The 108016-nt window shown below is 33.1% G+C and overlaps 12 protein-coding genes across 13 annotated transcripts; 7 read left to right on the top strand and 5 right to left on the bottom strand.

Moving 5' to 3' along the window:
* Positions 1 to 8167: 8167 nt before the first annotated feature.
* LOC125860926 (cytochrome P450 94B3-like) lies at positions 8168 to 9771 on the bottom strand. The gene has a single exon (XM_049540973.1). The coding sequence runs from the start codon at positions 9750 to 9752 to the stop codon at positions 8262 to 8264; it is 1491 nt and encodes a 496-aa protein (XP_049396930.1). The 5' UTR covers positions 9753 to 9771; the 3' UTR covers positions 8168 to 8261.
* A 5272-nt stretch (positions 9772 to 15043) lies between these two features.
* LOC125860927 (cytochrome P450 94B3-like) lies at positions 15044 to 16562 on the bottom strand. Its single transcript, XM_049540975.1, has one exon. The coding sequence runs from the start codon at positions 16543 to 16545 to the stop codon at positions 15067 to 15069; it is 1479 nt and encodes a 492-aa protein (XP_049396932.1). The 5' UTR covers positions 16546 to 16562; the 3' UTR covers positions 15044 to 15066.
* A 10010-nt stretch (positions 16563 to 26572) lies between these two features.
* Positions 26573 to 28241, top strand: LOC125859584 (cytochrome P450 94B3-like). The gene has a single exon (XM_049539362.1). It carries the CDS (start codon positions 26640 to 26642, stop codon positions 28101 to 28103), a length of 1464 nt encoding a protein of 487 aa, XP_049395319.1. The 5' UTR covers positions 26573 to 26639; the 3' UTR covers positions 28104 to 28241.
* Positions 28242 to 35013: 6772 nt separating this feature from the next.
* LOC125858267 (SNF1-related protein kinase regulatory subunit gamma-1) lies at positions 35014 to 39654 on the top strand. Its single transcript, XM_049537986.1, has 6 exons — positions 35014 to 35298; positions 36435 to 36607; positions 36982 to 37179; positions 37283 to 37558; positions 38545 to 38708; positions 39135 to 39654. The coding sequence occupies exons 1-6, from the start codon at positions 35127 to 35129 to the stop codon at positions 39430 to 39432; spliced, it is 1281 nt and encodes a 426-aa protein (XP_049393943.1). The 5' UTR covers positions 35014 to 35126; the 3' UTR covers positions 39433 to 39654.
* A 6179-nt stretch (positions 39655 to 45833) lies between these two features.
* LOC125857856 (exocyst complex component EXO70B1) lies at positions 45834 to 48325 on the top strand. The gene has a single exon (XM_049537507.1). The coding sequence runs from the start codon at positions 46077 to 46079 to the stop codon at positions 48075 to 48077; it is 2001 nt and encodes a 666-aa protein (XP_049393464.1). The 5' UTR covers positions 45834 to 46076; the 3' UTR covers positions 48078 to 48325.
* Positions 48326 to 53493: 5168 nt separating this feature from the next.
* LOC125860475 (UPF0235 protein At5g63440) lies at positions 53494 to 58388 on the top strand. Of its 2 annotated transcripts, none has more exons than XM_049540439.1 (7): positions 53494 to 53694; positions 54474 to 54588; positions 55169 to 55322; positions 55632 to 55728; positions 56697 to 56785; positions 57155 to 57223; positions 58172 to 58388. In XM_049540439.1, the coding sequence occupies exons 1-7, from the start codon at positions 53580 to 53582 to the stop codon at positions 58229 to 58231; spliced, it is 699 nt and encodes a 232-aa protein (XP_049396396.1). In that variant the 5' UTR covers positions 53494 to 53579; the 3' UTR covers positions 58232 to 58388. The 2 variants fall into 2 exon arrangements, with proteins under 2 accessions (XP_049396396.1, XP_049396397.1); XM_049540440.1 differs by having other exon boundaries at positions 53556 to 53694; positions 54444 to 54588.
* A 768-nt stretch (positions 58389 to 59156) lies between these two features.
* On the top strand, positions 59157 to 66743 carry LOC125860200 (ubiquitin-like modifier-activating enzyme 5). The gene is made up of 14 exons (XM_049540111.1): positions 59157 to 59450; positions 60274 to 60342; positions 60431 to 60544; positions 61099 to 61227; positions 61433 to 61501; positions 62803 to 62955; positions 63162 to 63198; positions 63287 to 63369; positions 63633 to 63707; positions 64093 to 64167; positions 64599 to 64685; positions 64774 to 64889; positions 65091 to 65137; positions 66184 to 66743. Exons 1-14 carry the CDS (start codon positions 59361 to 59363, stop codon positions 66318 to 66320), a joined length of 1281 nt encoding a protein of 426 aa, XP_049396068.1. The 5' UTR covers positions 59157 to 59360; the 3' UTR covers positions 66321 to 66743.
* A 223-nt stretch (positions 66744 to 66966) lies between these two features.
* On the bottom strand, positions 66967 to 70641 carry LOC125859351 (uncharacterized). Its single transcript, XM_049539081.1, has 9 exons — positions 70317 to 70641; positions 70166 to 70241; positions 69489 to 69528; positions 68654 to 68712; positions 68545 to 68582; positions 68302 to 68365; positions 68069 to 68122; positions 67469 to 67570; positions 66967 to 67292 (listed from the first exon to the last, which is right to left on the bottom strand). The coding sequence occupies exons 1-9, from the start codon at positions 70505 to 70507 to the stop codon at positions 67236 to 67238; spliced, it is 681 nt and encodes a 226-aa protein (XP_049395038.1). The 5' UTR covers positions 70508 to 70641; the 3' UTR covers positions 66967 to 67235.
* Positions 70642 to 73843: 3202 nt separating this feature from the next.
* On the top strand, positions 73844 to 76388 carry LOC125859553 (uncharacterized). Its single transcript, XM_049539323.1, has 2 exons — positions 73844 to 74855; positions 75455 to 76388. Exons 1-2 carry the CDS (start codon positions 74068 to 74070, stop codon positions 76068 to 76070), a joined length of 1404 nt encoding a protein of 467 aa, XP_049395280.1. The 5' UTR covers positions 73844 to 74067; the 3' UTR covers positions 76071 to 76388.
* Positions 76389 to 76612: 224 nt separating this feature from the next.
* On the bottom strand, positions 76613 to 80978 carry LOC125858670 (uncharacterized; the record flags this gene model as incomplete). The annotated part of the gene is made up of 10 exons (XM_049538499.1): positions 76613 to 77005; positions 77173 to 77270; positions 77345 to 77433; positions 77672 to 77745; positions 77830 to 77887; positions 77983 to 78105; positions 79586 to 79795; positions 79888 to 79969; positions 80326 to 80348; positions 80766 to 80978. Coding segments are annotated over 9 exons (942 nt in total), but the record flags the coding sequence as incomplete, so codon positions are not given.
* A 709-nt stretch (positions 80979 to 81687) lies between these two features.
* On the bottom strand, positions 81688 to 89564 carry LOC125860113 (tubulin gamma-1 chain). Its single transcript, XM_049540014.1, has 11 exons — positions 89190 to 89564; positions 87514 to 87714; positions 86833 to 86944; positions 86326 to 86726; positions 85316 to 85369; positions 85138 to 85242; positions 84558 to 84632; positions 84432 to 84476; positions 83684 to 83812; positions 82079 to 82183; positions 81688 to 81981 (listed from the first exon to the last, which is right to left on the bottom strand). The coding sequence occupies exons 1-11, from the start codon at positions 89316 to 89318 to the stop codon at positions 81913 to 81915; spliced, it is 1425 nt and encodes a 474-aa protein (XP_049395971.1). The 5' UTR covers positions 89319 to 89564; the 3' UTR covers positions 81688 to 81912.
* A 2854-nt stretch (positions 89565 to 92418) lies between these two features.
* LOC125859544 (uncharacterized) lies at positions 92419 to 105143 on the top strand. Its single transcript, XM_049539312.1, has 20 exons — positions 92419 to 92631; positions 92778 to 92864; positions 92966 to 93034; positions 93699 to 93831; positions 93969 to 94015; positions 94104 to 94190; positions 94943 to 95004; positions 95210 to 95252; positions 95353 to 95433; positions 96610 to 96726; positions 97352 to 97457; positions 97590 to 97653; positions 97826 to 97868; positions 102299 to 102544; positions 102626 to 102787; positions 103227 to 103361; positions 103480 to 103632; positions 103748 to 103834; positions 104494 to 104562; positions 104659 to 105143. Exons 1-20 carry the CDS (start codon positions 92500 to 92502, stop codon positions 104764 to 104766), a joined length of 2031 nt encoding a protein of 676 aa, XP_049395269.1. The 5' UTR covers positions 92419 to 92499; the 3' UTR covers positions 104767 to 105143.
* The last annotated feature ends 2873 nt before the right edge of the window (positions 105144 to 108016 follow it).

The following is a 108016-nucleotide window of genomic DNA, read 5'->3' as shown; positions in this document are numbered from 1 at the left end:
CTTAGCCCCCCAAAAAATAATCTCAAAATAGTATAAAGGGTATACATTCTTTAGTTTTTGGACGGCAAGGGCATCAATGTCCCATAAATATGACGGAGGGTATTTGTTTATCATTTATGATAGTTCGGGAGTATATTTGTTCTTTTTCCTTTTTAAAAATAAGTATTTAATGCTGAGGGTAAAACATGAGAAAAAATCATTGTCTTTTCTTGATATGTCAAAAGTGACAAATAAAAATGAAAATCTATTTTAAGAATAAGTGACAAGTAAAAGGAACGGAGGGAGTAGTAATTTTATATACTTTTATACTTTATCTTCTAAATACTATTTAATTTCAAAAGACATTTATTACTCCTTCGTCCAGCAATAGTTGTCCACTATATTAAAAATAATTATCCTTTATACTAAAAATAGTGGTCCAACAATACTCGTCCAATTTAAAAAATAAGAGATAATTTATCTTTTATGTCTATTTTACCCTTGCTATTAAATATTATTTATCATCTAACACATTTTTCAAACCATTAAATTTAATAAAGGCACAATAGTAATATTATCTTTATTTTATTTTTAAGTAGTGTGTCAAGTCAATAGTGAACAACTATTGTTGGACAAAGGGAGTATATAGGAGAATGAGATAATTATTCTTAGAAATTAGGTAGGTAATTGAGACGGATGGAGTACTAATTATTAGCAAATGGAAAGGTTTTTTAAAGTGTGGAAATAGATCTATTAATCCCTTTATAATGTGAATTAAAAGAAAATGATTATAAAAATTTCGTATGTCATTTTTAGATTTCTAAGTAAAATAAAATAACATAGATTTTCTATAATAAAAAAAAATTGTATATATAAAATGAATTGATTATTTATAAGTCGACTTGTAGTCGCTTTTTTTCTTCCAGAAAAAAAAAAACGTGTATGAAAGCTACTACTTCTGGAAAAAGTGTGACTTAAATGTGATATCTTTTCTTCCCTTTTTAATTGACTAAGTAACACATCATTTTTTTTTCCTTGTTTGTTATTGTTGACAAGTCATAAAAGAGTACTGAATTTTCTTAAATTTTATATTTTATTATACAATTTGTCTTTTAAATGTATTTATCTTCAATTTTACTTTTTAAATGTGTTGGTCCTTCGAGATGACTCAGCTGATTTGGAGGGTTCATGATAGATCCCCTCAATGCCTTCTGAGTCTACTCTATCACCTGGGGTTTGCCTAATGCGGTTTACATTTCATGTGTGATTTACAGGCTACTACACAATGAGGGGTTTACCCAATATGCACAAAGTGCTCACCCGAAGGCAGAGTTTGTGTTTTCCCACATCAACGGCGGATTATTCTGGAATTCCAAAAAAAAAATTATTATATTTTAATTCTTGTTCTTTAAATTAGATGACCTTATATTGTCCTTGGAAATTGAATTTATATCTAACAAGATATAAGTTCTTTAAGAAAATAAAACATAATTTATAAAATATTATGAATAAAAATATAAATTTATATTAGTGAAAAAATTATTTATTCGAAGAAACAAAAATTTAAGAACTAGGCCGGCCAAACTGCAACTGACCCCTTTTTCCGTACAAGAGTGTTGCTGTATTGGACTTCAAAGTATATTATTGAGGTCATTATGGTCCACAAAATATATTTTTGTGGCCTAGTCAAATATCTTACTGTATTAATCATCATCATATCTAAATTAATTGATAACCGTGAATATTAAATATCAGATTATTATAATTAAGGGATTATAATTTATTTATTTATTTTTAAGAAAAACTAAGATTTGAACTTTATCAATTCATATAAATCAACATCGATTTGACTTTAAGTGGAAAAAGTTTTAATTACAATAAATGTGTGGATGTCGACATGAAATGATATTATCATGAATTTTTTTGGTCATTATACAATTAAAGATTCGACATTTAATAAAAAGTACAGTAATAATAATATCCTAAAAGGTGATACCAATATTAATGACAATAACTTCTACTTGTTGATGTTGTAACCACTTTTTCAATAGTAATTTATTTGTTTCATTTCAAAGTATCTATCGTAATACTTTTTATATAGTTATTTAAAAATATTAATTAAAAGAGATTTTTAATTATTTCACTCTTTATCAGTACTTGAATGATTATAACATTATTCATAATTGAGGTATGTATGGTCTTAAAGAAAAATACTAATAACTATTAATGGTAAACAAAGCAGATAACTTAAATTTAAATTTATACAATAAATATTCTTAAAAATCAGAACAAATAATTTGAGACTGAGGAAGTACTAATTTACTAATTATTAGCAAATGCTTTGAAATCTTATTAGCATATGAAAAAGATTGTTTAGAAAATGATTCTAAAATTATTATGTGTCATTTTCAAATTTCTCGTTCATAAAATAAGAATAAATTTTCTATAGAAAACTATTAAATCAACTATTATTTCAGTCGACTTGTAATCAATCACTTTTCTCCTCAAAAGAAAAGAAAACGTGTTTGAAAGCTACTACTAGTACTAATTGTGTAAAGAGTAGTGCTAAATGGCAAGACACTTTTTTGGCATGAATTGGCAAGACACGGCGAAATGACCAAATAGCCCTTAGGTGACAAAATTACTTGTGGTTTTCCCTCCAAAATAGAAAACCACTCTTTGACTTTTTCTTTCTTATTTTCTCTCTCTCTCTTACTTTACTCATTTTTTTTTCTTTACTTCACTCATTAGTTTTATTTTATTTTGTTGTTAGATTTATATTATTTTATTTTGTTGACATGTACCATAACTAATAGTATTATCCGATTATTGATTATGCTTATATAATCGCATTCAACTGACTTGTATTTGTGAGAGAGCATAACTCATATAATACTATATCTATTACATTTATTTCATCATAATGATTCGACTTATAATAGTGAAAAATCTTCAATTTTTGTGAAACAATTCAAATATTAACTTTTACAATCATATTTACCAAAGTAATATAAAATTAAAAATTATTTAAGTACTAATAGACATTGATTTTTTAGGATAAATTTTTACATTGTATTATTTTNACTATTGAAAATGGTACAAAATTACCCTCCGTCTACCTATTGACCTCAAAATACCCTTAACATCTACCTTTAGGTCCTATATTAACCTTCTTTTTAACGGACCCCAATTTAAACCTAATTAATAAATTAATTAATGACGTGGCATTCATATATTGGCCATCCTATAATTAATCTAAACTAATTTAAAAATCCACCCATTCCCAAATCAAATCGACCTGCCCCAAATTTATTTAATCCATCTGTCCTTTCCCGTTTGAGTTCTCACGAAAATTATAGCATCTTCAACTTTCTGCATTATATCAATGTAGCTACGTGATTTTTGCAGCTTCGAAACATTATCTAGATCATCAATATCATCGTAATTAAAAGCCAAAAATAAAAATCATCGTAATAATGATTTTCCGTGAACATCACGTGTATTATCGGATAATTCATCTAATTCCTCCAAATATGCGAAGAATGAATCAATCAGAGTTGCCATTATGCGATTTATATTACTTTTGCTGCAAATTAAATAATATTGATTAACAATCTGCTCCGATAATCACTCAAAATCTGCAAGCAACTTAACCACTAAATGCTATAGATTAAAAATGGCTAATAATCTGAGATTTTGGTACGCATTGTGCCTCCACTCTTCCTCCATAATATGGAAATTCACTAAAAGAAAAGGACTAACACCAAGTTAATCTACAATAAAAATTCAGTATAAACCTTGACATAAAATATACCAAACAATTCAGAAAAGTTGAGCAGTGTTTGCTGGTTTCTTCCTCCAGATTTGGGTTATGGAATTGAAATGGCCAAATGAAAGTGAAGTGTTTGATGATATGTTCGCCGGATGCTTCTACCAGAGTTGTAAAATTCTCATTTTTCTGTCACACGCAAGTGACCGGTGCAAGACGAGCCATGATCGTGAAGTGTGGGGACTTTTTAATTGAAATTTGATTTGGGAATGGGTGGATTTTTAATTAGTTTAGATTAATTATAGGATGACCAATATATGAATGCCACATCATTAATTAATTTATTAATTAGGTTTAAATTGGGGTCTGTTAAAAAGAAGGTTAATATAGGACCTAAGGTAGATGTTAATGGTATTTTGAGGCCAATAGGTAGACAGAGGGTAATTTTGTACCATTTCTAATAGTTCAGGGGTATTTTAGGCCCTTTTTCGTACAATAAATATTTTTAAAAATCAGGACAAATAATTTGAGAATGAGGAAGTACTAATTATTAGCAAATGCTTTGAAATCTTATTAGCATATGAAAAAGATTGTTTAGAAAATGATTCTAAAATTATTGTGTCATTTTCAAATTTCTCGTTCATAAAATAAGAATAAATTTTCTATAGAAAACTATTAAATCAATTATTATTTCAGTCGACTTGTAATCAATCACTTTTCTCTTCAAAAGAAAAGAAAACGTGTTTGAAAGCTACTACTAGTACTAATTATGTAAAATGAGCGACTTAAATGTCACATCTTTTCTTCCTTTTTTGTTTATAAAGTCACACAACATTTTTTTTTCCTTTTTTATTTTTGTTGACAATGTAATATTTATTTTATTATAATAATATGATTTATCTTTTAAATATTTTTGATCTTTCAAGTGAGATGTTTTTTAATTTTCTTCTTAAAAATTGAATTTATACCTAACAGAATATAAGGTCTTTACAAAAGTAAGATATAACTTATACAATATTATAATACAAAAATCTTACATCTCATAGAAAAAATTATTCTGGGTAGATTAAAATTATAGAAATTTTACACAAATCTTATAATGTTAAGAGTTAATTACATCTTATTTTTGCTCTTTTCTAAATTACAAAAAATCCTTAAATTTGATGGAATTCGTATACATCCCAAAACGACTCGAACATCACGTTCTGATTTTGGATACATCCGTCAATGGCCTGAAATATCGCACCTCAACTTCGAATATATCACTCAATAGACCCATATATTGCGTAAAGTAATGTATTTGAGAATAGAAGAGAGTAAAAAAAATTATAATTTTTTTAAATAATAAAAAAAAATTAAAAATATGAAAAAATAAATTGTATACTCATTTAGGTAATTTTTCCTTAAAAGTAAAAACCCTGGGACAAAAGTGCAACTGACCCTTTTTTCCGTACTAAGAGTATTGGACTTCAAAATATATTATTGTGGCCATTATTTTATTATCACATATACATGGCCAACAAATATATAATTATTAGTAAGATATCATGGCCAACAAATATATAATTATTAGTAAGATATTTGACTTGGCTAATTAACAAGTATTCATTATTCAAGATTGTACTAATGGTATGTAACTATGTATACCAAATTATTTCATCAAGACTTTGACTTAATTATTTTATTTAAAAAGCTCTTTTAATAACCCTTTCTGAATGCTCACAATTTAAGACCTTAAAATGTTAGTCCATTAGTAGTTTTGTTGACTTTAATTAAGCTTATAAACCCTGCATTCAATTGGTCAAAGCAACTCACAACAATTATTTTTAAAGTATCATACTTAAGAAATTATTTTAACTAATAAAAGAATAATTAAAAGGGCAATTTAATTGAAGAATTAGAATCCATCATAATGTATAATACTTTTTACCATCCCACAACGGGTGGACATTATAATTGCAACAATTATTTGAAATTGTAAGTTATCTACATCAAATAGTATTTTGGATACATACCTGATACAACGTATATAATTTAAACTCTTTGTAATTTGATGCTTTATATTAAATCTTCTTTAGAAAATTGAGCAGATTTTTTTCCTATTGAAATTGGATGGTGGAATACCTACAGAAAAAAGTTTAATATCATGTGTTTTAGTACTGTTGACAGGACATAAGTAAATTAAAGTATATAATATATCCTTAATTAAACTACTAAAGAGAGTTTACATGTTTCTCGTTATTTTTCGATCGAAAAAAACTGCGCCGAAATGGAGTTTTGTCATTATTCCATCCATCGTGATAACGGAATCATGTGTTTTTTTTTAAGTATTTTATTTTATTTTAATTTATTTGATATAATTTTTAAAAAAATTTACTCATATTGATTTGACACACAATAAGAAATAAAATGATAATTTTATCATCAAAATTTTGATAAATAACTATAGTTAATTAATAGTAAGGGAAATCTAGAAATAATATGATAAATTATTCTTTTCATTTTTAAAATAAAACAAGTAAAAATTGGACATTTATTTATAGTAAATAATGGGCAAATAAACGTTAACAAAGAAAGTAATTCTATTGTAGATTTCTATTCATTGTTTGATATTCGAAATCTACTGTAACATGTAGATGATCTTCTCTTGTGTCAACTGTCAAAGTAAAGTTTTAGTAGTTGTTTATTCAAATTGAGAACTGTTTAATTGTGTGTGTAATATACTCTCTATTTTATTTTAAAAAATGTCATATCATATTTTACATGAACAAAATATTTTATCTTGATAAAAATTAAATAAATTATTCGCACTCCCAAAAATTAAAGTATTACTATTTCCCAAAAAAAATTATAAAATAAAATATAAAATATTTTTCTTACCCCTCTCCGTCTCTCACCGACCACCGTACTCCCCCATTCCAAACTTTTAGTTTTTTATTTTAAAAAAATAATCCTATTCTTACTTCATATCCCCCACTACCCCCAACACGCACACAAAAATAATTCTACCCTACTCCACATAACCATCTGCTTTCAATTAATGTTCAATCAAATATCGCCAAAAAGATTTTGGACGGAGGAAATAACGGATTTGTGATTATAGGGATGGAAAAGTACTAATTAATTGGCACTTGGCATTACACTGATTTGATGAGTGATGTGAAAGAAGTGTTTTGAAAGTGGGGTAATGACTTTTCCTATAATTCATAAATAATAGTTCTACTAATATTACTAATTAATTATGATATCATAATAATGCTCCAATTAGTGAAGCAAATCCTACCACGTATTCAAATTGGGGACTGATTAAGTATCCATATTAATGAGTATTTACAATAATATAGTACTGAATTTGCAAGAAAAAGAGGTAAAGAAAATCAAAGAGTTAATTAATTACGAGTGCAGAAGGAATATCGTCACAAATATAAGCACAATGATGAAGTTGAGACATAAATCTTAATAGCTCAGGTGATTTGCTATCTAAACTCCCACCCAAATATATTTAACAAATGATTGATTATTCATTAGGTTATTGACCAACTCAAAATGCTATTCAAGAAATAAAAATTCACCAAGAATAATATTTTTAACAAAAAATAGTACAATTATTTGATTAGAAACCACTTTGTTGAAGCACGGCTCAACGCCTTATCCAAAAAAGTTAGATATTTAATTTTTAGTAGTAGCTACGGATGCACACCAAAATATCAAATGAGATGTTTTCTCTCATTTTGTTACTCCATTTTCTAATCAAGATATTCAAATTAAATATGTAAAAAAGTACCATAATTCATAATTTAAGAATCTCGAAATTTAAAAAGATGTCACATGATTTTTTTAATAAGAAGGTAGAGTAGTAAAAGTCTTTGCTAGTTTGGCAACAGACTGTAGTGGAACAAGCTCTAAATTATATAGATCACATGTCTAATACACAGCTGGACCAGCTATATATAGTAAAACCTGTTTGGACAGGATAACTTACAAAGTGGACAGACTGTCTAGATTGACTTAAAAAAATAACTTTTAAGTTAAAAAAATAATAAAAAAAATAAAATGAATTTCAAGTTAAATATTAAAAATTAGAGGCAGACTTACTTTTTGTTTTATCTTTTTAAAGTTATTTTAAGTTTATTTTAATTTTGTCAAACAGTTTCAAAAATCAAAAATAACTTAGATCACCTTTTAAATCAATTCAAACAGGTTCTAACTCATGTGAAAGTCAAACAGTATGTCCTATCCCAACACTTAAAAATGAGCTTTTCTTCTTGCTTGACTGATCCAATATAATGAAAAAAGAAATTAAAAGAATTGTAGTAGAATATTCGAATTCAATTCTTGAATTTGTGAAGATTGTCCAAAAACATGTAAGAAAATAAAATTAGTTGATAACACAAATAAACTTCAAGCTATAAATTAATTATATAATATACTCCTTCATTAAGATAATTCATTTGCAAAAAATATAACAAGCAGCAAATGCTAATTGAGCACTGGAGTTTTGTCGTTTCACCCTTTAGCCATTACGGTGATAGATTCTCACATTAAATCCACCAGCCATATGTGCAGTCAAAAGAGGAACAAAAACCGGTTTTTCTACATTAACCACCGGTTTAATCTCGAACCGCCTAAGAACCGAAGCCAGCACATACTTCATCTGCGTAAATGCCATTTCTTTCCCCAAACACACCCTTGGACCTGCTTGAAACACTGGATACTTATACGGACTAACAATTTTCAAAGATCCGTTTTCATCGATCCAACGGTCCGGTTTAAATTCGAGTCGGTCTTTTCCCCAAATCTCCTCCATTTGACCCATTCCATATTGGAAATAAGTAACTCTATTGCCTTTTTGAACCCTTGTTCCGTCTGGTAATATGTCGTCCTTAGCCGCGTGCTTAGAGTCCCAAACCACTGGCGGATAAAGCCTCATTGATTCATTTAAGCACGCGGCTAAATACTTCATCTCTTTTAATTCATCGAAATCAAGCGACTTATCACCATTGTTGATCGACGTTATTTCTTTGATCATTTCGTCTTTAACGTCACGGTGATTGGTAGTGAGCCAAAAAAGCCACGTCAGTGCGGAAGAAGTGGTGTCTCTTCCCGCCATTAGGAAACTTATAACCATATCTCTCACCACTTCATTTTCGTGTCCAGCAATTAACAATCTAGACAGAAGATCCATGTTTTTCATGTGATCACCTCCATTTTCAGTAGCAATCTTCTGTTTCTTTTCCTGTATGATCTCGTCAATACAACAGTGAACGCGTTTCACGTTTTCCTTCAGCTTCTTCTCCGATCCTAAATTGAGCGCTCTTTTACTTTTCCATATCGCGTAAACAGGCGCCATTCCACGCATTGCACACGCTTGAGAAGCGGTGTCGAATGAATCAACAAGATCTGGCACGTGCGAGAGATCATCCAAACAGTGCGGGTCAGTACCTAGGGACACCTTGCAAATTGTATCAAAGGCAAAACGCCTAAGCACGTCTTGCAAGTCCAACACTTTTCCAGATTTAGCTGCCTGAATTAACAACGGAACAAGCCTGGTTTCGACTACTTCTTCTAGAGTTTTGACGACAAACTCTCTCAACGAATTTGTGCTGAACTCATGGCTAGTTAGTTTGCGCTGGGCGCTCCACAGCTCCCCGTCCACGTTGAATATCCCACGCCCTAGAAAATCGCCTAGAATATCCGTAAACGGCTTCCCTTTTGGATAATTTATAAAATTCGTTTTGAGCATGTACTCAACGTTATCCGGATTAGCTGTGATTATAGTCCGAGGAGCGCCGAATCGCTGAACTAGAATGGTTTGTGTTGGGGATTCAGATAAAAGTTGAGTGTACCAATCCAATAGTCGATGTCGATTTTTATAGAAGGAAATAAGGCATCCAAGGATTGGGTAAGAGGAAGGACCATAGATTGGAGTGCATTTGATCAGATGAAGTTTTAGGGAATGGGTAAGAAACCCTAAAATGAAGAAAAGAAAGAGAGAAAGAAACATGTTTGTAGCAAAGTGGGTTTTAGAGTGAATGAGGTTTGTAAGATTGAGGGATATAAGTGGTTCTATTTATATTTGTGGAAATTTGCCACACTTAATTATCACGTGATTTTTATGCGCAAATTGAAAATAACAGCGCCGAGAAAATGTCTCCAATCGACGTGTAACATTGTCTGCTACTATCACGATTTTCTTTATTTCTAGAGTGTAACGTATTATTTAATTGTCGACAGAATTTAATCTAGTCTATCTAAATAATGCTTTAGTAACTATATAATGTCAAACGAATATTTATTATGAATTATTTTTCGAGCAGTGTGTTGTAATAATTTCGCTAGCTAGAATTAAAAATGCAACATTAAGAAAATTTCGCAGTATCTTTAAAGACTACATAAACCAATCAATATGTATATACATTTCTATAAAATTAAAATTTGACTTATCTTTATCATAATATATAATTTTTCGATGAAAGAGTTATCGCTTGAACACTATGCGTGCAGTCAATAAAGTAGGAGTAATATATATATTCGCCACTGGCTATTAAATCTTCTTCTTGATGTGACGAAGACCAATACCTTAGCAGCACTTGTAAAATTATCTTTCTTATCATTATAATAAACCATATATTAGGTAATAATTTCTTTGACCATACAACTTTATTATATTTCATGTATTAAAGTCAAATTTCAATAATTTTGACCACTCATTATTAATCAACTTTATGACGATGGTCATCGTATATGGTCAAATACATATTGTTTTGTGATACTATGACTATTTATATACAAAAAATTAGGGAAATTTACGTTAAGACTGTTTGGATGGGCATAAAGTTTTTCTTTGGCTTATATATATTTATTTATATTTATGCTTGACTAACACACTTTCAGCTCAAATTACATCATCAAGACTTCAACCTAATTTATTTACCAAATTAAAACCCTTTTAACCCATTCTAGATGCTCACAATTTAAGACCATAAAAGACCACTGCATTTGATATTAATTAGTCAAAACACCTTACAACTATTAATTGCAATTTTAATGTGATATAGTTGAGAAAGTATAACAAAAGAATAATTAAAACTACCATTGAATTGAAGAAACAGAAGCCACCATAATTATGAAACTTTTTTCCGATCCCACCATGAGTGGACCAAGACTAAATGCATAATTTGTTTCACGTTATAATTGGAGCAATTATTTTTCAACTAAAAGTTATATACAGATAGTGACGAAGAATTATTTTACTTTATTAGTCCCTTCATTCCATTTTGTTTGAAATTATTTTCTTATTAATAATCCGTTTAAAAATAAACACATTTTTATTGCTGAAATAAAAAAAAAACTGTGGAATTCTAAAAGATAAGTTTAATTTCAATTACTATTAGAGTTCTTGGAGGCTACTCTATTCCAAATCCTAGCTCATGACTATATAAAGGGTAATATCTTCTTTCAAGGTATCTCGAAAATTTCATAAATTCATAAAATATTGACAAAGATCAAATCAAGATTTGGTTGAACTATTCTTGACAGCCAAATACAAGGAGGTTCACGTCATCCATTTCGAGAAATACGTCAGTAATGACTCTCGAATCACAAAAAAAATCTTAGGAGAAAAGAATCAAAAGATAAACATATTTGTACCCATGAATCCACATTATTTTTTCAATAAAACTATATGTGTTTCTTCTAATTTTATTTGTGATTGCAATTTATTTTTTATTACTTTAAAATTTATTGCATACACCTACAATATTTCTAATGAGAAGCTTTATATCACATGGTTGTAAAAATAATTATATGATATATTTATGAACATAATTTATTTTTCTTTATCAAACTTCCTGTTATCAAATTAAATGACTCCAACTAAAATGAGATGAAGATAATGCGAAGTAACGGATTATAATAGATTTTTTCCCTAGTTATTAATTAAATATATAGAATTTAAACTCCAGGTCGATCGATTGGATGTCTTATTTTAAGTCTATTGAAAAATGATATTTCATTTATTCCAATTTATTTGATATATTTTTCTTTTTAATCAGTTAAAATAATAAATATTTTGTTATTTGATAAATATTTAATGACACTATCAATATTTTACTTATGTTAAATCCCATTTATTTGGTGAAAACCCTTTAAATTGTACTCTTCTATTTAAAAATCTATTTATTTAAATATATTTTAAAGTATTGCAAAATTTATTTGACATTTTAAAATTTTCATTTTCAATCAAATTACATCACATAAATTATGACATAAAAAGTACAAATTGTAAAATGAGCAGGTTTTTTTTCCTCTTGAAATTGGACGGTGGGAGTCCCAAGAAAATGAAAGCTACTATTACCATACAAAATTCCGGAAGTGATCTGTCGACTCAACTTTCTCTACATTTTCCCTTCAATCATGCGTTTCAATATTATAATATATACTTTTAAATTATTTCATTCCATTTTGTTTGTAATTATTTTCTTATCAATCCGTTTAAAAACACACACATTCTTACGCTAGACATTAAAATTTTGCGAGAGTCTAGAAGATAAAATTTACTTTAGTTAGGATTCTTGGAGATTATATTGCTTTAACTCAAAACTTAGTTTATGCATATATAAATTGTAATATATATTTATTATCCCACCAATAAAACGGCTTCTCTGTTATTTAACGCCTTATATTTATAAAGTCTATAGAAAAATAATATTTTATCTATTCCAATTTATATGACATATTTATTTTTTTAATTTGTCTAAAGATAATACAATATATTTCCTAATTTAATAAATATTTATTGACTATATTGCAACATTTTACTAATGCTGAGTCTCATTTATTTAACAAAATCTATATAAAAAAATATACTCTTTTATTTAAAAATAATTTTAAAATATTAATAAATCTTCTCATACTTTAAAATTTTCATGTTCAATCATATTACATCACATAAATTCTATCGAATAAAATATCAAGTCGTAAATTAAGCAGGATTTTTTTTCTTGGACGGTGGGAGTCCCGAGAAAAAAAAGTTAAACTACACTCAACTTTCTCTTCATAATTTTCCATTAATCATGCGTTTCAGTAGTGTCGTGACAGGACATCAAGTATATCCTTAAATTAACAAAAAAAAGTTCCATGTTTCATTTTCGCCATTTTCCGGACAGAAGTGCGCCGAAATTTGTGCGGCGGAGCAGCAGCAGCTTATTCCATCGACATCTTGTCACAAAAGAAGGAAATGTGTATCATGTGATTTTAATGTAACATTTACATGTATAGTAAGTGACTGTAGTTTTTTACTACTCTCTTCGTTTTAATTTACTTGATACGATTTAATTTAACATAATGTTTAAGAAAAAAAAAATCGTTAGAAACTTATGGATTACAATAATTTTTATATATTTGTATGATTATAAATTATTTTATATGGATAAAAAATAAATTGAAATTGAATAATTTCTAATTATATTAAGGTAATATTCTTTTTTTGAGATAGTCTATAAAAGAAAGAGTACCACGTAAAATAGACGGAGGGAGTTGTTTGTTTTTTTATTATAGGGGATTGAGAATAGATTAGTTGGAACTACACTGATGAAAAAAGTGTGGGGTAAGGATTTTTCATGTAAATCATAAGTGAAACTCTAATCACGTGCCTAATTATTCTTACTTAATTAATTAGTTGGAACTGCAGTGATGTGAAAGTATTGAAAAGAGCAATGTGATTAATTATTCATTATAAATATACCAATAATTTTGAATATTTGTAATAAACTGAATTGACAAGAAAGGAATATGCTACTGATTACAATTTGCAGATAAATTTAACAAATGATTATTCACGAGGTTATTGAAATAATTATCAGCAAATAAATTTAATTAACAAATGTCTGTCTCAACTTATAAATCACAATTAGTTAATATATATTCTAATTTTAATTTTTCAGTTACCATGATTATAATCTTCTCATCCATTATTACTTCATTTCTCCCATTTTATTATTTCTTTTTTCAAATTTAGATACTTCATAGTATAAGTTTTCATTTCAATGATATTATTGGATCGGATCGGATAACAAGCAAACAAATGTATGGGAAAATTATAGTGTGATAATTAATAGAGCTAATAATGCCGACATATAAACCCAAAAAACAAAAATAAAAGTTTATATGGTTATGGACATGTTGGCTGTCCTTGAGAACTGGACCATATAGTATGGTTATGGACATATTGACTGTCTTAATTTGAATACAAATAATAATGGAACATGCTCTAAATTATATCACGTGTCTAATTCTCACCACTACTTACACTCTGTTTGGATCATTATTACCCATTATTTCATAATGTATTGTATTGTATTGTATTGTACTCTATTGTACTGATCTACTGTATGGTAGATACAATGTTTGCCTAGACTGTATTGTTTGTTACTGTTTAATAACATTTTTATTGTGTGGTTTGACTGTATCGTACCGCATTGTAATTTATAAATTTACTAAAATATCCTTAATTATTATAGGGTAGGAGGTTTGACTAGAATTAAATAATATAAGGTAAAGGGTAAAATAGTATTACGAAATATTATGTAAAGATATAATTGAAAAAAGAAATTAAGTAACAATGGGAACACACCAAATCGGTTGTTTTATAAAATGGGGGTTTTCATTGTTACGTAACAACAAAATTTAACAATACAATACAATACGTTTTAAATAACAATCAAAAACAAACATTGTAGGTATAGTAACAATACAATACAATATAATACAGTGGGTAACAATGATCCAAACAGAGTGTTAGTCTACTACTACAACTACACACATCTGGACCATCTATATATTATATTTAGAAACACTGTTAATTATAACATTGACAAAAAAAGTAATAAATAATTGTTTAAAATTAAATACTTATTTCATAATGGATGTCCAAGAACACAAATTAAAAATAAATAAAGTTCAATAGAAACAGCTAACTCAAAAGTGAACAAATTGAATGCGTAGGTTATATTATATATTATATATATATGTAAGTCAAATAGTCCTACCTACCCTAACATTAAAAATGAACTTTTCTTCTTGTGCTCCACTAATTCAATTTGCCTATGGATTTATCAATATAAATATATAAATAATATAATATTTTTACCTCTTGAAATTAGTTTATCATTCCTAATTTGCTTCATTAAGATTTTAAAACAACACAAGTAAATTTCAAGCAATATATTCATATAATATACATCTTCATTAATAATATTTTTCATTTGCAAAAAAATATAACAAGCAGCAAGTTTTTTTCATTTAACCTTTTAGCCAAGCTAGCCATCACGGTGATGGATTCTTACATTAAATCCTCCAACCATGTGTGCGGTTAAAAGAGGCACAAAAACCGGTTTTTCTACCTTTACCGGTTTAATCTCAAACCGCCTAAGAACCGAAGCCAACACATACTTCATCTGCGTAAATGCCATTTCTTTCCCCAAACACACCCTTGGACCTGCTTGAAACACTGGATACTTATACGGACTAACAATTTTCAACTCTCCATTTTCATCCATCCAACGTTCCGGTTTGAATTCGAGTCGGTCTTTTCCCCAAATCTCCTCCATCCGACCCATTCCATATTGGAAATAAGTAACTCTATTACCCTTTTGAACCCTTGTTCCGTCTGGTAATATGTCGTCTTTAGCCGCGTGCTTAGAATCCCAAGCCACTGGCGGATAAAGCCTCATTGATTCATTCAAGCACGCGGCTAAATACTTCATCTCTTTTAGTTCATCAAATTCAAGCGCCTTATGATCACCATTGTTGATCGACGTTATTTCTTTGATCATTTTGTCTTTGATGTCATGGTGATTGGTAGTGAGCCAAAAAAGCCATGTCAGTGCGGATGAAGTGGTGTCTCTTCCCGCCATCAGGAAACTTATGACCATATCTCTCACCACTTCATTTTCATGTCCTGCAAGTAATAATCTAGACAGAAGATCCATGTGATTACCACTAACGATCTTCTGTTTCTTTTCCTCTATGATCTTATCAATACAACAGTGAACGCGTTTCACGTTTTCCTTCAGCTTCTTCTCCGATCCTAAATTGAGCGCTCTTTTGCTTTTCCAAATCGCGTAAACAGGCGCCATCCCACGCATTGCACACGCTAGAGAAGCGTTATCGAACGACTCAACGAGAACTGGCACGTGAGAGAGATCATCCAAGCAATGTGGATCCGTACCTAGGGACACCTTGCAAATTGTATCAAAGGTGAATCGCCTAAGCACGTCTTGCAAGTCCAACACTTTACCAGATTTAGCTGCCTGAATTAACAACGGAATGAGCCTGTTTTCGACTACTTCTTCCAGAGTTTTTACAACAAACTCCCTCAATGAATTTGTGCTGAATTCATGGCTAGCCAATTTACGCTGGGCGCTCCACACCTCCCCGTCCACGTTGAATATCCCACGCCCTAGAAAATCGCCTAGAATATCCGTAAACGGCTTCCCCTTTGGATAATTTATGAAATTCGTTTTGAGCATGTACTCAACGTTATTCGGATTTGCTGTAATTATGGTTCGAGGAGCACCGAATCGCTGAACTAGAATGGTTTGTGTTGGGGATTCAGACAAAAGCTGTGTGTACCAATCCAATAGTTGGTGTCGATTTTTATAGAAGGAAATAAGGCAACCGAGGATTGGGTAAGAGGAAGGGCCATAGATTGGAGTAAATTTTCTGAATTTGAGATGAAGTTTTAGGGAATGGGTAAGGAACCCTAAAATGAAGAAAATAAAAGGAGAGAGAAACATGTTTCTTATATTAGGCTTTAGAGGAAGAAGAGAGGCCGGTGTGATTTATTAAGGGATAAATGGCTGTATTTATATATGTAGAATGAAAATGACAAGAGGGACGAACTCTGCCACACTTCACTCTTCATTACTACTAAAACAATATATCATCACGTTATTCTTGTGCGGAAAACTAAAAAGTAGGCTATCCCCGAGAAAATTTCTTCCTGTCGACATGTAACATTTTCACTTCCTTAGTAACTAAGTTAATTGGGTATTTGAATTTCGCTTTGTTCATATGAGTTCGATTCTCCACGTTGTATTACTCTATCATTTCCCCTTCCCTTTAAAAAAAACATTGCACTCTATTATGAGTTTTATCCGTACATATCTAGACTATATTTTCAAATTCATCTACATCAAACCTTAATTAGTTCGATAATTCAACCATGATAGTAGCAAAATTTTATTAGGACTAGTCAGAACACAAAGAAGGTATTAGAAACTGAATGAAAAATTACCTAAAAAATAAAGCATCAAGATCAAAACGAATTCAATGTTTGAAATTAATAGATATTGTAAACTTAATTACAAGAAATTTTTACTATTATATTCGCACTTAATCATATTTTGAAGTTTCTGGTGTCAGCTTACGTCACATTTAGTAAGTACACATCTCAAATTTTTGAGTAAATTTTTTTAATTCAAAATCTCATGAATTATATATGATATCAGTCAGAATTTCATAGTAGACAAGTAATTACTACTTGTACTTAACACAATAATTTCCCATTGCGAGAAGACATAGAAGCACCTTTAATAATAATAATAATAATAATAATAATAATAATAATAATAATATAAAAAATAATTTATCTAGAAATTTAAAAATCTATCCTCATATAATTTTAAATGTATAACATATTAATAAAATAAAATACCAATTTGTAAACCATTTTGGATTAGTCTTCCACAAAAATTTAGGTGACACCAATAAAAACAAATATGTGTCCACCGCTGGCTATGACATCTCCCTTTTAAGTTTCTTTTTTATGATATATATAAAATACAACAAACAATTTCAATACCTTTGACCATCCAATTTTATGATGATTCATTCATGTGTTGAAGTCAACTTTCAATAATGTTGACCACTCAATTAACTTAGTGATGTTCCCTCTATTGCATTCAGATTAGAAAAAATCTTTAAGGGTTGTTTTTACACGTTTGCAGAGTTTAGATTTAAACGATCCGCTATTTTATTTTATTATATTTTTTAAAACCTTCAGGAAAATTCATAATCTTTGTTACAGTTTATATCATTTGGGTTGGAATTTTGTTGTAGTCTGCTATAACAGTTAATAAACGTACGTTATATCATGTTATTTATTATTAGTATTTAAGTTATCAATCAATCTTTATAATAGACATTGATAAATTCAACATGTTAAAAAGATGAATACACTTTTATGAGAAATGGAACTATTAACTATATGTTAAAGTCACACTTTGGATTTAAAATGTTAGGATAATTGGTTGAACCATATTAACCATACGTTACTATTAGAAGTTTTAATATGTCTGACTTGAGAATTATGAACAAATAAACCAAAAAGGAAAAAACACAATATAAATACTAGAAGGGACACAAGACAATTATGAAACGGTTCTAATATTTATTTTAGGGAAGCCAATAAAGTGGCATATAAAATAATTAAATTGGCAGTAACTACTAAATATAGCACCTTCAACTACTCTCTATAACAATTATCAAGACGTTATTTCAACTGAATAAATGACAATTGACTACAATAATTAAGAAGAAATATAATTATTATTAGAGTATTATTTTGTTGTTAGTTAGTTTCTTTTGCTTAGTAGTATCAAAACTATAGAATTATTATAGGTTACTTCCTTTTATTGATCTCTTAAATAATGTTGAATAAATATTGTATAGCCTATAGGGGTCTAGTCTAACACACTAAAACGCACATTGCCTAAAAGGTGCGTGATGGCTTAAACTTTATGAAAAATAATTAAGAAAAAATAAACAAATGGTTTCAACTCCCAACCTCACCTATATATATAGAGGAGTACCAAGTAATTATTGCATCATATGACTTTTAAATTTAATTGGCTGTACACATAGATATATATTTAAATTGTATTGTTATAGATGGTTTAGGGAGACAAATATGAGAACATTACATCAAAAATATATAGCGACAATTACTATTGACAATTATATTTTAACACTTTTTGTAAATGTCATTAAAGTTTGTAGCGATATTGAAGCTAATGACAATTGATTAGTATTGATAAAGACTTTATCACTTTTTCTTTATTAATATGCATATTTATTTTCATTTATTAATATGCATATTTATTTTCATAAAAATTATTCTTATTGTAGGTATGAACTCCCGCCCCACATAATTAATACGTCATTGATTATAGCAAAGATCGCTTACAATTATTTTAAAAAATAATTTGATTGTTTATATATATATATATATATATTCTTTGTAATTTAATGTTTTACACCAAGTCTTTTTCTTAAAAGTAATGGAAAATGGGAAGTTGAAATTCCACTCTAAATTAACATCAAGTCACTTTTTAATTAGACTTGTGGCTGTGTGAAAGATGCATCATTTTCGAACTATATAATATATGAACTCGTTTTAAAAATTATATCACAAACTTTTAATAACAACCAATCCCATGCTTATATGATAGCGACCAAGTATATAGTAGCAAATAATTAGTCGGAGATGTGACGAGCGCCGTAATTTGAGCAGTATTATTTCCTCTTCTAATTGGATAATGCACGTTTCTCTCAATTAATAATTATTATCTCAAAAAATTATAAAAAGATAATTAACAATATATAAAACTTAAACTCTTATAAAAAAAAACTAAATGATTTTTCAGTGGATTTGCTAATAGATCAGTTGGACATGTGCTTGGAGTTGGCAATATTGATCAAGTTGAATTGCTTCCCTTCCAATTGAACAATACTTTTGACAAAAGATTGTGTGATATTATCAGTTTGAAATCAATTAGGTTAAGGTTATGGTTAATGGCTCAAAGCATGATTAATACGGATTATGATAGAATGGTTGAAATTATTTCACTCTTAATTAGATATATTAAATTTAAATTAATTCCATTATAAACGGAGGCATAAATTCAAATTTAATTAGATTCTAATACGAATACTACTAATGCGGCTCAACGCATGGCCAAAAGTTAGAGGTTCAATTTGCGGTGGATTAGTATATTATGGTCAGAGTTACTGATGATGTAAACCATGATAAGGAAATATATTTTTCTAATGATACTTTTATCAGTAGTTATTTAAACCGACCATTTAATCGTGATTCATGACTTCAGTTTTTAAAATATAATTAGTTTCGACACTTTTGAATTTTCTCTTATAGATTTTTTTTTTTAAAAAAAAAAATCATCTCAAAGATATATAAAATATATGAAAAAATAAAAAGATAAACAATTTGCATGTTTTATGCTAGAGCTGTCAATATGGGCTAGCCCACCCCATCCGGGCTAACCCATACAGGCTTTGACATTTTACGGGTCAGGCCGGGCTAGCCCATTTTTGGTATGGGCCAGAAAACGGTCGGCACAACCCAGAAGTACGTGGGCTACAGGCTTGCTGGGCCAGCCGACTTTTTTTAAAATTATATTTTTTTTATAATTATTAAAATAAATTATAAATTATAATTTAAAAATATTATCATAAATATCGACAAAACAATATTACATCATGTTAATGTTACTACTTGTTAATCAAATCCACAAATAAAATTATCTTTATAATATTTAATAAGGTTTTTCAAATAAAAGTATAAATATATAAATATATAAATAGAAATATTAACCTAATTGTTTTGTCACATTAAAACACAAAAAATGTGACAATATTCCAACCATAAAAAAGTTAAAAATAAACTCCTTAAAAAAATCATGAAACTTATGGCGTATCTAACACATCATGAAATCTATGGCGTATCCAACACTTCATGATCAACTTCATCAAGCATATCTGAATCAGCTTGTGGCAAGGTTGTCTTAACATCTTCATTTTCATCTGCAATTTATATGCGGTTTCAATTAGTTAAATATTAAATAGATTTTGAGTTTGGATTCTCTTTAATTTTTAATTTTAATATTATATTATATTTTTAAATTTTTTTATTTGGCCCACGGGCCGGCCCTACCTATATTTCTCAAGTCCCACAAATCAGCAGGCTTATTCAGGCCAGGCTAAAAAGTCATTTTCTTAAATGGGCTCCAAAAATCTTAGCCCAGCACTATTAAATCCCGGTTAAGCCAGGCTGGCCCAACAGGCCTAGCCCATATTAACGGCTCTATGTTATGCTATTGGTCAAGTCCTTTAAATCTAGATTTAACTTTTATAGTACTCTCCGTTTTATTTTATATAATACTTGACACGTAGGTTAAGAAAGAAATAGTTTTGAAATATTTGATCTAAAATAAGTGAAAGATGGTTGTGTCATCGTGTGACTATAAATCATTTCATTAAGAATAAAATATATTTTTTTTTAGAATTGATTAAAAAGGAAAGTGAGGTATATAAATTAGAATAGAGGAACTAATTTCTTTGAATTATTTTTTATATATATAAATATGATTAAAATTTTAAATATGAATACTGCTTACTAAAAAAATAATAGGACGATATAATTGTGTGAGAGGTTGATGCAGACGTAAACCTAAAAAGGAAAAAAATGGTCCTTCAATGAAAACTAATAAAAAATAAATATGGTTATATATGGACATTTTAAATCCTTTTCTAATTTGGCAACAGACACGAGGACGTGCTCTAAATTATATCACGTGCCTAATTCTTATTACTACTACACTGCTAGCTGGACCACATAGGGTGGTTCGGTTTAGAAAAAAACTATCGTAAAATTTTATTAAATTAATATTCGATAAATTAATATTCTCTTTAGAACAATATTTTTCTCATATTTCGACTTGAGCTAATGGAAAAAAATCACTTATTTCGATAAGATAATAACATAATCTATATTTTGAGAAGACCCCTATATAAATATATGATCTCATTAATATTATTAATTAATAATTTTTAAAATTACAAATATATTTAAGACAATTTACTGAAATATGATTTTATTGTTTTTGTTTTTTGTAAAAATTTTAACCTAATTAAAGCTCATCTCTAACTTTTCTTATTGCATCTGCAAGTCCTGGTATTATTTTTTCGACCTGCACCATTAAAATGAAAAAAATTCGAAATGTGATAAGTGATTCCTTACGCATAAATGGTTCCAATGGTATTGTATTATCTTCAGCTTCATCATTAACATTGTTTTTTCCTTTGATATCTACAGTTTCTTCTAAACTCTACATCTTTGAACATGAATCTGATTAAAACACTCTTTTAATTAATAAAATTTTGTGATCTCACCTATATTAATTTAGCTAACATTTAGTGTATTATAATATGCATAATTTTTATGATAGACGTCTCTTTCTTTTTTTTTCCCAACTAGACCATCTTATTAGGAATCCACTATTTACCTAAGGAAAAAAAAGCATAAATTCACCTTTGAACTTGTCTCGAAAAGTCAGTTGCACACTTAAACTATCATGACGATCTATTACACACATTTACTATTTAAAAATAATTTTTTTATTGGAGGACTTCCAAAAAAGAAGAGTTTAATAATTGAAGGACTTCAAAAAAAAAGTTAATAATCGGAAAATTAATGGATAGTTTAGATAATTTTATATATTATTATTGATTATGACAAAAGATTAGGCTTAGCAACTTTACAATTTATTTATTTTTAATAATCGGACCAAAGAAATAGTATACTTTTAAAAAACAATCAATTTTTATCATTTATGAAATTATTTCAAAATTATAAATTAAACTTTATTAACAATACAAATAATTGGATTAAACAAAAACTATTTTTTTTCAAAAAATAATAATCAGACCAATTTTTTTATTTTTTGTTTTAAAAGGCGGAAGGCGCTGAAACCAAGGCGCATGGCGACTGAGCCTTACTAGGCTAAAAGGCGGCCACGCCTTACGAGTCGCATGGGGTTTCGCGCCTTGCGGCGGGTACCCTAATTTAAACAACGTCAAAGGAAGTTTCCCTTTTGGTTTGATAATTAATTTTGTTACACTTTTGAAATTTTCGACAAAATTCTTGCCCTTTGGCTCCGGACTCGTAAAAAAACTAATGTTATGCAGTTCGGACCTAATTTCTATTTATTTGTTCATTTTAATAAAAATAAAAGTAAATTTATTTATTTAACTTTTGTAACGATCTGCACCGTCGTATTTAGGAAAGGAAAAACGTCGAGAGAACTGGGCCCATCATCCCTCCAGAGCGGGACAGATGTTGCTAGGACGGCGGCGCTCCAGCGGAACGGGGAGCACCAGAGCGGGATGGTCGGGGCAGAACGTAAATGACGTGAAACCTTAATTCTTCTTTTTCCCAAAACACCAAAAAGAGATGAGGATCACCCCCATAAACCCTCAAAAGGCTGCTCTAGGGTTGGGAAAGAAGGAGGAAGAGATTTCTAGCATAAGGATGACGATAGCTTGCGGATTCTCGGTCAAATCAACCGTCTCGAGGTCCGAAAACCAGGATTGGAGCTAAAATCCCTCTGCAACTACTTGGCGCCCAGGTAAGTTAGGTTTATTAATTGAGTAGTTTTAAAGTCGTGTTCATTGCGTAGTATATTGTTAATTGATCGTAGAATTCATGCGTAGGCCTTCGTACACTGAAAAAGGAATGATTGTATCGGTATTCCTAATGGATACGTAAGATGTGTACCGCAGTGGGAATCCCCGTCTTGTGAACTAGGGGTAGGTAATGATTTGATTTCCTGTTTGTGTGATCTATGCAGGTAGTTGCTTCGTTGTATGCATGCATGTATGATAATAAGGAATGTAAACCAAATCTAATGCAAATGAGTATATATGAATGATTACATTCCATGAACTCATTACTTGATTGTGTGACTATGAATATTGTTAATTATGGGTGTGATTGTGATTATGGTTGTGTTGACTGGATCGGGTGTCACGTTCTAACACATATATTGGATCGAGTGTCACGTTCCAACACATACATTAGACCGGGTGTCATATTCCGACATATATATTGGATTGAATGTCACGTTCTGACACATGTATATTGGATCGGGTGTCACGTTCTGACACACTAACAGTTTGGGTTTGAGTTCCATGAGAGAACCATTGGTGACTACTATGTTCGTATTTACCTGTCATGGATGATGTTGGGAATTAATATGGTGCTCCTGAATGATAATTGAATTATGCATTTTGTATATGTGTGTTTACTATGTCGTGTTTACTTGTTATATATCTCGTTACTGAAGGAACGGTGAATGGTTAGGCCCACTCGGGATGTGGTATGATAAGTGGGGACTGAGGTTCAAAATGTTACTATGTATTACTTTAGAGAGGTTGTCTGTGTTTTTAAAAGTTGAGAAGTGGAGAGGTGTTTATGTCGTAAATGTTAGGTAGTTAGGTCTTACCTGGGAAAGTGATTTGTATTGAAACGGTTAGCGAGCCTTGATAGTATGTACTATGGGATCAAGGGTTAAGTGGTGATGTGGAAGAATTAAGGGTATGTCGTGAGTGGTTAGGCCGGGTTGATAGTGGTTACATCTGAAAACTCATGTAAAACGATAGAATGGTTAAGTTACGATCAAGATCGTAGCGAATAAGAGGTTAGAGTCAAATATATTAGTATACCGTAAAGCATTCAGAAATGGTAAGGGCAGAAGGATATAAAGGTGGAGAAATGAACAGTCTTATTGCATGTTTCCTACTAGTCGATTTCTTATATTATGCAGTGGGTACCGGGTTGACCGATAATATCTACCAGTACGTGTTGTTTATACTGATACTACTCTTGCTATGCTTTTTTGGCATAGTCTGGTTGCAGGGTCAGTGATGTTTCATAGGTGAATACGAAGACAATCTCCAACAGCTTCTATTTTTCCTTCCATGTGGTGGGAGTTGCGTCATTTGTTATCATGTTTATACCTTGTAATCGTAGAAACTCTTGTACCTGTTTAGACTAGATCCCTGGAGGAGTAAATTACTTTACAAGTTATCTTTGAATCGTTTGAAAATTCTCTATGTTGTAAAAACTGCATAAATTTCCTTTTGTCTTCAGTTTCTTAATCTTTTGCATGTCTTTAACAGTTTGGGAATCGAGGGTCCTCCTACTTAGGTGGTTAGAGTAGGTGCCCGCACGGCCCGGTGAGTTAGATCGTAACAACTTTGTTCTCAAGTACTTATTTAACAACCCATTTGATCCTTTCACTTTACTTATTCATAAAAAGATTTTGCACATCTTTTAAGAAATAATGAAATATTCCTTTTGTTTTAATTATTTTGTTTGATTCGAAGTACAATAATCAAACTAACTAATATTTGGTGTGAATTCAAACTATCATAAAAAATTTAAAATACGAGAATCAAATTAACTAATATAATTCACCATTTTTGCATTCGTCCGATCTTAGAAAATCTTTGCATCCGTTAATTTTGGAAGTCCTAATGTCACAGACTTAGAGTTCTCACTAATGTTCCGTGTGGCACTTGACAACCTACTCACGAATCTTTCACGATCTTGTAAGCTCAAGTAATCCCTTTGAAGCTAGATCGCTAAGAGAATGTAAAGAAAGACTTCGAGAATTTTGGAAGAAGACTTTTGTATTGCTTGAACAATGTTTTACAACTTGGTTGATGATTTTCTAATGAGAGTCCCATTATTTATACTACTTCATAAGGGGCTAAAGTGTAAATAAAAATTACTACACAAGTCCCTACATATTTATACTTTAGTCCTTATTCTAGAATTCTCTACAACTCTAGAAAATTTCAAGGACTTTCCGATTCCATAACTTTCCTTGGGAAATATCCATATATACTTCTCTAGAATATTCCACTAAGGACTATTCTTCTTTCAATGTAAGCCTTCCAAGGAAATATCTAGGGAGTTCTAGAGTCTTTCACAAACCTCTACACAACTCAAGTTTCTTCATCCTTCATATTCATATTTTATTTTAATGGAAAAATGGCAGATCACGACACTAAGCACCGTAGAATTAATTGTCCCTTGAACAATGGCACCTTGTATTTATGCCGTACCATAAGTAAATAATACAAATATGGTGTACATATATTAGCCTAATTAATTAGCAAATACAGTTTCTTAACTATAGGCCTAAACCAAACATTGAATTATTCAATGCAGAATTTATATATATTCTATAGACGTACAAAACGACCTTTGTAATATTTCTTAATTTCAAAATATCGATTAATTTGACTATAATACATGCATGTATATTATTAAGTTGAATAGTCAAAAGTATTGAAGTTTGACTATATAATACATGGAAGGAAATAAAATTAGATGGTCAAAAGTATTGAAATAGTAACATACTTTATAATATGAGGTGCATTACCATGAAAACAAGCTTCAGATTAAATGAGAAAATGTATATATTATTAAGATATCATTGCTAATGACAGACACGTAATATTTTTCTAGAAGTTATGTTGCCCTTTAATTCATATATAACTATATCTTTGCCCACCGCTCTCCCTCCGGATCAGCCAACTGAATTATCATAGATAATTTGAAACGAAAGGAGTAATGTGAATTGAGGCAAGTGGACTAGTGCTTGATAAAAATCTCAAAAAATAAAAATTGAAGTCATGAAACATTTTTATTTTAATATAGAGATAAGACAATGTTACATGTCGATCGTTACGACATTTTCTCTGCGCATGATTATGAAAAGTGCTCCACCGCAGCCAACTTTTTTTTCAGCTTTCACTTTACGCGCACAAGAAACACGTGATTTAAATGCATAATAAACAAGTGTGCAAAATTTCCAATCCTCTTTGTCATTTTCTTTCCACAAATATAAATACAGCCACTTATCCATCTCAAAAACAATCAAATCTCATTCACTCTTCCCCTATAAATAAAACTCACAGCAACAGTACTGTAGAGTTAACTCATAACCACCTAATTAACAACATGTTTCTTTCTCTCTTTCTATTCTTCATTTTAGGGTTTCTTACCCATTCCCTAAAACTTCATCTCAAATTCACTCCAATCTATGGCCCTTCCTCTTACCCAATCCTTGGGTGCCTTATTTCCTTTTATAAAAATCGACATCGACTACTGGATTGGTACACTCAACTTTTATCTGACTCCCCAACACAAACCATTCTAGTTCAGCGATTCGGCGCTCCTCGGACTATAATCACAGCCAATCCGGATAACGTTGAGTACATGCTCAAAACGAATTTTATTAATTATCCAAAGGGTAAACCGTTTACGGATATTCTAGGCGATTTTCTAGGGCGTGGGATATTCAACGTGGACGGGGAGCTGTGGAACGCGCAGCGTAAATTGGCTAGCCATGAGTTCAGCACAAATTCGTTGAGGGAGTTTGTTGTTAAAACTCTGGAAGAAGTAGTCGAAAACAGGCTCATTCCGTTGTTAATTCAGGCAGCTAAATCTGGCAAAGTGTTGGATTTGCAAGACGTGCTTAGGCGTTTCGCCTTTGATACAATTTGCAAGGTGTCCCTAGGTACTGACCCGCACTGCTTGGATGATCTCTCGCACGTGCCAGTTCTCGTTGATTCGTTCGATACCGCCTCTCGAGCGTGTGCCATGCGTGGTATGGCTCCAGTTTACGCGATTTGGAAAAGTAAAAGAGCGCTCAATTTAGGATCGGAGAAGCAGCTGAAGGAAAACGTGAAACGCGTTCACTGTTGTATCGACGAGATCATACAGGAAAAGAAAGAAAAAATCACTAATGAAAATGGAGGGGATCTTCTGTCTAGATTATTAATTGCTGGACACGAAGATGAAGTGGTGAGAGATATGGTTATAAGTTTCCTAATGGCTGGAAGAGACACCACTTCTTCCGCATTGACGTGGCTTTTTTGGCTCACTACCAATCACCCTAACATCAAAAACAAAATGATCGATGAAATAACGTCGATCAACAATGGCGATAAGGCGCTTGAATTTGACGAATTAAAAGAGATGAAGTATTTCGCGTGCTTGAATGAATCAATGAGGCTTTATCCACCAGTAGCTTGGGATTCTAAGCACGCGGCTAAAGACGACATATTACCAGACGGAACAAGGGTTCAAAAGGGCAATAGAGTTACTTATTTCCCGTACGGTATGGGTCGGATGGAGGAGATTTGGGGAAAAGACCCACTCGAATTTAAACCGGACCGTTGGATAGATGAAAACGGAGGATCGAAAAGTGTTTGTCCGTATAAGTATCCAGTATTTCAAGCAGGTCCAAGGGTGTGTTTGGGGAAAGAAATGGCATTCACACAAATGAAGTATGTATTGGCTTCGGTTCTTAGGCGGTTTGAAATTAAACCGGTAAATGTTGAAAAACCGGTTTTTCTGCCTCTTTTGACTGCACATATGGTTGGTGGATTCAATGTGAGAATCTATGAGCGAGTGGAATAAAAAATTGAGTATATATGACTGTATAGCGAGCTTCAACATAACTTGTGTATAGTATATTTGTTTAAAGTAATAACGGAATGATCAAACTAATTTCTCTTTCATCTCTTTAAATCTATACGATTTACTTTTATTTTTTTAGTCAGTATATTTTAGTAATTACTTAACTTTAAAATATATATTTTATTTTTAGTGAATTGATGATTTATAGTTATATAAACATCAATCATTTATTTTAGACCACAAATTTATGAAGTATTACATTTTCTTTTAAATTTCTGTGTCAATTCAAACAAAGTCATAAAATTGAACAGAAGGAAGAGTAATAGGGTTAACTAAATTACTGAGTTTTGAAAAATGACAATATAAGTAAAAATTATGGCCAATTTATTTCATGAGTAAGCTAAGTAGGTCGATCAGAGAAAGTGAAAGGTGTTGGGTACTGTTTCATCACTTATAATGCAATGAGTTAAGAGGGTCTCTTTTCACATGCCAAATGTGAAGATTCAATACCATGTGACAGACAAAAACCACGAGCTCTACACTGATACACGTATCCCAACTCATTTTACGAGAGTCAATTTAATTTATTTTTAAATTTAAATTTTTGAAAATTATAAATTACAATCTTTTTAATATTAATATTAATATGTTGGAAAATATTTTTTAAAATATTGATTGTTGTCCAAGCAATACTCTTGAGAAGTAGAAATGTGGCAAAAAATGCATGTGAACGGATGGAATAATAAAAATATTGATGCATTGAACTTAAATACAAAAAAATCGTTTCCAACTTTGAATTAAGGACTTTAGGCAATAGATATTGAACTAATCTAATGTTTTAGATCCATTGAGGACTTGAGATTCTCAATCTTAGTGAGACATTATTTGGTCAACAAGGGTAACAAAATGAGCAAGTCCTCATTTCATACAAGTCTAATTTGATTATGGTCTCTAATGCGAGCGAAACAGAACGATCTTTATCTCTATATTTCTAAATTTTGTATATCATCGTTTATAAATATTCCATCATAAATATATGAATTCACTATTTTCTCGATACATCGNTTATTTGCAATTGTAAGCTTCCGCATGACGCCCTAATCACCCTTCATAACCCAACAATGAGCAAGTCCTCATTTCATACAAGTCTAATTTGATTATGATCTCTAATGCGAGCGAAACAAAATGATCTTTATCTCTATATTTCTAAATTGTGTATATCATCGCTTATAAATATTCCATCATAAATATATGAATTCACTATTTTCTCGATACATCGGAACATCAAGCAACGCAATCCAATCAACTAAGCTCGTGCTCCTTGTCAAAAAATTCTTTACACTGTATCCTCCCGATTTTGTATGTATATATTATTGGAAGACTTTTAGAAGTAGTTTATAAATCAAATTATTTTGTTTCCTTCCCTATATGATCACATGATTAAAACATGAGTTTTGTAATCTTAAAGAAGTATTTAAAATATTCTTAAATTCAACGCAAATTATTTGTTTTATTCTTAAATTATTGACAGCCTTAAAATATTTATTTATTTGGCTAACTAAACCTAAATATACCTCCGATTTTACAACATGAGTGAAATATACCATCCATAAATTATCGTCAAGTTTAGGATATTTTCAACAATTCACTCTATTTAAGAGACACATGTTCCTAACACAAATCGAGGGTATATCAAATTTAGTTAGTTGAGTAGCTAGAGGATATTTTCAAAGCTGTCAATAATTAGAAAACGAAACTAATAATTTGTAGTGTTTTCCATTCTCTCTGGTCTAAATATATATATATATATATATATATATATATATACACACTCATGAATCTCATCATTTCGTGCTTCAATTAATAGTTAGTTGAAATTGGATGAAGTCCACTGCCATACCAATTTTTTTCTTAATTTTCACTTTCACTTTGAGTTAGGCAAAAATATCTCACAAACGTCACCTCTGAAGTGTCATGATGCTTGAGAAAATATTAATTAAAGAGCTATTTAAAGGACCACCTATTAATTAAATAAAGAATTCGTAGAAAAGCTTATCATAAAATTGAGTCACCGATTTTATGATGAAAGCAACATAGGTAAGCCAAATCATGTGAATTTGGACGGTGGACACAACTAATTGAATCAAAATTCCAAAGCTCATCATGTCGACCCAATTTTCTTTTCACTTATATCCAATTTTCTCATGTTTTTCGTTATATGTAATTTTCCCCAACTTTTTAAAAGATATTTATTAAATTAATCGGACTTCAAAACGAATATTGAATATCGAATATGATCTTTAGAAAAGAGAACAGCTAGCGCTGAATTATCTTGATACCGACTTAAACCGGAAAATTATTGTCTCTTCTGATGGAACACATTATATATATCTATCACATGTCTAATTATTTATCACTACAATAGTACTGTTGGACCAGCTATTAATTTGAAACCATTGGTTCATCTTTGGCACTATTAGATTAACAAAAATAAAAATGAAAGATGCTTTCTTAGAAGGAAAAACTAGTATTTACTAATTTTATTATAGTTTGAAATAATTATATTTTATCTTGTTAATTAATATTTTCATATCAGATTTCGTGTTCGATACATTTTAGATACAAGTTTTTTGCTATCAAATACAATGAAATAGGGGAGAGAGGCAAGTGAGAACTGCAGGGAGGCGAGAAAGATTTACCTATGTATCTCATATACATGTGAATTATATTATCTAGTGTGATTCACGTGTATTTGGGATACCAGATACACGAGCGAGATTTATCTATGTATCTTAGACACATGCGAATCCACTTGGATACAATATATCTAGAACAAATTACACCTAATTTTGACGCACCAAAATCTGATAAGATTGATCATAATATTGCAAACTAGTATGTATTTAAGTAATTATCTCATAAAGTAGTGGGATTTCGATTAATTTAGTTATATATATATCAATTATAAAATTGAGCAACTTTTACATATAACAAACAAAAAAATCATATTTGTATGTTATAACAAAGNATATATATATATATATCAATTATAAAATTGAGCAACTTTTACATATAGCAAACAAAAAAATCATATTTGTATGTATAACAAAGTTTGCATAATTGCGCTCCATAGCAAACATATATATGTATAATCCTCTATACATATACAATTGAAAGCTATTTCTATTTCGCTATACATATATACAAAAAGAAGCAATTGTATAATTCGTTGGCTCCTCTTCAGATTTGTATAATTTCGCTGGCAAGTCATTTGTATAAATTGTTGTTAGCCTCTCGTTTGTATAAATCGTTGACAAAAATATTTGTATATCAAAAATCACTCTCTCTTTCGCTTTATACAAACATAAATTATACATTATATTTGTATAATATGTGTTTGTATAAAACGAGAAAGAGAGAAAGGCAAAAGAGAACTGGGCAGTGGAATATCTGTATTGTATAATTATAAGTGTATAAGATGAATATATATGTATTTGCATGTGTATATACAATTTTCTTTCGCTTTATACAAACATAAATTATACATTATACAAACATAAATTTTACATTATATTGTATAATCTGTGTTTGTATAAAACGAGAAAGAGAGAAAGGCGAAAGAGAACTGGGCAAGAGAATATTTTTATTGTATAATTATAAGTGTATAGAACGAATATATATGTATTTGCATGTGTATATACAATTTTCTCTCGCTTTATACAAACAGAAACTCAATTTATACAATTCTGTTGTATAAAGCGAGAGAGGCGAGCACAGAGAGAGCGAGCGAGAAAGGGAGAGTGGCGACTGACAAACGTTTGCTACGGGGCGCAATTAAATCAAACAATAGGTACTCCATTTATTTTAGATTATAAGTTTGTCATTCTGTACAATTATCCCTATAAAATTTTCACCTTTTTAAAAGCATGAAGTTTTAGGTGGACATTGGGCTTAAATCCAAAAGCCCATTGGATATTACTGGAGCAATTTCCAACGGGACCTAATGCTGGCCCGTTTCGACAAGAAGTTGAATTTCTTAATGAATTATCCGATATTTCTTATGAATAATTACAATTTTAAATACTTCAATCAACTAATTTATAAATATATACAAATACAAATTATATATATACACGCTGATATATATTGTATTCGTTCATTTTGATAAATTAATTGACCGACTGGATATGTTAGTAAGTTTTCCTTCTTTTTAATGTATTATCCAATTTCCCTAACCTATTACAAAAATAGTCTTATATTATTCAGCTTTCATCTTTGTCTGTATATTTTAGAATTTCAATATGCAAAATGGTATGACTAGTAGGAGTAATAGACCAATGGTTAATCGATTGATAGACATAATTTAATTTTAAAAGTAACAACATGTGCATCTAGAGGTGGGGTTAACATATGTTGGAATATATTTTAATATTAAGATACTACACTAATATTTAGTCATGCCTATTAAAGGGGAAGAAGTAATTAAACTCGTGCTAATTAAACTATTACTCTAATCCATTATTTTTTTTATTGTGAAATAAAATAATTTGAAATTAATAAAATTTTAAATTAAATATAAAATAAAAAAATTTAAAAATTATTATTCTTATCTCACGTATCCATTTTAAGAGGAATACTCCGTATATTTTGCTGAACTGCCCGTCAGAAATATCTTCAGTGTCTAGAATTTCTATTTTAGACGGCAGTATTGACTGTTGAGTGAAGAGCTTTTGTTGTGGAAGCATATTATTGCACACACAATTTAGTTGGTTAAGATGCCATAATTAAGGGTGTTTTTGATAGCAAGGAAGATACTTTTTATTTTTTTCTACGTTTGATTGATATAAAAATATCATCTATAAAAAAGTATCTTAAAAATAAGAAAGTTAATACTAATTGTTAGCAAAAATAAAAATAAAAATAAATTCTACAAATAACATATTATATTAATCATATTTTTTTCTATTCTCCAACACAACTCATCTACGCAATTCATTTTCAATATTCTGCAGCCCCATCCTCACACTCCACACCACTAATCCCCACCACCCACACCCACCTTTAGCTCTTCCTTACCCATCGGCCATTACCACTCTTTTGCCTTCAATAATATTTATCTAAATTGTATTTACCGCTAATAGTTTTAAAATATAATATTTTTCACATGTACTAAATATTGAAAAAGAAAGTAATTTCTTTTTCTTTTTTAGATGTCCTTCGTACTAAATACACCCTAAATCTTCGAAATAATGAGTTTAAAATTTGTTAGTTTGTGCTCAATTATATTTTTAGTTGTTCCCTATCCTCTATTAAGTATATTAACTATGAAAAAAACTGATAAAATGCCAAATCAAAATAATTGTTTTAGTGACTAAGCATAGTTTTGTAGGGTCTAAAGAATGAAGATATATAAATATGGAGCAGCCAACCCCATTGATAGGTACACTTAAGTTGACCCAACCATGATGCGTGCTTATCTTCAATTAATTTACAATTTATGTGTATAAATAAATTATAATATAAAGTATTAAATTTCATTTTGTTAGTACGAATTTGATTTCCTAATCACCCCCCGTATATATTTTTTCTCCCCTTAACTATTTTTTTTCTTAAAACAAAAATGTTGAGGAGGAATTTTACGTCTAAAGTCCGTTAGTCAATGTGAAAGTATAAAAAAATAGAGTTAAGTGTTTAAGATATCGTTCTTTTTTTGAATGTCATATATTAATGATCAATTATGTGAATATTTATCAAAATACAATTTAACTATTGATTGTTTATTCTTATACCTAAAGAATATTTCAGGTAAAAGAACAATTAAAAATTATTCCCTCCGTTTCAATTTATATAACTTATTTTTCTTTTTAAAAAAACAATTAATAATTATTTCCTCCGTTTCAGTTTATATGACTTACTTTTCTTTTTAGTCTGTTCCAAACAAAATGATAAATAACCGTTTAACTTTAAAAAAACTCATTTTTACCCTCAATGAAGTAATTTATAGTGACAAATATCTATCACTTATTTTAAACTATAAATTTTAAAAATATTTTTTTTCTTTTTTAAATTACATGTCAAATTAAAGTAACTCAAAAAAGAAGTAATAATTAAATTATGTTTCGATAAATATTTAATGATAGCTTAATTTTTATAAAAAAAGATATATGTGAGGTGTCATAATTGATGATGAAAGGCGGCATTGTCCACGTAACGCAGCAGCCCCCTGATTTATTTGTTTAAGAAGTGTCCCTTCTGCAAAACCGGATAAGTGTTAGGTTTTCCATATTTTAATGAATTCTGAAACAAACAAATAATGGATAAGAATAGAAGCTCCACCCCAATCATCCACTTTCATCGCGCTACTTCTCATCTATATCTTCCTATAATATAATATAATATAATAATCTATTTCATTTTTCTCACTAAAATATAATTAATATTTTAATTTTGCAAATAAATAAACTACCAAATGAGTATTGAGACATAGATTTTACCTTTTTAATATGATGCCTTTTCTTTTACGGTCTAAAAATGATGTATATTAGTTTACTTTAAAATATTAAGCATGTCTTATATTTTATATACTAAACACTTTCTTATAATTACAAAACGATGTTTCAACTTTTTCTAGTGCAAACGTCTTTCAATTATTTTAAACTTTATCCTTAAAGACTTTTTAAGTTGATTTCTTAAAATAATTAACAAGCTTATTAAACGATATATAAAGAAAAATTGCATCTCTCTTTTTGAACTTGAAATAATTTATTTATTTTAAATTATAAAACAAAATCTCAATAATTTACGAGAAAGTACAGGTGGACAAATGGCTTAGGATTACCATATCATAGTCTACGTGGATCTTTTTTTAAAAAAAAATTAATTAGTGAAATTGTTATTGGTAGTACTATTACCGGAATAATTGACAAATATTTTAGTGTAATAATTGGATCACTTTCTTAAAAAAGCAACAAATTCTTGATTTATTTGTCAATCACTCTGTAATAACCAGAGAGAAAGAAAAAAATGGTGATGGAAGAAGGATGTCAAACACCAAGAAGCCCAGAAGCAAAAGTTGGTATGCAAGTGGAAGATCTATGGGATATACAAGAACCACAGCTTAGTCCTACTGAAAAGCTAAACGCTTGTTTTGAAAACATTCCTGTTTCTGATTTTCCTCCTGCTCCTTCTAATCAAGGTTAGAAACACATTAATTATGTTTAATTAGAGGTTATAATTTTGATTTGTAGCTTCTGGGTGTGATTAATAACACATAAAGATATGATCTTTATGTTTTTTTTTTGGGTATTCTGTATAAGAGATTCTTGATTTGGTGTGTTTTCAGGCAGAAGAAAAAGATTTTCTTGATCACTTAAAGAAAGGGTGTGATTTGTAATACTCAAAGAAATGATCTTTACGTTGTTTTTGTGGTGGATTTAATGTTTTAATTAGTCTTAGTTGTAGGAACTTATGCGATTTGTGTCTTGTTTAGCTTATAATCAGCTTTAATTAAAAGAAGAGAATTGTTGTATGTTTTACTAATTGAATCATCAGAATGATGGTAGCCAGAGATCTCTGATCAGAGGAAAGAATCATGGTTCGTTTTGTTGCTTTTTATGTCCCCACGCGCGCTCTGCGCTCGAGCGCACGTGGTGGTGGGCTTGGTGGACAAAGTTACTTGGGACCACCTTGTGCTGGTGGGAGATAATATGTGCCCTGAAGAAATAGTCTGCAAGCTGGCCTGAATACCATGGTTGGGTTATCCAAGAAAAAAGTTGTAAGGAGGTTTAGTAGATCATTTTGGTTGGTTAAGCATTGTTTATTTGAGTAGAAACTACAACATACCTGGTGTAACCTCTCACAAGTGGGGTGTACACGGACCTTACCCTCAACCTTGAGGGGTAGAGAGGTTGTTTCTGATAGACCCTCAACTCAAGACAAAGCATATCAAAGCCAAACAAAAAAAAGAAATAACCGAAGTGAAGGGATCATGGCAAATTACTATAGAAAACATGATAACACTTTGGAAAAGGGAACAATAACTACACCAATAAAGTGCGATAATTGAAGTACAAGCGACAATAGATAGTAACAGAAATCTATTTGAGTAGAAATTAAATTTTAAAAACTAGAGAAATTTTCTACACTGAAATTCTTTGTAAGCAGCCTAAGTTGGTAACCTTATCAACTCATGGTGTTTCATTTGGGTGCTTTATTATCTGCCAGTGAAAGTTGATTTCGGTGTCATTCTTTTTGTAGAGTGTTTATGGTTTATTGCTCTTCTGGTACTACCATTGTCCGATTGATGTCAATGATTGTTATTCTTCTCTGCAGTTATTGAGATAAATTCTGATGCAACTTTGGCCGAAGCTGTTAAGTTACTATCACAGCACAAAATATTAAGCGCACCTGTTGTAGATGTTGATGCCCCTGAAGATGCTACTTGGATTGATAGATATATTGGCATAGTGGAATTTGCTGGCATTGTGGTATGGATCCTCCATCAGGTATGGGGCAAGTTGGTTGGTGTTTTCTCAATTATCCGACAATCTCATGTGTTTTATCTCATTCACAACTATGAAATTGATGAACATGTGTTGCCTTTAAAAGTTGAGAAAACAAGTTTTCAAATGGAGGAAGGTCTAGTAAATTGTTGCAAAGACGGATTGATTTCTTAGATGGTCTCAACTAATAGTTATTATATCAGTAAGTCGCCTTTCTTCTTATTCCAATTTTCTTCAAAGAAAGTGACTTTCTGAGATAATAACTATTAGTTGAGTGTCCATCAGAGAAATCAACTCCTACAAAGACGGTGGTATTCTTATTTTAAATGTTTTTCCTATGAAAATGCTCAAAACAATTTTTGTGACATACTTTACAGTCAGAAAAGATGGAGGGCACCTCTGCTTTTGATTCGGTAATGAATGCAGCAGATGATACACTCAGCCCTGCTTTGGCTGCAGCTGTTAACGGAGTCTCTTCTCCAAGATTCAGAAGTTTGCATCCTGAATCTCCAACAGCGACTTCTGGTAAATTTTTTGAGACGTTAACTTCGTCAGATCTCTACAAGAACACAAAGGTTATTCTCTATACTAAACTTGTGGTTTTTCCATAAGCATCTACTGATTTTCCTTTTACAAGGCTATTTGGGCAATTGTGCTGACTAACATGTGATTACTTAGGTTCGGGACATTTCAGGTTCATTCCGCTGGGCTCCATTTCTGGCTTTGCAGAAATCAAACTCCTTTCTGACAATGCTTCTCTTGTTATCTAAATACAAGATGAAGAGTATTCCTGTGGTTGATTTAGGGGAATATAAGATTGATAACATCATAACTCAACCTGCTGTTATACACATGCTAGAAGAATGTGCTGGTCTCCATTGGTTCGAGAGCTGGGGTTCAAAGAAATTATATGAACTTGGTCTTCCTTTAATGAAGCCAAGTAGCATCATTCAGGTATGAGCTCTAGAGTTTTTATGCTTCTGCTACTGAGCATGTGCTTGCTTTGTTCTTTGCAGATAATGGAGTAACTTTTCCACAATCTATGAACATATACTATTTTGTTGACTTATTTTTTATCGGGTTCATCAGATTGCAAATTTTGCTGAAAGATCTTCAATTTTGAAATTCCTTGGTTTCTATTTCTTCATGTGTTTGGTTACACGAAATGCTTGAAGTTAGTATGCCAAAAAATTTAGAGTGCTTAGTTCTGGTACATATTTGCTGCAAATGGTTACCTGATGGATGGACTGATTTAGATGTTTTCTTTGTGCTTTTACAAGTTCTCTCCATTTTTGTTTCATTTCATTCTCTTCTTTTCTGTGCCCCCTAATTTGGCTGCTGCACCACTGATGATCCACTAACAATCACGTGGTGAGTAGCTGATTCTGCTTTGGGTAAATATTTGCTTTTTGTACACTCTGATTTATGATCCAGCATATCAGCTTGACAGGAGTAAAAATTGCTTAAATCTGCCAGGAGTAAAATCTCTATTTCCTTGATAGCATTTTCCCATATAAACAAATATGTTTCATTCCTGTGACCTTCATTTGCCATATAGTCTGCCCACTGGGTTGGTTCTCTTCAAATGTAGATAGTGTTCGCCTTGTTGACTTCGAGTAGGCATCTGCAGTCTTTAATAATAGCCCGTAGAGGATGAAACTCTATGTTGTCTTGTTGGACATGCTTGACTGCAAGCAAATAGTTTAAAATCTCATTGTTTTTGCTAATTGTAGCCCTCTCGTTTTATCACAATTAGTATTTTTTGGCTGATAGCCTTAGCACCTAACCAGCAACTTGCACAAGATTCTATGTTTTGATGCTTATTATTGTTGCTTTCTTTTAATTCAAAAACTCATCAACTCTGCAGCCAAGTTTTTCTTTTAACACATCTGTGTTGTGCATTTTATAACCTCGTAACTCTATTTTTGTTCTGCTTTCAGGTGGATGAGGATGAACCAGTGCTGCAGGCATTCAAGTTGATGAGACAGAATGGTGTTGGAGGAGTCCCCGTGGTCGAAAGTGGTGGCAGGAAAGCTATTGGTAATATAAGCATCAGAGATATTCAGTTCCTCCTGATTGCTCCCGAAATTTACAAGGACTACAGGTTGCTTCGACCTTTATAGTTTTACATGTTTCACAACAACTTAATAAAACACACATAGCTAATAATATAATTTCATGTCTGTCATGTGAAAAGGAAGCAGTACTACGTACTTCTCTAGACATAGTGTAATCGCTAAATCTAAATATGTTTTAAATTGCATGTATTCATCTTAAGCCTACAATCTGTTTTAAGTCCTCCGTTTTGTCTTTGTTCGTTCTTTTTATTGAATCTGAACCAATCATGTGAAATTGATTTCCTTATAATTCACATTTCACGCTGAAGCACATCTCGTGTCATGACATTCATCGGATCACACATCTTGTGAACGATCAAACAAGCGTATCATTTCATTTCAGTCATAAACTACAAGTACCATGAGTTAAGAAAATCATCCTCATTCCCTAACTGGTTGATATCACTCTGCAGATCTATAACAGCAAAGAACTTCCTGACATCTGTTAGAAAGTATCAGGGGGAGCACGAAAAGAACTCCCCGTTCTTAAGCCACATGGTTACTTGCAGAAGAGGTAACAGCCTTAAAGACGTTATCATGAAGCTCGATTCGAAGAAGATCCACAGGATCTACGTTGTCGATGACATGGGAAATCTCGAGGGGGTAATCACACTCAGAGACATAATCTCAAAGCTAGTACACGAACCGCGTGGTTACTTTGGTGATTTCTTTGATGGTGTTTTGCCATTGCCAGCAAATAGCAGGGTTTAAGTCCTAAGTCCTAACTTTAAGAACTTTATGTTGATCCTTTACTTCACTAATGAACTTAATAAGTTTAACATGTGTGAAGTTTTGTTTAAATTTTAGGTTGTTTTCTTGCAGGATGAGTTTCTTGTAATTTTGGGTTGTTTTTTACAAGTAGATTCCTCTCGTGTACACAAGACACTTCTTGGTACTCTTGAAATTGAAAGAAATGCAAAGGCTTTTTTTCTACTTTTGTCTGTTTTTTAATGTTTCTATGTTTGGTTTGCTGACATAATGGATTTCAAAAGATATGTGTTTAGAAGAGTAAAGTGATTTTGATTTAATAGGTCCTTAGACTATGAATAAATAGGCAAATTCTCCTTTATACTAAACTTCATACAGTAACTATTAGGATTCTATGATTTTTTGTTATGCACTATAGTAGTGATGATTGTAAATATTGACTAGTGATGATAATTATAAAGGATGACTAGTGAATGGTGATAATTGATTGATAGTTATAGATTTATAATTGAGGATGATGACGGTAAATGATGGTGATAATTGATTGTGAAGGTTGATCACGGTAGTGATTGTTGTTGAGGACGATAGTAATGTGCACTAAGTGGTAATAGTTGATAATGGTAGATGATGGTGTTCTATATTGGTGGTTGTATTAGTGACAAAAGTGGATAGAGCAGCGGTGAGATATATTTTTAGTGAAATCTTGAATGAATAATATCTTAATAATATTATAATATTTTGTAAGTCTTAATCATTCAAATCTTAATATAATATAAAGGAGAAACATAGACAAGGTGATGTGGCACTTCTCTATGATTTCCATATGTATTTATCTTTTTTCTCATTTTTTGGCCTTTCTTTTTATTTAAATTAATTATTTTATTGTAAAAGTCAATTATTTAATTTATTACAATAAATATTATATTACTGGAAAAACATTTACAACAAAGACTCTTCACATGCCAACTTACAAGGAGTAATTATTCATAATTCATACCTCTCTAATTTCTATTATTAATAAAAAAAAATTGTCCTTCTTCTAATTACAATTACAAAAAAAAAATAAAAAAAATAATTTATCTTTATTATTTAATTTATATAAAAGGTTGTATTACTTAATTAATTACAAAAATCTATATATATATAATAAAGGTCTCTATAAAATGTGGCACCTCTCAATGGCCTAGAAAGCTATTTATCTTTTTTCTTCCTTTTTTGAGTTTTTCCATTCTTTTTTTTTTTCATTAATCAATTCATTAAAAAATTAAAAAATCAATCATATTCATTACATATAATTATATCACATGAAAGTTACATAAAAATCTCTACCTATTTGAATTCTCTAATTAAATAATATGTCTCCTCAACTTCCTTCTACTTAATTCTCATCTATAACTAACAATCATCTATGGTGTTGTTGCATGTCCATTTCTATTTTCTCCAACTTCATATTGTTAATATTTTTTTTTTGTTTTTCAGCTTTTATGAAGATTATAGATATATTTTTTAGAATTTCTTCTTGTGTTAGAATTGCCAAGCAAAAGTTTATCAAGATGAAGAAGAAAGTTTGAAGGCGGTGTAAGATTCGTCAAAAGAGATTCAAAAATTAATTCGCTACAAGTCATCAAAATGAAGAAGAAAGTTTAATGACGGTGGGAGATTCATCAAGAGTTGGAAAGAGTAAAATTTGAAAAAGTAGAAGTTTCAATAATTTACAAATATATAGATGCACTTATTGTTGCTTATATAATTTTTCAATTAATTATTTATCCATCAAGATATGTACCCTTCAAGAACACGATTAAATTACAAAGCACATTTTTTGTATCAAGGGCAACATGATCTTCCACGGATTATTTTGTTGCTTAAAGAAAACTTTTGATATTTTCATTATATAAACTTTTGTTTTTTGCATATACAATTCATATTTTATATCGATATATATTATGTATATAACATGTTAATATGACATAATTTCTCAATCAAGATTCTATCATCTTTTGTTTAGCTTTATCCGCTTCTTTTCATTCTAATTTAAATGATATAACACATTTTTTTCTTTTGTGGATTTTGAATTGACTAAAAAGGAGATGAGTTCCCCCTCCATTAAATTTTTGTTTCTTATTTGTCAACACTTGTGTAAAATTAGTCGATATATATTATTGTTGGATTCAAATTTCACAAAACATTTAATTCTTCTAATTTAATGAAATTTTTCAGAATGAACCAAGTTTGTTCTGCCAACTTAAGTTTTAAGAAAATTGATATTTGTTTAAGTTGATTATAAAACTCAAAAAATGAGTTTACTCTCTTCATTAATTATTTTGTTTGATAACTAAAAAAAATATATAATATTTATTACAGCTAGCTACATCTCATAGATTACAAAAACCTCCGTTTATTCACTTTTTCTACTTAAATAATGACATATCTCCTCAACTCCTTTCTATGATTCTTTTCATTACCTCTACATTTAATTTTCCCACCATATAATAGATTTAGATTTTAGTTTATCATTTGCACATCAACTATTTAAGATTTACACGTAGAACATTCTCATGGGAGCATATGTTGTTTCTTCATGTGGTTGTAAGCTTTTGGTAACAAGACATACTCTAATTTTGTTTAAAATTAATAGGGAAATACTACTATGTTGCGTTGTTCTTTTTATTAAAGGGTTGATCCATCTCATGACTTATAATTTTTTTATATATTTATATTTTTTGCTAAAATAATGTGTCTCCTCAATTTCCTTTTACTTAATTCTTTATCTCTTTTTTTAAGACTTCTTCCATTTTTCTTTCATTTACATCATATATTAAAATTACTCAAAATTAGGTCATTTATCTATTTCATAAATGAGCGCTCTAAATAACTTTAAAATAAATAATTTATTTTCCTGATGACGTTATGTACACATTCTGTATTTAAAAAGTCATTTCTTTTATAATTATTTAACATTGTAAATGAGGGCAAAAATGGAAGAATTTTTCAACATCTCTCTTAAACTTGGAACAATTCACTTATTTTGAACTATGAAAAAGGGCTCAACAATTCACTTATTTTGAAATAGAGGGAGTAAGTATTATTTATTAAAACTCGAGATTTTTAAAGTTTGTACTAAAATAATGAAATGTATTTTTCTATTTTCTAACTTTTTAGTAATTAAATAAATGACCTCAACAAAACATACAAAATACACACTAAAATGAATTGAAGTATTATTTTAGTGAAATATATTGAGTAAATAAAGATAAACTTTTTTTATTATTTGTGTGAAGACGAAAAAAATTATAAATAATTTCGATATGATATAAAAACAAACGATAGCAGAAACTCTTATATACTAAAAGTCCTACTTATTCTTTTTCTCCCATTCTTTGCTTTTTTTGTCATTATTTAAATTGTGATTTTCTCTAAATAATTATATATTTAGTGAGTTTTGTAACTCCTCAAAAGTTAAAATATTCACTATTTATTATTTGTATAATTATTCTTTGATAATTAAAACAAATAAAAATGACGATATATTTTGTATCGAGTTGTTTGTTGAAGTATTAATATTGATTGCTTTTCAATTTTATTATTATGATTTTTTATATTTATATTTTATTTGATTAGAAAATAGTTAGTCGGTCTTTCCTTTGTATTACTATTGACATGCTTTTTGTTATTTTTCATATTTTAACTTGCACAATTTTTTTTAAAAAATAAAGAATTTTATGAAAGATTACGTACCTAACAAGTATATTTTTTGTTAAATAAATCATATTGAAGAATTATATTTAAAAGGGTTTAAGTTTAGTAGTTCCTTATATAAAATAAGCATTCCTACTTTTAAAAAACGAGGAGAAGAGATTATTTACGTTTCATTTGATGATCCACGACAAATAAAAAATTAAGCAGAAAATTAAGTTAGCATTTTTTTTAAAAAAATATTAAACATATTCTTTTCACCCCAACAAAATAAGACAAAAATAGTATCTTATAAATTGAAACAATTATCATAAACATTTTAAAGCTTTTACCAAAGTATTGATCATATTTCTTCTTTTTTAGTATGTGCTAATTTATAAAAGAAATTGTCTTAAAAATATTTGTTATGATCGCGTGAAGCGCGAACATGTTAACTAGTTTATTAATATTACGAAATAAAAATAAATACATTTAACGATTAAAGCTTAAATTACTATTGTAATATATATATTTATTAATTATTAAGTGCAAATAAATATGATCTTAGATATCTTTACACAATTAATTAAACAAATCCATTTAAATTAAACATTAAGACACAATTAATTAATAACTTTAATACTATTCACACAATTAATAACTTCTATAATTTCTCATACCAATCCTAATAATATATATTTTTTAACGAAGTATAGGACAGCCAAAAATCATTTGACCTCACAAATGGATATGTACTCGGTTTGGTGGACGAAAATAATTCGGATCATTAAATAAGTACAACTAGATTATGACATACTAATTAATTTTATTTTTTAATTACTTTTATTGGTATTGGACAAATGGGAATCTTAATTAGAGAATAAAATTTCACATATGCCAATCAACCACTAATTGTGATCCACTAGATTGATCTCATTATAAACTAACCAAATTGTGCAGAATTAAAACTAAAACTGAGTTAAAAATAAGTTTGATAAATTTTTAAGTCAATTAAAATAGGCTCTTAAGTTTAGACCATACCTATGAGGGATAGTTTTGATAAATCATAAATTTCTATTTTAAATCAAATTAGGTATTATTTTATCGAACCTTTCAAATATGATAAATTAATCTCAAAATTCTAAAATAACTTAATTTGCGAATTAAATGATTCTAAAAAAAAAAAATAGTAAGATAATCATAACTACTTTTTATTGAAGAGACTTAAGTATACTTAAAAAATATGATTTGACTGCTTAAACTATATTTCCTCGATTAGAAAGTCATATAAGAGGCTTCGTAATTGACTTCTCAACTATAAATTCCAATTGATTGAATAGAACAACCAAGACGAAAAGATTGAATATGACCCTTCAAATATCTCTTATAAATATATTTTACTTACCAATCTTTTTATTATTTTCGATGAAAAAAATATATATATTTAGTCTATTTTCTCCGTTTTAGATTAATTGTTCATATTATTGTAAATAATTGTCCTAAATTACTTATTAATTCATAAATCAAGATATAATAAACTATATTTTTTCTATTTTACCTTTAAAATTAATCCATTTTGAATGTCACATAAGTTTGTAAAGGGTTAATAAATAAATAAATTAAAAAGGTAAATTAGTAAAACTATCCTTCTTATTTATAATAAGTTGGAGTATTATAAAGAAAAATGTGGAGACTTGGAGGATCATGAGTGGGGGAGCGGGGGTCATAGTTCATACAAAGGAGATAATCAACTACCAACATGAAATTTGATTTATAAAACTTATTTTTTGTACTCCCACAAGTAAAGTCATTTTACATATTAAAAATTATAAAAATATTTGATCAATCAAAGATTAAATAAGCAGTTAAGCTTTATCTCGCTTCCTAACAGGATAGACTCAATGATAATTTGGTGCACTATATCTTTACACTAGTCATAATAGGCCATTTTCTTATAGTTGTCTATCTTATTGATCAATGTTACTCATTATTCTCCGTGCTTCGATCACGTAGAAGCACACATTATTTGATCCTTATTTTTTAAAAAAAAACACTATGCCATGCTTCTCCTATTATTTGCTATAATTTGATGTGCGCTACTTAAATAAGAGTTAAGTAAGGGTTCCTATTATTTGCTATAATTTGATGTGTGCTACTTAAATAAGAGTTAAGTAAGGGTCTGTCGAAAATAATATCTTTATCTTCACGAAATAAACATAAAATTTGCATACACTCTACTCTCTTCAAATTTTATTTATGAAACTACCCTAAACATATTGTTGTTGTAAACATTGAAAAATTAGATCTATGTCAAACCCACCCTAAATCTTTAGTACTACTCCCTCCATTCAAATTTACTTGTTAAATTTTGACCTGGCACACCTATTAAGAAAAAAATAATTAGTATAGTGAGTTTATCATTTTACCCATATTAATTGATAGGATTCCAAACATATTTATTCGCTATATTTTTTATAGACATTAACTCAAGGTTGTAATAGAAAGAAAAAAATTGTACTTTCTTGATTTGTCAAAAAATGACAAGTAAAAACAAAAAATTAAATTAAGAAATATTTGACAAGTAAAAATAAACGAAGGAACGGGCATTTACATAACATGACTCATAATGTACAACCCATCCCTCCATTGTTGACGTAACGTATACCGTATTCTGGTATTTTCTTTTTTTCTTCTTATCATCATGGAATTTGGAAGGACGAAGGCAATAGCCCAATGCGTCTAACGAAATACCCGCCCCGCCCCGCACGCACGCACGCAGCAGAAATGGAACGCAACAATCAACGTTTGAATTGATTTTCCCCAAAATCCCCATTTCTTCCTTCTTTCCTTCCCTTCTCCCCCAAACCCTAATTCTCAAAACCCCTCTCCCCAAATCTCTCTATACAAATACTTATATATATCTTCTCAATTCAATCCTATACATACATATAGATATAGAGAGAGAAGGGTTCATGGCGGCGACTATTGAAGGACAAGATAGGGTTCTTGCAGCAGCTCAACAGATCGTCAAGAGTCTCAATACCTCTACAAATGTTGATACTGAAGATATGCTTATGATTTTATCTAATTTTGATAATCGTTTATCTAAGCTCTCTAATATGATGACCACCACTTCAGCTTCATCAACTCCTACATCCGCCAGATCAGCTGCTGCTGCTGCTGCCGTTGCCGAAACCGATCATTCCTCTACTGATATTGTGTTTGAAGAGGCTGCGAAGCTTGTGCTTGAATGGGACTCTCCTCCTAACGCCGATCCTGATTCCACCTCTGAATATCTCAACGCTGTTGACGAGATTATTAAGAAGACCGAGGATCTGAATGTTCTGTCGTCCGACATGGACCGAGCTGAGGCTGCTCTTCAGCATGCTATGGCTCATTTGGAGGAGGAGTTTCGTCATGTTCTCATTGGAAATACTGTTCCTTTCGATGCTGGCCGTCTCCATGAGTCCTCTTTCATTCGCCGTTGTTCTATCTCTTCATCTGCTGTTGCAATTCCTGATTTTGAAACAGGTACTTTGTCCGAGGATCAGGAGGATGTTAGCAGTGCAAGGTACAATCACGTCAAAGGGAAGAGCCTTGGAGCAGATGATTTCTCCCTTGATTTGGTATATAATGATGCTATAATTGATCTGAGAGAGATTGCTAACCGTATGATTAAATCTGGATATGAAAAGGAATGTTGCCAGGTGTACTCTAGTGTTCGCAGAGAGGTGCTTGACGAGTGTTTAGCAATTCTTGGCATTGAGAAACTGAGCATTGAGGAGGTCCATAGGATTGATTGGCAGTCGCTGGATGAGAAAATGAAAAAATGGATTTATGCTGTAAAAGTTCTGGTGAGAATTCTTCTATCTGCTGAAAAGAGCTTATGTGACCAGGTTTTTGGAGACTCGGAGTTGATTAAAGAAGTGTGCTTTATGGAAACTGCAAAGGGCTGTGTAATGCAGCTCTTGAATTTTGGAGAAGCTGTGGCAATAGGGCGAAGGTCGTCAGAGAAGTTATTTAGGATTCTGGATATGTATGATGCCCTGGCAGATGTTTTGTCTGACATAGAGCTGCTTTTTTGTGATGAAGATGGTGAATTGGTGTGTGGTGAGTCAAAGGGGGTGCTAGATGGTCTAGGAGAAGCAGCTATTGGGACATTTGTGGAGTTTGAAAATGCTGTTGAGCGGGAGATTTCAAAGAAACCAACACAAGGCGGTGAAATCCATCCATTGACTCGTTATGTTATGAATTATGTTAAATTGCTGGTTGATTATAGTGATACATTGAATGGACTTTTAGAGAAGTTAGAGAGTTGCATGGAACATGACCCTTCCGCAGCTGATAATGGTGATAACTTGGAGTTGGAGAATGTTGCACCACTGGCGAGGCGGTTGATGTTACTGATCAAGTCTTTGGAAGGTAATCTGGAGGGGAAGTCGAGAATGTATGAAGATTGTGGAATGCCGTATATATTTTTGATGAATAATGTACATTACATCGTTCAGAAAGTGAAAGATTCGGAGCTTCAAAAACTTTTAGGTGATCAGTGGGTCAGAAAGCGGAGGGGTCAGATTCGACAACATGCTACAAGCTATCTTAGAGCTTCATGGAGCAAGGTTTTATCTTGTTTGAAGGACGAAGGACTTAGCGGAAGCTCAAGCAATGCTTCAAAGGTAGCCCTCAAGGAGAGGTTTAAGAACTTCAACGCGTGTTTTGAAGAAATTTACAGAATCCAGACTGGTTGGAAGGTCCCAGATCCTCAACTGCGCGAAGAACTCAGGATTTCTATTTCTGAAAAGGTGCTTCCTGCATATCGCTCATTTCTAGGAAGATTTGGGGGTCATTTAGAGAGTGGAAGAAATGCTGGGAAGTACATAAAGTATAATCTAGAGGACTTAGAAGGTTATTTGTTGGATCTATTTGAAGGAACACCTCTTGTTTTGCACCATATGAGAAGAAAAGGCACGTAAGGTGCAGGTCTTTGGGGACAGGTATGCCTCCTTTCTAAGGACTAGCGTGTCTAGAGTATAGGTTGGGGATATTCTGTTTCTTTGTTGATCTCAATGTGTTAAAAAGCAAATTCGATGAGACTAGCTACACTCTTATTCACTACTGTAATAACTCTGTGAGATGTATATGTATTATATGTGAGATCTGCTGATACAATGGTCTGTCCTTTGTGCTCTTCAGACCATAATTTCATCATTTGGGTAGGATACTTGGTAAGCTAATCACTATAGTTTCCCTGTCCTGCTTATGGTTTGCAATTTACTGCTGACGATGCAAAATCTCTGTGTCTCAGGAGATGTTTTTTGTGTTCTTGTTTTGAAGGAAAATACAGAAAACAATACTCATCCCGTGCTGCTTCCCTTTTATCCCAAATGAAACAAATTCAGTGTTTGGGTATGTGTGTTTATCTGTACCTTTTGATGTGTGGTGTGTGTACTATACACATACTTTCTTATCTTTACACACTTTCTTATCAATTATTAGTGGTGTTTCGATGTATAATCCTGTTTGAAGTTGTTACTTGTGGATAGTCCCTATATTATCCAGTATTAGTTTGTGACTGGGTCATGGGGATATCAAAAGGCTTTTCGCGGTAACTCAGTTTGGCACTTGATAAGACAATACTTCACTTGTTCTTGAATTTGCTGCGTAGTTATCTTTTTCTTATATTTCTCTCCTTTCTCTTACCAAATGAATCCTCTGAATGCCAACTGAGCTGATTCCCTAGGAGGTTACAAATTTCAGAATCTTTGATCATCCCTGCTAGGAGTTATTCTTTCCGTTTGGTTTATATTAGGATAAGTAACACAAGGCAATGGTAATTCGTAATTGCAAGCCCGCCAAAGTAGGCTTCGACAGATAGCAAATCAGGAATTTCTAGTAGTGACTAAAATATTTTACAGTACACAAATGTTTGTTAAACAGCTATGTACTTTTTTAATGACAACAATGGTGTCCTTTCACTGCATACCTGGTATCTCCTTCCAGCACAATTACTTGAAACTCTGCCCACCAAAGCCCAAATGAGAATAAATCACTTAATATTTTTTATCCCTTGTCTCCATTCCTTGAACATTCAAATCTTGTTTGCCTAAGTGATTGCTCTTTAACTTGCCAGATTATTTGTTTTCTCTTGTTGCGGGGAACTTCTCATATTAACTGAATCTCCAAGTGCACGCTGACTTCACCATGTTAAGCACTAAATATGAATCGTAATTTGAAATTTCAAAATCTTCTGATTTCACATCCAACTAAGAGAGAGAGCGAGAGATCTCGCAGTAAGGACTTCCCAGTTTTTTTATGACTCTTTCCTAGCTTCTTTCTTGCCAATGAAGGAATCTCTTGTTTCATATCTCCTGGCATCATCCACTGAAATTCAGTAACATAGTCCATACTTGTTTTGCTTGTCGGCAATGAAAAAGGAGATGATTGACTGATTCTATTAGACGATTAAAACCTCTTATCAGTGAATTATTGTGTGTTAAACAAGCTCCAAGTACTGCAGTTTGTTCAAAAGAAGCCTTTTTGGTGGTGCCCGGTGCCCGTCTTCCAAATGATTTTTTCATGGCCAATTTTCCACTTCATATGTCCTCTTTCATAAGTGTTACCTGATAGCATGTTTCGATTGAGAATTTTCCCATCTTTTCTGCCAATCTATTGTATGGATTCATTCAATTTTTCCTCTGGTACTACTTTCTCCAGTTTCTACAGTTTCTAAACCAAAAGATTCGCACTTCTATTTTCTTGTCATCGGAGTTACTTTGAAACCGTAGATTCCATATATTTCTAATTATTTCAGAAATGCTGCGATAGTATGTACTTTATCATCAACCAGACTGTCTAGACATGCAAAGAGCTTTCCAATGCAACATTCTCTAACAATATGTAGATCCCACATAATAATCTTCTTCCCATTGCTGATCTTTAATCTGCGTACATTCTAATCTGAATTCCGACCTTCAATCTGCCCACATTCTAATCTTCTTCCTGTGCCACCCTTCATTCCTAATTTCATCCTGAAACTCTTCCTAGAGGTTTATAGTTTGTTTTCATGCCGCCCAGCTAGAGTAATCACTGTTTATGTCTCTGTTCTACAGGTCATCTTTATCATAATTATATCCTTGGTGTTCCCTTTAAGTTCCACATTTATTGTGAAGCTGCATGTTCTACACCCTAGTGGCCAATAAAGTTATAGCCAGATTTTACAGAGTGCTCTCCATCTTTCTGATACCTCCATGGCTCCATTTCATTGAATCTGGCCCCTCAGCATAATCTTAACCGAATTTGATCTTTTTTTGAAGTTCAGTCATATTGTTAATTTCCCAATTTTCACAATTCCTTCTGAAGGATAATACACCCAGCCACTTTGTAATCAATCACTGAGGCATCAAATGATTTCAATTCCTTCTGAAGGATAATACACCAAGCCATTTTGTAATCAATCACTGAGGCATCAAATGATTTTTTCTTTCTTTTTCATTGTTTTCTTCACCATGCTGTCATCTCTTTTTACTGTTTATCACTGTAGTCCATCTTACCTTTTTGTTGCTTCCTTCCCGGAAAGAAATCATTCTGGAGTTTATTGATCCTCCACTTCTGATGAAATGGAAAATAATGACATTAGATAGTGTGGATTGCCATCCATGACCGTGTTTGTAATGTCAATCTACCTCCAAAGGGAGGGTTTTGATGAAGCAGTAGATTTCTTTGATGGCATAAAAAAGATGCAGAAGTTACGAAAGAAAGATTAAGTGATCTTTGACACTTCCTACAGTTTGACATATAATAATATCTTTTCCTTTCCTTTGATGAGTAACAGCTAGGATTTTGCTTTAGTGTGACTACTGTTGGGACTTGGTCAACTTCGAATTCTCAGTTCTAGTTTGTATTTGATCTTCGCTTTTATGGTAATGCTGGTAGAGTGGGCTAGCTGTAAGCATTTCTTAGCTTCCACTGCAATTACCATTTTTCTTTTTTTTTCTCCTGAAACTGCTATCAGAATCAAATTGCACCGATGATCTAATAACTTACATGATAGACCATTCACCAATCTATAGTAGAAGAATTATATATCTTGCATCCACTTCTCTTTTTTTTCCAACCTGAGCTTTGCATAGAACCATAGACATTAGTGCAACCACATTCTTTGAAAGTTTCAACTGTTGTAGATGTATTTCATGCTGCAAGTAAATAATATTCGAAGTTATAAAAAATATTGTTATGTGATGCAATTATGTGCTTGTTATGAGGGGTAATCTTTTCATGCCTTCCATTTTTTATTCATGGTTAGTATCTGCGTGGAAATAATTCTGAAGAGATTAAGGGAGGGTGTCATGTATCTTTGATGGAGTTATTTTCTTGTTCCAGTTCCAGGGTAGGTCTTTATTCTGAAGCAAATAGGAATGTATAGATCTTCTGCATTAGGCACGGTGTCTACTGGATTTCTTTTGAGTCGATTTTTGCCCTTTGTTACTCGACTAGAAATGAGGTTCATCACAAGAGGCACAATTGCAGGTTCATGATTGGTAATGGCAGTTAATTTTTGTGCTTCATTTCTGATTATTGAGGAAGGAGACGAGGTAGGTGGGGGGCCATTGAAATAACTTGGTTCCAAATGCAATAATCTTCTAGTAATATTGATGTGCGGATTCTAGCTACCTTTTTGATTGAGTTGTCAATAATCACTTGTAGGGAAGAAAGTATCTTGGGAAAGCTCTAGTGTATCTTTGCTGCTTTTAAAAAAGGTTAAGTGCATCTTTTGCTTTTTTTCATTTGTGATTACTTGATGTCTAAAGCTCTATATTAGGGAGTTGTTCCTCGTTCCGTTCCTTACATGACCCTGTTTCATCTTAATTGTTATTTGAACGTAAAAGTTGTCTTGGTTCAAAGCGGAGATAACAGTTCTCTTCAAAGACACTAGCTTTCTTTAGGATAATTGTTTTTTTTTAAGTCATATTTGTCATTTCTTCATTCAATTTGTATTACTACATCGGATACTTTCTTTTTTGATCCTAGGACCTACCTCTTGTACGGTAGGGTATGTTGTTGGATTAAGGTAACAATGTGACCACACCAAATCGGCTGTTACACAAAATAAGACTCTTTATTGTTACTTAACGATGAATTTATGCGAATATCATACAATATTATATTTAAACTTACAGTTAACAACCATCCAAACAAGGCACTAGCCTTACTTGAAGTGGTAGTAAATGAATACACATTAAATCAACAGTTCTGATAGGAAATATCATTTTTAAAATTTGAAAGTTATAAAAGGAATCTAATGATGTTACTAATTGAGTAGTGTCAGTCATTTTAAAACATCTCAAAATCATTTGATGTTACTATGCATATTGTAAATAATGTTCTCACATTTACATCAAATTGCAGAATTTCAATACTCAAAATCAAATGAAAATGTATTGTGAAATTAATGTATCTAGGACTAAAAGCATGAAAACAAAGGGAAAACAATAGCAAAATATTTGAATCTAATTTTAGAAACTACTAGATAATTGAACGGTAGTTCATACAAGGAATTAATATCTAAAGGTGGAGGATTTGTGGCTTAGGTTGCAGGTTCAAGCCCTACACCATACAAAGCGAAGCCTGATATTTAAGTGGGACGGGCTCATTATCCATCGAGTTTAGAAGGCTATAAGTGATTCAAAGGGCAGGTCACAGACATATTTTTAGGTTATCAAAAAAAATATATATATAAAGGTGTGAAAGGTAATAATATACAATATTAACTATTAAGCATTCAAATTTTTCCTTCTCTCTCCTTAATTTTAGATTTCACTGTTCATAATATAGTATTAGGCGTTCAAATTTTCGTAACATCATATTTTTTTCTCACATTATGTCCCGCATAAAGTATGAGAAGGAAATGACAATGAAAAGTTATACTAGTAATCCATTATTTTTTTAGGAACCGAAACATTGCGTTAATAATTTAGAATTTCACGCCTATATTACTTTCTTATAAAGAGACGCAAATGCGTAAGATATTTGTTCATATTATTGTATATGACATGAAACTAAATGCCAATCAAATAATCTATCACTTTCTTTGTTTTATATTATTTGATTCATATTAACTTGACACAATCTTTAAATTTTCTTATTAAAAAAACTTTGTTAATTTATATGTAAAAAATTTAATTTGACTAATTAAGTTTTACGTAGCATAGAAGAAAAATAATAAAACTCCCTTAATTTATTAAAATAGACAAATAAAATAAAAAATCGGAGAACATCCTTATTTCGAAAAATAATGGTGTACCATTTGAGTTTTTACCGTGAATTAGGAGGCAAACTGTCCAAATAGGAAAAAGACAAGGGCAAAAGTAGAATTTATTTGGAATACCCAAGGAGCTGAAAGAAAACGAAAAAGAGAAAAAAAAGAATAAAATCTTCATCTTCTCCGGCGGTGTACTTGCGAGAGGCTTAGAGGAAAGATGCCGAAGAGGACAACGCACACATACTCTAGCGAGGACGCAGTTCCCGACGGTCCCAACTCCGATCTCTTCGTCTATTACTGCAAGCACTGCAGTTCTCATGTCCTCATCTCCGGTTCGTACTCTCACCTTTTTCTCTCTATTCTATAAACAAATTTACTCGCACTGTACTTAAACGAATGAGCGTTAATTCGGATAGTTATTCGTTATATTTGTTGAATTTTCAGTTTACAGTACTATGTAAATCACAATTTTTTATTGTTGAAAGTTTTACTTCTACAGTTGAGGTGAGATGTTGTGGTTTAGGATAATTGGAGTGAAGCAACTAGTTGAATTATGCTTAAGGCTGAAAAGTTGTAGAGTCAACTATGGTCTGGAAGTGATCTCCTAAGGAGAAGTTCTTCTGAACTATTGAGTCATAATGTTTATAGTACTAGTAATTAGTATTTGGTTCCCTTTTTGGTTATATGATGGAATATGATACATGCTACATTGAACGTTGAAAATTTCTAGTTTCCAGTATTATTCGTTTCTTCAAATTTGGACGTCTAATGGTTTGTAGTCTTTTGCTTCTTCTGCGCGGATTAGATGTGATTAGGTGCTGCATAAACCTTTATTGTTATTAGCATAATGGAGGAAGATTTCCATATGATTATCCGTAGAATGAGAGAGGAGTTATTGTTATTTTACTATACTATGGCGTTTTCTCTCTCCCTTCCTTTTCTCCTTTCGGAAACAGCCTCTCTGCCCCACAAATGCAAGGGTGAGGTTTGCATACGTCCTACCTTGCTCAAACCTCACTTGTGGGGTTACACTGGGTATGTTGTTGTTGTTACTATATTATGGCGTTAGTGCCAATTACAGGGCATTCTCCTTGCTAAAGTATGGTTGTAGATAATCAATTGCAGAAAATGCCAAAAAGGAAAACCGACAAAGCATATGTATTGGATAAAAAAAAGTATCTCGCAAGACTGAGTGTAGATGATGCGGGGAAAGTTCTTCTAAAGCGGTAATCTTTCTGCTCCTGTAAACTTTAGTTTATTGATGTTGCTTCCATTACAAGTATATGCAATCATCTGTAGAGGAATGTAGGAAATTACATGTCAAGATTACAAGGTGTTTTCAGTTTAAAATGGAATACCCTGCTCTGTTTGTAAGGGAAGCGCTGCTAGATGCTAAGAGTTAAAATGAAGCTGATATAATCCTTGCAGTAATGAACTTGGCCTATAGTGGAATGACATCATCAAAAGTGTTTTAAATAGGTATATCTAAGTTATTACTGGAATACATATATAGAATGAACATGGAGAACATGCAGACCAAAATATAATTACCTTTGGGGAACCACAAAGATGGTGAGTAAAATACAGTCAAATGTCAGTAGGAAAAACTGAACTTAACCTGGACATAATTACTTTCTGTCTTTCTGATGTACTTTGTCGGTTGGCCTTTTGCAGCTGCTCGTTAACGTAGAGATCTTTAGTTTATGTCTCTTGCTTCACTGGAAAAGAACTTTATTATTGATGACTGATATGAGTAACAATTTAATACGGAACATTCTTTTGAAACCTTCTGCTTTTGCTTTAAAGTGGTGAAGGGAAAATGGAGAAACAGTTTCGGATGTCCTGTAAGGGATGTGGCCTGTTTGTCTGCTATCGGGCAGAAGAAGATCTGGAGACTGCCTCTTTCATATATGTAGTTGATGGGGCACTTAGTACTATTGCGGCTGAGACAAATCCACAGGTATTATATCTTAATGGTTTTTGCTGTTATTCACTTCCTGGCTGCATTATATAGTTATGCCTACATATTTTCTGTATTTGCAGCATGCCATAAAATTGATTGTTGTCTGCTTTCTTAAACTTCTTTTCTGCATTAGCTTGTGTAATCTTTCTGTATTCTCTGTCCCTTACTTGTTTGTAAGATCATGTAAAATCTTATGCTTTATTCGAACACAGAACGCTCGTTATATTTCTTACTTGTCAACTTATATACATGTTCTTCCAGATACATATATATCTTCAGGAATTAATATTTTCTTGTTTTATGAAGGATGCTCCTGTACCACCATGCATATCACAGTTAGAAGGTGGCCTTGTGCAAGTGGCGATAGAAGTCGAGGACCGTGCCCAGCGGTCAGCAATTACAAGTAAATAATCCTTCAATGATTTTTGGAAGTTAGACACTCTCATTTGCTTCAATTCCTTCGGTGCAGGGACGTATCCAAGATTTCTAGATGATGGCTGCACTATTACAAAAAAGTTGATCTAAGATATAAATTTGACCGGTTCGACATTTAGGTTCTTATTACTAAAAAACGTTAAAATTTTAATATTATAGGTCCAAAATATATATATATATATATATATATATATGAATTAATGAAAATGCCAAAAGTGCAACCAATAACCACTTAGAGATGTGTTATCTAATTTTAGAAAGAAAAATAAAACAAGATAAATATAAATTTAAATTTCTAACCTCACGTAGAGAGGTGCAACCAGTCATCATCGCATTATATGATACTTCGAGTGTGGGTTCACACATCTACATTTCAATAAAAAAAATTTAAAAATAACACTACTATATATGATCTCGGGAGGGGAGCATGGGTTCACGTGAACCCAGTGACCCCCCCTTAGATACGCCTCTGCTTCAGTGTTGGGAAATAATTTGTCCACTGAACAATTCTGCAGATGATTAAGTACATTTAATAACAATTCCTACTCTTCTGCTAATTGTAAAAGCTGAAAATTTAGCGGTTGTACTGTTAAATTATCTTTTTTGGCCTTGATGTTGATGTCTTGGGTGTCCAAACTCAAAACTTTCATATGGACCTGCCTCAGTGGTGGGAGGCTAGAACGGTTTTGTTGGAGGTCAACTTAATTGTAAAACAGTAATTTGATGAAAACGAAAAATAATTATATAATATTAACATACCTAGCTTTCTGTTACAATGATATGCTCTCTGACTCGGAGGGAAAACTCTCTTTATATGTGACTTGGAGATTTTCTCTTTTCGTCTTAAAAATGCACGTTGATCAACTTATTTATTTAGAAGAAATGGCACTTCTAATATCTTCAGGAGAAGCTTATTTGACATTTATGTTGTTGTAGGAGTGAATGCAGATGATGTTCGGGTCACTGTAACCGCACCTGCAGCTCGTGGGGAAGCTAATAATGAACTTCTGGAATTCATGGGCCGAGTATGCTGAACACTTTTGCCTTTGCCTCTAGGAAAAACTTTCATATTTGAGTTTGGGGTGGCCCAGTGGTTTGGGCTTGGGACTTCCATGTTGGAGGTCTCAAGTTCGAAACCCCTTGCTAGCGAAAGCAAGGGGTTTGCCTTCTGGGTTGAGCTCGTCGCACCGGGCTTGCCCAGTGCGAGTTACCTCTCCTATGTGGTTTGCGAGCTATTGCATAGGAGCGGGGGTTTTACCTTGTGCGCACCCAAAGGGTAGCGGCCGCGGGTTTCCCTTGTCATCAAAAAAAAAAAAAAAATTCATATTTGAGCACATAATTTAGATACTTCGCTGGTTGATTTGCTGAACCACTAAGATTTTCTGTTTACGCAGGTACTGGGTCTGAAATTATCTCAGATGACTCTCCAAAGAGGATGGAATAGCAAATCAAAGCTTCTTGTAGTAAGTCCAAATTGACACTTCTAACTTTAGCTGTGTGTTTTCCCCGTACGCAATTCTACTGTTTTCTCTGTTAAATTTTTTGGTCAATTTCCTCTTTGGCTGGATAACCTGTAGATATTCTCTGGTGCTAATTTCGACATCAACAATTCCTACCATTTAAAAAAAAGAACTCTATGTTTTCTAGTTCCTTGTGAGACACTGAGCATACGTCTTCCGTGCTATCTTTTGCATGCATATTATGGCTCTAGAGTTCAAGTTCTGAGGCTTGGTGTAATAGTAACCTGAATATCAAATTCAATAGAAGCTTCACAGAAGAATACTTGTAGGATCAAAATCTAGTGATGCTAGATACCCGAGATAGTATTCATCTACATTTTGGTCTAAAAGAGGAAGTGGACACTCCACAGTTGGAAGTACGCCCTTGGCTAGTAGTCATAAATAAACTCTAGTGATTATGTATCAACGCATGCGGTGCATTACCTGTTTCCAAATCTGAGGAAGTGCTATCTATTCTAAACTTTGCCAAGAACCACTTTGTCAGATTATGTTGTCTTTGAATAATGCTGCCTGACAAGAAGCTGTAGGCACATGCAGAGGAGTATATACCTGCAGGTACCAATTGTATCAACTTGGCCTTACACGGACCAACTTTTCAATTTTGAAGGGACAAATTGAAACATCAAAGCCCATAGACATTAGTAAAATAAATCAAAGGGAAATTGCTTGGGTGGTTTGTTCTTTCCTGGCAAGGACTTGTACCAATTTCATCAGTGAAAAACTCTTCATTCACAATTTTTGCACTTTGATAACACATAAAATAAGTAATAGTTCCTTCCATTATGACACAAGATACATTTTGGCTAGAGAAGTATCCTTGTTAAAAACTGCATATTACTAATAGTTATTTCTAAGTCAACTTCTCACTGATTTTTTTTTCCGCTGCATCAGGTGGAGGATTTGACAGCTAGACAAGTATACGAAAAACTCTTGGAGGCTGCCCAACCTTGAGATGGCTCCTGGATCCTAGTAGTTTTTCGTAGTCATTTTCTCCATGTTTGTAACATTGAATTTTCAGTTTCCCAAAATTGAATTCAGTTGTCTATGCATCTGCTGTTCTGATCTTATTGGAAATTCTTGGTTCCTAGTTAGCATTACTTGCCTGCAAGGGTTCTTCTTTCCCCTACTAATTTTCAGGGGAATGCTTGTATTCATCTACAAATGTGTTCTTTGCAAATGTTTAGCTCTTGCTGATTTAACTTTTAACTACTCAGCATCAGGGGAAGCAAAGAAAACTATATTCTGAACTTTGCATTGCCCTTTTTATTACCGGGGCTTCAGCACATCATCCATCTCAGTGTGGATTCTCCATTTTTCGGCGTCATGCGAGTTGTGTCTTTAACTGCAAAACCCAGAATTGACTTGATCATGAAAGAATCAGTCAGTGTAGTTTGGAAAGGCAAGAGGGTGACATTATGTTCTCATTTCGCACAATAAAAGAAGGAAATTTTTTATTACATTATTTGATTTCCAAAAACGTAACCCCTCTTCTGGGAGAATTTTTTTTTTCACAGAAGGTTTTCTTACTTCAATTATATTACATTATATTTGAGAATAAGAAGTTTAATATCTTATATTTCTTTCGCAAGTATATAATTTATTACATCATTCTCTCCTGATTTTCATTATATTCTCAGATATCTACCATATCTATTAAATTTATAATCTAGATGACCCAATATTTAGCTGCACATTATAAAGTAATGTTACACAAAATAATTAAATAAAAACATAAGAGGATTTTTGACTTACAATATATTGTTTTTTTTTCAATATTTTGTATTTTCATAATAATAAGCGAAGAGCATTGTGTAATATTAAAGTATATATGTCTAACAAGTCAAAACAAAACATATAGGGAGGAATGTGTAGTTTCAAGTCAAAGAAGAGGAAATAATAAAAAGAAAAGAGAAGTAAGTAATTCCACATTTCTAATTGGGATTTATGAGTTATGGTTCCAAAACCTTAATGGACTGACAAAAGCTATTACAATTAGCACAAAGATTACCCAAATTGGCGTTTAAACCCAGCAAACAAAAGCAAAATTCATACGGGAGAAGTCGTCAAATCGGTAAAAATCATGGAGGTGGAGCTCAAAGAATTGCTGAGTGTTCTCCATTCTCTCAAGAAATCAATCTCAGATCCTTCCCATCTTGCTCTAATCGAAAAGGTAAGTTCAATGGTGTTGCGAATTCTTCAATCTCCTAATATGTTAGGTCTAATTCAACTGGATCTGTTATAGTAAAGTAGAAGAATTCATTATGGGGTCAATTGATTGAATGCTGATTATGTTCAGAATTTAGGTACCATATCTGCCAAGGTCAACAACGACTCAATTATCGTTTTTTTTATGCATTGACTGTGCAGTTTATCGGACTTACCTGGGAGTGTTTTAGATTTGTCATAAAAAACCTGCATTAAGCATTGCAGTCTCATAGTAAAAAAATAGGATTTCTAATAGAGTACTTTTTTGTTTGGCCTTAGATGAATTTAAATGGAGAATTATGGTTGGTGAGGATTCATCTAGATGATCAAGTTTGTTCGGAATTGAGGCATGCTTGTTGTTGTTTGTAAACATTGCAGTTTCATCCTCCCGATATTTATTAAATGTATTCAAATTCATATCCTTCATAATGTCTTATGCTAAGTAGGCTTTGGTTTATGTCTTTGACTATATAGAAGTTCTTCAGGTTTACTTCGTTTGTTTAATGTGAAATGGATATATTTGCCTTTTGATAGCCCTTAAAATTTAATATGCTTACTTTATAGTAGAACATAATTGGGCGGGATTTCGGTCTTTCTCATCCACTTTATCTTTACGTCTAAACCTACATGTAACCTGAGAAACACCGTCAATGATTTTTTTAAAAAAATATACTACAGTGTTCGTCAAAAATACCACCATATCTTTCAAATGCCATTAACCTTCATCATTTTATTGCATGTCTGGTCATGATATTTTGATATATTCTTCTCTTTGGTCGTATTTCTAGATGCATTTGCATGCTGAAAACATCGCTACTCTTGAGAAGTCAGGAACTACTCGCCGTTCAAAAGTCAAGGTTAGTGTTTATAGTCCGTCATGCCATATTTTCATTGGAATTAACTACTAACTTTAGCCAAATAATTACTTGATTGTGATGGTGGCAGGACATGAGTGCTGAAGTTGTTGATAGCAATCCCTATAGCAGGCTTATGGCACTCCAAAGGATGGGTATTGTGAATAATTATGAAAGAATAAGAGAGTTCTCAGTTGCCATTGTTGTATGTATTTTATCTCCCTCCTTGTGTCAAATTCTGTATTTGTAATGTTATAGAACAACATTTTCTCTCCAATATTGTTTTACATGCGTCATGACTTCCAATAATGCTATGAACTTGGGATTCATATAATGTAATATTTCCTGTCAAGGTCTTAGATGTATGCAAAATAATGCCTTGATTTTTTTGCTTTACACTTGAGATAGTCTTTTAATTTTAACTTGTCAACAAAAAGGAAACTGTCCTTTATTTCCATCATACATCTGCTATACTGACTGCCAATCTGGGTGTTAAGCTCCTGGACTTTCTAAAGTTATCTGTAAGATTTATTTTACCTGGCCGTATATTGGTGCCTAAAAGGGCTTAGAGCCCTGGTTAAGGCCCAGAAACTGCAAAATCTTTAGTATGTCCATCAAGCTGTCAGAATAACTATTTAGACTTCACACTCTTTTAAACATGTATTTGAGTCCTCTATATATTACTTTAGACTCGCGTAGAATGCTTCTGCTAGTCCTTGATATTTAAATGCTCATAATTTTGCAATTTCTTCATGACAGGGCATAGGTGGTGTTGGCAGTGTTGCTGCTGAGATGCTGACAAGGTGTGGCATTGGTCGTCTTTTGTTGTATGATTATGACAAAGTGGAGTTAGCTAATATGAATAGGCTATTTTTTCGCCCAGAGCAGGTGTTTCTAGAAAATATTCTTATTTCCATATCTCCCTGTGCATATGTTTCGTAGTTAGTAAGTGATTACATTTCTATATTGATAGTTTGTTTTGTTGAGCCAAAGATTTTTTATATTTTCTTAATATGAGAAATTGTATCCTTTGTTCAGCTATAAAGAACTATCACTTTGGCATTTTACCATACAATTCTAATGTCGCTTCCAGGTTGGTATGACAAAGACAGATGCTGCTGTACAAACTCTTTCAGAGATAAATCCTGATGTTGTGCTTGAGGTAGGATTGTTTGCAGTTTGCCACTTAGGGCTTTGTTTTAAAGGAAAGTTTGTTTGGGGTCCTTCTTCACCAAGTTCAGGATATAAACAAAATTATAGTAATTGTTTCTTCTTTTCATTCCATTCCTGAAGATACTATTGAATGACAAAAATGCCATGTCTTTGTAAAATCAACTGTTAATTACTCTTAAATGCTTTGCGTTATTTTGAACTAGCTTTTCTTTAATGGGAGGTGAGGTCCTAACAGACTATGACACTCAGAAATTTGTTATGGTATTCAACAAAGAAACTTTTCTCTTTCAGTGTGCTCCTTCCTATTTATCGATTAGCTTAAGCATGAATTTGGTTTATGTCAGTTGACAATAATGCCTCTTGTTTGTCCCCTCACTGTATAGATAGGTTGCGAGTATGATGACTTCACAGTGTTTAGGTCGTGAGCGTGGTATTTTCTTCTAGTTTCTTAACTGGTCCCTGGAATCTGGATGTATATAGTCTTTTCTTCAATGGACTATGCTAGAAAAGCTGATTCAGACCATTTATGGATTAAAATAGAACCTTTTCCTGCAACTAGAACTTGAAGCATGAAAGAAGCAAATAATTCATTCTTTAAAGTGCCATCTGTCTCTCTCCCTCTCTGGACCATGTTCAGTGCATGTGTTACCGGCTTGTGTTGCAATTGAAGACTTAAACCATGAACCAGAATAGAAGAGCTTACCCCACCCATGAGTAAATATTTCATAGTAGCCTCATTAGACCGTACATCTTTCTTGGTATATCCAGATAATAGGTAGGAGCATAAACTGAAACATTCTGGGGCTACAAAGATAGTTATTAAAGTGTTAGCATCGCATAAAAATCCCCCCTAGAGTAGCTCTTAATACGAATAAGAGAAACTCTGTTATAGCCATTTCTGTACATTCAATGTACTCTACGGATAGAGGAATACATAGAGTTGAACATAGTAAAATAAGAAATTGAAAGATTTCGTTGAAATTGTTCGTTTGGAAATTTCCCGAAAATCTAATCATAGGTTCTTCTCTCCATCGGAACAATAGGGCTGTTATGCAGGCATATTTTCTGCCTTTACATACTGTATGAATGTGTATGCCCATCCCAAAAGGTTCGTTGAAAGTCTTTTCCGACTTGAACTTAAATTATTATGGTAGTGTAGGTTACTTGTGACATTTCTTTGCTAATGTTTTACACTTTTTCTCAATAATATGTTTGTTTTCCTGCATCCTTTAATTTCTTAGGGTTTCTCCATCTTCCTCTTATTCTCATTTAACTGGGTTCTCTTTGTAGAGCTACACGTTGAATATAACAACTGTGGAAGGTTTTGACACATTTATGTCAAGTCTTACAAATAAATCATTCCAGCCAACTAAGAGTGGTAGTGGGGTTGACCTCGTCTTGAGTAGTGTAGATAATTATGAAGCAAGGATGGTGGTAAATCAGGTGAGCAAATATCTGCTACCTAAAATTTTAATTAATGGCCAGTGTGTTTTTGTGACCCCTATTTCCTCTGTTGAAAAGTATCTCCAAACTTGTTCTTTTTGCTAGTATTTCTTTAATCTGTATAAAAATAAGTTTACTTGATATTAGGTTTTAGGTTATTCGTTTGTTTGGTTAATTAACCCACTAAGTAATTCATTGCAATGCAGGCCTGCAATGAATTAAACCAAACATGGATGGAATCTGGTAAGTGACTGAATTTCATGTTCTTTTTTTGTCTTTCATGTGCGTCATGAACCTCTGAATTAAACTAGACATTGATGGAATTTGGTAGGTGTATCTGAAGATGCTGTGTCGGGTCACATACAATTACTGATTCCTGGTGAAACTGCCTGCTTTGCATGTGTGCCTCCTCTGGTATGTTTAGTTATTGAAATTTTCCCTAATGGCTTCAATCAATGATCACCAATCTTTACTTGAAGGGAGATTTTTGATTTCTGTAACGGTCCTCTATAATAATCATAAGCTTAAGTTCAAGAAAAGTTAAAGGCTATCTTATAACTAAAAAATGATGTGAAGCTACTTTGTTCTGCCAAATTTCAGTTTTCTGTATAAACTCCAACTAAGATTGCTTTCAAGTAAACTAAATAATTCACTGTAATGAATACTTGTGCTTTTAGGTTGTAGCATCTGGAATTGATGAACGGACCCTAAAGCGTGAAGGGGTTTGTGCTGCATCTCTACCTACTACAATGGTATGAAAAACCTTAAGTCCTCAATTATTTGTATGTTCCGTTTCTCTTTATTAATTTTATGCATGACATATTCTAAGTTCTCTGCCTGAAGATCACCATGTGAATGACTTTTAAATGATAAGCAATTGTAATTGTAAAAAGAAACATTGGAAATTGTGGTTGAAGTTTGGTTCTTCTCATTTTTAAAATTATTCTCTCTCTTTATAGCCGCATTTGCTATTAATTTGATTGCTTTTCTCATGTTTATGCTCCCACTTTCTTTTGAAGAATAATATGAACTTTTCTTTCTGCAAAACTACTAGAATCTTGTTTATGATTTGATTGAAGCTGTATTACAAATTCATTATTTCATTTGGTAAATTAGTATTTGAACTGTCTTTGACAGGGAGTTGTAGCTGGACTTTTAGTTCAAAACACATTGAAATACTTGTTGAAGTTTGGACAGGTGTCACGCTATCTGGTAAAGCTTGCCATCTCTTTTTCTTTCTCTCTCCCTCTCTCTCTCCCCCCTTCTCCCCCACTAAGGCTGTAGGATAGATGTGGGAGAATGTTTATCACACTTGAGTTCTTTCTTAAACTTCTTTTTTAGTCAAAGACTTGAGTTCCTTCAAGCCTCTGAAGTACGGAGGACTTTCTTAATCACTCCCTCTTATTGTCTATTCATCACAAATAACTGATCAAGTAGAGAAGTGAACTTGCCTCCTATAAAAGGAGGACAAGGTGAAGACAGAAATTAAGTGTAGCTCAACAGTTTTGATGTTTATAGTTTCTTTCTTGTTGCTTGTTCTAGGGGTACTTGCCTCTTATAAAAGGAGGGCAAGGTGAAGACAGAAATTAAGTGTAGCTCAACAGTTTTGATGTTTATAGTTTCTTTCTTGTTGCTTGTTCTAGGGGTACAATGCCCTCAAAGATTATTTTCCAACAATGGAGATGAAGCCAAACTCACAATGTTCAAACGCTGCTTGTTTGGAACGACAGGTATAGTGGTCATGGTCCTACAAGAGATGTCATCTTATTTGATATTCAATTGAAGTTCTGACATTTTATGGTGACCTCTAATTTGCAGAAGGAATACATTCTTGCAAAGCCTACTAGGGATGCTGCTGCTAAAGCAAAGGCGGACATAGAAGCATTATCACCTGCAGAAAACCCTGTTCATGCAGATAATGAATGGAACATAAGGTAAGCTTCATAATTTATCCAAATAAAAATAAAAATCACGAGGTAAGCTTAGAGACAACTACTTTCTTGCATGCCTCATCTTGGTAGAAAGCACTTTAACAACTTTCTTGAGTTTCTAGTTTAAGTATGGTGTCGTATAACTGTTATTCATTTTGTTGTTGTTCAACTAATTGATTTTGTTGTTGCCTTGTGATCTTTCAGCGTTGTAGATGACGAAGAGGTGGATGGTTCTGACGTGAAAATTTCAGGTATTTGTCAACTCAGATAGACATATTTTGCTTTTGTAGCTTAAGTTATCCCCTAGCTATTTCTCCAAAAAAAAACAGTAATCTGCTAACTTAGAATTCTTGGATGGATCATAGTTCATAACTCAAAAATGAAGCCCATATTGCTCAATACAAAAGTTTCTTTTGTCCAAGATGTTGTGAATAACCTTTACTTTGTGATATCCATAGTTTTCCATCTAAACATCTGAAATGCTAAAACTGAGAAACAGGGGCTAAAGAATGAATTTACACGAAGTTTGGAGAGTTAAAAGGTAAAAGAACTAGTCATGAGAATGGAAGTTGGAAGGAAAATACAGTTTGTTCTGCTATTGATTAGGACAGGCATGCCAACTGCCTGAAATTGCATGTGTCATGCGCTAGTATAATAAGATGCATAGAAAGCACAACACATACCCCTCTAGGCCATGTGTAGCTTTAGAGTATACTTGTCAATTAATAAAGCTTGCTGAAAAGATTGTCGTACAAACTTTTTATGTGAGTTCACTATTTCATAATGTGTGCCCCCAAATTCTGCATCATCTACTGAAATTCGAGTACCCATCTTTGTGTATTAGACATTCCAAAAATTGCATATAATTCCTTGTTCTGCAATGATGCCAGATCATACTAGGAGAATTTCTCTTTCTTGTGTTTTGGATGGATTTCTAGTTTATTCAGGTGGAAGTCAAACACACTGTTTGTATGTCTGTATTCTGAGCAATTAAAACTTGGAGCAATTCTTAACACAATATAAAATGACTTCTAGGTGGTCACTTGCGGCATTGTAACACATAATTAGACAATAGATCACTAGTTGCATTAAACTGTGTTAAGACGGCTAGAAAAAGGAAATATTCCATATATCATTGTGAGAGTTACTTCCTACAACTATAGTTTATGTGATGGATCGTATGTTAGGTTACAATTTAAAGAAGAAGGAGATAGAACTAATGGTTGAAATCATCTGAAAATATTATACTTATAATATGTTAACTTTAACCTGAATGTATTGTTTATTTTAATTGCAGGTGTCCTTCCTGAAGGTATTGTTCATGAGCTGCCAGTAGCTGATGAATACCCAAAACCACCTGTCACAGAAACAGTTGGTCCTGCGGATGACCTTGAAGAGCTCAGAAGGCAACTTGAGGCTCTTAACGCTGATTAGATTACTGAAATACAAAAAGAGAATCTCTTGTTGTAGAGAAAAGGAGAACTTGGTTGCATGATGTTTGTGTAAAATTTCCTTGCTTTGGAGAAAAATTAGGCTTGCTGGAGTGAGCTTGATACATTTGGGATTTTGGAGGCATTTTTAATGCTAGTTTTTTGTCTGAATGAATAGACAGTGAGATGTTCCTATTCCCAGCATGTGGGATTGAAGCGATGAACTAGTCTATATTGCAGCGGCTTACTGACAGAGATTAGAGCTAATGTTGTATTACTAAAAGGTTAATCAAATATTGTCACCATCTCCTTTCTAGCAATTTTGGATCCCTGAAGGTGCTAAATTAATGAATACATCCTATACAATGTTTCAGTATTCTTTCTTTTTCCATCTTTTGTTAATTGGAATACCTGAAAACTGTCCCTATGGATTCCAAGTTTTGCAAAATGCAGGCAAATTCTCTATTGCTAGAGGCAGACTTAAGGAATGAATTGTCTCAAACCATAGCCATCAGAGAATCTGATTACAAGTGGATCACATATAAACATGTTTTTTTTCTTTTTTAAACTTCTAATGAAATGGATACATCAATGTAATTACCACACTTTTATCAACATAAAACCAATTTACTTTGGTACTAAAACATCTGTTAAAGAAGTTAACTCATCATCTTTACATTAACCAGTGAAAGTGTTTTCGGTAATAACGAGAAGTTGCAGCTTTTCATCTTAAAGTGAGCAGTTACAAACATTGGTACACATCTCAAGAGTTGAATACCTTACATAGTAAGAGTTGAGAGTCCTCAACCCTCTTAGCAGCAGTACTAAGATGCATCAATCTTTGATCTTTAACCCAAGAGAGATCCATAAGATACATTAAGGTCTAGAGAAGAGCACATCATCGAGGAGTGTCTGATGTCTATAGTTCTTCAAACTTGATTGAGATCTCTTTCATCTGTGGCTGATGCCTCCTTACCTACAATCAGTATTTAAATAAGTTCACAGATCAAAATAACTGATATCTGTTACTCACATTTGCTCCAAGGATTATAAGTACTGAGAAAATCTTCTCTCTCTTTTTTTCATTGGTAAGATGTTGTATCTCCTCGAGGTAACATTTCTTGGAGAGGAGTTGACACTAAAATGACTTACCTTAATGCCAGCCAATGACAGAAGTTTGTGGGAAGCAACATAAGCCGTGTCAGACCCATCTAATCTCTTCTCCACAAAATAAATAACTTCTGAAACACCAGACTGCAAAATACAGAAATTTGAGAAGTATAAATTAATGGAAAACCAAACAGGGAAGATGCATGATGCAGAGACGCAAAATTAATCACAAATCTAGTTCCCTGTGCATACTGCATAGAAGTCAAAAAAATACTGGAGAACACCCACAGATTCTTTTCATAGCTATTTTTATTCCAGAATCCTCATTAATCTCTTTATGGTTGAATGTTATATCTCGATAAGTTGCAAACGTGCCTACTTATATCTGTATTTATCTTGATTTAAGGGAATCTGAGCACGAAATCCTGATGCAAGTATTTTCAATTCAAAAGTGAGGTGCAAATTCGTTTTGTTGTCTTCACATAATTTCTGCTAGTGCATGTCTCACTGAAAATTTATAAAATGAACATCCAAAAAAGCTTAAGCTCCCAAACAGAAGCAATCCTCCATATTATCATTCTTCCATAGTAGAAAATGTTGCTGTGCTATAGATATTTTGAGGTCAAATAGGATCAGACTTACTTGAATGATAATCTTTGCGCATTCATTGCAAGGAAACATTGTCACGTAAAGCCTCTGCATAATAGGGTAAGGCGTATTCTGTGAGATAATACTGGGCAAAACACAGGCCAGATAAAATAATTTCCAATAGACTTAATAAGAAAAGAGGCTGTTCAGAGAGAGAGAAAAAAGGATTGGCAGTAGGAGTGACAGGACATCAGATCGATATTGCACAGGTCAAGACCCAAGCTAACCTGTCCTGCAGCAGATGCATGATTTGTATTCAGGATGGCATTAACTTCAGCATGACAAACATAACTGCAAGAAAATTGGTGAGCTTGAAATTAGGTAGAGTCATCAAATGTAGACTGAGCGAAACTTGTTTCTTGAATTAAGATAGTATGACTGGTAAGGTAATTACAAACCTACAAAACAACATTGTGTAGTCTACTGACATAAATTACACATAAAATGTCTCAGAGAAGCTTATTACTTACGGATACTTTGTCTCCAGTGGATTCCCATTTTTAGATTTCTGAAATGTTAGGAATTAATTAGAATAACAGTGACAGTAATAAAGATATATGCTCTTTGAACAGAAACAACCTTTGCCCAGGGAAGCTTGTCATCTGAACAGCCACGTGGGAACCCATTGTATCCAATGCCTGGCTAAAAGTAGAGCATCAATCAGATGGAATCTAATAACCAATTGGCAGTAAATATGTTGCCCAATGTTCATATTCTAGAAGTTATGTGATTAGCCTAATCAAACATTCATGTAGTACGGGGAAAAAATCAAATAATAAATACCCATATGAAAAAAGATAACAAATCGGAGAGTCAAAGATGGACTTCCAACATCAAAAATCCTGTATGAATCTCAAGTGTGAAATTAACCAATATACTCCCAAGTGTGGCAATGCCGCTACATCTATTCTACGTCAAGTGATAAAAACGAGATAGAGCATATGTTAAATAATACTAACTAATGTGCAAAGACTAAAGCAACTTAAGAGGGGCAACTGAAGACTGGCGTCTTGCAAATGTTTGCAGTTCCTACGAAAGCATTGCACAAGTATTAAGAAGTGAATGAAGCTTTTTTAATCTCCCTACTATTTCAGAAGCAACCATCTCTATTTCATCTTTTCTGGAACCAATATGAAATCATGACTCAACCAATATAATGGTAAAGTGATAGGACCATCGGAGTTCTCAAATCAAGAAATGATTAATTATAGTATCATAAGTGAAATTTAACCAAATATTGAGGTCCTAAGTGAATGTGAAACTAGTTTATCTATCTCTGAGCTGCTCCGACAGACAATTAGATGAATTGATGTGGTTCTTCCTAATCAAATGTGATTTGAACAATAACTTAAAGATATGAAACATTTTTCAGCTTTCAATAGACATATATTTGATTCCTTTAAATACATCTTACCTAATATTACATAATTTTGACTCACCAAACATGCTCCAACCTGCCAAACAGCCAGAAAATGGTTAGTCCCAAGGGACCTTGTGAAACCTGACTCAAGAAAGTCAACCTCAAAGTAGCATTAGAGCAGTAAAAAGTGGAAATATCATACAAAAGAGTTCAGAGCATTTAACGAGAGCACCATGAACAAGTGTGACCGTCTATAAACAGCTTCATTCATTCAGTTGGAAGAAATCCGATCATCACAAATTATTAGATAACTCCTTTTATCATGAGGTTAAAAGGGGTAACAACCACTGATAACTACTTTGGTTTCACCTAAACAGCAGAATAAATAAGACAAACCAATCAGTAGCTTTTCTTCGAAAATCGGAGTCTTTAGTTTGTGTATCATCTCAAGACTACTTGGTAGTTTCTATTGTGTGTTACAAAACAGTCCATTCCTTCTTATTCTGTTTAGGAAGGAATCCTTTTAATAATATAGATCTGTCAATTGACAAAGTGAACTCAGTGAAGTATACATTAGCTTTTGGCAATACGACACTTACGACAATTAAGCATGAAATATACAACAATTTAACAAACAGTTGGCGTGTAATTCCAATCATCCACTCGTTCCAAATGACTTCAAATTCATGAAAATGCTTAAAATCGGTTCGGTTCACAAATTAGAGTAGTACCTGCCTGTTTGGATCCTTGGATCGTTCAGCAGATAGAAATGCAATCGCCATAAAGTAATCATCCCACGTCAAATACCTACAATTACAGAACCATAGTAAAATACATAACTAAGGATCTAAAATAATCGATAAAAGTTCAAAAACCACAAACCCTTCTCGCTTTGAAGGATCAAATGGGTTCCGAGAAGACGATGACTTCCTTTGATGAAAACCGTTAACTCCCGAATCTGGGTCAGTAACAGAACGGCTTTTCGGGTTGAAAAATAAGCGAATGGTCATAGCAGAGGCAAAAGCACCAAACACTGCGGCAGCTGAGAACAGCGTTAGCTCTCTGGAATTCATGGCTTTTGATCGGAATCTTACAGTAGACGCGAAAACGAAGGGATTTTTTTGCCGCCAAAAACAGAGACTGAGCGAAATTGTAGCGGGAACAGTATTTTATATTCGCGTCAAAATTGGATTACTTATAATCAAAATAAAGATCCATTGATATTTGAGGGACTAAACATGTTAGTTTCCCTATCTATAATTTGTTTTATGTTGACAGAAGAGAAAATAGTTAGTCAATTCTCAACTACATATTTATATTTTATGGGTTTTATTATCTTCGTAATTTTTTTATTTTTGATATTTTGTGACTCTTAAACACTGACCTAGAAGGTGAATACACCTCTTGTAGGCGCGTAAGAGTTTAAAAAAAGACATAAAATGACTAAATATGAATAAAATAGTCCATGTGGCAGTCTCTCATTGGAGATTATATAATTAATTCATTTTTTTTAATTCTTTCCCTTTTCTTATATCACAAAATTGTTGTACCTATTTCATAATTTCTTCAAGTTTTTCTCAAAGTCCTTCATGGTGGTCTTCTAAATTTCGTCTCTAGGAGCTCCAAATCAATTTGTAGCTATTGATTTATGCTTAGTTAATCAAACATCAACCGTTTTTCGCAACAACAATCACCTAACTCATAAGAAACTCTTATATATGAAGCTCAAAAATGGAGTTCAAGTTTTTTCTTTAACCCCTTAAAATTTCCGCAAAAAAAAAATGAAGTCAAACCACATTGAACCAACAATGGTGAATTTGAAATTTAACTTTCTAATTTCATTCTTACCAAATTTGTTTTTCACTCCCACATTTATGAATACTTATTGCAGATTTTTGCTTTTGGCTTCGATTTCAAATTGAAACTTTATGTAGACTAGCTATTGAGTTGTTCTTCTTCTTTAATTTGGTGTAGAGATTTTTTCCTCATTTTCTCTTATTATTCTCTAAAGAAATCATTAGTATTTTGGAAAAACAATCTCTATTTTAAAGAATTTTTTATAAATTTTAATTTTCAGGTTTGATAAAAATGGAAACTTTACATAATTTTACAGGGGATTATTAAATTATTATTTTGATTAGGTTTATAATTTACAGGAAAAAAAGTAAGAAAAAAAAATGAATGTACAGTGATTCATCGCGTGTGTTGCACAACTTTGACATAAAACTAGTTATGACGTTTTAGGGAGGTGATTATTCCATATTTAAATAGTTTAGGGGGGTAATAGACTCCCGTATAGAATAAATGTGTAGTTGAAAATTGACTAATAGATTGAGGGGGCTTTTGACTATTTTCTCACAAAAGAATGGATAATTTGTTTTTTCAAGTGATCACTTCACTCTTTTATTACTTCCTCTGTCTCGATTTATATGATATTTTTCATATTTTGAGAGTCAAACAGTTTAAGTTTAATCGAAAATTTACGCGTAGAATCTTCAATTTTTTTGAAATGAAATTTATATAATTGTAAACTACATAAAGAGTGTTATAAGTTACAATAATTGGCAATTCAAAATAATTGAAAAAAATTATGGTCAAAGATAAACTTGTTTGAATCTTGAAATCAGAAAATGTCACATAAATTGGGAAGGAGGAAGTATCTTTTTTATAATGTTATACTTCTTCTATCCTAATTTATGTCACACATTTCGAATTTCGATTCAAACAGTAACTATTTCTTTTAAATACTTTAAATTGTTTATTATTGTGACTTACTAATACTTTTTACTTAGTTTACAAATAAATAAATTTTATTTAAAAAATTTGAAGATTTTGTGAGCAAATTTTCTATCAAATTTTAACGATTTGACTCTCAAAAAATGAAATATGTCACATAAATTGAAAAAGAATGTGTACTATATATTTTTTATAACAATATTTATTTATAGCAATTTAAAAATATCTAGAAAACAATGTGTTATACTACCTCCATCCACTTTTAATTGTCATAATTTCTAAAAAAAATTAAAAAAATTGTCATAATTTCCTTTTTTAGAGTCAAACTATAAAAACTTTGACTAACATTTTATGACGTATTTTTCATCATATTGATATGCAAAAAATTGTAATTTATGGTACTGTTCGTATAGTTTTTGAATATCTAAATTTTTAGTTAAAAAATATCGAATTAATGTAATCTAATTTAACTTTGAAAATTAGTCAAATTGACTTTTGAAAAAACAAATAAAAGTGGACGGAGGAGTAACTTATAAAGAGGTTTGATTTCTTTACTTGGGCCACCCATTAAATTTTATGTATGCACACTGAGTAAACTGCTATAGTACAATAACTTGCATACTACATACTCCCTCCGTCCCTTTTTAGTTGTCCACTTTAGAAATGACACACAGATTAAGGCAACAATGATTAGCACAGTGAAGTTACAATTTTACCCTTATGACAACTTTTCACTTCAAAATTACAACCACTTATTTGAATTAAAGTGAAATAAATTGGAGGGAAACAACATACACTTTTACAATTTTCAAGAAGTGTAAATAAGGGTATAATAGGAAAAAATTTGTTGTCCTTTTTTGATTTGTCAAAATGGACAACTAANATATAGTTTGATTTAATTGTACCTCATAGCAAACTGTTGTTATTTCACCTCTCTCCTGGTGAATCTCGCTTGCCACTCTCGTTCTCTCCCTCGCCTCTCTCATTTTTTATACAAACGCAAGTGTATAAAGTGTGTTTGTATTTGTATAAAGCGAGAGAAAATTATATATATATATATTTTTTTGTTCCCCTCTCTCCCCTCTCCCAGATCTCGCTCACCACTCTCCAGATCTCGCTCGCCACTCTCCCAGATCTCGCTCGCCACTCTCCCAGATCTCGCTCTCTCACTCGCCTCTCTCACTTTATACAAAAAATGCAAATTGTATAAAATACGTTTGTGTTTGTATAAAGTGAGAGAAAATTGTATATATACATATATTTTCGTTCCCCTCTCACAGATCTCGCTCTCTCACTCACCTCTCTCACTTTATACCAAAACACAAATGTATAAAATGCGTGAAAATTGTATATGTACATATATTTTCGTTCCCCTCTCTCCCCTCTCCCATATCTCGCTCGCTCACTCGCCTCTCTCACTTTATACAATTGATCTTTTTGTATATGTATACCAAAACAGATTATACAACTGCTTTCTTTTGTATATGTATAGCGAAATATACATATTTATATTTGTTATGGAGCGCAATTATGCAAACTTTGCTATAACATACAAATATGAATTTTGTGTTTGCTATATGTGAAAGTTGCTCTAAATTTTATGTATGCACACTGAGTAAACTGCTAAAGTACAATAACTTGCATATCACATAGGATATTTAACTATATCAGGTAAGTTTGGTGCAACATCTCGATTGAGAAGATGACGGCTAAAAAAAATATTTATTAGCTTTCGTTATGAAATATCATATGCTATACCAACTCAATCACCTTTACGGATATCCACCCATCAAATATTAAAAGAGGAAAATTATGCTCATAAAGTTCTCTAGTAGTTTGAACTACTCAGAATTAATTTTTGTTCCAGCTTGACTTATACGTTGGCCTTCCCAAAAAAATGCTGAGATCAACTTTCACTCCCATATTAACGGCTTTTCCCTCTAAGGCCAAAATGCCCCGCAACTACTCGAACACAATTATCACTGCAATAACAAAAACCCCACAACCTGTTCGACAAAATGCCTCAATGGAGAATATGTTGCTACAACAGCATACTCCAACCTCAGCTTACGTTCACCTCCCGTTCTGTCGAAAGCGCTGTCACTACTGCGACTTCCCCATCGTCGCATTGGGGTCATCTTCACCTTATGGTGATGACGACCCTCGAATTATTAACTACATTGATTTCCTATGCAGAGAAATTAAAGCCACTTCAATACCTTCCGACTACAAGTCACCTCTTGAAACCGTCTTTTTTGGTGGAGGTACACCTTCACTTGTACCACCAAGATTAGTATCTCTAGTCATGGAGACGTTGGACGCTAAATTCGGGGTGTGTTCTGATGCTGAAATTTCAATAGAAATGGATCCTGGTACATTTGATGCTAAAAAATTGAAAGATTTGATGAAGTTGGGAGTTAATAGAGTGTCGCTAGGAGTTCAAGCATTCCAGGAGGAGTTGCTTAGGAGTTGTGGGAGAGCGCACGGTGTACAGGAAATTCATGAGGCTATTGACATTGTTGGATCATGTAATGTTGAGAATTGGAGTGTGGACCTTATATCTTCACTTCCTCATCAGAAACCACATATGTGGGAACAAAGCTTGAGCCTCACTATTCAAGCAAAGCCGACACATGTGTCAGTTTACGATTTACAAGTTGAGCAAGATACAAAGTTTGCATCTTTGTAAGTAATACAACTTTGAACCTTCACTTGCTAAATTGAGTTTTTCCTTTGCCAGCATGCTTTTTCAAGTTTCTCTCTTTCAGCTACTTTTCAAATTGATTTTGGATTGAGGCATCTTATATCCCGGAGTATTAGTTTATTTCTTGTATTTTCATATTCTTATATTTTTATTACTGCTTGTTGTTTCGTTAGCCACAACTATCGTACCATCTTGATGTTGTTTCTGTTTTCTTTTACATCTTTCTTTGAGCCGAGGGTCTTATTGGAAACAATCTTTGTACCTCCTCAAGGTAGGGGTAAGGTTGCTTACCCTCTACTCTCCCTACCCCACTTGTGGGATTACACTGGGTTTATTGTTGTTGTTGTTATTGAGGCATCTTTTATCCGCTAATTTTCAATGAAATGATATTATATGTTTTTTTATTGAGAGTTTCTCCATAACTCCAATGGGAAGAGGTATTTCAGCTGTAAAGATGAAACATCCATACTGTACAAAACGGAAAAATATCCTGCATTTTTCACTAGTACCAAAAAGAGCACATTCGTTGTGAGTACACTTTGCACATCCAACTGTTGAACTGAAATTGTTGTATCCACAGGTATACAGCTGGGGAATTTCCTCTGCCTTCTGAAAATCAAGCTGCTGATTTTTACAGAATGGCCTCTGAAATGCTAAGAGATGCTGGTTATGAGCACTATGAGATAAGTAGCTACTGCAAAAGTGGTTATCAATGCAAGCACAATTACACATACTGGATAAACAAACCTTTTTATGCTTTTGGACTTGGGTCAGCCAGTTATCTTAATGGACTAAGGTTTTCAAGGCCGAGGAAGCTGAAAGATTACATGGGTTATGTGCAAAATCTGGAGAATGGACTAGTGAATTGTTCCCAGGACAGTAAAGTAGATGCCCAAGACATAGCAATGGATGTTGTTATGCTGTCTTTGAGAACTGCTCGAGGGTTGGATTTGAAGTCATTTGGCAGCTCGACTATTCTCTCCCTCTGTGAGGTCTATAAGCCTCATATTGAGAGTGGGCATGTTGTCTGCTTGGATGAGCAAAGGAGGGAAATCTCCCCAGAAGAATTCAGCTCTTTGTTATCTGAAGGGAACAAGATCAATGAGGTGTTGGCATATATCAGGCTTAGTGACCCTGATGGTTTCTTATTATCTAATGAGTTAATATCCCTCGCGTTCAATGTGTTAGCTCCATAAGTTTCAACCTGGATGGCTCAGAAGAGACTGCTCTGTTAGCAATGCTGGTGGTTAAAGGCAAGAAGCTCCCAATACTTGGATGTCATCAGTTGGTTTGTGTAAGATCTATCGACATGTGAACTGGTGGAACCTCAAAAGAGCAAAGGCGAGTGTGTATATACTGCTGAACAAAACATTGGAGAGAGTGGAAGGTTTCTGTTGCAAAGCATATTTAAGACAGCAGTAAATGTAACTTGGTTATCTGACCCCAACTGTTTAAGCGAAATCCTTTGTTTACGAGTCAAGATTTCTTCATAAATATCGACTTGGTATCCGAAAATATGTTCAAATTTTGTATGACTCAATTGAAGTCGTCCACAGTCGTCTATTGAGCTTGTCCTGCTATTACACATGATATTCTCTCCTTGCACCAAAAACAAATGACATAGCAAATGCTTTAGTGTTTTCTATATCATTATTTTGAATTAATCTCCTATGTCTTCCATGTAACACCAATTATAGGTTGGACAACAAGCATACAAGAAAAATGTTAAAAGGAATGCTGCCATTGACTGACTTGTCTTTCCATTTGCTAACACTTTTCCGAGCTTACCATTTATCAGTCATAACAATGCAAGGTCAACACACCCCAAGAATTGAACTTTTCAGATTACCCAAAGAAACATACAACATGAAGATTTCATGTTCTCCCAATGTACAATTCATAAAGAGAAAAGAGATTGTGATTGTCTTCTCAAGAGAACTGTTCTCTGGGTCTGAGAATTGATACAACAGAGTAAGAATTTAGCTTCTGCTTCAATGATATCGGTTGATCCAGGCTGACAAGAGATAAATGCCCAGATGCATTGTACCATGCTGACGGAGGAAATGTATTGACTTCTGCCTTGGATCTCGGATCATCCAGCAATGGTAAATGAACCGTCACCAAGAAATGTCTACAACAGACAAGAAGATGAACAATGTCAATCCATTAGCATCCCTTCATGATGCAAATGTTTCGGCTCACTATGAAATACATTTCATAAACTGGTGTAGCATGCATTACGACAAAGGAACCATTTCTTTCCAACATGAGTTAAACAAGATAGATAAATATCCTCACCCAAAAAGAGTATCACCACTGTACACAGCTAAGAAGGTTTTGCTTTTCTTCCAACTTTTGCTATGCGCTTAAGTTCTTGAGTTCCCCTTTTGATTTCACTGCAGATGAAGAAGTAATTATTTTAATGCAAATTTTGATGGAGGCTAGGTGATTCAAAGTTTTGAGGCAGTACCTTTGGTACAAATAGACAATAAGGTAAAATAGAGGGAGCAGCATCAACGTCAATACTGAAGCTGCCAAGTAGAACCGATTTATATGCTTCTGCAAATATAATGTCACATGCATAAAAGTTGAAAAGATTACAAAATGTAGAGAAAATATCCACTAGAACAAGTAAAGAAAGTGCCTTGCAAAATTGCTGGACAAGATTTACATCTCAGTAGAGTATCGTATGAAGTTATACCCAAGATAGAGCAAAAGTCCATAAATTCGCCATACAACTGTTATTTAGATTTAACAGAAGGCACATAATTAAGGCATTTCAGTAATCAAACCATACCTTTCCTCCTCTAGAAAATGGTTTTCCACCCCCCGAGCAAGCGTGAGCATCACAGAATTGGCGTAAGAATAGTTCTGACATCAAACCAACCAAAGATCATCACAAGTAGAAGCAACTATTTAATTACTTCAGATTCTAACACTATGGAGAAAGCGTACCATGAAGACGAGTTGACGATGGACTCTGATTAGCAGGAAAACATTTGTCTGCAAGACCCTGCAAGGAAGGGGAAACAATGGACTTGATATCAAAGAGAAATCAGTAGAATTGGCAAGTTAATCTGACATATAGGCTTAAGTTCAGAAGGTAACCTCACAGAAATGACGATTTCGTGCTGCTGCCGCAGGATTACACTTGGTCTTCTTGGATTTGATTTCCATCACAAGGTCACAATGCAAAGCTCCACATACATCTGCCAGGCATTTGCTGTGACCCTGAGACATGAGATCATATGCTAAGATTACTTCATACCTTATAAAACATTATTCTAATTCAAAAATCAAAGCATGGTAAATAATAGAATACTCTAACTTCCTGACACACTCGTCAGTGGCCCGACCTGGACCAAGTTATGAATCTTGTGAAATAAAATTACCAGAAAGAATAATGTGATCAGCCTACTTCCACTTGGTTTTTGAATACTATGATGAAATCAGTTTCTGTAATAGATAAGTTCAAAGTATTCACTGATAACAAGCCAGCCATGATGAAAGAAGTGGCTAGTTCAAAAAGATTCTTGCTATAAACTGAAACCAGAATCTTTTTCTTTGAACAAGATTTGCAAACGTACTTGATGAATGTGCTGGACCCATCTAGAAGAGTTACCATGACACGAGGAAACTTGCTAAAATAACTACTTAGGTTGATGTTAGTGGTAGGAAGATCCTATCGACCATTGATGAACATATGTTCTCACCAAAGGGAGCTACAAGCTTTTGATTTAAAATAACAGGCAAGGAACTTAAAATGAAAGCATGGTGTGATCTCAACCTCCAAAAATATCTCGTCCTACAAAATATATTGCTCAACTCTGAATATAGAATGCAACATTCAGCATAAAATTTTTACTTTAGCTTCTACAATAGATCACACGCTACCCAAATGTATGTGACATCATATAGGGATTTACACCNCCCCCCCCCCCCCCCCCCCCACCATTTTTTGAGGTATTTATAAACCTCATTAATTTATACTTGGCAATCACCTCCATGGAACAAGACTTAGATGCTGGTAAATTACGATAAGCTACTGAGTCCAGACAGAACAGGTATGAGAAAGGGTGGTGAAAGAAGAGAAAGATACAACTCTGGATTCATCCTGAAACTAGAATTGACCCTCAAACCAAAGATGCAGAAAAATAATAAAAGAGGGGAAATAAGCTTAGTAGAACTTAAGTTCTATTTCTACTTGTTTGGACAAGTTTTTTTAGGAAAACTAGATTCGGGTTGTCAGTACTTCTCTGAGAAAAGGAAGGGCTGCAAAATGGATTCCCTAAATCCCCAAATAGATCTTTTGAGAAATCCCCATATAGCTCTTAATAAAAACAATTGTCTGCGGACTGTAGTTTGTCACCTTATTCTTGAAAATTCATCTCCATCCCCTTAGACCTACACTATTAATAACACAGACAAGATGAGGCAACCAACCAGCATCTCACAGACTCCCAACATCGTGTGCAATATAAAGAGCAGTAAGCCAGAGATCCCCTATCAATTTGATAATCTTATTCATATAATTCAAGACTTATTAGGGCCAATCGAACTATCACTTATTAACACGTTATGAACTATTCTACACGAGTGCATCAAGGCTGGTTTTCTCACTCCAGTGTCAAGATTTTTTTTTTTGCATAAATCATATGAAATGAATTAAAATTTGGAGTGAACAAAAACATGAATAGTATATGATGCTTACAACGTCTAGAAGATTGGAATGCCTGTTGTCAAAATGCTGATCAAGAAATTTTTCAGCCCGAAAGCTTTTTCTACAGTATCCACAGCGCCATTCATTCACATCAAGATGAATTTTATGTTCCTCCTGATCTCTGAAAAGATCATTACTTGGATGAAGTCTACACTGCCTAGGAAGCTCATACTTCTCTTTTTCTACAAAGGGCATTAAGTACTGCACAGCACAGATAGAGTAAAAATGCAATTTTCAGTCCCGTATTTGCAGCAGAGCTTAAGTTGAGTCAAATGAAGTACTTTTGCAGATACCTCCTCAACAACTTTCCAGGCAGCCCGGCTTCTCTCTCTGGAGCAATGAACTTCGTGAACTTGTGATTTGTCTTGTGCGGGACTTCAGAGCAGCAAAGAAAATAATTCAGATAAGTGACAACTTCAAGGGAATGGCACATCTAAAGCGGATTGCTTTCAAACATGTTTTAATAGTACAGTTGAAATCTAGAATTTATCTCATACAGTATCCTGTTGAAAAGGAACATAAGGCCTGAAAAGGTGGACGAAAAACAAGAAGATTTAACCATGATACAACTTTCTTTTTCATTTTCTGATAGAGAACTATGATACAACTTATTGCCTCAGAAAATATCTTCAAATGTACTGCTAAGAGGCTTCTTACATTTATTTTCAAAGGTATAATTTCGGAATAGGAATCAATACGAGCTACAACTATAAACCGAAATAAAACCTTACCTTGTCGCATGCTGCTCTGTACCCTATGCACAAAAAATTGAATGTGGTCAGCCAGGAAAATTACCAGCTCCAAGAAGTGATTTCTAAACGCAAACAGATTCAAAACAAGACAAATAAAATAGGTCATCACTGATGATTGCTAGTAATTCAAATCACGCATTACTAATATTCAGCTAAAGCCAAAACCAAAATCACAGCTATCGCAAGGTTAATTTAGTTCAATAATTACAAGATAACCGGTAACAGAAACATACATAAACCCAAATTCCGTTAATTCTGCATTTAAAACCTAACATAAATAAGAGTTCAAAACGAAAAAAAAAACATCATGAAAAGAAATTCATCCTTTTCGATCTACGCCAGAACACTAATCATATAGAGAAACAAATTGTTCGTTGAACACGAAAAAAACTGCAGCTGAAAAAGTGAAAAAAAAAAACCTGATCTGACTGAGAAAGAGGTGAAGTTGCGGATATGGATGAAGAGAGAAGAGTGATCCATAGAAGAGAAAGAAGAAGAAAATATGAATTCTTAGCTCGAATTTGGCGTAGAGTCTCCATTTTCCTTTCTCTCACTATCCAAATTCGCACAGTGAATATATGTTCTTCTTCCTCCCTTTCTTTGCTTTTGCTGAGACGAAACTTGACTCCATTTTATTCTCTTTTTTTTTTCTTTTTTTCTGTTGAAATGTGAAATTTGTTGCCAGGCTAATTTTTATCTTCTCCTTTTATTTTTTACCTTTACTTTTTAGGAAAGAATTGACCGTAATAAATATACATTAGTTATTTTCAGAATACAATGTTCAAATATAAAATTTGCAAATTTTCTGTTTTAATTTAAACATTTAAGGAAGAAGGGTTTTTTTGGTGGTGGGATAGGCGGTTTTATTTTTAATAGAGGGTTTTCGTAGGAGAGAATTTTTAATCTTAAAATAAGAGTTTTCAAAAAACAGTGGATACTAGATTATTCATCATGAAGAAAGTTTTTTTTGTGGTGGAAGAGGATTTTTGGTGGGAGAAGCTTTTTTCATCTTTGAAAGAAGATTTTCGAATAATAAGTGAGGATCTTATTCATATCAAAGAGGGGAAAAATGAATATTAGTAAGTCGTGTAAAGTGGCAACAAAGAAAGAAATCCCTATTCGATAAAGCAGAATTTTGGAAAAGAAAAAAAAATGCCAACAGCATATGATTTTATACGAGTGATAATAAATACACAATACTCGATAACATTGAATGTTGTGAAAATAACCCCATTCAATACATCAAAAGTTTAGAAATAGAGTTAAGTTTCACGTTAGGTAGTTGCAATGATGGCAAGTTTCTCTCTTTTCCTTAATCTTTCGATTGTTATGCTAAAAAAATATATATGAAACAGTACTTCATTGCTGGAGATTTCTCTAGAACAACTTCACATCTTACCATGAATTTGCTAATGTTAACAAAACCAAATGACTCTTAACAAATAAGTGGAGTCCCAAATTGAATTCTCATGAAGACTAGTCAGGGTTAAATTATAGAGATAATTACAAGGAACAAAGTCTTTATTTTTTTTCATGCAGAGTTGAAACAGGGAATAGTTGGCTTGCTCATAAAGATAATTTTGGATCAATCGTTCCACTAGCGTTTCCTTCGCCTGTTAGAGCATGGTCGGGATCCTGCACAAATAGATTAGCCCATTTGTGATGCAGCACATGAAATAACAGGCAACACAGACTAGCTAGTATAGTAGAGTACTAGCACAGTAGCACTTACCTCCATTCCCCATTTGATGTAATCTGGGGACTCGCAAGCCTTGTACTCATCAACAAGACTTTCAATCACATCTCTAGATTCGTCAAACTCGGATAGATCATTGTCCTGCCCATTATACGTAAAAATTAAAGAGGAAAAAGCTTAAAGCAAACATCACTATAAATGAACCAACAAAAGCTTTTACAGGAAAGTGCATGTAGATTAAAGCTAGGATTCTTCGACTCCCGCATGGACAGATCATTCCTTGTTGAACAAGAAAAGCAAGAAGCTCAGCTGGGGGCTAAAACGCCCAAACGGGACATAGGACAAACATCCATATGTGATATTGACATATTGATGCAATCTTTTCTCCAAATTGTTGAGCCTTTATAGGGATAGCTAAGGATTTTAACTCCTCACAGAAGCATGGTTTTTAAAGTCCAACTTTAGACCTCATGCCCACAAGTCAAAATATCATAAAGGACACTGTTCTATTCTCAATATTTTGAGTATTGTACTTCAGAAAACCTTATACTCACTCCCCTCTATCCCAATTTATGTGAACGTGTTTGACACACTTTTGAGTATTGTACTTCAATAACCTTATACTCACTCCCTCCATCCCAATTTATGTGAAGGTGTTTGGCTGGAGACAGAGTTAAAAGTACAGAATGAAAACTTTAGGAACTTGTTTAGAATAAGCCATAGAAGTTTTTGTGGCTATAAAACATTTCATTAATAGTAAAATGGGAAGTTTGAAGTTAAATTGTTACAAAATATAGAAATATGTCATTCTTTCGGACCAACTGAAAAGAAAAAAGTGTCACATAAATTGGGGAAAAGGGAGTATTACTTTTCGAATTTAGCTACTTGTTTCTCCATAACATATACAACTCTATATATTACTTGAGGAAAATTATCTAATGACAAAGTAAATCTAAGCCAATAAACAAAAACATGTCAATCCAGGTTTTTCAATGACTTGTCTGTTAGTAGATGTCATCAAATACATTCCAAGTGTTCTCTTTTGTTCTCTAAAGGCCGTACATGCTTACAATGACAAACAATATTATTTGATTATGTAATTGGTTAGATATAGAATATCAGCTGCACAAATTCATCAATTAATCTTACTTAAGATGTGGACGGCAGTTATAGACATAGATACTGTTGCATAGTGACAGAGCAATACAACAACATACCCAATGTAATCCCACAAGTGGGGTTTAGGGAGGGTGGTGTGTAGACAGACCTTACCCCTTACTTTGTGAAGGCAAAGAGGATGTTTCCAGAAGACCGTCGGCTCAAGTAAAACAATTCAAAGCAGGTTTGCAAAGGAGATACAGTACTGAGGAAGAAAGCATGTCATAGTTTCCTATAGAAGTTGACAGATTTAACTTGAAAAAATTTCAGATTCAGGTTCAGTTTTGCAGAAACCACAGAGCACAACAAATGTCTATTCTGTTTTACTTATCAGTTTCTTAGCCATGCAAGCAGAAAAGCTAGACACAAAACCAAATCCAGGGGCGGAATGAGGACTGACTTACCAATAACTACACTATACACTGTGCTGCCTCTTATTCTTAGTAGATTATATCAGAAAGACAGAGTTGAAACAGAACTTACGGCAAACGTTGGATGATTCCTATAATTGTCAAGGAAAGCTTGTCTCTTTCTCAATTTATCATACTGGGTCAAACATTTGCTGAATAAGTGGCGGATACCTGTATGGCTGGCCAGCATGAGACCACTAACCTGATACATTGGAAAACATACAGTAATATTACAGATCTTTAAGGAAACAAACAGCTTTACAAGGTCCAAACAACATTCAGGAAAGTGATTTACAACTGAACGTGAAGACCAGATAGTCAAACTAATCTGGCTTGCCTCAGCAGATTACCATGTCAGCAACAGAAATATATACTATATTTGCCCATTACAAGAAATGCGTTTTTCAAACATAAGTTACCAATATCAGTTATGTTTTCAACTTTAAGAAGTTATGCTATAGGTCTGTTATTAAAGCTCAAACTATAAACTATGTAGAACCTTCGGATTCAGCAACAGCACCTAATGGATCAAGCATCAGTTTAGAAATACAGAACAAACAATTACTTCATGTTGTCAAACTTACTTTACAAGTACAATTTTACTCCCTTGATTTGTTGGTAAGATGAACTTTTTTTTTTCTTTTCAGACAAAGGTAACAAGTTGGTAAGCTGAATTAACGGACAACAAGCTTTGACTTTTATATTACTATACATCCTTAATCTCTAAGAAAGTCACTTAAGCAGTTCATAAGCTGTACAACTCAGATTAACAGCCTTCAGCACAAAAGATTGAACAAGTAGACAATAGAAGTATATCTTACCCTATGAGCAGTTTGGACATAAGGGGACTTTCTAGACAAAGCAACCTGCAAAGGAAGGTAATGCAAAGTCAAGAAGTAGGATAAGAAAAGCTAAATCTCAAAATTTATTATGGCCAAAAGACCTGCCTGAATGCTTGCAGGGCCCCACTCAATAAAATTAACAAGCTTTCTCTCCCTTATTCTCTGCAGGCTTTCATGGACCTGATTCACGAAACATCAAATGAGTAAGAAGTAGTGAGGCTATGTGTACACATATGTTGCCTTGATATACGCTCTGAGCTTACAAAGTTGGGAAACGGCGCTAACAGATGAGCAATATAATATAATTCTAGATCCCCAAGAATCATGACTACAAAGGAATCTTGATGTATAAAATGGAAAAACAATGTCCCTTTGGGTGGTTGGGTGATAAAGCTATGTCTTAGTTGCAACTGAAATAATCTTGAAACTTCTCAAGGGAAATAATGCAAGTTAAGGATTACATGATAACAACATAAAACCAAGTTTATTGTTTAAGTTCCAAAAACATGACTCAGGTGGTGTGCCTTTTCCAAACAGCCAGAATTAGAATCTGCTTAGAATCATTCCAGTTTGAAAGAAATTTCAATCAAATTTCAAAGTTCAAACAATCAGACCTTTCTATAGCACGAGTGAAGAAAGAAAAGGAGTTACACCGTAAAAGTTGTTAAACAATAATCATGAATACCTGAGTGGGATCAACTTCTCCTTGGATGATGTTTAAAATGGAAATGTATTTAGCCTGACTGGCTTCCTTTGTTCGAGCATACGAGGAAACCATGATATTCTTGGTCTGCATAGTGAAAGTCCATGAGTATATCTGCAAAAGCTTTCAATAGGAAAATATAGAGAACAGGTTTACAGACCTGAAGGAGCCTTCTCATCACATCAAGTACAGTTGTTTTCCGAATCACATTAGCCTGCAAAAAGAAGATTATTAGCAATATGCTTCAGTTGTCACTACTGAATGCCCCACACACAAGCTGCATGATACAATTTTACTAGGAAACAGAAAAGCGAAAAGAATAGACGAATAGAGAATGAGCTAGTGGAATTAAGAAGAAATAACTACCTATTTGTGAGATGGCCAATTTATCATCTTCTCTTTTTCTTGATAGGTATAATAGTGGGAAAAAAGTGACTTCACAAAATCAGTTACACCAAGATAAATTGCTCTGCATTAATTAGAATTATATATTTTTAGATCTGTTTTTTTTCATGGGAAACACATGAATCAGGCAATGTTTTCTTTTCCCATCCCCCAATAAGTCAAAAGCTTACTGCTTAAGTATCCACCAAGCACACAATTTAGATGGATCAAAATACAAGATGCCAAAGACCATGACAAGATATTGAAATCAGAAAAAACAATAAAACAAAGTGATATTAATCCTAATATCAGGTCCCACTATAGCAAATAAAAATAACTATAAAACAATCTCATGGAGCAATATTGTCAGCTGAGAATTTGAGAAAGAGAAGAATTGCATATGTCAGCTAGTACTATATGGGATTGTTCAGAATTGGTTTAGGATACAGTGGACTATGAATAGTAAAGGATGCATTCATAGTTGTGCTTTCAAACAAAGAAAGAGAATACCAAAGCATAGGATACCGCCCTATGGGCTCTTATGTGGGTGGTGTGGAGAGAGAGGAATAGGATAGATTTTGAATGGGTCAATAATGATTTTGTACATGTGCGAAGCAACCTTATATCGCTAGTTTCTTTTTCATGCACTTAAGTTGTTTAAATAATTGTGAGACAATTGAGCTACAATGAGAGAGCAGAAGTAAAAGATAATAATCAGCAATCACCATTACAGTTACATTTAGAACATTACAAAAAAACACTGAAAGATAAGAACAGATATCTTACTTGACGTTCCACAGTGAGTGGTGTATATCCAGTCATAAGAAAATGGCATCTTGGTGTAGGTATCAAAGAAGCAAGGAGTCCAACCAAGTCATTGTTCATGTATCCTGGGTAGCGTAGTGTAGTTGTACTTGCTGACATTACAGTAGACACTAAGGAATTTGTTTGAGTAAAGGTGGGAGTCGTAATATGTAGGCGTTCTACAGCAATTCTATTGAGTGCAGTATTATCAAGTACAACTACACAATCCGCATTCAATGTCAGGCGCTTGAGTGTCAATAGGGAATTGTAAGGTTGTACAACCACATCACTTGTCTCATTTTGGTTTGGAAAGACACTGTAGGTTTGGACAAGTTTTTTGCTGTAGCGATCATTCAGAGTTTCCAACAGATATGAGCCCATACCTGCACTAAAGACAGTGATCAGCAACAGAATAAATATTCACACTGAATTCTCACTCAATCTACTGAAGTTATCACAATCTGAACCAACTAAATAAAAGGAGTCAACCTGAGCCAGTTCCACCAGCAATCGAATGGCATAGAACAAAACCCTCGAGACTATCACTTCCATCTGCTTCCCTGTCAATCATGTCCATTAGATCCTCCTCATATTGCTTACCCTGGTAGAAAAAATGGTTTTACCAAATTATTCAGAAACTACTAATTCAAGCTCTCGGGACAACAAAATGAAAGGTCCATGAAGCACTTCAAGATTGTTTTCTGAATAAAGACTCTACAAAGGTGCAAGTCGAGTGAACATCACAGAAAAAGCATACAGATAGTATTGGAAGTGGATTGATGAAGAAGTTGATGACATCTACTGGTTTTCTCAACTCAGTAAAAGTATCTCGAATCAAAACTGTAACGGCGGTCAAAGAGTGGATATATTCTTTCAGAAGTCAGGATAAGTCACAGTTAATATGAGCTTGGCTCCTTCGTCCAACTTGACATCCAGGCCACTAATATAACACTGAGAGTGAAAGTATTGCCTGTAACATTGGTGGAGCATCTTTGGGAATATAGAAATCTTAATAAATGGTAGTCCAGAAACTAGCTGAGGATATTTATGGCATTGGTTTGTTCCTACACATGATTGATCATTTTCTATTAATACCCCCATGTTTAGAAAAGTAATCAGCTTTACCAAAGTACCTAACTGATACAAAGATTTAAAAGAAAACAAATAGACCTGATGATATCCGCTGGCCCAATTATTTCCAGCACCTCCTCCATGGTCTGCAATGAATACATTCTCATGATTGTAGAGATTCCTATATTCACCATTTTGTATACCATTAATCACTCTGGGCTCTAGATCCATCAATAATGCTCGAGGTATGTAGTGTTGGTCATCCGCTTGATAGAAAAATACATCTTTTCTATCACCACCCTGCAGCATTAAATATTCATCACAATAAAGTAATGTAGGTTATTCATGTTGTATAAGAGAGTGGTCTTAAGATGAAAATACAAGCACTTAATCACACAAGCGAGTAAAAACAAATAAGAACTTGTTGCCTAAGTGGATGAGGACCTGTACATCAGCCATTCACAAGCGCGTGGCTCAATGATAGTGTTGTATGTACATGTGTAAACATCCATCGCCACTAGGTAGCATAAATCAGATCAGAAAATGAAAGAATCGAATCTATAATTTGCAGACAATCAAGCTTCAAGCTCCCTAAACTTATTTTCTTAGAAACAGCACATCTATCAACTGATGATAAGTTCAACACAACAAATTCCAAGCAAAACCACATAACTTTTCAAAAGTAAAACATGTAGTGTTGTGGTGTAACCAACAAGGACCATAATTTGGATTAAAAAGACTTGTCGTGATAACAGACAGATGTTTTACTTAAACAACGTGACGCTTCTTTGGTATGCAATTCGGAGGGATATTTAGCTTCCCATATAGATTTCAAAGTCACTAAATTTAATTGTCATAGAATAACTTGACTAAACTGTCTCACTAACTACTACATGATCTAACTAATAATCCTTATCTGAGTTGTCACTTGTATCTATCACCACTTGCATTTTATGCTGAACACAAAAGAGACAAACCTAAGTATCTCTGCATTTAAAATAGTACTTTAATGTTAGCCCTTTTTCTCTTAGATTCGCATTTCATTTTCCACCACAGCGAGAAAAAAAAAGAAATCAATTTCTTACGGAGTAAATGAACGATAGAAAATTATCTCAATTTAAACCAATAAATCAATTGTAAAACAAAGTTGTCATAAAAAGCTTTAATTTCAAAATAAACAAAAAAATAAAAAGAGACGCTGAACCTACAAAACCCCTACTTTAATGCTACCTATGTTTTTTCCTTCCAAATTGTGACGAAAAAAGGTACGATTCAGACGAGCATATACCTAAACAGGTAAAATCATAAGAATGACGGGAACTTGAACAGCAGAACACTATTAGGGGGCGTTTGGTTCCAGGAAAATGTTTTGAAATTATGTGTTCGGTTAGTTAGATTATAGAAAATATTTTGTTCAAGGGAATTACTTCTCACAAAACAGTGAAAATGACTTTGCTCACTAACCTGTGTGCAAAATCATTTTCTTTTGCAAACAAAACTCTTGTTTCATATTACTTCATTCAACCAACAGTTCTACACAATTGTCAACATTTAATTTTTAAAAACTTCGCCAAGAGCATTATCTTATTCATATATTTCTCCCCTTACAATTATGTTTGTACAGATTTGTATACCCAACCAAATACTGAAAAAAGACAATCTAACGTAAAGCACAACAGGCAAGTCAAAACCTAATATTTGGTATATACGCTGTATACTACTTCAACTGATGCATACACGCACACTGAACATAACAAAGCGAATAAGTTATATACCTGAGTAGCAAAATCTTCAAGGATACCTTCTTTACTGATACCGTGCTCGAGACATAGCTGTTTCCAGAACTCCATTCCAATCTGGTTCCCGCATTGTCCCACTTGCAATGTGATAATTTCTCTCGGCATTTTCCTTCTACTTTTTTACTCGTTGGTTCCTTCAAGCTTAGCTGTATCAGGAGTTATGGATCTGCGAGAGGGAGAGAAAGAGCAATCGGAATTAGCTTCTACTTTGGCTTTTTGGCCGCTTTTTGTGGGGCGTAGCCAGTACGGGGGTTTCGAAAAAGAAAAGAGGGAAAAAAAGTGAGGCTTACGAAATTATGTCATTCTCTTGAGTGTGTTGCAATGGTGGGGCTAATCTGCCGGCTTAATTATGAAACTTTAGTCATTTAGGACTCTTATTAAAGAATCATTTGGTGCGGTACACAAGGTATAATAATTTAAAGATAAAATATAAAATTATTTTATTCTATATTTGGTTTGAGGTATTAGATAGTTATAAGATTATTTATCCATCATTTATACATAATGAATGATAGGGACAAGTCATCTCACATATATGTTAGGATAACTTATCTTATGAATTATGATAGTTAATCTCAAAATAGCATATTCCCGTTTGTTTCAAATTTGCCCTCCTTGTTACCCTGCATGGGCGGAGCCAAGTGGATTGAAGAGGTTTCATCCAGATCCTTTTATATTTTATGTTTGACATGTGTTGTATTTTTATGTATTGTGTTTTAAAATTTTAATCGTGACTTATATTAGGAAACATATTTAAGAGATCTAACATTAGTATTTTTCATTGGGTATAACTTTTACTCTAATCCATCGTGCAAATATAATTATTTGATTGTATTATCTTATTGAACACAACTTAATAGCCAAATTTGAAATAAAAAAATTGAATCAAATCAAAGTATTTTAGTTTGGATTGAGTTGGACTTTTTTTAAAATAGCGAAAAACAAATGGAACATGTAGACAATAATTGTGTAAATCATTGTATTTCATGAGATTCATCACCAACATCACATCATGTTTTTTTGTCTCTTCGAGATTTCAGGTCATTTTTAATTCATTACAAAATATCTTCTTCTTAATTGAATTTGATGATCACGCGTCTTGCATCGACTCACTCTTCTTATCCATGAAATTACTCATCCAACCACAACATTTCATGTATTCTAGTAAGAAGTCTATGATTGTCATCAACCAATGGTCATTAATATCGCATTTTTCTATTTTTATCCATTTATCGAATAACTAACTGTCTTTCACAAATTCTATTTGCACCATCAAATAGGGGTGTCAAAAGAATATTTCAAATCGATCGAATCTAACCAAATCGAACCGATTTATGTTATTTTTTCAATAATACCATAGACTTTTGTTTAAGTGTATAATTGTTCCAAACAATTGGGAAGATCTTTTTAATTTATGAAAAAAAATAAAAAAATTCTCGAACCGAACCAAATAACCTTACATGTATGTAAATATATTTTATATATTAATAGTAGGTTAAACTTAATATATAAATATATTTTATAACATTTTAAAATATAAATATAACCTAGGTCCTATATCTCTGGTGACAAGACGACTTTTAGTCTTTGCTCTTTAATTAGCATTTACTTAATTAGATTTAAGATTAAAAGATATCGTAATAGATATTCTATCAAACAATACAACAAAACCTATGCAGACACTCCTATTAAATGTTTAAGATCAAACAATACAACAACGAAGTTTTACATTCTTGTCATCTTGGTGAAGAATTAAAGTGTCACATATTTGCCAATGAAATATTTTAATAGCAATATATTTTGAAATGATATTTTAAAAGTAAAAAACCCGAAAAATAACCGAACCGTACCAATACTAAAGAGAAACTGATATGATTAGGTGATTTTAAAAAATCTGATTTTGATTATATGTTATAAAATACCCAAAAAATTGAGATGGTTTAATTTTTAAAAAATAACCAACCGAACCGTACCATTGACACCCTGCCTCAAATAAATTGCAAAGATGTATACTACGGTCCTCAATTTGCGGAGAAAATACAGGAAAGAGGAATCAAAAGGTTATAGAGAATTGTATTGAGGAAAGGCTCAAAATAGTCCTTCATCTTTGGGTTAAGGCTCAAAGTCATCCTTGAGTTTTCACATGGAGCACTAATAGTCCCTCATGTTTGCAATATTTGGTGCACTTTTGGTCCTCCTCAAAAAAATTGCCTATTTTTTAACATTAATTTTGTCCACAATTTTATGTAAGGAATGTCCAATTGTTTTTTTTTATATTTAGTAGAAATAATAACTATATGTGAGAGAAGGTGATAAGAAGAACATATTGTTCTGTTTAGTAGAAATATTACTGCAGCTAAACTAAGAACATCTTAACATATGACGTTGGAAGAAAAGAAAAAAAATTGTACTATTGCACGTGAAATTATCGTGATGAACCTCTCGACTTTACCAACAATACAATTTCTACTTAACAAAACAAGATGTTTTTCTTCTCACATTCTCTCATATGGAGTTATTAATTCAACTAAATATATAAAATGATGATTGAACATATCATACATAAGTTATGAATAAAATTAATGTTAAAAAATAGGCAAAATTTTGGAGGAGGACCAAAAGTGCACCAATATTGCAAACATGAGAGACTATTAGTGCTCCATGTGAAAATTCAAGGATAACTTTGAGCCTTAACCCAAAAATGAGGAACTATTTTGAGTCTTCCTCGAATTGTATTCATAATCTTAATTAACTAAATCACTTATTTATATTTATTTTATGATTACAATTACTTTTCATACTTTAGAAAAAAATGTTGCTAGAACTTCCATCATAAGGTTTTACCATATTACATTGTTCATCCTACAATTCCACCTTATTTCTACTTATTCTCACTATCATTTGGTTGCCACATTAAAAAAAATATTGTTACATAACTGATGCCATATTTAATTGATAGTTTGATACTATTAAATATACTCATATTAAGTTATGTAATATATATGCATCATTTTGTTTTAAAAGATAAAATATAAAAATATTAGTTACGTCATACTAACAAAGCAACAATTTAACTATTTAAAGGATGAAATAAAGTAGTACTAATTCATTTTTAACCATTTTATCACAAATAAACAACCCATTTATTATTAATTTCATAAATAACCTTTTTTTTTTTTTCTTAAAACCGGGCAGACTATATAAATAAAACGCTCAATAATTTCGACAAAGGTTGCGAAGAGCTAGCCGCCGGAGTAGAGAGCAGCAGCGGGAGAGAAGTGAGAAAATGGGAAAAAAAACAAAGAAACCAGGGAAAGGTAAAGAGAAAACCGAGAAGAAAACAGCTAAAGCAGAAGAAAAAAGAGCCCGTAGAGAATCAAAGAAACTCTCCCCTGAAGACGACATCGATGCTATACTGGTATGGTATCCAACTGTGTTGAGCATAGGCGGAGTCATAATTTTTAGTTTATGAGTTTTGAATCGCAATTTATTCGAACATATTAAATGAATTAAATATATAGTTTAACTTGCACTGTGTATTTGAAAATTGTATTACATTACCAGCTGAGCATACAAAAAGAGGAAGCTAAGAAGAAGGAAATTCACATTGAAGAGAATGTCCCTGCACCTTCTCCTCGATCCAATTGTTCGGTAAAAGAAAAGATTGAAACTTTGATATTATTTATGCTGAATTTAGTGTAGTAGTGATATTTTATGTAACTCTACTTCGTAATGGTGAATGGTGTTTGCAGTTGAACATTAATCCATTGAAGGAGACGGAATTAGTTCTCTATGGTGGTGAATTTTACAATGGCAGCAAGGTAAGGTGTTGGTAATTTTGTGTCCAGTTCTTCTATATTTTTTTTATAAAATAAAACACAAGAATACAGATGTGGAAATTAGTAATATGAGAGTTATTCTATGATATGTAGTTATATAATTTCATAAGTTTTCATTGGGAGTTTCCTTTGGAATACATATTCCAGTTTTTCTCTTCATGGGTTTTTGTCTACTTCATGCCGTAAGCTCAAGGAACTTTTTACTCTCTGTCTAGCTTTGCAGTGATCAATAATCTTGATTATGAACCACTTATTCATAAAAATGTGGTGCTCTAAAAGTCTAAATGATACTCTGTATGTGTCCCTTTTTTTGCCCGTTTGCATCTCAAGGGTCGGTTTAGCTGATTTTTGCAGCTGTAATGGAGTATAGAATTCATTAAGGAAAAAAAAAGTTAAGTCCTTTACAAAATTAAATGAGAAGTACTGTGTACTGCAGGTTGTTCATATTAAAGTGATAAAAGAAACAATCCTTTCGAATATTATTTTGTTTGACTCTCGTGAAGCCAAAAGGGACAACTAGGTCAGGGAGAAGGGAGTAATTTATTAATGGTTAGCTTTAAGTTCCTCTTTTTCCACGACTGTTTTGATGGACTAGTGCTGTGTTATACTTTTGAACTGATGAGTTTATGGAATTGGCTAAATGCAGACATTTGTATATGGCGATCTCTACCGGTATGACGTGGAAAAGCAAGAGTGGAAGTTGATTTCAAGCCCCAACAGTCCACCTCCTCGCAGTGCACACCAAGCAGTTGCTTGGAAAAATTATCTTTATATTTTTGGTAAACAATCCAAAGTCTGTATTATGAGTATGCTTTTTAGCATACACAACTTTGTGCATCTTAATATATGCATTTGAGTTCATATCATATTCCTCTTCCTCGGTGGTTATTGTGATAAGTTGTTGTTATGTAATTAGGTGGTGAATTTACATCCCCTAATCAGGAGCGATTCCACCATTACAAGGTATTATTTATCCCTGGAATGTCACACTTCTGTCTTTGATCCCAATATTTATAATGTATTGTATATCCTTTTGTAATTTGTATTGCAGGACTTTTGGGTGTTGGACTTGAAAACAAACCAATGGGAGCAGCTAAATTATAAAGGGTGTCCTAGTCCACGTTCAGGTCATCGCATGGTATGTTCATCTTTCGTTGAAGTAACTGAATTCTTGATAAACAGTTGTTTTTGGGTCCCATACGGTGTTTGCCATCCACTTTGGGGCCCGGCTTCTCCAGATTTTTTCCGGGAAGTCCCACTTTGGGGGGTATAACACTCCCAATGAAAGGCGACTCCATTCCCAAGTCCCAAACCTGGGACCTCTAGTTTAGGATGAAGGAGTACTAACATTGGACCACAACCTTCGGTGGTGATAAACATCTCTTTCTTGCTTACAATGTCATATTTTTCATATAGTGTGAAAAGAAAATATGAGGATGTCACAGTTTGTTTATTCTGTTTGAACTTATGAAATATTCTACTCAAGGGAGTTGATGCACAAATGAACAGTTTACCCAATTTACTTTTTGCACTTCAACCTGTCACGATGAAGGTGTTACACAAGCAAACAGCATAAAACAATTGTAAAACGGGGGGCACAACATCGGAAACAATGAATTGGGATGGACTTGACTTTGATACCAGGATAAAAATGGACCTTGGCTTGGCCCTAACTCAACCCCAAATGCTAGCTCATGAGGAGAGGATTGCCCAATATCATATAGAGAGACTAAATATCCCTTGTCCCACCGATATGGGACTCCAACACATGTATTAGTGACTCATGATTTTGTTTGAAGATCCATTGGATGCAATACTTGATTTTGGTTTCTTTTTGAACCTTTTTTGGCCTTGCAAAGGTGCTGATGATTCATTCTTGGCTTATTGCAGATTTTGTACAAGCACAAGATTATAGTTTTTGGAGGCTTCTATGACACTCTTAGGGAAGTCAGGTGGTTATTTTTGCCTTTGTTAAAGAGTTGCAAGTTACTGAAATTAATATGAGAAACTATCAATGATCGATAAACAAATATTCTCTTTTGATTATAATAGATATTCTAATAAATGCACCTCAATGAGGCTCTAACCTAGTTGTCTGGACATAAAATGATCTTTTGGTCTAATTTCTAAAATTTGCAAAACCTCTACTTATTGCAGGTATTACAATGATCTGCATGTATTTGATCTTGATCAGTATAAGGTGAGTACATGATATAATGGACCTGACGTTTCTGCATTTTTTTCTGGTTTATTTGTTTAACAAGTTCTAATTGCTGTTCACTTTGATATTCGCGCTGCAGTGGCAAGAAATAAAACCTACACCTGGATGCATGTGGCCAAGCACTCGAAGTGGTTTCCAGTTTTTTGTCTATCAAGATGAGGTGAATGACCAGCTGGAGTAATTCTTGCTCCACTACAAATTGCCCTACCTATCATCTTTGTTTGACTAATTGAGGTGTCTGGGATGAATGAATAACATGCTGCCACTATGATTAATAGCTAGTGGGGTTTAGTACTGTTCAAATTCTGCTGCAACCTGTTGAGCTCCTACCTCCAGGCTTCCACCTCCCCCCCATCCCCTACTATAAGACTTAGATATAGGCTCTGAACAAGTACTGCTTACTGATATTCAAGGTTGTAGGTACTATAGAACACACCATTAGGTTCGTTGGCTATCTGTAACTCAAATTTAAGTCCTCAAATTTCTTGTTGTTTGTACTATTTTCTTCTGTGTTAGTGGTTAACCGGTACTTCTATACAGCCCAAACTGTAGAAAATAAAAAAAAAGGAAGCCTAAGGATATTTTTGGTCTACTTGTCATAACTCATCGGAATTGAATCAGATAAGATCCTCAAGAGTGAGTAATTAATATGTTGAAATATTATTCTTTGACCTTTCTATATGTTATTTGAAGAAGAAGTAAGGAAAAAAGGAAGGTTGGCAGACTTACTTGTTTTTGCATGTGGCACAAAAAGCTACAAAATAAATAAAAAGAAGGTACTCTATTATTTCCAACATTTGGTTTATTTGATCAAAATATCTGTGTACATCTCAAGTCATTTAAGAGATTTTTTATCTCTTCTATTCCTTTTTGGTTCCTTCTATTAGACAAGGAGAGCGCTTCAGGTGGGAAATGAAATCACAATTTCTATTCTTTTAGTTTGCCATCCTCCCTGTTCAGCAGATTAGTTCCTTTCTTTCTTTCTTTTCTTTCTTTCTTTCTTTCTTTCCCTATATCACTGAGGTGGAGCTGTTTACACCCCTGGCCCAGAATAGGTAATTAAATAAATCTGGTAAATCTCATGTATCTTTGAACTTCTTCTTAGGAATTACCATTGACTTCTCTATTTTTCTTTAATTCATTAATTGGTTACATGTTCATTCAGTTTTAAGATTATGTTCTTTTAGTTGCATGACTTATCTTTTGCATTACATGATCTGTTTTCCTTAGCTTTGTATAGAAAGCTTTTCAGTACTAAAGTTAGTCTCTCATATTATATACTTCTTTGGTGGTTATCACATAAATGGTTCCTAAGTTCATCTTTTACAAATTACAGATATATCTATATGGTGGTTATTCCAAAGAAGTTTCATCTGATAAAAGTGGCTCAGAGAAGGGAATTGTTCACTCAGACATGTGGTCCCTTGATCCTAAGACGTGGGAATGGAACAAGGTTTATATCTTACTGTTTTCTCCTCCTCTCCCTTGTATTCACCATCTCTGATGGTGGAAAAAAAGAAGTCGTGTACTTCCACCTCTCTCCCCCTTCAAATTTGTTACTGTAGCTCTCTATGTAGTAGATGGGATTGAACCATTTGACTGCATAATTATATTTGACAATAATAAACGTAAGTATGCTAAAGATGCCCTCACCTCTCTAGACTAGTATATGCAAAACTAAATATTAAGAACACACTTCAGTTCCAATCATTGGCAGAAAATGGAATTAAAGCACATAAGATTATTACAGTATCGAGCGTAGATTGACATGTATTGCATCAAAATCTACTTCCCCTAGCCAAATGACAACAATGGTTGTAGCGCACACGAAGAACACTATGAAATGGCCGTTGCATTCATGTCTCCATCAAAATATTGATGGGAGTGGGATAATGCCTTGCTTCTTTTACTAACTAGAGCATCAGCTGAAAGATTCTCTGAAAATCTGAGTTTAGTTTATGTTTGTTACTGTTGCTTTATTTATTTTACTGATGAGTTGAAAGAGTTCTATTATTGTAAGTAATTTTTCCATCTTCAGAACTTGGCTTTTTATTAAATTTCTCTTGCTGCATGTTAAGGTTAAAAAAAGTGGCATGCCTCCCGGTGCTCGTGCTGGCTTCTCTATGTGCATTCATAAAAAGCGGGCTATACTATTTGGAGGTGTCGTGGATATGGAAATGGAAGGTTGATTATCTTTGTATAAGCACATTTTGCAGCCTTGACTGCTTCTTTTTTACATTCATTTGCTCTTTTAAAATAATGCAATATAGATGTCAAAGAAATGCAAACAAACTTCTGACTCTATGTTCTATCCAGGTGATGTTATGATGAGCTTGTTTCTGAATGAACTTTATGGCTTCCAATTAGACACTCATCGCTGGTAAATGCCTATTCCACTACTTTGTATTTTTTTTTTGAAAAAATGCTTTACTTGCATAGGTTGCACATGTGACATGCCTATATTTCACATTCTTTCTGCATCATCTTTCCACCTTGGACAGTAAAGTGCAATGCTATTTTCTTCTGGAGGCTAATATTTATTCTGCAAACAGGTATCCATTGGAGCTGCGGAAGGAGAAATCTACAAAACCTAAGGTCCTAGCATTATTAGCTTTCTGCTGCCTGCTTAATCTACAGTTCAGGCCTCAGGGTCACCATACTCCTCATGCGCTGCCTATTAAAGCATTGTTATACATGTGCTGAGCAACCTTTTCGTCCATTACAATATAAAATTAATGTTCACCTCCCACAAATTTCATTTCCTTTTGTTCTTTGGGTCCAATGGTTTCGTGATCACCATAGAAATTAGGGAGGACAGTCGGAAGTGCTAATAGAAATTGCAATTCAAACAACTTTTGGACAGAGCCTAGATTAGAAACTTCTGCAATCTTAAATGAAGATTTCTGAGCCAAAAAGAAGCCCAAAGTCCAAAGGTATATGCATGGCAGATGATGAATAATCAGCCTGTTCTTGTATGGGACATAAGTTTGCCTTGGCCTGTTGTATGTGAACATTTTTTTAGCAACCAGATACTTAATCACAATTTTATTGATGGATAATTGAGGGGCATGCGTTGGCATCTTAGTGCTTGCGCTGAAATCATGGAAGTGTCCAGCAGTGCTGCACCTAGCTTTAGGGTTTAAGTGAAGTTTGAATGAGTCTCTAAAAAGCACTAGATCATATCATATTGCATGAGTAATTTTTGAAAAATCATATTGCATAATTCCTCATCTTATTTTATGTCCAACCTAGATTTGAACCTAGTAAAGAAAGCAAGCTATATGATACTTGGGTAAGTTGGGCTTTGGGACAGGCCAACTTGCTCTAGTTCTACGAGGTCCATCTTTGCTGCTGTTGCTCAATCTGCAAATCTCTTGAGTAATATCTTCCCATGTCGAATGTGCTCTACCTGCTCAGAGATGGCCTTTGTGAGAACTGGGGTGTAGCTTATCTGGGCTAGCTTGCAAGCCACTTGTGCCTGATTCTTCACTTTCAAGTTTGACTGAGCTAACTAGCAATTGGCTCGAGCCTGAACTTTTAGATGCCTGACATGTTAGGCTTGCTAGCCAAACCAAACCTGCCAAAAATTTCCCTAATTCAAACTTAAGTACTACTAAATCCCTAAGCATAGCCACCTCTCTACTATCACCTTTTTATTCTCTCTCGTTAGCCAAAGGTGTAAACTCATGCCTTTTTTCTTGAGGTGCGTCTCTGGTTGCCTCTGCCATTCAAAGTGTTCATCCTTTTTCATCTCTGTCACTGTCATTGAAATCTCTTCCTTTTACAACTCATATGCAGCAGCTAAGCTTGATGTCACGACCTGATTTCTCGAATCACGATGACACATACTATACCCTACCAGTAGGTAAGCCAACCTGAAACCCAGAACATCAAGCAATGAGTGTAAGGGTAGAAACTAGCGGAAACAATAAACTAAACAAGGACAACAAGGCGGAAGCAAACCAAAATAAATATATACAGAAATCCCTCCCAGAACCTGGAAGTCACTAGTACAGAGCTATCTAATAAAGAGTACAAGTCCCAAAAGTGGACCACAACAAAGCGTGTCTCAAAAGCAACAAGACTAGCTAAACCAAAAGAAGGAGGCAGAACAAACCCAAAACGCCAAGTGCTCGCCCTCGTCTCCGAGTCACAATTGCAAAAGAAGGCTGGAACTACTCACCGCTGATAACTGGTACTGGAACCTGCATCACGAAATAGATGCAGAGCGTAGCATGAGTACCAACACAACAGGTACTCAGTAGGCATCATAGGCCGACTGAGCAAAAAGGGTAAAAACAATATGAAAGGATAGAATCTAGACACAGAGATGTCAAAGCGGATACGAAAAGAAAGCACACGAGCATACCAGAAATAAACTAAGTACAACTAAACTAAACCTAACTGGACCCCCATAAGCCCAGAAGGTATACTCGTGCGCAAGTTCAAATAAAACTTGAACGGACCCCCATAAGCCCGACATGTACACAGAAAAGCTAAGTCTATTGAGAAAGAAGAAAATCGGGCTCCCTGCCCAAAGTAACTAAGATAATACATTAGACTCCACCCAGCCAGCAGTGCACTCCCAGCCCAGCTAGAAAGAGAGACCCGTGAGTGAGGTAGATATCTCGAGTCGTCCTACCATGCAGTCAGCTCCCAGCCCAGCTAGAAAGAGCGACCCGGGGACAACCAGCCAGCGGCACACTCCCAGCCCAGCTAGAAAGAGAGGCCCGGGGGAGATCGCCGATATCACCGAGTCTACCCAGCCAGCAATACGCTCCCAGCCCAGCTAGAAAGAACGACCCTGGGGGTGATGGTATCTCCAATAGGATCCAATCCAATAACAACCATCGTGGATCACCGTCCACCCTAAGAATCACATGAAAGGCTCCAAGCCTATACTATCTCAATCCCGCGCCTCTAGTGATGCACTGGACCTTCGAGAATGTGTCAGAACCGCAGAATGAGAATGAGAGGGAGAAGATACATAAGTACAACAAGCAGCGATAGCGCCTAATCTAAGGTTTAAACTATCAGACTCAAGTCTGCTACTCCAGTCTACAAGGAGCTAAGTCATCCAAACGACGTCGGCAGAAAGTTAAGGCTATCCAGGCCACACGGGTCATAAGTCTAAGGCAATGCTAGCCTAACCTAGACTAAGGACATCATGCTTACGGTTAAGGATGAACAAGGCATGCAACACATAGCATACAAGCATACAATAGCATTTAACACATAAGCATGCAACTCTACTAAACCGGTTAACATGATACTACATTCGAATATGGCCAATCGATCCTAACATGAGGTATCTAATCAAAGTAAGGTAGGAAACTGGTACCCACCCCCAATTCACTCTAATCGACATGCTTTTATACAATTAAGCTCAATCTAAAAGAAAGGAAGCCGTAGGTTACCTTAAGGCTGACCACGCGCGCTCCAAATCACTTTACCGGAGCTTTCCCTTTTCGAATAGCCTCGAAACGCTGCCCCGCTATCAAAAATAGAGTCACAACGTTATTACGGTCGTTTAGACACCAAAATCACAACAAACGGAGACTGGTCAATTTTGGAGTCAAAACGGGAATCGTGGGACCCGCACCGAACTGTCCAAGTTTGACTCCGTCAAGACACCCTAAACAGCACCCCAAACTTGTGTTCCAAAATGGAACACAATTCGGGGGTCAAAACGTAGCAAAAACCAACAAGCAAGAAAATCACACTTTAATCAACTAAAAGAAAACCTACAGTAGTCTAAACTCGAAATCTACAAGTATCTAATGGTGCCCAGCACTCCTTGAACACTCTAAGATGAAGCCACGACAATTTTCAACACGTGGGACTTCGAATCACCCAAAACCGAGCTAAAATGAGTGAGATATGACCAAAACAAGGATGCCAAAAACAAAAGCTCGAAAAGGGTACAACAGTCAGGTTTATCGCAAAATTTACCTCGAATTACGCGCACCCGACAACTTTCGAACACTCTACAGCGAAGCCACCAAAAATACAAAGCTCCTGCACTTCGAATTGCCTAATTCGGATGAAAGATGAGAGAGTTATGAGGGTTTAAGGTTTGGAAAATGTTGCTGTTATTTCTGCATTTAGAGCGGATTTTCTGCAATAACTTTCCAAAAACTAAAAACTCCGACGGGTGCTCCGATCTTGTTCGGAATCCCGTGCACGCAAACGAGATATGCAACCATACCAAATTCGATATTCCAGACTCAATGACACAGTCAAAATTTTCATACGAGGTCATCTTGACAAAAAGTGGGTCCCACACCCAAATGCCAATTTAAGTAAAAAACCACAAAAGAGCTCCGAAAAATATCGAAAACCTCGAGACACAAAAGAAAGGTCAATCTAGATCAAACTTGACATTCTGGAGCTAACCGCGCTGACAGATTTCTCGTCCGAGCGCGTTTACTCAGAATGTTGACCAAAGTCAAACTTAGGCTTAAACTTAAAGTTAAAACGCCTAATCGCATCGGCTCACACTGAAAACCTCGAGTCATGTTGACCATGCTACTAGCCTAAAATGACCTAAAATGACCCTTTCAGAGCTGATGGAATCATCAGAATTGGATTCCGATGTCATCTTCTTGAACTTTTAATCGAAAATGATTGTTCAAGGTTCATAAGCTCCAAAAACACTAAAACTCGCACAATAACCAAACGAACGACCAGGTGACTGAACTGTCAGTCCCAGCAAGTCATAAATGACTTGGGGTCGTTACAGGAACGCTCTAAACGATACACAGAAGGCAAAACACAAAAATGACTAGGAGGGTCATTACACTTGAGCTCCTGAATTTGAGGTTCAATAGAGCAAGCAGGCCTCGAGCTGCCATCTAGCAATGCAAATATGAAAATTCTCCCCTTTAGAGGCATTCTCATCTTTGCCTTTCTGAACAAACTGTGTTTCTCTTTTCTCTTTGTGTATTCTAAAGCATATATGTTATTCTATCTCTAGAAATGGAATTTGATTGATAAAAAGAGTGTTTTGTTGGATCTGCTTGCAGCAAAAACAAGTTTTAGATGAGCAAGCTGACAGCATGGATCTTGATAGTAAGACAAGTCCAATGGAAGTTGATGCAGGCGATGAAGAGGAGGACCTCGATTCCGAAGAAGATACCAGCACAAAAAGCAATATCAAAAAAATGTCTTTGAACATGAAAAGGAATGTGACTATTGACGATGGCAATGAAGCTTCTAGATCTGAGGCTAGCTCTAAATCTTCAGCCGTGCAACATTCAGCTTCAGCAGATGTCAGTTCTACTGAATAACATGATATCTCAATCGTGTATTTTCATTTGCTTGTCGCCCTATGATGTTTGTTCATCTTTCAGGTAGTAAAGCCCTGTGGGCGTATCAATTCTTGCATGGCTGTGGCAAAAGATACCTTATATATCTATGGTGGGATGATGGAAATTAGAGATCAAGAACTTACTCTTGATGACTTATATGTTCTTAATCTCAGTAAACTTGATGAATGGAAATGCATTATCCCGGTTAGTTAGTATTTTTCTGTTGTTGTTTACTGTCTTTCTGTTTAGCTTATCTAATTCATGAGTCTATCTTGCCTCCATCTCCCTGCTCCTAGTTTTCACTGCCAAAACCAATGAACTATTTGGTTGATGCCAAAAGCCCTTGTGCAGCTAATTCTATTGCCGACCATTTGATGTGATCTTTTCCAAATTGTTTTAATTGAAAGCTATGTTTGTCGGACTCTCCAAAAATGTTGCTGCACCCGTGTCGGATTCTCCGAAAATACACTGCTTTTGGAGAACCTGACACACACCCATCGACATTTTTGAAGAGTCCGAGCAACATAGATTGGAAGTAAAATCATCACTTGAACTTGTAAAAGATAGTGAAAATGCTATCATATTGCAGACTTGTGTTTACTTTTTCCATGTACCATGGACTTATCTTTAGATTTTCCATCAGGCATCTGAGTCTGAGTGGGTTGAAGCATCAGATAATGAAGATGATGAGGATGAAGATGAAGATGACAGTGAAAATGAAGAATGTGAGAGTGGTGATGATAGTGACGAGGAGACTGATGAAGAAGATGATGCTGAGGTATCTTTCTTAATTAAATGCATTAAGCAGGCAGGCTAGATTTTCATCAAATATCCTATGTCATTTTGCCAAATAATTGGTTGGAAATATAATGTGTTGTAATATCATCTATTTAAAGGCTAGGAATGGTGCATCAACATCACTTGAAACTGGAGATGCTGTTGCCATAATCAGAGGTGAAGGGAAAACACTGAGAAGGAAGGAGAAACGAGCCAGAATTGAGCAAATCAGAGCCAGTCTTGGTCTCTCTGATGCTCAAAGAACACCAGTGGTACTCTATTCATCTAAATCTGATTCTGGTTGAGCTAGTTATTGATTTGTACACTACATTTATCTTGGATATTTTTCTCCACTCCCAAATTTATTGCCCCTTTTTATTTGTGAAGCCGGGGGAGTCTCTGAAGGATTTCTACAAAAGAACAAATATGTACTGGCAAATGGCAGCATATGAACACACACAGCATACGGGAAAGGTCAGTTTTACTTATCTTAATTATTTGGGGAATATGCTGAACACATTTGATCCTTTTTCCTCGTAATAGAACTACTCTCGAAGGTGTTTGAATGGAAAAGGAGTAGTTGTCCAAATTAATTTACAGGAAAAAATACTTTATATGAGATGGCTACTTTCATTTTAAATTGCATAGAGCTTCATTTGAAATATATTAAAGCGGGAGCAAATTCAAATTCAACATAGTCAAGTTACCTATGTATCATCTCTGAAATGGAGAAGGAAGGATCAGATAGGTGGCATTGTTTTACTTTTATATATGATCGAGTGGAATGACACAGGTAGATAACCCTTTATGAGTTGGGTTGCTGGAGATTGTGATAGTGAAATGGTGATTACGTGGAAAGAGATAGACAGATGTTGATAACTGAATAAGAATTTAGAGAGCATAGGAGATCAACTGGAGGAGATTATACATGAAAGGGACCAAATATGCTGCCAAGAATGAAAAGGCAATATGGTGGCTCACCTTGAGAATATGTTGAATTGACAGGCTTTACAGATTACTTATGTTCTCTTCATGTTTATGTTCATATCCATGTAATTTCTTATGCAATCACCTTTGTGTAAATTGATTTATATATCTATGTGAGCTCTAGTGTTGTTGTCTTGTCACTGTAGGAGCTGCGTAAGGATGGTTTTGATCTTGCTGAATGTCGGTTCAAGGAGCTCAAACCTATCCTTGATGAGGTACGCTTGAAAATTAAACATATATTCTGTTATATGCTGATATATACCAAAATTGATCAATGTTTGACATGACCTCCTATGGGGGACAAACTGCAGTTGGCCATTCTAGAGGCAGAGCAGAAGGCGGAAGAGGCAGAGGGACCTGAAAAGAGTAGTGCAAAGACGAGAGGAAACAAGAAAACCAAAAATGTAGCATCCAAGTAATCAGGACCTTAAGCTTGCCTCATCTCCTAATCCAGGTAAACGCATTGAAATGGCGATGTCCGAAACAGGGTTGCAGAAAATGCTTTCTTGTTCTGTTTGCCAAAAGATGTGAGAGCCAATATGTATTAAGTCAAGTAGCGGATTTTCCAGCGAGAATTTAAACTATAGACCAACTTCGGCTTGATTGTTATATATATTTTCGCCTTTGGCAGTTTTGATATGGCTAGAAAGTTGCTTGCATACGAATATGATAAGATGTTTTGTAGTGTTAGTAAGGATAGATATTCAACAAAGCTTTTTGGAGTGCCCTATTTCACAAAAACATGAATACAATGTACGAGTTCGTTTGTTGCATGAGTGAATGAAAAAACAATAGTGAGAAAAAATTGACGAAGAACGTATATGTTCTTCTGAATTACGGAGAAAATCGGGTATATAAGTAGTGATTTTAAATCTAGAGGTTAATGGTTAATTTTCGTTGGTCGTAGACCTCTATATGCACCTGTCTTTGTTTTAATTTTGATAAAAAGATCGAGGTAGGTTAGAGATAGCGCAGAGAAAATGTCATATCTATTGAAATCAATGCGGACTTGGCTAAAAACAACACAAAACAAAATTAAAATATATTAGTAGTATCCATATAAGGTGAAACCAATTAATTATAATTAAGACTTTGTTGTAACTTTTGCAATAAATTTGGTGTTTGTTTAGAGATTTGTGGTTATAAACTTAAAAATCTTGAATTCACTTTTAATAATACCTTTCAATAATTTGTTTAGTGATGGAATGACATGGACCTGAATACAGTGGAATTGCTATAAATTCATATATAACTTTAACTAATTTTAGATTGAAAAATAGGTAGTTGATTGAGTGAATCGTAAAAGTAATTATCCTTGACTTTTTGACATTAGTGGATAATACTCTTTTGTACCGTCAAATTTTTGAAGATAAAAGAGAGTGAATTTGGATACATTATTAAAATGATTAGCTAGCTCCCTAATCCCTATATTCTTGTTTGAATTTTGAGTACATTTTCCACATTAACATTATCTAAAATTTATTCGTGTATAGTCAATAAATATATGGTATTTATTTTGTAAATCATTTTCAACGCTTAATTGTGGTATTAATTGTTTTCAATTATTTCTATATTTTTACTTCCTTAAACTATTTAATCACTATAATTTGAATTGACTCTATGTAAACATTATAAATACTTGCATAGAAGCACAAGTTGAATTTATTCAATTTTTTTTCTTTCATCGAGTGATCGTCACTTATATTAAATTTAAATATGCATTGGAGAGATCATTTCTGAAGGCGATATCCCTAGTAAAAAGGAATCTATTTTCAAGAACTTGAACTTAATTTTTTAAATTAAAAATAGAAAAAATTTAACCATCCCAACATAAACCGTATTGATAGGTCGAATGTATACTCACCTAATATCCACTCTGCAAATCCCAGAAGTCTCTCAAAAGATGGACCCATCTTCATCTTTGTATTTATTTATTCATGTACTGAATTATTTCACTATTTAATCACATTTCAACTAATTAATTAAAAATCGCGCATGCCAAAATCACATATTTGTATTTTACTAAATTTCCCCGCTTTAGTGAAGAAACATTACAACCTTTATACAAATTAACCAACAATTTTGGACCCATCAAACGTATATTAATATTCTTTTATTGAATTATATTATATAATATAGTTGTAAATCATTTTAAACTTAATATTCCTGTCCTAGAAGTAATGTGTTTACTAATAATAATGTCCAAACTTTAGCAAGCTAAGCTTTATATGTTAATTAATTAAACTGCATATGTCCCCATAAAGATTTATAATCCAGGAATAAGCACGCCTTGCCAATATTTTATACTTTTATTTTATGCTATTTATCAATTAATTAGTTTATTTTTGCCTAAAAAGTGGAAAAAGGCTCCTCATAATTACTACTGAATTAGAATCTCCCAAATTACGAGAGAATATAGAAAAAAAGATTTTGGACATAGTGAGGACTCAGGAATGACAGAAGACTTCAATTATTATGAACCGTGGGGTTTGTACTCTTTATATACGGGTGCAGAGTCATTGAAATAGTTATAAGATTCGATAAAACTCAATAATTTAAATTTAAATTTTATATTTATATTGAAAATTTTATTTAAGGTGTATAAATAATTTATTTAAAATTACAGTCAGTAAAATAAATTATAACCCAAAATTTATAAACTAAAAATTCTGATTCCAATCCGCGTAAATATACACACACTTCTTTTGTCCCATTTTAAAGATCATTTGGTATTTTAACACATTCAATAAAAAAGTATTGAGTACAAGATGTAATTTACTGAGTTCTCTAATATTTATTACTTAGTGGCAAGTGCTTCTATTGTAAAATGAGTACTATAGCCATTTTTTACTCTTTTAATATCAATGGTAAAATTAGAAAAAAGTAATAATTCATTTTATCTTTTTTTTTTAAAGCAATTAATTATTGTAAAAATCAATCAAATGTGTTTCGAAAATAAAGAACAACAAAAGTTGGGTTTTGAGAGAAAAATAATTATGCAATGTTTCTAAAAAACATTTTCTCGAAAAATCATCGCCACTCTAAAAACCGGAACTAATTAAATCCGACCACTTTAATGAACATAATCATAATTAGTTTGATATTGATATTAACATAATAATTCATCTTTGACCTTAAATAAGATAATTAAAAATACGTGATATGATGGCATAAAATTCAATTTCCATTAATTCAATATATCATCACGGGTGTGTTTAATTAGTATGACCATTTTTTCATGTTTGATTGGTTAAAAATTAATGTTTTAAAAAATATTTTTATAGAAAAATAAGTTTAATATCTCAAAAATTAGAAAAATGATTTCTCTAATTAATGAAAGTAGGAAAAATAAATTCTATAAGTAACGTTGTTCCTAGTTCATTATCTCCTTCCCATTAGCTATTTCCACCACCCAAAAAACCCTACTCCCCACCCAGGGCCGTCTCAACCATAAGGCCACTAAAGCAATCATAATTTGGGGCCCCCATTTTCTTCCAAAGATGTATATATATTGTTAACAAAAATTTCATGTATTGATAAATTTGAAGATTTTTTTTTTGTATAGAAAATATAATTGAGAAATTGAATATTGTTAGTTGATTGTAGTATCGTTTCTAGATTCTTATGTGGCTAGTTAATTGTAGTATCCTTTCTAGTTTCGCATGTGGC

This window comes from Solanum stenotomum, chromosome 3 (genome assembly GCF_019186545.1).
Source record: "Solanum stenotomum isolate F172 chromosome 3, ASM1918654v1, whole genome shotgun sequence".
NCBI classification, from domain to species: Eukaryota; Viridiplantae; Streptophyta; class Magnoliopsida; order Solanales; family Solanaceae; genus Solanum; species Solanum stenotomum.
This window is presented reverse-complemented; position numbering and strand designations above follow the sequence as displayed.

Coding starts and splice junctions, on each gene's coding strand:
- LOC125860926 (XM_049540973.1), bottom strand. CDS start 9,752: ATGTTTCTTTCTCTCTTTCTTTTCTTCATTTTAGGGTTTCTTACCCAT.
- LOC125860927 (XM_049540975.1), bottom strand. CDS start 16,545: ATGTTTCTCTCTCCTTTTATTTTCTTCATTTTAGGGTTCCTTACCCAT.
- LOC125859584 (XM_049539362.1), top strand. CDS start 26,640: ATGTTTCTTTCTCTCTTTCTATTCTTCATTTTAGGGTTTCTTACCCAT.
- LOC125858267 (XM_049537986.1), top strand. CDS start 35,127: ATGGTGATGGAAGAAGGATGTCAAACACCAAGAAGCCCAGAAGCAAAA. Junction 35,299..36,434: donor TCCTGCTCCTTCTAATCAAG/GTTAGAAACACA, acceptor TCTTCTCTGCAG/TTATTGAGATAAATTCTGAT. Junction 37,559..38,544: donor AGCCAAGTAGCATCATTCAG/GTATGAGCTCTA, acceptor TTCTGCTTTCAG/GTGGATGAGGATGAACCAGT.
- LOC125857856 (XM_049537507.1), top strand. CDS start 46,077: ATGGCGGCGACTATTGAAGGACAAGATAGGGTTCTTGCAGCAGCTCAA.
- LOC125860475 (XM_049540439.1), top strand. CDS start 53,580: ATGCCGAAGAGGACAACGCACACATACTCTAGCGAGGACGCAGTTCCC. Junction 53,695..54,473: donor TTCTCATGTCCTCATCTCCG/GTTCGTACTCTC, acceptor GTATGGTTGTAG/ATAATCAATTGCAGAAAATG. Junction 57,224..58,171: donor GCAAATCAAAGCTTCTTGTA/GTAAGTCCAAAT, acceptor CCGCTGCATCAG/GTGGAGGATTTGACAGCTAG.
- LOC125860200 (XM_049540111.1), top strand. CDS start 59,361: ATGGAGGTGGAGCTCAAAGAATTGCTGAGTGTTCTCCATTCTCTCAAG. Junction 59,451..60,273: donor ATCTTGCTCTAATCGAAAAG/GTAAGTTCAATG, acceptor TCGTATTTCTAG/ATGCATTTGCATGCTGAAAA. Junction 60,545..61,098: donor AGTTCTCAGTTGCCATTGTT/GTATGTATTTTA, acceptor TCTTCATGACAG/GGCATAGGTGGTGTTGGCAG.
- LOC125859351 (XM_049539081.1), bottom strand. CDS start 70,507: ATGAATTCCAGAGAGCTAACGCTGTTCTCAGCTGCCGCAGTGTTTGGT. Junction 68,366..68,544: donor CCACTGGAGACAAAGTATCC/GTAAGTAATAAG, acceptor ATTTTCTTGCAG/TTATGTTTGTCATGCTGAAG. Junction 68,123..68,301: donor ATGCATCTGCTGCAGGACAG/GTTAGCTTGGGT, acceptor CCTATTATGCAG/AGGCTTTACGTGACAATGTT.
- LOC125859553 (XM_049539323.1), top strand. CDS start 74,068: ATGCTGAGATCAACTTTCACTCCCATATTAACGGCTTTTCCCTCTAAG. Junction 74,856..75,454: donor GATACAAAGTTTGCATCTTT/GTAAGTAATACA, acceptor TTGTATCCACAG/GTATACAGCTGGGGAATTTC.
- LOC125860113 (XM_049540014.1), bottom strand. CDS start 89,318: ATGCCGAGAGAAATTATCACATTGCAAGTGGGACAATGCGGGAACCAG. Junction 85,243..85,315: donor TGATGAGAAGGCTCCTTCAG/GTCTGTAAACCT, acceptor TTCACTATGCAG/ACCAAGAATATCATGGTTTC. Junction 84,477..84,557: donor GGGGCCCTGCAAGCATTCAG/GCAGGTCTTTTG, acceptor CTTCCTTTGCAG/GTTGCTTTGTCTAGAAAGTC.
- LOC125859544 (XM_049539312.1), top strand. CDS start 92,500: ATGGGAAAAAAAACAAAGAAACCAGGGAAAGGTAAAGAGAAAACCGAG. Junction 97,654..97,825: donor CAATTAGACACTCATCGCTG/GTAAATGCCTAT, acceptor TTCTGCAAACAG/GTATCCATTGGAGCTGCGGA. Junction 103,633..103,747: donor ATGCTCAAAGAACACCAGTG/GTACTCTATTCA, acceptor TTATTTGTGAAG/CCGGGGGAGTCTCTGAAGGA.